Below are 105,061 nucleotides of genomic sequence, written 5' to 3' on the forward strand. Positions count from 1 at the left end.
TGAAGCTTGTAACTCTTTCAAAGTGGTCGTAGGGGTCTTGGTGGCTTCTCTCACAAATCTCCTGCTTGCACGGTCAATCAGTTATGAGGGCGGCCTGATCTAGGCAGATTCACAGATGTGCCACATTCCTTCCATTTCTTGATAATTGATTTCACCGAACTTTGGGGGATGTTCAATGCCTTGGAAATTTGTTCGATCCCCTGACTTGTACCTTTTAACAATCCTTTCTCTGAGTTGCTTGGAGTGTTCTTCTGTCTTCACGGTGAAATGGTAGCCAGGAATACTGCTCCACCAGTATCTGGACCCTTTATAGACTGGTGTTTTATAACTTAGTCACTGGGGACACACCCACATCACTCAGGTGATCTTCATTTCACCAATTGTGAGACTATTGGCACTAATTGGATGGACTTCTATTGAATTAGACCCTTACATTTAAAAGGGGGCAAAAAATTATGCAAACAATTATATTTCATTTCATATCTTTGTGTCATTGACACAAATTTCTAGAAATCTGTTTTCACATTGACATTGAAGGTTTTATTTTCTAGAAACTTTTTGTGTGAGGAAAGACAAATGTTATTGTATGTGAGTGATTTATAAAAGCAACAAAAGGGAGGTGAATACTTTTGCAAGGCACTGTGCTTCTCTTGGACTGATCATAAAGAGTTTGGCAACTGTTAGACCCAACAAATCTGCCATCTGTTTTAGTTAACTATTATTTCTTTACAATAACTTTTCAAATGTCCTGAAATCTTGCTTTTTTGTGAATGTTACCTTTCTGCTTCTGGTAAAGAGGGTCTGTGCTTTCTCACCTCTTGTTCTGGCTGGTACAAATTATCCTGAACAGCAAAAGTTTCTCCCATCCACTGGGATATGACTGCAAAAGTGAATTTTAGCTTCGAAAAGGCTGAATGAAGCCTCCAGACGTTCTTCACTTAGCAGTCCTGCTTACCCTTGGAGAGTTTTTGTTTTCATCTTGTCTGTCTGAGATGATGAATGCTGAGCTCAGTTTAAATTTGTGATGAGGAGGAGAGCAAACAGAGATGCTGCATGGTTAAAAGTCGTCTCAGTACCGTCTGATTTATGTATTTATAGTAAATTACATGTGGGTTCTAGAGGCTTGCAAAATAAGCCATGAAAGGTTTTTGTACTTGCCGTAGTAGTCAGTTACTCTTTTATTTCAGCTTTCAGTTAAAAGGTTTTGTTTAATACAAAACATTTTTGCATTAAATAAATTGCACTTTAAGCCATTTTGACTTTTAAATGTATAATTTTGTGGAGCCTCCAAACGGAGCTTAAAATCAAAAGTGCAGTACATTTGAGGTAGTCTAAATAAAATATGATAATACTTATTAAAGTCATAATTTTATGGATGAGGACAAATATACATGTTATTCTGATTTTTTTAAAATAAATTAGCAGCCAAAAATAAAAACGAATGCTAGATCAGTTGATGGAGGTTTGTCAAGTGAAGGCCTCATGATTCAGGGCCCATGCTGCCAGGGAGGTAGGTGGGTCTGGAGGACTCCCTCTGTTAAATCTCCACTTTGCAGGAGCTGGGAACGGATGAATCTTCTTATCACTAAGGCAACAGGGCGGAGCAGTGATCCATTAATTACAGAGCAGCTCCTGTAATTAACCAGGGCAAAGATACATTTTCCAGTGGGATGGACCTTACCCGTTTGATGGAGTTCAGGGGGATAAATGTAAAAAATCAAAAAGCTGTTTGAGCTGCAGTTGCAGGAGAGAAATGTTTCGTCTCTTTGTGAGGTGGATTTTCTCTTTTTATTTTTCCCCTCTTCAAATTAAACTAAGAAAACTGCTTGTGAAAATAAGCACCAGTTAGCCCTGTCGGTGCGCGTGCGCAATGGCCACTGAATGATCGCAAAAAATCAATTACAATTATTCTCCGTTGACAATATAATTAAAGTCGAGGCAGTGCTAATTCCGCCGCTTTTGCGTCTTATCTGGAACGACTGATTTCCAGGCAGCGCGCGCGGCGCACGTGGAGAGTGGAGGGCCTTGAGTGGGACTCCGCGTGTTTCCGCGCGGATCACTGGAGGAGAAAGCCCCCAACCTCCAGCTGCTGAGAAATGAGCGCAAAGACTGTTCAGGAGACCTGCAGTGAAGACGTAACTGTGACGTACTGTGGAAAATCACCGCCGTGGATGATCATCTGATTTTCTCAGTTTTGCTGCAGTCATTTGTCTTTGCTTATATAAAGTTTATAATAAACGGAACTGCCAATACTATTTTAAAATACCCATAATATTTTAAAATATGTCAATCGAGTTAATTTATCAAGTCTGACCAGTAATGCTTTTCAAATATGAAGTCAGTGCTGCTTTAATTAGTTGTTTTCATGTTTTTTAACAATGTGACAAAATGGGTGGAAGTGAATGTTTTATTTGAAGATTGTTGACCAAAGTTTTTTTCTTCTTTTTTTGAAAAGAGGCTGTATCTAAATGATTTGTTGTTTGATTACTTTTATTATTTAGTTTGCGTTTTAAGATATACAATGCGTCTCCTGGCACGTGTTCTATCTTAATACAACATGATGAATCAGAGCTGCGCACTTGTCCTTGTAGGCTCCGTTTGATTTTCTTCTGCTAGAAGGCCCCTTCTCAAGTTTTCACTTTTCTTTTAAAGACCAATTTTAAACAAGTATTTAGTCATAAAAACCCCTTATTGTTTCCTTAAGCGTTGTTCGTGTAAACTTAGACTAGGAAAATGGTAGCCTATGCGCAATGCAGTGTTTTAAGTGTGGTACACACACTCCCCCTCCTCTCAGCTTCCAGTGGAAGTTCCAGTGGTTGGCTCTGGCTGTTCCTTAACAGCTGTGGAATTAAAAAAATCTTATTGCGTAAGACATAAACAAATGAGTAGCTTTCCAAAGCCATTTCACTCCTTTTTCGTTCTTGATCAATGCAGCTATTGGTGACGCGCGTGTGCTGAAGTGTGCGTAAAACCCCTGAAGCTGAAAAGCTACTTTTAGTTCAGCCCATTTTTAGTTCGCCTTCCAAATGTTATTTTGCTCAACTTTGAAGTAAACGTTTTGGAACAAGTTTTGAATAATTCACCTATCAATGCAAAAGTGTTCATTAGATAACACAAGACTATTTGTAGTTGTAGGAACATCTAAGAATAGGCCTCAATAGTTTTTTGCTTCAATACAGCCAGATTGTGAAGTTTACTCCTTGACTGAAACTGTAGAATAGACTCCTGCATGACTCTTATTGTTCAGAAACAACCCAAACCAGGAACATTTTGTCCCAAGTAAGCAGGCTTTGCGTGATCAAGTGAGACGTGTTCATGTATGTGTGTGAGACTTCTACACATCCCTGAAGACGAGTGTATTAATCAGCTTTGGGAATGTCCATCCAGCGCTCACGCAGGCAACGTGCGTAATAGGAAGCCGTACAATTTGCGCACGAGCAAACGCGCATCAGTCGTCTTTTTGGTTCCACTAGTCCCTTTAAAATCCCAATCCAAGGCCGTTGATTTATCAAACTCCTATTATCAAGAAAATGTCATGCGAAGGGCACCTTGCTGTCCTGCACTGACGCAAACTCCAGCCTTTCTCTCGGAGCTGTAAAAAAGCTTAGCACTTGCTGTTTGAATCAGTCTGCTTCCAGCCTTCTCTTTTTACTGCTGTTTTCAGCCTGACACCGGAGCTCTACAAAAATGGTAGGTGCACAAAGATGTTGTATCCTTCAATCTACGTATTAATTATTAGTGACTTTCTTTCTAGGCTGTTTTGACTTTGATTGGACACTTTTTGAACGCTGTTTTAAAGGAGTTGCGCTGTCCGTGGTGCTGAAAGGGAATTTTGACAAACTTTCTCATAAGGCGCTTATTTTTGTACTTTTTAGTTAAAACTACCGAATCACCGTCCACATTTTGTAGTATTCGTTTAAATAAAGTTATAACGGCAATTCCCCCGTTTAACTATTCAGTAACCTGTGGAGAATTTAGATCTGGAGGATCATCCGCGCAATTTGAAGTTACATTTCAGACAGTCATTTGTAATCCCGCCACCCCAGGTTTCTGTGCTGCTGTGGCACAGGCAATCCCGCATGCCTACGGGGACAGCGGAGCGACTGCGGGACCTGCGGTGGATGTTTGGGGGGGGGTGAATGACACAAGGGCAAATGGGGCGTAAAATTAAAGAATCTTAGGGAAAGATAGAATTGGGGAGGCAAAGCAACCCCCTCCCGGCAACACACAAATATTCTCCATTCATACTTGAACACAGCCCTGCATTGTGTACAGCGGTGTGAAACCGTAGTGCAGCCTGCAAACGAAGGCTGCAGGAAGAAATCGCAGAAAGTGACAGAAACTGTTGGGTTCTTGGAGAGACATGCGCTGCAGCGCTCTCACAGCCTCGTGCGTTCTGCTCTCTTTGGTTCCTTTATGCTACTGATCTGTTCTTCTCGTGTTCCAGGATTGCTCTGAGCAAAGAGAAATGAGCACTCCTCCTGGCTTCATCCCGGCGCAGCAGCCAGACGGAGCCGCTGGAATCCAATCCAACAAGCCGGACAACGCAGCTGCGTGCCCCGCACCCGCCCCGCACCATCACCCAGCGCCCCAGCTGCCGCCTTCCTGTAACGAGAGCAAAACTTTTTACCCCACGGAGATTAAACCGGGAGAACCGGACAGCAATAAAGCATATGGGACGTTTAAAAGCGCTCCCCCGCCGGTCCCGGGATCAGCGATTGTTAACTCGGATTTTAGGAAGGATTCAGTCGGTTCGGCCCGCGGGGGGTCCGCCCTGTGTGGCGACCCTCTCCGGGCAACCACGGAGCAGAACAACGCGGTGGGCAACTGGACGGCTATGAGCCAGACCACCATCATACTGGGAGCAGATGGAAACATGTCTGTTCAGCCTGGAGTCGTGGCGGGGGTAAGTATGCAAATGAACCGCGTGCTCACGGCGGACGCGTGAATCTGCAGCAGATGAGAGGTGTTTTTTTTTTTGTTTTTGTTTTTTTTAATTCGGTGCAACATCGGCATGTGATCAGATCATTTATTAAGCGCGCAGGGAGGAATTGGTGCCCTGAAATCACCCGTTTACCGTCGTTTGCGCACCTCCTGCGCATAGCTGCTTTTAGTCTCGGGAAATAGTCACTAGTAGATCCATTGTTACTTGCTGGTTGAATTGATCAGTTATTGCAGATGCTGGCTGGTTTGGAGTTTGTGTGTTTGTGGCCAGAAGTTGTGCAGAAGGTCAGCAGGTGTGTGCGCTGTCCCTGCTCCGGACAGGACTTTCCCTGCTCTTGTTGTCTTTAATTGAACTGATGTCAAGTATCATAAATAAACAAACAAACAAACAAACAAACAAACTTTTTCTGATAATTTCTTGCACTTGTGTGGTATGGACTGACTCCTTCTCTCGTGGGGCCAGGCACTCAGGTCCCCCTCCTGCGGCTTGTTTCCTGATCCAGTCAGGACAGCCCTCACGTACCCAAACGCACACATACACACACACTGTTTGCTTTATATGAATCAGGAATTTCATGCAGTGTGTTTATGAATCGGCTTGGTGGCATCCTGCAGGGCTTTTGTAATTATGCGTCGTCATTAGTGCGCGTGTGTTTCAAGCAAATCATTGCAATCGAAGTCCGTGACTAATTTCTAGTAGATTACGGGAATAATCGGATTCCACTTTAAAAAAGATGAACAATCACACGACAGTGTGTTTTATATATTCAATGTAAAATGTGCGCAAAAGATCAATTTATGGCCCATTTATTTGGATGTAAATTGGTTAAATCTTAACTTTCATTGCAAAATAAAAATTCCTATACATTTTCTAATTTAGTGGATTCACATTCAAACGCGTTTTTCGTTGTTTCGTTGTTTTTTTTGGTCAAAACTTTTTTGTAAATAAGTTTTCAAATAAATGATTTGAAAACTTATTTACTCAATTGTTCTGTTTTAGTTCACTTTGGAAAGCAAAGATTTTTAATATATTCCAGTTCAAGTCAAAGAGTGAATTAGTGACTTATTTTTCCTGTTAGGCGGAAGATGATGATGACGAGGAGGGAGATGAGAATAAGGCCAGAGGAAACTGGTCAAATAAACTGGACTTTATTCTGTCCATGGTTGGCTATGCGGTTGGACTGGGGAACGTGTGGAGGTTCCCTTACCTCGCCTTCCAAAACGGTGGAGGTAAGACTTTAGAGGTTTGGTGGTGTTAAGGTTTGGTGAAATTGACTGCATTTAAAATGTGTTTGTTATATATAAAACATGCTTAAAAAAATTCAGAAAAATAATGAGATAAAATCTCAATACATAAAAAAAATACATTTCGAAAGCACAACTAAACTAAACTAATTGCGTGTTTGATACTGCACTGTCCACGTAAATCTGACGACACAGATGAGGTGATAATTGTTTGGTTTTGTTGGATCATTCCCCCCTCCAGGAGCGTTTCTCATCCCGTACCTGACCATGTTGGGCATTGCAGGAATCCCAATCTTCCTGCTGGAAGTTTCCTTGGGTCAGTTTGCCAGCCAGGGGCCCGTGTCTGTTTGGAAATGCATTCCAGCCCTGCAAGGTAAACTGGCGCAACTGTCCAGTGGAATTGTTTTTTTTTTAAAATATGACCATTTCTCTACTTTCCTTTAGAGTAATGCATATATTTCGTCTCATTTATTTATTTTAGGTTGCGGGATTGCCATGTTGATAATATCTGTCTTGATAGCCATATACTATAATATTATAATGTGCTGGACACTGTACTACCTGTTCGCTTCGTTGAAGGGCTCACTACCATGGGCTAACTGTAGGAATGAGTGGAACACGGTGGAATGTAAAGACAAAGACATGCTGCTGTTAGGTAAGGAGCACACTTTATTTCTTTCTTTCTTTCACACACACACACACTAAAAGCACCTCACTCCCCACAATGCGCAATGCGTCATGACTCCCTCAGCGGAGGTGTCCTGCGGTATAATGAATCATGACCTGCGATCTCTGCGGTATTTGACTCCCAGACGCACCAGGAGACCCTCACCTGTCTGTTTCCAATCATTTCTGGTGGTACAGGCCAAACAAAGAAGGCTCGCGTAAAAGATTCATAATAAACCTTTTAATAAATCATTTTAATTCTTCTTTCAAATGACTGTTTATTATTCTACCTGCAAATGCGAATCTAAATGTGCCATAACTGTGATACGTTTTTATTTTATGCATTTTTTTAAATGAAAGTAGCCTATAGATAAAAATTTCTTTCAGTCACAAATAATATATAAGAGTTGGGGTACAATGCGTATTCTTCAGATTTATATTGAAGAAAAATCGAAACTGTAGGCTATTTGTTTGCGTTAGAATTTGCCTTTAGCGATTCTGTGATTTCAGCACAAAAACTGCTTGCTTGACAAATTTACTGTACAGACTGAGCTGCTGCAGTGCTGCAGTTAACCCGCTACTGACCCCTGGTGGCTTGAATATCAACAGCAGTCACTGTCAACAAAAAGTCCGTCCGTCCATATTCAGAATCCTTTTCAGGGTCACGTGGAGCCTCCCCCACTAACTGCAAGCAGGGCACACCCTGAACGGGTCATCAGTGTGCCGCAGGGCGACAGGTGTAATCCAGAATCACCAGTTAACCTATGAATTGCTTTTGGACTACGGATGGAGCCAGAAAAAAACCCAAACATGAGCAGAACATCATGCAAACACCACACAGAAAGGTCCCAGGGGACGTCTCGCTGTGAAGTGAAGGTGCTAACCGCTATCCCACCATGCAGCCCTCAACAATAATTTCTTTAAAAAATTCAATTCAATTCAATTTTCTTTTTTTCAAACACACGTGAAAATAAACACAATAGTTTAAAAGAGACAGATAAAACAAGAGAGTGTGCTTGAAAAGATGTGGGTTGAAGACAAATCTTGTGTGATCCCACCCCTTTTTTACAACGCCATTACATTCACAATTACATTCTGCATAGCACCTTTGCAGAAGTGACATTTTTTTCATTTATCATTTCTTGCCTTGTAAAGTTCCATCAGTGGCATCTTGTAGGTTTTTTTTTAATACGTGTAAACTTTTGCTTTGTTTTAAACCTTCATCTATCTATCTATCTATCTATCTATCTATCTATCTATCTATCTATCTATCTATCTATCTATCTATCTATCTATCTATCTATCTATCTATCTATCTATCTATCTATCTATCTATCTATCTATCTATCTATCTATCTATCTATCTATCTATCTATCTATCTATCTATCTATCTATCTATCTATCTTTTTATTTTCAGTATTGTTTTGGTACAAATTAACTAAGGCAGAAAAAAATTACTAACAAAATGCATTTATTGTTTTTACACAACAATAAATAAAATTGACCTATGTAGGTGATCTGCTTAATAAAATAAGAAAAACTATTAACTGCCAGGAACCAAAAACTTTGGATACTAAACACTGGCCTGAAAAAAAAACATTTTAACTTGCACATTTTTTTTCTTAATCCCCTTGTAACAATGCCCAATTGTTACAGTCGGTTGATGCCGTTTTAAGTTTGTTAACAGAGTAGATGTGTTAACTTACTGTGGCATACGCTATCTTTGTGTAATAATGTCAAAACACAGCATTCGACTTATCAAATTTTATTTTCCCGCCATGGATGCTGACAACAAAGCCAAAATAAGCCAAAATGTTCCCACGCATCAGAGTGTAAGGAGATGGGGGGGTCCTCATCTCTGGCCTTACGTCTGCATTAGCCATATGGTGACATGCTTACCGTCCGTCACCTAATAGTGTCTCGGAGGAAACTCACGGCTAACATTACTTCCGCCTCGGCGCAAAGTTAATACAGTGGCGACCTGGGGGTTAGCCCCGCCTATAGCCACTAAGACTCATGGGAAGTGGGAAATCTTGTATGTTGAATCCTTCACTATCACCAAATGGTGATGGTGCTATAAAAGCTATGAAAAGAAGTGAGGTTCATGTTGTCACGCTGTTCGTGTTTATTCATAATAAATGAGTTTATTGCCGGAAAGGAGAATGAGCTATCTATTTCTCTGTCTATTCTCTCTTTGAGACTGTTTGAGGGAGTGTGGAGTATGGGGCAAGGACAGCCAACGCAGTTAGTTCATAAGCAGCTCGGCTCTCATTTCCCCGCTGTGAGTGACAAAGCAGCTGGGTCGTTACAATGCATGTGCGGGGAAAAAACTTACCGAAACGGTACAGAAGTGAACCGAAACAAAACAGCCGCACCAAAACGGTTCGGTTCAACTACGTGTAGTTTTACACCCCTAATATTAAAATTTAATATTTTTATTTATATATATAAAAAAAAATGGCAAAATGATTTGCAAATGACATCATTGGCCAATATTTTTCCATTGTTTTTTCTTTTCATTTTTCCAAATCAACAAAAACTAGAAAGGAATAGAAGGGAACAAATTAAAGAAAACCTGCTTAAAAAGAAAATATATTTACATTCATAGAAAAAAGATATACAATGCAAAAAAAGTGAAAATGTACTTTAACTTAACATATTTAATCATATTCATTTCTGCAATATATTATATAGGTATATTTTTAGCAAGGCATTTTGCGTAGAATAACCCAAAATATCCCAGACACTGGCAATGTTTGTCTGATTTCTAATTTTCTAAGTCGTACCTGGAATTAGGCAACAAGGTTAATTAATTCTATTTTGAAGAGCTCTTTATCAGCAAGTCTTTGAAGGTGAATAATACAAAATGTGTTTCATACTGAAGACGTTTTACTTTTTTTCAGTGACATTTTTTGAAAAATGTGTTTATTTACAGTATAGATTAATTTGACTGTAATTGTGACTGTATAGATAGGATGACTTTGCAACATCTACTTGATATAAAAAAAAACTGGCTTTTTTTGGTATGAGGAATGAATGTTAGTAGGAAGGCCCTGGTTTATATGGTCATGTGTTTTGGTCAAAGACGAGTGACAATTCCTAACTGATGGGAAACTGAAGTGTTATTCTTGATTTTTGTTGACAAAAGAACGGAATAGCTTAATTTGTGGATGGAAGCTGAAGCCTTCATGTTGCTAATGTTCAGACAAACGTTTTGAAGGGGGTTTAAACAGACATACACTGCAAAAACTGAATCAGAACCTCTTCAGAGCTGGCATCCACATCGGGTTTTATTACCACAGTAGTTTGTTCATCTTAACTGGGGCTCTATGACTTTCTGTGTAGAGTGTTAGCTCAAATAACTTGTAGCACTTTGAGGTTTCATGTAATGAAAAGTGCATTATAAATAAAATCTATTATTATTATTATCATTATTATTATTATTAAATATTAGCTTGGGCTCTGAGAGGTTAAGAGAGCAAAAATACTTGTTTTAAGAAAAAAAAAATCTTTTTTTGTTTTTTGCAAGAAAAATAATCTTATCAATAAAGTTTGCACTGCAAAAACAATCTTAATTTGAAAAAAAAACATTTCTTACTGACTGGAATTTATTTCTTCAAAAACTAAGTTTTGGTAAGTGCATTTTTCTGATCCCATTGGCAGATTTGTTTTTATTATTTTGCTCATTTAAAGAAAATCTACCAATGGGATAAGATCTCTTCTTTCTCAGAGACCTGTTTTTGCAGTGTGGCGTTTGCTCTTGAGGCCTCGGACCTTTTGTCTGCAGCTTTTTATTTTCTAAAAATCTGTTTAGCCCCTGACTCTCCTAGTCTTTCCCAGTTCACATATGTTGGTCTCTGATTGAAACAGACTCATGCATCCTGCGTGACAGGAACGCCATTTCAGTGAAGAACTCCACTTTCTGTCTGTCTGCAAACGCTGTGGGAAACCTGACCAAGCTGCTGAATGTGAGCATTGACGCCAACAAAACCTACGTCAGCCCCAGTGAGGAATACTTTAAGTGAGTGGAGCTTTCTGTCAGTGGAAAACTAAGCTTGATGCTTCATTGATGAGTCAAAATAGAAAATATTAGCTGTCTTCACTGTGGCTGTAAAATCTCTTCTGCATTCATTCACTGATCAGGCCTAAAAAGACATGGGCGCAGTAATCAGACCTGCTTTCTATTAGATAATTCCCATAAAATACAGGAAAAATTTTACACATTTTACATTCAGACAAAAAACAATCCTCCTCAAATGGCAAATTCAGTGAAAGCTTTATTGCCACAAATGAAAATCACATTAAGTTATGAATGCAAAAAACACATCCTAAACTCCTGGTCTCAAAACCTTTCTGAATCAAGTTAATTGAAATTAAAATATCATGGCTGCTTCCTGTTTTTTCTTTAATCCTCGACACCAACGGAAAATTCTTAGTTAAATCGTAGTTAAAAGGAAAATTTATTTATTCAGATATTTTAAATTACAAATGGGAGGAATAACCTCTTAAATAGAAGAAACATCTAATTTTCAAGAAGGTCCTCCTGATTTACTGAAGTAAAGAAGCAAATGCAAGAAAACAGGGAAGAGTAACAATCGACAGAGGAGAAACCAAACCAAACAAACAGACAAGTCCAGCAGATAACACAAAGCCCTCACACGTGTAACCGTTCACACCGGAGGCAGACCAAACGATAATGAAAAACAGAACATACACAAAGAAAAGAAAGAAATAACAGCAATACCAACTTCAGAAAACTAAAAACAATAGCAAACAATAACCAAAAGAGCTTTCCTGAATTCTGGTAACAGAACGTAACAACATTGGACGAATATTCCAATCATTTGGTGTCTTACAACAAAATGCACATTTGCCAGATTGTTTATTAATTCTTGGCACAGAAAAAAAGATTAAAATGTCATAGGTTATATTGTGTTGTATAATGTACAAATTATTGTTTTAAATAAGGAGGAAAGTTTAAAAACAAAAAATTAAAAATAAATTGTAACCAATGAAACTGCTGTCCACCTGATAGTGATAACCAACTCAAACTTTTAAACACTATACAATGATGAGTGGCATGAGGACGATGAAGAAGGATTTATGATTTCTATCTAAAGAATGTAAACATAAAGAGGTGGCAAGAAAACCTATGAGGTCTCCATCATCCAGAATTGGAAGTAGCAGTTGTGTCTAACATGAAAATGAAAACAGTTGACCGATTGGTTAAGAATTTTGAGATGGTAGGTTAGTTTATTTGTAATTGAGTGTAAATGAGTATAAAATAATACATTTTGTTGTAACAAAATACCAAGATATTTAAAAGACTTTGTAGTCTCAAGAGGAGAAGAGTCCAAAAAATTTAAATCAAGATTTCTTTTTTCTGCATTTATGGTCTTAAGGTGTATTTTTCATATCGTTCTGATATTTGTGTCAAAGCTGTGTGTGATTCCTTCCTGCAGGTACAATGTTTTGCACATTTCCAAAGGCATTGAATATCCAGGAGACATCCGCTGGCCTCTGGCAGGCTGCCTGTTTTTGGCCTGGGTCATTGTCTATGCTTCTCTGGCCAAAGGAATCAAGTCATCAGGCAAGGTAACAAAAACAGACACAATCAAGAGCCTCCATACAAGTTCAACCTCTCCTTCTATGACTTGAACTGAGCCAGAAATTCTATGGTGTTTACACTTTCAATATAGTAGTCACTGCAAAGTTCATCGTATATCAGCATCATTTTGCAGATTCATTTAATCTTTTTTTTCAATTTAGCTGATGAAAAAAGTGGCTTGCATGTTAAATAACATGAAATTAGATTCCTTCCTTTTACGACACAGAAGTCTGCTTTACAAAAAACGTGTGGGGGTCAGGGGTCTGCAGCTTTCAGTTCTTAGAGAGGTCGATTTTTCACTGACCAAAATCCAGCAGGACCCACAAAGTCTTTCTTCACCCTTTAGAAAAATATAGTTGTGTTACTACCATGATAAATACTGTATAAATGAAATATTGGTTTTTGGCATAAATAAAACATAATCGTGAAGATAAAATAGCCTTTTTTCTAAATAATGAATTAATTTGTAACTTTTGACAGGACTTCCTTTAAAAATAAAAGACAGTGTCGCATAGGATCATCTCACTGCAGTACATATAAGAAGTGTAATGTCAGCAGTGATTAAAACAACTGTTTAGTCTTATCTTTTATGGTGCATCACAGCCAGAAGTTTCTAAATCTGGCTAACCAAAATTAAATCAGTTACCGGTAATTATGTGACCTTAAATGTATTTTCTAAACCGTAGGCTGCAATTAAAATATTTACATATGTGCAGAGATTGAAAATTTGCTTTATGATCTGGTACGCCTGATGTATCAAAAATCTGTCCAAAAGTTTTAGTCTGACTTTGAACCGCTGGATGGATTATTGGAGCATTGTGGCTACCGTGGTCTGAAAGCCTCGCAGAGTTATACATTACTTTACTTTTTTAATTTTAAGCTTTACTATTTCCTTGACTTTTACTTTTTTTAATTTAAAAACATGCTACTTTCCTATAACCAGAGAGCCACAAAGGGGTCCAAGAGCCACCAGAGTCTCAGGTTGCAGACCCCTGATCGAGAAATATTGACAATCATGTGTTGCCCTCTTCTGGACAGAAGATGTTAGTGCAACAATTGAATTGAATTGAATTGAAATCAAGATGATAATTTGCTTATGATCATCCACCAATGCAGAAAGGAATATACAGGCCAAAAACATGGTCTTTCCCTGTTAGCCGTTTTTAGAACACACCAATGTTTTTAAATGACATACCAAAACCCATTTTAAAAGTAAAAGAAATAGATGTAGTTCACTTTTCAGCTTATCCCGTCAGGGGTGGCCACAGCGAATCACCTTTCACTGATCTGCACAGGTGGTTTGGCAGAGAGATTTTTATGCTGGATGGTCTTCCTGACACAACCCTGTATTTTATCCGGGCTGGGGACCGGCACACAGAGAACACTTTCATATGTTTTTCTCCCCGTTTTTGTTCCCTCAGGTAGTTTATTTCACAGCAACATTTCCTTACGTGGTGCTGATCATCCTCCTGATCCGAGGTGTGACCCTCCCTGGTGCTGGGGATGGCATCCTTTACTTCATCACACCTAAATGGGAGAAACTGAGTGATGCAAAGGTGCTTGATTCTTTTGTTCCTCAACAAACCACATAGTTTTCAGGCAGCCAAAACTTTTCCGTTGCCCTCATCTGCAACTCTCCTCTACAGGTATGGAAAGATGCAGCGACTCAGATATTTTTCTCTCTGTCAGCTGCATGGGGAGGTTTGATCACACTCTCCTCCTATAATAAGTTCCACAATAACTGCTACAGGTAAACACTCAAAAGGTAAACTATTCTTCTGTTAGCCACATTTCAAATATCACTGCAGATGCATGTTATTGTGTCTGTATGTCTGATATTTAGCAGCCACAGTTAAGTGTTGAATGTCTGTTCTCCTTCCCGCCACCAGAAGGCACTGTTTACCTTCTTTCTTTGTCCGTTGAACAGACGAGAGAGCCTGTCAGATAATTATCAGGTGTTGTGATTGCAGTCCTCCCGTAGGCAGAGAGGGATATTTGCTCACTTTGTTTCTATCCTTCTCCTCTGTGTTCACAGGGACACCGTTATAGTGACTTGCACTAACAGTGCCACTAGTATTTTTGCTGGGTTTGTCATCTTCTCCGTGATTGGTTTCATGGCTCATGAGCTGAAGGTGCCAATAGAGAAGGTGGCAGACGAGGGTAAGAAATCAGAGTCAGCAGGCAGACGCCGCAGACCTGCTTTGCTCAATAAAACAGGCTGTAACTAGTCCACTCCTGTTCTACTGTATATATGTGTGTGTGTGTGTGTGTGTGTGTGTGTGTGTGTGTGTGTGTGTGTGTATTAGGTCCAGGCATAGCATTTGTTGTCTATCCGGAGGCTCTGACCAGACTCCCCCTGTCTCCTTTCTGGGCAATCATCTTCTTCCTCATGCTTCTGACTCTTGGACTGGATACCATGGTAACCACAGCTACTGTCTTACTATGCACTGCATTATGTCAGCTTTCATCTTGTCTACATCTCCCGGTAATGCTGAATTTGCTTTTTTATTGTTCTATTATTGAAGAAATACTACGAAACATAACCCTTGTGCTATCTTATATGACCCCACCCTTACATTGACGTGTTCTCCCTGCCATGACAAAGGTGGATAAAGGTGGAAAGATTTCATGTAATCCATGGACACCATTGAAGATCACAAATCATGGAAGAAAAAAGGTTCAGTGCACTGTCTTGTGGGGTCTAGATGACCCAACTCCCAAGGTAAAAGTGCCTAGGATAGCACAAGGGTTACGATGGAAGCAATTTGCAAAAAGACTTTAATGAGTGAGGATTTTGTTTTTTGTAGCCATGAAAAAAGTCACCTATTGGCTATAATTTTGCATTCAAACAAGACAGTTTTATTTATGGCTGCTTTGACCACTTGAGGGCAGAAAAACTTCACAAAATACTGTCAAAACTTCTGCTCAAATGACACAAATGATTCCCGCCAAAAAAATGCACAAGTGAATATTTGATGAACTTAATTCTGACTGCTTTCTTTAGATGAGTGAGCTGAATTTATCTGAGAAGCAGAAACAGACTCACTGATTTAACAAAAAGTGAAAGTTGATAAACTCTGACTCGGTAAATGCAAAGTTTTCTTCACCTGCTCTATCCCTTTCTGGTCCATGTGGTTGCTGGAGCCTGTCCCAGCTACTGTTGGGCGAAAGGGGGTACACCCTTGACAGGCCGACACAGAAATACCAAAGGTACAAAATGTGGAGATGAAATGAGTCAAAAATCTAGAAAAGAAAGGCATTCTACAGAGGAAACAGATGACAAGGCAATGCAGATTTAACACCAGGCAAAAACAAGCATAGGAGTTTGCTACTAAGGTGAGGACCAAGGATCAAGACAAGTAAAACGGGAAAAAGTTTTTATTCTTTTCAAGCATGTGATTAATCTTTTGGAGTGATGCTTCATGATTTCTGTCAGAAACCTGAACCTCTTGACTCGCAATTAGTCTGAAGTAAACACTTAACTGGCACCTTCCAGGAACGCATAAACACTGCATAGGCCCTGACCTAATTAGCAGGATTCTCCACACGTGGCTCCCGCTGCGACTGATTTCAGCTGAAATCCTGCAGCTCTCCAGGTGGTTGACTCCTTGAGTCATGCTCCCGCCTCTGCTCAAAGTTGACCTGAAATTTCTGGAGTAACAAAACTGAAGTACATCTTGTCCTGGAAGTGTGCATCAATTTTTTAAAATTAACTAAAACAACTTTTTTGTTGCCTTTCTTCATTAAAAATCCTACCAAAAAATACAAAATGGTGCACTTTGCAAGACTTAGTCTAATCACCAACACAAAGTCTCTGGAAGTTATTATATTTAAATATTCCATGCCCTGTGGATATGACGGAGCACCTTTTAAAGAAGGCATTATTTGATTTGATTACAAAAGGTTAGGCAAAACCTAATTAAAACATGTTAGAGGATAAAAATGATTTTATAAGTTTTTTTTTTTACATAAAGTATAAAAATGACAGGCAAAAAATAAAATGAAAGAATAGATGCACTTTTTAACTAGATAGAAACTTATCAATGTCACGCAGCGCTACTCTGCAGCAAATTTGGTTTCATTTTGTGCATTCCACACTCATTAGTTGCAATGCTTTTTAATTTCTAAATGTGTATTTTCATTCTTTTGAATCATTTCATATTTTCTAATGCAAGTCTCTATTCATAACCGCTTTTGATCTTAATATCTGCTGCACAACACCAACATTTTTATTTTAAATTACAATACTGAAATGCAAGCCTTTGAAATGAAGACAACATAAGTAAAAAAAAAAAGTAAAATTGGTTTGATTGTGATTTTTTATCACTCATTTCAGCAATTATATGCTTTACCCTCCACTGCTGACATCTCACTAATGTAACTTTAAAGTCCCTCAGCTATGATCCTAAGCGGGCTAATCCCCACAGAGCATGTGGAGCTTTGTGATGCTGCTGTGTCAAGCAGTGGAGCAGAGCCTCAGCGGTGCATTAAGACACAAGTCAACAGGAGCACTAAGTGATGTTACTCTGCCGCTGCAGGAGCAGCTCCGAGAGGACGGCTGCTGGCTTTGTTGTAGAAAGCAGCATGGTGGCCTGAGGTGCTGACAGGAAATTAGTTTTGAAAGCTAGGGGGGTGTCAGAAAGCTTGGTGCTACACCAAGTTCTGTTTGTATATTCATGAACTGATCTCTGGGTTCAAAACCACTTTTGTCATCAGTGTTATTCCGCAGGCTGACTCTGCTGTCAGCTTTCTATTACTGTAAACTAAATCCTTCCTGCTTTTTTTGCCCTCATGCTTGGATAAATTCTCTTTTAAATTGTTTTCGAAGCAAACTAATTTCTGAGGAGCTGAAAACAGATGCTTCACAATGAGTTGAAGTTTTACGGGGAGAACGTGATCTTATTAAAATGAGATCCTTGGATGGTATAGATCCTCAACCAGGATCCTGGGTGTCATCACCAAAGTCCTCCCACTTTCATGTTGCAGTGATGTTTTAGGCCGAACAAAACTATCTTCTCTGGTCTGTTTGTGAGCATTTGCAACTAATCTATCTTCAGTTTGGTTTGTTGGTTACTTTTCAGTCACAATTTAAAAACAAAAAGATGACATGGAAGACCAGCAAATGGGATTTATTATAAAAAACAATAAAACAACAATTTCATAGGATTTAAGAAAGAGTAATAATAATAAAAAAGTTAAATTACTGTACAAATCTGATTTTACCTCAATGCCGTTTATGTTTTGATTCTTTCTTTAAGGAAACAAGAAAAAACGAAGGAGAAATAATTAGTCATCATGTGAAACACTATAGCACAAATTAATGTAAAGGACAAAGTATTCATGTTTTGCGTATAGTGTTTGAAGATGAATTTGAATTTTTAGAGAAAAATGCCCTCTATGCTGAAAATAATAATTACCATATATTCCGCGCCAGGACATGCCAGTGTATATTTTACAAGCTCATTCAAAAGTTAATTTTCCAATTCTATCGTAGATAAGGCGCACCAAACTATAAGGTGCATTAGCAAGACGAAAGAGTCCAAGATAAGTCAGTCAGTCAAAGGTTATTAACACAAAAATTATAGAACTTGTTTGTAACACGCTACATGTTAGCCACATTAGCGTGTTTACAATACAGTAAACCCTTGTTTTTCGCAGGGGTTACGTTCCAAAAAGAACCCGTGATAGGCAAAATCCGTAATGTAGAATCTTCTATTTTTTTTACAATTATTATACAATTAAATACTCTATTATACATTGAAAAGAAAGAACAAGCCATTTTACAGGCTCAAGCATTTGTTTCACAAATAAAAGTACTTTAGAAACGTTTTTTTTCATCAAATAACGTCTGTACTGTACTGTCAAATAATAATTTTAATCATCAATGTGAACAGAAGGCTTCAAATCGCGGAGATTAGCCCCACCCACCGCGACCCAAGTAATTGGATTAAACGGGAGAAAATTTAAAATGATTATGAAAAAAATACAAAGTACAGTGGGACAAATAGTGACTCAGGTGTATTTCACTGCTCTTCAGACTGAGCATCCTGACTGCTCTGCAGGGTTTTCTTCTTTTGAAGCCCGCGGTGCAGGTGTGTTTGTTCGGGAGAAGAACATAGTGATCTGCAGTTGTTGTCGCTCTGTTTTCTATGGGTTTAAGAGAAACTCCAAATTACAAGATGATTTGCACGTACGTGTTGTAAATTCGGCAAGCTGTTTTACGTAGGTGTACATATTAAACTGCAACGTTATTGACGCACAGGTAGAGAAGAAGCGGAGTGACTTTTTAGCCAATCAGAATGCAGAACACAATGCACGATGCAAAACTGTGAAGTAGCAAAACCGTGAAAAGTGAACCGCGTTATAGCAAGGGATCACTGTACTGGTAACTGCTAACCTTGTCTGTAGCATGTTAGAAAGCAAAAAGAAACAGTCTGACGCTGCTACACATTAGCCACGTTAGCATATTCACAATAGCACCAAACCCAAAGTTTTGAATAACAACCCCTCAAAATTGCTTTAACACCAGTTAGCACAACCGGAATTATAAGAATTATAAGGTGCAATGTCATTTTTGGTAAAAAAAAAAAATTAGGGCTTTTAAGTGTGTCTTAGTGCTGAAAATAGAGTAATCCCTATTGAATTTCCTTCACAGCAGATCTGTAAACCACAATAAAACGGTTTAGGATAATCCCATCTTAAAACTTAAAAGTGTTTTCTCTTTTATTCAGTCAGGAATATTAAGAACCATCTTGGTTTTAACTGCAAGAAAACCATCCAAATTTCCTAACTGCCCTAAATCATCACATCATCTCATTTAAGATTGCCATTGTTTGCAAGGATGATGCCCGAAGTGAAGTTGTAGAGTTTGAAATTTTTTTATTTCTATTTTTTATTAAACCCTGTATTAGACTAGAAGACATCTGAGGGCTGTCTGAAAGCAATTACAGGTTTATTGATATTGTCTTCACTAATGCCTTAGTCACATGGTACTGCTTTTAGGTTGTTAGGGCCAATGGACACAGGATTGGCCATATCCTAAGGGGGTGTGTCTTACAGCTCCTTTGTGACCACCTGCGTGCCCCATACTGGTTTGCCCATTTTTTGCCAGCAGACAGCCCATATCCACCTGTAAGGGCAGTTGTGACTAAGGCAGAAAGCAAAAGGAAAGACATTTTTAACTTCTACTGATGCAGTTTCAAGGCTTTAGTACTCTAAACATACACTGGACTTCTTCAGATGATCCATTATCCTGTAGATCTGCAATTAGTTATTTGGAGACAAAGAGACCCCTGCAAATACTCCATAACTCTGCAGAGCACCTGGTATTCGATCATCTAAAAAGGTCATGTCAAACCACTGTTCACTAAACTCTGCTGGAAAGCCATGCTTGCATGAATCAACTTTAAGTGACCAACGGTTGCTTACAGAGTGACTGCAGGGCACGCACACAGCATCCTAAAACTCATATAGTGCACGCACATAAAAACCGAGAGAGAATAACACCAGAACACATCTGTTTTACCTTGGAACGGCAGCACCTCTGGAGGGCAGCGAGGGCTGTAAAGAACTGTTACCACTCAGCACAGGAACCGTTTGCACTTCTCCATTCAGGGCAGTGGTATCAGAGGCCATTAGAGCACCAGCAGAATAATGACCACTGTCAAACTCACAGACAACGCCCCAAACAATTTGACCCTAAAATCCTTCACTTTGTACACATTTCTGTTCTGTGAATTACTCAGTACTCTTCTTTAGTTTTTATGTATCAATGAATTATTATAATTGTAACCCTAGAAATGATAAATGGCATAGACTTGCATAGCGCTTTTCTACCTTTCTCGATGGCCAAAAGTGATTTACAGCCATAGTCCCACTCACTTTTCACAAACTCATTCACACACTGATGCACGCCCTACATTGGCGCGTACCTACAACCACCAGATGCAAAGTGGGGTTGTGTGTCTTGCCCTAAGACACTTCGACACTTCAGCACATAAGTCAGGAATCAAACCTGCAAATCAGCTGCACCCTGCTGAATTAACCCTTTAGTTAATTCAGCAAGCATAATAGCCCATTGCACTGCCACCAGATGTGATATTCAGTTTGCCATCTCTGCAAAGACCCACTGTTCATTTGGGGTTCCTCCAGGGTAGAGGAATCAGAGCAGGAGATCCTTCTCTTCTGTCAAAGGCTCTTGAACACTCCCCTTTTTAGAGAGCATTTCTTTTACACCTTACATTTCTTTGCTTTGTCTATTTCTTGAAGTCGTGTCATGGCATCTGAGCAAACCCTTTAACACCAAAGATGTTGCCGCCGAAGATACCTGAATAACACACACTCTTTCACGTACCATAGATTTTTAACTGTTTACGTGAACAAAGTGATTCTGATGCGGAGAAATGCGGCTTTTTGTCGTTATGCATAGCCACGAGAATGCTTTTCTCTGTGACGGAATCAGCTCATTTATGTTAATTGCGTAAACACTTCACTTTTGTAAATGTGTTGCATATCAGCTCGAGGCTTCTCTTCCCCGCTTTAGAATCTGCTGGAAGTAATATGTAAGAACTAATTGCGTAAATGGTGGAAGAGCTAAGGTGGTCAAAAGAATGTCAACACTGGAGCTAAAGCTCCGGTGTAAAAGGGGGAAAGTCCTTTGGCCTTATCAGTCTTGGATGAGTGGTGAAATGTTTTAAAGAAAGAAGACTTCAAGTCCAGTTACTTCATAACAACGTCACCTGAAAGAATGAGAACCTTCATTGACACCTTATCTATATTTACTGTTGCAGAGCATAAGCCACCAGTTCTCACTGGATGTTCCACCAAGTCTATCAAGTTGCTTTGATATGCTAGGAGTAAATTCGAGTCCTCTTGCTTTCCTTCATTCTGTCCTCTGCTGTGCTCTATTACAGTTTGCCACCATTGAGACCATCGTAACATCTGTCTCAGATGAGTTCCCCAAGTACTTGAGGAAACACAAGCCGGTCTTCACGCTGATCTGCTGTGCCTCCTTTTTCATTCTGGGTTTTCCTATGATCACAGAGGTACGACACAAGCATTAAACATGCATGAACTTTGGAACTTCTCCAAAAGCAGCAAATGAGAGATAGACATTACAGCGGTAAAGGCAAAGAGTGAGGTGGAGATGGTCTTTATTGTGTTGTACTGTTGCAGAATGGGATGTACATGCTGCAGCTGGTGGACACGTTTGCTGCTTCCTATTCTCTGGTCATTATTGCCATCTTTGAGCTTTTGGGAATTTCCTATCTTTATGGTAAGTATTTCAGCAAATAGCCCCTTTTTTCACTCTCAATGGTCTTGTCTTTCACTCACTACGTATAATGTAGATCAATATTTAGAGTTGCAAAGGGAAAATGATCTCAGAATTATCCATGTCCTTAAAAATTTGCACCAATTTATAGAAAAAAATCTGTTAAAAAGAGAAATAAAACTAACCAATCCCAAAAGTTGTTGTTTTTACTAGTTTCAGACAATCATAGGCTATTCATTTCTTAGATGGATCTTCTTTTTGACAAGCATAACTATAGAAGTTGTTTCTGAAGAGCCAGGGCAGCTGTCTGCAAAAAGTAAGTGGTTCAATCCCCTTACAATCTGAAGTGCTAATGGGAAAAAATAGCTAAAGACAGGAGAAAATAGGATGAAGAAACCTGGGGAGAATGGTGCTTTTACCAGCCAGAAGGTGAAGAAAAGCTCTGTACAAATGTATCTAGTCTTTTTTGCCATTTTTAAATGCTTGCCACCCACTGGGTTGTACCAATAAACATTAACAAAAGAAAGACTGCAATTGTTTTCTGGAATTGTCAATTAGAGCTCACTTGTAATGTCCTTTGTGATCGGCAGGGGTCTCTGTTGTGTTGCATTATTAAGGCAGGGCTCAGCTGCACATCAGCACGCTGTTTCCAAGAGGCAAGGCAACCGGCTCCTCTGCAGTTTGTCAGAGCATGAGTACAGATGACATATTGAAATGATTGTGTGACTCTGCCTCTTCATGTCACTCACTGTTATCAGTCAATAAAGGCGCAGGAATGAAGCCATCTGCTCGCTCACAATAGCTCAGGAATGACAGATTCCGATGCCCCCGCCCCCATCTCACTCTCACACACACACATATCCAGAGATGGATGCAATCTGTGGATACCTTTTTAAAGGGACTGTATTAAAGCTAGGTTATTTACTGTGCCTTCACTTTCTTTCAATCACTCATTTTTCTCTTTTCTTTATTTTCCTCCTCCTCTTCTCCTGTCTTCCACTGGTGCAGGTCTGCAGAGGTTTTGTGCGGACATTGAAATGATGATTGGTTTTCAGCCCAACCGATTCTGGAGACTGTGCTGGGCCTTTGTGACTCCAACCATCCTGACGGTGTGTGTTTATTTTTTTGCTGGTCTCATTACATTTCTCATCAGCTGGTGACTGCGGCTGTTTGTAATTTGTCAGTTTTGCTATTTTGGTTTTAAGTCTATTTATTTGCTGTACAGAAAGAGCAGAGTTGACCCTCTTTCTCTGAAAGCAAAAGCGATTTCCTCCTTCCTTGCTCTGTCTTGCCACCAATTTTCAAGTTGTTTATGGTTGCCTCTGCATTACACATGGAAGTCTGTCGGTCCAGATTATCAAGCAGATATATTTAGGCCCCAAGGCTGAGGGTGACATCGTTTTTATCTGTTTCAAGCAGTCACATGCATTCCCATGAAACACAATTTCTGTATAACAGACACTCATTTGTCCTTGCCGTTCAGGGCAGCAGCTCCACCAGCATGCCAGTGCTTGACAGTGTTATGTTTGCAGTTGTAAAGGAAACGGCTGCATTTCTAGAGCAGAGGTGACCACAATAAATGGAGCAGCAGTTAGCTCTGCTGGTCATCTCACTACTTTCGGGGGGGTTAACCACTGTCTGTTGTGCTCTTTTTGTCTCTTTTTAGTTAAGTGTGTAGGAAAAAAATCAGTTCTGTGAAATATTGTGATATTTCATTTGGCGATACTTGTATCGATTTCAAAAGCTGCCCAAACGATTTTCAGTTCATTTTTTATAAGCGAACATGTGGTGCAGCGTTTTACTCTTGTTTTCCACTTCACTCTGTGGAAGAAAGTTATTTCATATTTGAAGCACCTCTTAAAGCCCCATTCAGGCAATTGCCTCTTGCCAATTCACCGCCCTACTTTTTGTCTAAATTCTTCACATCAATATCATCATAATTGTTTTTTGTAACCAAAGTAGAGCATTTATTATTTTATTACATATATAGTGAATACAAGCTATTATTAATTGACACAAAACCTATTATTATTTTTCTGCGAATCAGTACACACACAACTGCAAATTAAATTTAACTATTATTTTGCAGTAATCAGTTTTTGTTCTAAAAAAAAGTGTTCCACATGCATGCTGTAAAAATCTACTGTGGGATTCTTTTTTTTTTTTTGTAAAGAGATAACTGAAGATGGTTTCATTATTTCAGATAAGGGATTTTACTAGCTTGTATTCAGTTACAGAACTCCTGTTTTCAATACCTGGAGGATATTCAGGAATGATCTGATTCTATAATGCGCTGCCTGCCTTATGGGTTGTTTTTGTACATTTTCTTCATTAGTCTTATAGTTGCAGTCACATGGAACTCAACACAGTAGTTTGCATTTCCTCGTACATTTTGTCATTACCTTGAGCCTGTTTGTTCTCAGAGCAGTGGCTGTTTACAGTAGGAAACAACTTTTACAGAGATGAGCTTTCTAAACCGATTTAGAGCTAAACCTGAAGTACAGCGGCGTTTTGCTCATTTTTATGCCACTGAAGTGCAGCTTGTTGCATTTTGAAAGGGAAAAGAAATAACTGAATTGATTTTTATCTTTTGGATGTATGCAGGGCATCCTGGGACTCAGTCTGTATCAGTGGAAGGTGATGACTTATGAAGACTACACCTACCCCACCTGGTCCATGATTATGGGGTGGCTCATGGTCATCTGCTCTGTGATCTGGATCCCCATCATGTTCCTCATCAAGATGTACCTGGCACCAGGCACCATAGGCGAGGTGATATTTCCTACAAAACAAAGCACTGCAACGCAAATTCCAATACTGTCGTCCTCGCAGACTTACACTTTATAAGAAATGCCTCTTTTGTTCTGTCTCTCAGTATTGTGGAGAGACAGACCACAGGCAGGAGGAATAACTTGGAAGCAATTCTGTAGGTCTTACTGCTCCTTTAAATGCTTTGATTAATGACTGATTAAGATTGTGGCTCTTTGTCAGAAAAATTTGCTTCCTTACCGTCTCAGACAGCACACTCAATCAGGGATCATTCTCAGACTCTATAATTACAGTTCTATGCTTTTACTTGACTACAATTTTTTTTCATCAAAGCTTTATTTTTATTCAAATAAGAGACAATGACTACTTTAAAAATATATCATTTTAAAGTTACAAGAGAAGACGGCATTAAGGCCCGTACACACCGGGACGAATATTCGCCAGGCGTTATTCGCCAGCGTTTTTCGCCACGTCTTTTGTGTTCACACCCAGGCGATTTTCGCTGACGATGAGCCGAGCGAACATGCAATTTCCTTCCCTGACATTAGATGGCGCTTAATGTAAACAGAAATACTCCTGTACACAAGGTGGCGCTGCGCAACTTTACGATTCTTAAAGTCGCTTTTCACTCAGAAGAAGAGAGCAAGTATTTACGCGCTTGTCAGAATCATACAAAGAAAACATGAATATTTCAAGCATCAGTAGCTCCAACTGGTACTTGGTAAGGGGATATTTAAGAATATCCGTCATTATTTCTTTGCGGCAGTGTAGACGCTACTTGGCGTCTATCTTCTTCGCTGGTATGTGTGCTCAGCAAGGCAGTTTTGTGTTTGAGCGCCCCCAAGTTGTGTTTTACTGTAACTTCATAAGCTCCAGACACGTGTGCAAAAGCGCCATTCTCATTGGTCGAATAGATTTCGACGCGACGCGTCGAAAAAAAAAAACGAACCCGAGGCGTTTTTTTTTTTTGACGCTTTGGCGCGTGCCGTTTTTTCGCCTCGGTGTGCACACTCACATTGGTGCCCTTTGTTTAGTCACGAGGCGTTAAACGTCGACGAAAATCGCCGGCGAAATTCGTCCCGGTGTGAACAGGCCTTTAGAGGAAAAAAAACGTAAAGTGGAGGTTGTTTTGAAAAATAAAAGGAGCTGCAAACAGTAGAGTTGATCTGATTTTGTCGTCCTAATTTATTTTATTTTCCTCTTCAAAATGACAAGTATCTGTGTCTTAGTTAGTTCCCAATGACTGTATAAGAGAACTGGACTGAGTGACCCCTCGCCCCCCTGGCATTCCAAACAGGAAACACCTGCTGCTCCCAAAAGCTAAAAATCCCATAGACTTCTTTAGAGTAACAAACAGCTATTACTCAGTCATTCTATCGGTTAAAATAACCATTCTTGATCTGATACCTTTTTTTTGTTGATACCATGTTCTTGATAATATGAATTTTTTCACACATTTTTTTCCGTATTGCAAGTTATTCAAGTTATAAACCAACCAATCATGTGCCTCAGTAAAAATATGTGGTCTCATGTTGAACGTCCAACATGTTTGGTTGACAGATTCACGTGAGCCAACTTTAAAGGGGTGTGGACTTCCAACAAGCATACTCCTGATTGGTGAATGTGGTTGCCATAGAAATATTGACATAGATTGAGTCAGACCAATCGCTATTTACTGATGAGTTCTGGTTCCAACACGACAATGTCCATATCACAGAAAACTGGCAATTGAATGAACTTATTTGGCTGGAGTTAGGGCTGCAGGATATGAGGAAAACTTGTGATTTGCGATATTAGTGATTATTACTGCGATGATGATATAACTTGCGATACATGAACAAAAAGCAAACCAACCAAAAACGTAATTTCACTGAAACAGTTTAATTTAAATTAGACTCCCAATGACCCTTGTCTACGTACATAGGAGGCAAACATCTTACATAAACAGGCTCTATCTGACTGGTCAACAATGTAAAGGGTCCATCCGACTGGTCAAATGCATAATAGATTTATTTGATTTGTTAAATAATTCAAGCTGCTAGATGATTGTTTTAGCACATCTAAGGTAACCATTTATTGCAATTTACACTGATCTGATACCTGCGATATGCATATTGCACAGTTAAAATTGAGATAACGATAAATTGTCGATTTATTGTGCAGGTCTAGTTAGAGTTGTTTTCTATGGATGATGCCACCCTCACTCAGTCCAGTTCACATAGTAAATATTAACTTAACAGTGTTTGCGATGAGCAAATTCCCTAACGCCATATTGTCATCTGTGATTTTGTGTCAATTAACTAATCCCACAGGTATCAGATGGATTCAGTATTCATTGCCTCTCTTTCCAACGAACCAAACTTTAGTCTTTATTTTCAAGTCGATTTTCTTTGTGTAATTGTGTGTGAATTTATATAAAGTGTTTTAGGATGAAATTTGTTTTATTTTTAATATTATTTTTCTAGCGTTGTTTTGTAGTGTGCTTCTGTGAGATAAAGCAACAGGAACACATAAGTAAGTTCTTAATTGTGCTATCTTAGATGACCCCACCCTTACATTAGTGTGTTATTCCTACCATGACAAAGGTGGATAAAGGTGGAAAAATTTCATGTAATCCATGGACACCAGTGAGCTTCACAAATCATTAAAGAAAAAAGTTTCAGTGTACTGTCTAGTGGGTCTAGATGACCCAACTCCCAATGTTAAAGTGCCTAGGATAGCACAAGGGTTACTGTAACTGCTAATATAACAAAAGTGTAAAAGTAGTCCACAGTTGTAATGGCATCACAAATCAGTGACAAAAGACCAAAAGGGGAAAACTTGAAAAATTTTGAGAGAAATCAAATGACAAGCTGTTTTAAAGACCCACCTTTTTAACATGTCCTTGTGGTATTTTCTGATGGAGGACATATATAGAGAGAATTAAGCTCAGAATTGCATTTCTGAGTATTTTGTTTATTCAAATTGTTGTGAATCAGAAGCAAACGAAACAATGCAGTTTGAAAAAGAGCGTATTTGTGATGTAGAAAATTCACTGGTCAGACCACAAGCTCCCTGCTCTGCTCCATTCTGATGCATCCACTTCTAGACGACTAGATCCTCGTCCTTGCGGCTGGATAGCTCAAATATTGCTCAACATTTTTGTTGTACCAGTAATGTTAGGTTGGGGGTTTGAGTAGGCTAAGAGAGCGTGTAAACAGAGAGCTCTCATCCAAGGCGAGGGGAAGATGGGCAGGGTTGCTCTGCCCCAACAGTCCCCTCCACAACTCAGAGGCAAATCTCTGATGAACTCCTGCCGCTCTGCAGAAACTATGTCCTATAAAACAACACGTTTTTTTTATCTTGGCTAAAAAGACCATAATCATACTCAAAAAACCTCTGATACCCCCTTTAAAACAGCTCTAAAGACAATTGTAGTGGGTCTTTGTCATACTTGGTAGTTCAAACATGAATGATTAGGCAAATCTGGAGAGTGGTTCAGTGTGCCCCACAAGGAACAGTCATGTTTAACCCTTGTGCTATCCTATGACCCCACCCTTACATTGACATGTTATCCCTACCATGCCAAAGGTGGATAAAGGTGGAGAGGATTTCAGGTAATGCATGGACACCAGTGAAGATCACAAATCATTGAAGAAAAACGGTTCAGTGCACTGTCTTGTGGGGTCTAGATGACCCAACTCCCAATGTTAAAGTGCCTAGGATAGCACAAGGGTTACGATGGAAGCAATTTGCAAAAAGACTTTAATGAGTGAGGATTTTGTTTTTTGTAGCCATGAAGTGCCTTGGATAGCACAAGGGTTAAGCGTTTATGTAGGCCTGGCATCTAACAAATTACTGTGTGTTTTATCCTGCAGCGCTTGAAGTTGGTCTGCTCCCCTCAGCCTGATTGGGGTCCTTTCCTGATGAAGCACAGAGGGGATCGCTACAAGAACATGACCGATCCCCTCGGTACCAGCTCTCTGGGTCTCAAGCTGCCCCCAAAGGACTTCCATCTTACTTCTTACCAGTAGCAGCGATCCTGCCAGCATTTTAACCACTACGTCTGACCATTTCAGTAATTACTTGGAGAAGGTGGATGCCTTTGTCCTTGTCGCCCCCACTCCTTTTTGCTCTTTGGTCTTGTTTGTACGCCTCACTGTTTGCTTCCCCGTCTTCTGCCTTTTCTTACAAATGCGGACACAGGATCCCTTTCCTTTTCCTTTCCATTTTTGCAATTGCCTGTCTTCTCTCAGGGAGGAGTGGCTGACCAAGTGAAGCCTGCCTCTCTGCTGCTGCTTCGTACTCAGTTAATAGGCTTTCTTTGCCTCCCACATATGTCCGCTGATTACTCCAGAATCCTTCCCAGAGAACCTTATTCCGAAAGAAAAATTGTGTCATAAAATGACAGCTCAGACTGCACTTGCAATATAAGACTCACTATAGCTGCTCCCAGTAGAGTTGTGTGTGTTTCTGTGCGTATGTGTGCATTGCATATTTGTGTGTAGACATAATGAATTGTGTTGGAGTAAGCAGGAAAGAGAAGAAAAAAAAGAGTCCCGGAAAAATAAAAAAAGAGAAAAATGCTTTAAGACATTGTTGGAAATCAGTTCCACCTGTTAGAGACAACTATTGCAACATAAATTATATAGATAATCGTAGAAAAAGTTTTAAAGTATGCTCTATTATCAAATTTTGTTTCTATATTGCAGTATATATATGTATAGTCATGTCAGCTGCTACTCAGTGGCTCTTGCTTTGTCAAAAACAGATTACAAGATCTGCGAAATGTGCCTCCAACGTCCCAGTAGAGTTCAAATGCATTCAGACATCCCCTTTCACTAGACATCTTTTAACCTCTGAAGACTTGACAGTACTAAAATCTGTATTCCTCTGCAAACCTGAGGGGCAGTGTGCAACACCTGCTCCATCTAAATATTAACTTGTGTTACTGTTGTATTATTTAAAATGTAGAGTTCAGTCTTTTTAGTGTTGGACACTGCTAACCCAACCCTTTCAAGTCTTAGAATTAACCCTGTAGTTACTCCCTGTGCACTTACTTTGGATGCATAGTTCTAGTCCTTGGGGTTGTGATCTTCTAAAGCCATCTGTGACATGCATTTGACATCATATTAGATTAACCTCAAATATTTAACACTATACTCATTCTGTGTCATTTCTTGTTCTGAACAGAGAAGAAATTATTTATATGTAACGTATTTATCAAAATTAAGCATTACTTGCTACCCTATACTTTTGTCAAATGCACTCTTTTAGTACAGAAGACTCTCCGTCTGCCATTGCCATGTTTGAGCAGATGAAGATCAGATGACAAAATGACTCCCCTCTCTGCCGAAAAGTGTGTTTTGTCTCTTGTAGCTTGTGGTAGAGCTCTGGGCATTGCTTTGTCTCATCATCCTCATCACTCATGCTTCTCCGTGTGTCCTCCTGGAAACAGGGTCTCAGGTATACTCCGTCGGACTACTGAGCTTGTTGCAAGAACAGCAGCATCTGCTGCAAAGAGACCTTAACAGTGCCGCCTTTGAAGCTAAATGACAACAAAAGCTGTGGTAAAGCGTTGCATAGGAGTACAATGTAGATACTTCTTGCTGAGGACTCAATGCTTAAGTGCTTAGTTTTAACTCTCTGTGACTTACAAAGGAAATGTGAATGGGCCAAGTGGATGATGTGAAAGGTTAATGGTGAAAAAATGAATTTTGCAACTTTCTTTGATTTTTGCAATATGTGTTTCATTGGCACAAAATGTGCATTTTTTCCCTTTCCCTCTCCACACTCTTCTGTCCACTAAAACCAGGCATTTAACTCTAATTTAGGGAACAGTTTCCTTATTAGTCATGATGTGTTCAGACTCAACCTTTTTAGGTTATAAAAGTCAACTGCTGTTTTTTTCCCCAGTGGTGGTCAGCCTTGTCTCTACTTTAAAAAAACTATTATCTTCAACTTAACAGCAAGCATCCGCTCTGAAGCCTTAAGTTTCTTCTGCTCATTGACATCTTCCATCTGTATTTTATCAAGGTCCCAATTGGCCTGATTAGGCTTTTAACTCAGCAGGTATCATGGAGTGTTTCTATTGTAACAGCTGACAGACGTTTAAGGATCTCTCTCTCTCTCTCAAAGCCATGTCTTTTCATAACCTTTGCCTGAAGACAGCACAGGTCTGATTTAGGTGTTGGGTTGTTTGAAAACAACACATAATCAATTTATGAGCACAAATATCCTGATGTTAAATTGTTAAATGCTTGCTACACTGTGTTTCTTTAAAGATGTTTCACTGTAATTGTTCAATTGTGATAATTATGGATGTCTGTGTATGCTTGTGTGCGTGTGATTGTCTCTGTATAGCTGAATTTCATTCAATCAAACATGTGCATGGCCCGTCTCAGAGTAGAATGTAGGATGAAATGTAAAGGATCGTCAAGCACTATTTCCTCGAATGTCTCCGTCAAACACACCGTCGTCTGTCTTCTTTGAGAAGTCAAAAAGTGCAAACTTCAAACAACGATCCGCTCCAAAACAAACAAATATTTTTGCTGTGAGTGTAGTTTGTGGTTTTAAAGCTTAAAATAATAAAACAAATGTATTGTTCTTTGCTGGAACACTAAAATGCTAAACGCCTTCATGCCCTGAATAATTTTAAAGAATTTATTTAGGGCAGCAGCTACAAAGCTGAATGTTTCACGGCACCGTGTTTCCTTATTTATCGGGATTTCCCTTTTTTGGAGTGAGAAAACTAAAGAAAGAAATAGCTAAGTAAATAAAGCTCTAGGTTTAATTAATACCTTTCTGCTTCATTAAATGCACCAGATAAAAAGCTTGCATGTGCAATTTGTGTTGCTGTCAGTCAGTGTCCATATATAAATATATTTTTTCTCTTGATAGTATAAGCTGGTGCATGTTTACTTTAGAGAACGTTATGTTCTTCCTAAAGTTGAGAAACAGAAGGTTGCTGTTGTCCATTTGCACAAGAGGAAAAGAAAAAAATAAATAAACTTGCATTTCTCTTGGTCTGCAATTAACCTATGGACAGTGTAGTAACCAAAGAAAGAGTATTCTACATGACCTTATCGTAATAACATTAAATATAAACTATATAAAAACAGGAATGTGTCATCAGCGTATAGGAGGTTGAGATACTGCCATTCATATAATAAATGTACGTCAGTGTGTGCCAATACGTTACAAAACACCTTCAGGTAACCATTGGCCTTATAGATGTCCTCTAATGGTAGAATATTATGTGTACTTCAAAAATAACACCACAGCATAGCTGTCTATCTCATGTAAAAATAGTATTCCTATTGTTATGTCTGTTGTGTCTTTTTGGCACCTTACTGTGGGACCTATGAATGCATAGGATAAATTTCTAATTACTTGAGTAATGTCATATATTTCTGTGTGTTTTACATGAGGCACTGCTGCCTATGGATATAGATATGTGCCTCCAACAGCCCATGACAGTCATTTGATTAAAAAAATTGAGAGTAGATATTATGTTTCAAATATGTTTCAAAATGAGTGATGTGTAAAAAACAATAGAACAGATGAATATATCATAAATGTGAAATGCATTTATTTATTTTTCACAATCATCAATCTTTGAGGCCCTACCTCAGTTTTTCTATTTATCTATAGAAATGCAATTGGATTATAGTATCTTTGCCAATAATAATATATATCGCTATTCTATCATGAAATGTATAACATATGAGTCAATAAATAAATAAATGTTATTGTTAATTCTATGTTTCTTTCTTTTGAACTCTCTGCTGCAAAGAAACCCAACCTGCTATCCAGTTTCTCCTGTAGGACAGCAGAACCAGGAGCACAGAAGATCTAAAGGCTGTTATCAGAGCAATGTAGGCATTTTGAACCCCTACAGACACTTATGCAACAGTTCCAGACTGAATGCTTGCTATTGCAGTTTTTCAAAAATGTTGGCTCTTAAGGCCATGTCACACAGCCACTGCGTACATTTTGCGCATCTTGCATGGATGAAAATTGGTTATATGTGAATACACGTGGAAAAAGTGAGAAAAGTTGTTGTCTTTATGGGAAATATCACAGATGCATCACAAATGAACCACGTCAAAACCACAGTAAGTATGAATAAACCACACAAAGAACACTTAAATTAACACAAAACATGAACCGTGCGTGATTATTGCGCTGTTTATATGCAATTCATTACTGATTCGTGTGTCAATTACGTAATTGAAAAGCGATATGTGTTCCGTGTAGGCGATATAAATGTTATACATTGGTGGACACAGGGGAACGATTCTAAAGAGCCAAAAATTTGCATATGGTTCTCGCAAAAATAACGTACATTTGTCTAATATTTATGTTAAAATTTTGTATAAACTAAGTAAAATACGCATAAACTGTATCATTTTTAACTGACCAAAAATTTTGAACAGCTCTAACCGATTCACATAACGATCTGTGGGCTAAAACCCCCAACTGACATCTTATCACGTCAGATTGACGAACGCAGGAAACACTCATGAATAACATGTATCACGCATGTACCACAAAGACTCATCTCATACGTTGAAAATGCGCAAAATGTACAAAGTTGCTGTGTGACACAGCTTTCACAAATATCTTAGTCAAAGCTACCCTTGTGGGTGAAAATGAGTTGTCTTTGAGAAAAATATAGGCAGACCTGTATGGGTTTACCTAAACTCTCACGGTCGAAAACAGGTCAGTGGGGGCAAAAATGGTAAGGTGGCTACACAAGCCTCAAGGGAACTGTAAGAAATACCTGCGTTCCCTGTACGACCCTCCAAATAATACTGTAATTATTAGGCGTGTAACGATTAATCCATTTATCCTACCAGACCGATCCATCTGAGGCAGGTTGTTAATCGAATCAAATCGAATTGCCCTAAACCATGATACAATCCTTTCTAAATTAATTGATTAAATTCCTTTGGATTATTTGGATGTGGACAAACAACAGTGGGCAGAACTTTAGGAAACTAAAATGTAAATGGATTTAACATTAGTTCCTGTTTACTTGTTTGTTTGCACACATATTTAATTTCCACTTGATCATCTTGAAGAAGTGAGCGACCTTGGGAGCATTTCAGGCAGACTACTCAAGCAGTGTGTTTACTTCGACTACTCCTCCCTAGGGCGGTTTAGTTAATCAACTCACCTGTTCAGCGTCCTATTTAAGTCCAGGTGTGCAGTTTTTCCTCTCTTCCCTTGCGTTCGTCGCCGGTTCTCCATGCTCGCTGTTCTCCTTCTCTCTTTTTCAGCGTCATATGTCTTCCCCCCGTTCTTTTTCAGACTCATTGGTCCCCCTTCTTCTGATGTGGGGGCGTCCGTCTTCTCTGCGTCTGCCCTTCCTTTTGCGGCTGTTCAGCAGGCAGTGTCGCGGCTCCCTGCGCGTCTTTCGGCACCGCTGCGGACGCGTCTCTGCCGTACATCTGCGGGGTGGGCGTCCTGTAGTGTTCCAGTTGTCAGCGGGGATCGATCGGGAGATGTCTGGGCCTTCTTGAATGCTGTGATCATCGGAATCCCAATGGTGAGCGTGCCATGCTGTCCTCTTCCTGTAATTTTTCTGTGCTGAGGCTTTTCCGAGGCTCTGCTCCACCCGGTCATCGGTGACGTCACGCCCCTGAGGACCTTGGAAATTGCAGTTCTTTTTCTTGAATGTAATGATATGCACCTGGTTCGGTTTCTGCTGTGTGGCTCTGCATCTTTTGGGTATCCTTTTGGGGATTGTGGGCTCTTTTCCGTGGTTGTGAGGGCTGGCGGTTGTCGTCTGGACGGGTTTCTCATGCTGGCTGAATTTTTTGTGGCTTTTGGTGTTTTTCTCTGTTGCTGTGTGTTATTTAGGAGCCAGATGTGAATATTGGCCATCATTCGATGCTGGCTTTATTATGGTGGCTCTCTGTTTTGTTTCTTTTCTGTTGAGGCTGCTGTGTACATTCGATAGTTTAACCAGGGTTTGGATTGGTTCATCGTTGGACCTGTCTCAACTGTGGACATTTTACTTGTCATTGGTCTATTTTATGCAGCATCTGTGGCTCCTTTCTCTTATCAATTCGCTTGGTCCGGAAACAGCGATCCTTGTGTCGTCACCACCGCATGCTCAGCATCTGGTTCTGCTCCACCCTTCCTCCCTTGGGGCCAGCTGATGTGTGGACAGTCACCCTGCTCTGTGTTCCTCAGAGAGTCAGAAAAAACCGAGTAGCACCGTGGTTTAATGCTGAAACACGTTCTCTTAAACAAGACACCCATAAGTTGGAAAGAGAATGGTGCAGCTCCGGCTCAGAGCAGTCTCTGAATACCTGGAAACATAGCCTATTAAATTATAAAAAAGCTCTGAAAGCTCTCTAGAGCTAGAACCCAGTACTATTAAACCTTAATTTCAGAGAATGGAAATAATCCAAGATTTCTTTTTAGCACTATTACTAAATTAACTCGCAGTCAGAGCTCAGTAGAACCACATGTTCCTGTTTCTCTCAGCTCTGATGATTTTCTTACATTTTTCGATAGTAAAATCTCAAATATTAGACATAAGTTGAATCAAGTTATTCCTAATATCAGCCCAGAGCAGGCTGAGATGGTAGAAGTGGAGGCATCCATAGAAACCTCTGTAACATTAGAGTGCTTCACTATTGTGGATCAAGTGGAAATAGCATCAATTATTACGTCCTCCAAATCCTCAACCTGTCTGTTAGACCCAATTCCCACTAGACTTTTTAAAGAAACCTTTCCCCTAATTAATGATTCCATATTAACGATGATAAATACCTCTCGTGAAACGGGTTACGTGCCACAGTCTTTTAAATATGCAGTTGTTAAACCTCTTCTGAAAAAGCCCAGTTTGGATCCTAGCAACTTGGCCAACTATAGACCAATATTAAACCTCCCCTTTATTTCTAAAATCCTAGAAAGAGTTGAAGTTAAGCAGCTTTACTGCCACCTACAGGACAACAGCCACTTTGAAGACTTTCAGTCGGGGTTTAGACCTCACCACAGCACGGAAACTGCTCTAGTTAGAGTCTCTAATGACTTGTTATTGGTTACAGAAAAGGGACTACTTTCTATTCTGGTCCAGTTAGACCTCAGTGCAGCCTTTGACACTATCGACCACAGTATTTTACTCCATAGATTAGAGGGATCAGAGGATCTGCTCTCCAGTGGTTTAAATCCTATCTATCCGATAGATATCAGTTCGTTAATGTAAATGGACATTCCTCTCAGTGCACTCGAGTTAACTATGGAGTCCCACAGGGCTCAGTTTTAGGACCCCTCCTGTTTATGATTTACATGCTACCCTTAGGAAACGTAATCAGGAAACACAGCATTAATTTTCATTGTTATGCCGACGATACGCAGTTGTATTTATCCATGAAACCTGACCAGAATGACAATATAGAGAAACTGAATGCCTGCATCAGTGACATCAAGACCTGGATGACAATTAATTACCTCCTCTTGAACCCAGAAAAAACTGAGGTCATTATACTTGGTCCTAAAAACCTCAGAGATGCTCTGTCTGCTCAGATAGTCTCCCTGGATGCCATAAGTATAGCCCCCAATTCCACAGTTAGAAACCTTGGGGTTTTGTTTGACCAAGATTTATCATTTAAGGCTCACATATCTCAGGCGTGTAGAACTGCCTTTTTTCACCTGCGGAATATTGCTAAGATCAGAAATCTACTTTCTAAGAGTGATGCTGAAAAACTCATCCATGCATTTTTTACGTCGAGGCTGGATTACTGTAAGTAATTGTTAGCATGAACTAGCAGAAGAGATAACATCACTCCTGTGTTAGTTTCGCTCCATTGGTTCCCAGTTGATTCTAGAATCAAGTTCAAAATCCTCCTGTTAACCTATAAGGCCTTACATGGACTGGCCCCGTCCTATATTAAGGACCTCATAGTCCCTTACCACCCAAACAGAACACTTCGCTCACAAAATGCAGGACTGCTTGTGGTTCCTAGAGTTAATAAAAGTACAGTTGGAGGTAGAGTATTTAGCCACCAAGCCCCTGTTTTATGGAATAAGCTCCCAGCTCATGTAAGAGAGGCCGACTCAGTTTCTACATTGAAAGTTAGACTGAAAACATTCCTCTTTGGACAGGCTTATTATCAGATTAGTTAGTATTCAGAGATTATTTAACTTAATGTGAATGTGTTTAAATTAAAATTAATAACGATAACAATTTGTTTTTATTAGGCTGCTAGAAGTTGAAGCTGGGGTAGCTAGGGTGCACTGGGGTTTTGTCCTCTTTTCTCATCTACTTCTACCCTTTCTCTCTTCTCTACTCTATTCTCTATTCTTGATAATTATTCATCATTTAGTTCTCCATGCCTCTGTTTGGTGCAGTGCGATTCATGTATTGTCCCTCTTTCCCTCTCCCCTCCTGTGGAGTGGGAGTGCTTCCAGATTCCAGTTGGCTCATCCGTGCTCCTGTTCCTGACCATGTACCTCGTCTTTGCTCCTGCTCCTACACCTGGCTGTGGATCCTGCCTCTGGCTCGTCTCTGCTTTGTACCTGGCCGTGTACCTCGTCTCTGCTCCTGCTCTGACACCTGGCTGTGGTTCCTGTCTCCGGTCGATTCGCGCCCCTGACCTTCCCCCCCAACTCCGGCTGGATGAAGCTTGTCTGCTGGACTTTATATATGTAGTTGTAGATTTAGATAAGTCAATTCTTCTCTAAGGGTTCAGGTAAATTGCCTGTCCGTCCTGGGGGAGGATCCCTCCTTCATGTGGGCACCCCTGAGGTTTCTTCGTTTTTCCGGAATCTGTTTTTTTCAGGAGTTTTTCCTTACCGCGAAGGGGGGTCTAAGGGCAGGGATGCCAGTATAGCTTAGTCAGTTTGTGAGTTAATTTTAGTATTTTCCTATTGAACTTCATGTATTCATGATCCTTTTGAGTTCATGTTTCACTTTTTCAATTACCTATATGAAGCCCATCGAGACGACTGTGAATTTGGGCTATACAAATAAAAAAATTTAATTGAACCCAAATCCACAGCTCTAATGGTCCATTCATGGATCATGGTGTTCTGAGAGAATTCAGCCGTGGAGATTATTACAAGGTTGTTTCAAGAAGTGTGATGATAAATAGTTTAATGCGTCATCGGTTGACATGGTTTAGTGTTTAAATAACTTCACACTACGAGCAAATGTTATCCCTGGTCATAGAAACAATATCACTGACGCTCTCTAGCTTCAGTTCCAAGAGTTACATTTTGTGTCCGCAAGCCAATCCTCAATCTGACTTGCTTTCAAGCAGATGACACTCGACTACAAGCATCTCCATTTAGAGACTTGTTGTACTCCACCTCTAACTGTCTAGTGGGTCATCTAGACCAGTGTTTTTCAACCTTTTCTGAGCCACGGCACACTTTAACCTTAAAAAAAATCCCGCGGCACACCAGCATCCAAAAATTAAAAAAAAAAGGAGAAACTCATACTCTGTATTGATCTACAGCCCCTCCACAATCTCACGTGCATTTTTGAGATAATTGTTGCAGAAAAAGCTGGAAACTGCAGCTGTTTTTTTTCTAAAAGATGCAATAAAAGATAAGTTAGAAGATTTAAAAACAGTTTGATGTGTGTTCGTTGGTTTCAAGACGTTTAACAACAGATCTCCGTATGCGCTGTCACTCTCACAACCCAATGCATCATGGGAGATGTAGTGCATAAAACGGCCGGAGATCGGTTTTCGGAGCTTCATTGTTTTGTTCACTTGTTCCACGGTCTGATACCGGATTCTGTGGGAAGCTACACCGCTAAAGACAAGCTTTAGCTGGTATTTTTGTTAGAACTGAGTGACTTTACGAGCTAAATCGGGACAAGGAAGTGAAGACTTTAACCACTTCTGATTGGTCAGACTGATGACATGTGATTAAGCCTTCAAGAATGATTGGTGGAGACAGTTAAAGGGACGGGACGTTTCCAAAATACAGCCGAAGGTGCAGCTGAATCGCGGTACCTTATCAAAATGTCTTTAATAAAATAAAATAAACGCAAAGAAAAAGTATTTTATGATCTTTTATATTCCTAACTCCTCAGTGTTTTATCAGGGCCTGTTTGGATGAACAGAGAGCTGAAATCATGGAGATGGTAATTGCTTTTAGATCAGTTAATGAGGGCAATTTCTCCACGGCGCACTTGACCATCTCTCACGGCACACTAGTGTGCCGCGGCACACTGGTTGAAAAACACTGATCTAGACCCACTAGACAGTGCGCTGAACCTTTTTTCTTCAATGAATTGTGAACTTCACTGGTGTCCATGGATTACATGAAATCTTACCACCTTTATTCACCTTTGTCATGGTAGGGAGAACACGTCAAAGTAAGGGTGGGGTCGTCTGAGATAGCACCAGGGTTAAGCTCAGGTGTGCAGTTTTACCTCTCTTCCTTTACCGCAAGCGCTGCATTTTTCACCTCACCCTCCTCCCCGGCTTCCATCTGTGAGCTCTGTTACCCAAAAGTTTTATGGAGATCTTGTCTTGTGTAATTGAACGGAGCCTTATGCCAAACTAAAAGAATGTGAAAATAAATGTCTTTACTGCATGAGTTGTCTGACTGAAATGCAAGGAATCTGGAAAACTTGAACTACACCGTTCAGTAACAGGTCTTTATCTCTGAGTCACACTGGTTGACGTTTTGGCAAACGATATCCTGGATCAATTTTAGTTCAGTAAATCAGATCTAATCAGATCATTCAAAATGAACTAATATTGGCTGTGAATCAGATCGTCAAGCACAAAATAAATGAAAAAATTTGTTTTAAAAATCATTACACCTCTAGTGTCTAACATTATTGTCAATGTTATAAGGCATATTCTGGAACACTGGCTAACGGTTTTTGGACCTCTAACATTCTTAATCAGTCACATCAGATGTGTTTCCATTGACTACAAAATTGTGCAAAGTGGATTTGCACAGGTAAATTCACTTAATGGAAACACGTAAATTTTGAAAAAGCTCACTTTTATCAAAAACAAGTTTTTGTTCTTGGAGGAGGTGGTTGTTGAGGTGTATCAAAATCGAAATATTTTGCAAAACTGCAATGGAAACGCTTTTCTAATTAAATGAATCACATGACCAACAACTCTGCGCAGGTTAACAGTTTGCATCCATTTTTTTAACCCACTAAGTCAGTTGTAAGACATTTACTGGGTTGCCAGAGACTGTCCTGCCTGCTGATTCACCCTGGTTGCTCTGCACGCTTCCTCAAAACTTGCGACATCTGTTGCATTGTGCTGTGTGATGCAACTGAAGATTTCAAAGTGGCCTTTTCTTGTGGCCAGTCTAAGGCACACCTGTGCAATAATCATGCTGTCTAATCAGCATCTTGATATGGCACACCTGTGAGGTGGGATGGATTGTCTTGGCAAAGAAGTACTCACTATCACAGATTTAGACAGATTTGTGAACAATATTTCAGAGAACTGGTTATTTTGTGTATGTGGAAAATGTTTCACATCTTTGAGTTCATACCATAACAAATGGGAGCAATAACAAAAGTGTTGTGTTTATATTTTTGGTCAGTGTATTTATTAGACATTAACAAGCACTAGTCATGTTTTATTAAGCTGCTTAAAAGTACATTAATTAGCATTTATAAATGTCAAACAACTGACTTACAAGTTTAAATAAGCTGTTTATAAATACATTAAAATATTCAGTAATAAACTACTTATAAGACATTAACAAGCATGAGTAATGTGGTATTAATCTGCTTATAAAGAAATTTATTAGCATTTGTTAATCCTTTATAAAATATTTGTTAGCTTTTGCAATTTTATACAAATGCCTTATAAGATAATGATACATGTAATAGTTGTGTTCTTTTTAACAGTTTATTGAGTGTTTTGCAGCCCCCCCAATATAAAGCGTGACCAAATAGGGGTTCATATTCACAAGCCATTTATATATAAATTGCTTGTATGGGATTTCCATGTTAAGCTGGACTTACATTTTTTTAAGTCCAGCTGATATGACTCAACCTCAAGACTACACCACCTGGATGAACGAGAACCTTCATTGACAGTTTGAGTGTTTGCAGCGTCCTAAAGTATGGGCTATGTTTTGCCACAAAGAAACACAAATTACAGAATATGAAAAATGACCTTTATAACTTTAACTAGGCCACAAATTCAATATAACAAATAACAACTCTTCAACACATACCAACCACATTGCGAAAGAGACACATATTCTCACCTTTACAGATTGTGCCTTTTTGATGTCTTGTTGCTGTTCTTATGTAACAAGCTGGGCAGTAGGTGACACTTCAGTCAGATCTTTGAGGGAAAAAAATAAAAGTTTACCATTTAAAAGACTATTTACGATTGGTGGTCAACATTTAAACAACATTTCGAAGAATACATTTTATGTTTTGTAAATACTTTGTAACAATTCTTGAGCCAAGCTGCAAAAGTCAGAAATGCACGGATGTGCTAAGTTGTATCCACTGTTGTGATTAATGGTTTGCTGTAATGACATTACTGTTGTCAATAAAGTGGGAACATAAAATGGTATCGTTCAAATGTCAGTGGCCATGTCCAAATTCCATCACTACTCACTACTTACTGCACTATATAGTTTGCCATTTTGTAGAGCTGTCCGAATCTACGGCTATGTCCAAATTCCCACCCTAAACCCTAAATGGTGCACTATGTAGTGCACTATATAGTGCAATGGTGCACCGTGCTTTACACCCAGGGCTTCAGTCGTTCTACCTCTGAATCTCTCAACCCCTTATTAACCATTTTACAATGCAGAAACGAGCTTTGCCGTGCATATTGAAAATTCCTGTGGTCACAATAAATGTCTCTAAATAAACGGAATAAACAAAACAGTAAAAAAATCTCATGCTACTACACCCAGCAGAAAACATTGAAAACAACCAATAAATAAGGAAAATTATTTATTATATTTATCATTTCACTCACAAAAAAATCTGATTATTTGAAGACAAAATTGCGGTGTCCCAGAAGGGTCGCAACACAACACATTAACTCACAACACATCACATTAACTCACAACACAACACATTAACTCACAACGGAAGTAAAGCTGCAATGGCAGTGCTTTTATTCTAAAATTTCCACTGGGCTGAGCAGCTAACTAGCTGACAGAAAGTAACTTCACAGTGAGCTGTGGAGGGAGCACATTTTTTCTACAAGAGAAGCTAGCAGCAGTGTTGCCAGATTGGGCGGTTTTCCGCCCAATTGGGTGGTTTTGCTTCTCAATTTGCGGGTAAAGAGGGCTTTGCATAATGGTATGCATAATTTGTGCGTTTTTTCCCTCATGAATATATAATAGCAGCCAATTAGGCCGTGTGGCTGTTGGAGTTCTATGTACTGAAGCTCCGTGAACGGCAGAGCGCCTAATGGACCGGGCTCTGTCATCTTATCTGTTGTTGGGGGTGTGCAACGCCCCGCCCCGCCTCTTAGAACTTAAAGCTTGATACCGCAGCCGCGTGTGGGGGGAGCATGGCATTTCAAAGGCGCTGCTGGCTCTGTGAGCTCGCATTTATAGGCTGAGAACTGCAGAGCCGGTACCAGGAGGAGACACGCGGGGCGGCTTCAATAAACACTCCGGTTGTCCGGAGTGGTCTCCTGCCGGGGACTTGACATGCCGCGGGGCAGAAAGCGACTTTCTGATGACAGAGAGTTTGCGCTCAGTGAAATTAAACACGCGTCTGCAGTGACGTATGTATCAGAGGATGTCCGATTTGCCAATCTGCATGTCAATCAAGTCCCGTACTTCTCGGTGAGGATTTTGATTGGCTGGTGGATTTTTTAGAAGTACTTTTTTTTTTTAAATCTTCTCTGTCCCGCGATCTACCCTCATGTCCTTGAAGATCGACCGGTCGATCGTGATTGAGGTAATGAGCACCCCTGGTTTAGACTAATAATAAAATGCGATTTTAAAATGATTTGAGTGTGATTTAAGAATAAAAACTATAAAATGAGGCATGGTATATAGAAAATATGAGACTCTAATAGCCGTATGCTTATTGGCCACCCCTGCTCCAATGTGAAAATACGTCTCTCTGGAAGCAGCATAACTGTCATAAACACAATAAATTGGAATGGAAAGACCACTTGGAATAATTTGATGAGTATGCACGAGAGAGAAGGCCTTAAAATATTTGCTTATAGCTCACCAGGGAGACGTGCCTGGTCTGTTTGCTTCCTCTTCATGCTTTTCTCCGGCTCGGGTGACTCCGCCCTGCCAGCTCAGGTGCTCATGTGGCTTCGGACTTGCGGGATGGACATGGTGGATAGCTATAGCGAGCAGCAGGGTCTTACTACGCTTAGCAACAATTGAAAAGAAATCACGCCCGCACACTGAGAAAATGTAAGCAACAAATCCAGTAGCATTTAATTTGTATGACTGTCCGTTTCGTAGTGGGTGGGATCGACGTTATCGATAATGACTGGACATTTGAGCGCGGGCGGCAATAGACTGATGGCAATAAATTCAAACTGGTTGCATGAAACTCAGGAAGGAGCGTTCATTAACATTAAAAAAATTACCTTGGTTACCAAACTACGGAGGCTCAGTTTTGTGGGCAAGTCTAAAAGAAAAGCCTTAAAACTGATCAAATGGATGCAAAAAAATCTTCTTTAAGGGAGTGAAATAAAATGCAGTGTCTGTCACAGAAGAATGATATTGAAAAAATAGAGGACAAGAGATCACTACACTGTTAATATATGTATTAATCCCATACAAGGAATTTATAAATGGCTTGTGAATATTTGGTCTCGCTTTGATTGGGGGGCTTTAAAACACTCAATAAACTGTTAACAAGAACACAATTATTACATGTACATGTATTATCTTATAAGGCATTTGTATAAAATTGCAAAAGCTAACACTTATTTTATAAAGGATTAACAAATGCTAATAAATGTCAAATAAATCAATCAATCAAACTTTATTCATAAAGCATTTTTCATATAAAAGTATAACACAAAGTGCTTTACATTAAAACAAAACAAAATAAATAATATAAAAACAAGCATGAAAATTAAAATAAACAATCAAATAAATAAACAAATAAATAAATAAATAAATAAATAAATAAATAGAAATAAAAATAGGGCCCCCCCTCCCCGTACCTACACAACCCCCCACTTCTTTCACATCTACCACCCCTCAACTGATGGGGAAAGACAATGAGAAATAAGAAATATGCTGAGCACGAAAACAAGGTGTTGGAAAAGCTGATAATTGGAACTTCACTCTCAGTGAATCGCTGCATGACCAGCCAAATGCAGCAACACACGCGGGGACCGCTCCACCACAGCAGAGAGGTGATGCAGGTACCCATCCAGAGCCGCTGTGGCTGAACAGCAGCCAACCCAGAGGGAGAGGTCCCAACTGAGGAAGCACCGGGAAAAATAAAAAACAGAATGAATGAAACGTATTGATAAAAGCCATTAATAAGGTAAATTAAATTTAAAATAACACATTAAAATATAGTGTAAGTTCATAAAGCAAGATAAAATGGATAAATAAAAACAAATAAATAAATAAAAACAAATAAAAACATAAATAGTAGTAGTAAAAAATTTGCTGAAAGCCAGGGTAACCCTTGTGCTATCCTAGGCACTTTAACATTGGGAGCTGGGTCATCTAGACCCACTTTCTTGTCACCTCGTGACATAAAATGGTAACGCTTAATAATAAGAGTCCGCAACCCTTGTGCTATCTTAGGCATTTTAACATTTGGAGTTGGGTCATCTAGACCCACTAGACAGTGCGCTAAACCTTTTTTCTTCAATGATTTGTGAACATCACTGGTGTCCATGGATTATGTAGCCAATGTAATATTTGTTTTGTTTATTTCACCAAAATGTTGCTTTTTTTATTATCTTTAATTTGACATTTGTAAAAGAATGTTCTAAGCAGATACTTTTATTTTGATGGTTCCCTACAACTAGTTCACCCAGACTCTGATAAGGACACTCCTGAAGTGCTGACTCATGCAAATCCAGTGAAAAATGAGGAATGTGAAGTCACGACTCGAGTAGGGAGAGTTAGTAAAAAGGTCAACAGACTTATCCAAACTATGGTTCAGAGGCCTTTGGGTTTAAAAGGATGTGCAAATTCTCTTAGTAGGAAGTCTCAGTCATTGTTGACATTATTCTGAAAGTTCAGAGGATAGCTTTGTTTTTTTTGGTACATGGTATTTAAGTAACCCTCAGAATCTACGAGTTTTGGTGGCAAGGTACTCGTATGGTGTAGACGGCATCATATAAATCTAAGTGATACTAAGGTCTGATCAACCTTAAGCTGACTCTGAACCTGTATAGCGGGTAATTTTCTAATTGACTGTGAAGCTGAGAGCTTTCTTTGAGCCATCGCCGTGTATTGAGGTTTTGTTTTCTATTAGATAGATTTTGGCAAAATCTAGGTGGGGAGGATGTAGCCCATGTAATATTAGTTGTGTTAATTTCACCAAAATGTTGCTTTTTTTTATCTTTAATTTGACATTTGTAAAAGAATGTTCTAAGCAGAGACTTTTATTTTGATGGTTCACTACTTCCTGTTCTTTCGCGGCATTCCCCTCTGTCTCCGTGAGGACTGCCGAGAGGAGGTAAGCAGTGGACTTTGCTTGTAATAGTTGGGGTAAAAAGAGAGTTTAGATAAAGTTTAAAACATAGAAAAACTATGTTTATAAGTTAAAACTCTTCTCACACCCTTTTTGTTTTTGCCAATCGTATGAAAAATGTTGTTAAAGGTAAATGCAGCACTCAGAAGTATGTTAGTGTTAGCAGGACTCAAGCTAACAAGCAGTATGGTCTCGTGTGTCTGTGGTTTTTTTTCTCTGCCTTCCTTCAGGTGTGTGTTGGAGCGAGACCAGAAATAAAACACGTGCTGTATTTGTTTATTGCTTTAACACAGGTTTGTGAGCATTTATTTTGATCAGAAATATTTTATTACTTTTTGATTGTATTATTTATTTCTATTTGCTTTGAGTATTATTGAGTTGTTATTTGTATCAGTGTTTTGTGATTTAAAATAATGTAAAAATGGCATTTAGTGAGGGGAGTGTGCTAAAGTAAATTATACGATCACGCTGTAATTATTATTTAATGTATTTTTGTCATATGTACCTGAATCTCCGTGAGGACTGCCGAGGGAACGTGTGTGTTGGTGCGAGACCAGAAATAAAACACATGTGCTGTTTTTTGTTTTGTTTTGCTTTAACGCAGTAAAATCCCTCATTCTGGATGGCAATTCCTGTGTGAGACTTGTTATTCATCTGAAAACACAACACAGAAGATCTTAGCCGGGGCTGCATGCACCCCGCAGCATACTGTGCCCCGGCTACAATTACATGAAATCTTTCCACCTTTGTCATGGTAGGGAGAACACGTCAATGCAAGGGTGGGGTCATCTAAGATAGAACAAGGGTTAAGCCATATCATCCTATATTTTGTTCCCTAAGGCCTGTAGCTTTACTGAGGGACATTTTAATGCCTGCTGATTCTGTTAAGTTCTAGTTTTACCACATCTTTCATCAGCATTTGACGTGGTTGACCATCTGATCTGATTGGAAAGATTGAGGGATCTAATTGGTTTGTCAGTAAGTTCTCCACTGGTTTTCCTCTTATCTGGTCAGCGTTTCAGTGCCATGGCTAACAACATAATATCTACAGTACCAAAAGTTTGGACACACTTTCCCATTCATTTAAATGAGAAGGTGTGTCCAAGCTTTAGGTCTGTACTGTACATCAGCAGACTAACTGTGTGTTGTTCCTCAAGGCTCAGTTTTGGGTCCTGTCCCATTTCTGTTATAAATGATCCCCCTCAGAAAGTTTATCCAGGGGTTTAGTGATGTCTCCTACCACTTCTTTGCTGATGATATCCAGCTATATTTCTCTTTTAAGCCCTCTAAGACACACAAACTGGACTCTGTGATGAACTGCCTTATGCAGATAAAACAATGGCTCTGTAAAAACTCAAAGAAAGCAGAAACACTAGTTATTGCAACTTATGATGCCATACCAGGGATTAAGCAGCATTTGGATTCTATTGGCCAGGCTGTCAAACCCAGTCTTAGAAACTTGTGTGTAACTTTTGACAAAGTCCTGGAGCAGCATTCCAAACAGCTGATCAAGAACTGTTTCTGCCAGTTCAGGAATATTTTTAAGCTCTTGAAAATTGTGTCATATGAAGATCTAGAACCACTTATTCATGCCTTTGTGTCTACACGGTTAGACTACTGTAATAGTCTGTTTTCCTGTCAGAATAAGAAGGAACTGTCTCGCCTGAAGTTGATCCAAAACTCTGCTGCGAAGATCATCAGAGAGTGCAATGTGTGTGTCTTAGAGGGTTTAAAAGAGATCTTGACATACACTAAGAGAAGAGATCACATCTCCCCTATCCTCAGAGTTCTTTATTGTCTCCTGGTTGCTTAACGCTCTCAGTATGAAATATTAGTGCTGACATTTAGGCCACTCCATCAAGCTCCTTTATCCCTTGTGCTATCCTTGGCAATTTAACATTGGGAGTTGGGTCATCTAGACCCACTAGACAGTGCGCTGAACCATTTTTCTTCAATGATTTGTGAACAGACAGATTCTTCCAGGCTGTTGCTCCTAAACTCTGGAATGAGCTCCAGTTCTCCCCGCGTTCCCTGGACTCTGTGAATTATTTTCAAAGCCAACTTAAAACTTTATTTTGCAAAGCATTTTAACTAAACTGTTTTTCTTTGGGCTTGGGATTATTGTTTTACGTGGTACATGTTTTTGTCTTTATGTTTTTATGTTTTTTGCTGATTCTTATTCCCCACACAAACACTCACACAGCTCGCAATAATTAGTTTGTTTGTTTACCCGGAAGTTAGTGACCAACCTTCATGTGACTCACCTGACATTGAGTTTGGATTTTATTTTTAAGGTAGATCATTGTAATCTTTGTAAATAACAGATTATGATCTTTGAGGAGAAAATTGAAAATGTTTGTTGTTGTTTTTTTAAGACATTGTAAACTTTTTGCCGGACCCTGAGCTCATGAAGAGCAATACCCAGTAGGAGGGGCATATGATTTAAAAAGGGAAGTGAGACAGGAAATGATTTGCTGCGTCTTGGGATGATGTGGCCTTTGTGAGGAGCAGTGGATATGCTCCCTTTCCTCTAAATAAAGAAGAAAACTAACCTTGGCTCCTCTGCATTCATTGTGTGGCCTGACAAGCTTTTCCCTGAAAAACCCATGACAAGCACCTTGTGACTTTTGTTCTGTGAAAGGTGCTTTATGATTCAAATGTACTTACTCACTTACTTACTTACTTACTTAGGGGTGAGTGCCTTTTCTAAAAGAGGTCAACAGAAACATTAACTCAGGCAATAACTTTAACTTAACCAACTAAACAGACCAAGTAACAGAAACAAACTGACCTAACCAAAGACACAACAGGGGAACATATATAGTGGCTGATCAGACCACTTAAGAAACATGGGGGGGAACTAACATGACTACACAAACATTTAACAAAGACTATAAAGACAAGACTTAACACAAAACTTGGTCTCTTAGTGGAAGAGAAAAATCATCAAAAGTGGAACAAAATGACTACTGACCAACAGAAGCAAAGCAAATAAACATTAAATAAGTCCATTAGTTTCTCCCCTGGAGGCTTCTGTCGATGGTGTCTGCCCAATTGCCTGACTGGAGTATTTAAAGGCTCTGAAGACTTGACCTCCTCCTTTGCCAGTCCTCACAGCACAGCTCCAGGAGCAGAACCTCAGCCACATCCGTAGCGACCAGTAGCACCCTCAGCCCTGGCAACTCAAAAAACAGGTGACATTAATTAAACAAACCAAAATAAGTAAACTAAACAAATATACATGTGCTAGAAATTATTGAAAATAGATAATACATGTATAGTTTTAACTCAAAGAAATGTGTGCATTTATTTAAGAATAAAGAATCTGAAATAATAAAATTAAAAATAAAATGTGCAATGCTGGGGGGAGGTTACCGCCATTTTGTTTGTGGGTGTGGCAGGGTATGCTGCCATCACACTCACATAGTTCAGAAGCAACAACAGGGAAACACAATTGAATTTGTCATGACAGCAGCCGCCCTGCCCTCCTGCGACTGCTCGTCACCTCTGATTCACTCCACCTGTTTGCCTGAGTATATATCACTGCCATGCAGCTCCACTCGCTGCTGGAACGTCAAGTCTTCTGCCTGATTCCGAGCTTACTCATGCTCTGTGTTTTCAGTCTTTAGCCTGTCTGCAAGCCCTTCCTTTTGCTCCACGCTCCCAAGATCTCAGACCTCCAGCCCGCCAGCCCGCCAGCCAGCCGATATCCCAGCCTCTCTACTCTACTTGTGGTTCCAAGTTTTCAATTATCAACTTACCTGCCTGTGACCTCCATTTACTTTGCCAAGTCCTCTCTCAAGATACCAAGCAGTAAGACTTTCCTCTTCTGCAAACTGTGTTCACGGACTTCCTCATTCCAATACCTGCTTTGGACTCTGCTCTGTTCCCCTCCTCCTCTCATTCCTCATTACCCACAAGTCTGCCTCAGCGCCCTCTGGTGTCAAGTTCCAGCCATTGTCCTGCCTGCTCTGATCCTCAAATAAACTCTGAAGTATTACTCTTGGGTCTGTCATATTTTTGGTCCTCAAGACCTGGTCCTGACAGAATTACCCTTACGGAGTGAATTAAGTGGGTAAAATGGATCATTCTTTAGATCACCCAGGTGGTATAAATGGAATTATATCTGCAACTCCAAACATTTTTGTTTTCATAGTATGTGTGGATAAAGATACCTCTTGACCAAATTTCTCAATATTTTAAGAATTTGTTCCTAACTTGGTTAAAAAAGTTAATTTAAGACCAAGCAAAAAGTATAAAAGCTAAGTATTAAATTCTTTCATATTAAATACACACAGTACATATTAAATTCAATATGTACATTTATATTCTAGAGGACAACTTGTAGAAATCAACATTATGGGTCCAGTGCGTAAGGTATACAATTTTCCAATTATATTGTGATTTGTCACATTGTCTGAGTAAATAAAGGCAGAATATGTGAGTCAAATCCAACATTTGTCTGCATGTTTATATGAGAGGTGTATGGTCAAACAGAGGACAACATCTGTCTGTTGTATAATGAGCTCTTTGATTTGTTCTTGGTGCAGATGGCCAGTCACGCTTCCTGATTTCGCACAGTAAATGCCGCAACAACAAATCGCTCAGGCTGTGATCCAAAGACAGGGACTTCCTGTAGGACAAACAAAAGATAAGCTAATAAACATCTGTGGGTACAACATCAATTAATTAGTAAATCATTAAAGAGGAAGTTTGGTCCAGGAAAGGTTTGAATGTCAAAACACTAAAGTTGTGCTTTATACTGTTCTTATCTTGTGTACTCCATCAACTTTATTTGTCCTACCATTCCCACTCGCTCATTTGTTGAACATCAAGCCTCTTTATCTGCTTTTCTCATTCCAGCTGACACATCAAGTATCTTCCTTCCTGTCTCCTGATCACCTCCCAGTCTCCCAAAGTCTTTTTCAACTCCTCCCTATAAAAAACACACTGCACTTTGCCTTTTTTAACTTTAGTCACTTGGTGCTCTCCTCTGCCCTTTTTCTCTTCATCTTGCTGGCCTTTAGTTATCCTACACACCAACATTCTATCCTGTCTGGCTACATTTTCACTAACTAAAACTTTGCAATCACTGATCTATTTTAGATGACAACATTGCCGAGATAATGTTAGTTTTTTTGTGTAAAATTTATCAAACATATTGTGATCATACTGTTCAAAAGTTATAGTTGCCTTTGCACCAACATCTAAAAATATATTTAAAAAATAAATCACTATTTAGAAAGAATATATTTGTTTTTCTGTGAGGTTACATAAAATTGCATGGTAATAAACTGGAGGGAAAAAACACTTAGCAGGGTAAAATTTCAAACAATTTTGTTGAACATTATTACTGAAAACTAACTTAACTTTTATTACAAGTTTTAGAAAAAACAGCTGCAACTTCCAGCCTTTATCACAATTATCACAAAAATGCATTTGAGACTATGACTATGAGTTTCTCATTCTTTTTCATTTTTGGATGCTGGTGTGCCGCAGGATTTTTGTCAAGGATAAAGTGTGCCTTGGCTCAAAAAAGGTTGAAAAACACTGACTTAACCCATCTCCCTCCAGACTTAGGCCGTATCCAAATCTTTCCCCTACCCCTACGGCTTGTCTCTACCCCTACCTTTAGTCCTCCAAACGGAGAGTTATCAAAAAATAAATTCGGACGTTTCTGCCACTCGATTACATCATGAATAGTCACCAGTCATCTACATTGCCCATAGATGCTTGGAAAATACATAACATCAACTTTATAACTTAATGAAAATATTTTGTTACTTTTGCATGACTTAAAAAGGTCATGCAAAAATAAAAAGTCATTACTTACATCACAAGTACGAACAACTCGGATTACCCTACTGGCAGAGGAATACCCAGTCTCAAGTAGGTACCATAACCAATCGGCCTGTAATAACTGTCCTTTCGACTGAGGGTAATGTCACACTACAGTAACCCCACTACATAGCGTGGAGATCTGCTCGGGCTCTACATATTTTCCTTTAACGTTTCCTTTTGAAACCCAAAGTTTTTTAGCTCATAAGTTGTGTCTGACATTATTCTTTGTGATGTTTATAGAAAGATTTTGCCACAACCCACTTTGTAAAAAGATCTGTGGCTGTTAGAATGAACCTGCTGCCCTCACAAGCGAACCATGTCTCTGATCATAGCAGCTGGAGTCTCGTGGTTATGTTCGCAGGCAGGAAAGGTGCTTTGTTAAAGTGTGCGGTCCTGAGAAGGGTTCGGAACACAGTCCGTTCGGCTGCAATGCACTAAATAATAATCATAACAATAATAAAAGCACGTTTAGAAGATAATCTCGCTCTATGTCGTAGCTCTGTTTTTTTAAAACGGACCGCATAATATCTTCTTCTAAGGTAGTATCGTAATTGGTCCAGACCAATCACTATCTGATACGTCATCGGACCAATGGACAGCCAATCACATAATGTGACGTCAGCATTAGTCGAAGGACCCCGAACGTTGTTGCAGGCCGAATGGTTATGGTACCCACAACGGCTTATCAAAAAAAATATACAAGTTCGGACACCGCTTAAGCTTCAAAAACGCCTACAATTCGAGCAATAGGGAGGAGCCAGAGGGCTAGGGAAGGAATTCAGATTCTGACAACATTCAACTTCCAGTCTCAGAATCCTCCTTTTATCTGACACTCTTGTCACCTCCAGAACAATCTTAGCAAACTCTTCCTTCAGGATCACTCCTACTCCAATTCTCCTTTCATTTACACCAGGATAAAACTAGAAATGCACGATAATAACTTTTTACAACCGATACCCGATATTTTCCTGCCTCTTGTAGCCGATACTTATGCTCAACCGATATATCCCTCCCTGTTCTCTGTCTTTGGCGGGCCCTGTGGCGGTCCTGCTGGCCCTGGCCTGGGTGGCTGTGTGATAGCCCAGGGGGCGGTTGTTCTCTATTTGCTAGATCCTAGCTGCTGTGGCGGTGGCCTTGGTGCTCGGTGTGGGGATGACTGGGCACTCTCCCTCCTTCTTTTTACATTCCATCATCCCTTTTAGAAGAACATAAACAATTGCCCGAGCACAGGTGTTAGCTCACCTTTGCACAATTACTTTGTGTGATTGAATTAAATATTTCACACTAGTTGGTTGAAATGCATAGGTATGCGTGTGTGAACATTATTTGTATTGTGCTCATGCCAACAGTTATGTTTGTGACATTTGAGTGTGTGTGTGGACAGGCTCCACCCTTCTAGACTTGTATTACATCTGAACCTCACCGTAGTGATTGTAACCATCCAGCAACTTGTTGCTTTATACTGCTTCATGGTCCCCTCCCCCTTCTATAATCACCCTCCTATCCCCCCTCTCTAACATCCCTCTCTCTTCTTCCCTCCTTTTCTTTTCCGTCCGGTCCAACACACAAAAGATTTTCAAATGTTATTAAAATTAATAAAGTCTGGCCTCGATTACAAAAGGGGTTTATTCAGACATACCTCTGGTTTGTCAGAAGATCCATAACCCCCCCCTTGTTAAAGTAAAATATGTACAACACAAGAGGCCTTCAGCTCTCATCTATTTGCCCAGTTGTTGGACAGGACAAGTTAAAAAAAAGAAAAAAAAAGATTTTTTTTATCCAAAAATGTAAAAATTGTTACTTTGTCTAAAACTGAGGTGCAAAATAAATGGTTGCTCATAGAAAATACTTTTTTTTAAAACATAGACATTTAAGCATCTGTTGTAGCCACTCCTCCAGCTTGGGGGTTACTGCCCCGAGTGCTCCAATGACCATAGGCACCACTGTCACCTTCACTTTCCAGGCTTTCTCCAGTTCTTCTCTGAGTCCCTGGTATTTGTCCAGTTTCTCGGGTTCCTTCTTCCTGATATTCCCATCGCTTGGCACTGCCATATCCACCACAACGGCTTTCCTCTGTTCTTTATCCACTACTACAATGTCTGGTTGGTTCGCCATTACCATCCTATCAGTTTGGATCTGGAAGTCCCACAGGATCTTTGCCCTCTCATTTACTACTACCTTCGGAGGTGTTTCCCATTTTGACCTTGGGGTTTCCAGTTCATATTCTGCACACATGTTCCTGTATATTATTCCAGCCACTTGATTTTGGCGCTCCACGTATGCTTTACCTGCCAGCATCTTACATCCTGCAGTTATGTGCTGGATTGTTTCAGGCGCCTCTTTGCACAGCCTACACCTTGGGTCTTGTCTGGTGTGGTAGATCTGAGCTTCTATCGCTCTGGTGCTCAGGGCTTGTTCCTGAGCTGCCAGGATGAGCGCTTCACAGCTGTCCTGTAGGCCTGCCCTTTCTAGCCATTGGTAGGACTTCTTGATATCAGCCACTTCAGTTATGGTCCGGTGGTACATCCCATGCAGGGGTTTGTCCTCCCATGAGGATCTGTCCTCCAGCACTGTATCCTCTGCTCTCCATTGCCTGAGACATTCACTGAGCACACTGTCAGTTGGGGCCTTGAGCTTGATGTATTCATGCATCTGGATGTTTCATCCTGGATAGTGGCTTCTACGCTCACTAGTCCTCGGCGTCCTTCCTTGCGGCTAGCATACAGTCTCAGGGTGCTGGATTTGGGATGGAGCCCTACATGCATGGTGAGAATCTTTCGTGTTTTAACATCCGTGGTCTGTATCTCTTCCTTTGGCCATCTTATTATTCCTGCAGGATATCTGATAACTGGCAGTGCGTGGCTGTTTATTGCTCGGGTCTTATTTTTGCCATTGAGCTGGCGTCTCAGGACTTGCCTTACTCGTTGGAGGTATTAAGCTGTTGCAGCTTTCCTTGTTGCCTGCTCCAGGTTGCCATTTGCCTGCGGAATTCCAAGGTACTTGTAACTGTCCTCGATGTCTGCTATTGTTCCTTCTGGGAGTGAGACCCCTCCTGTGTGGACTACCTAGCCTCTCTTCATCACCAGCCGGCTGCATTTCTCGAGCCCAAATGACATCCCAATGTCAGTACTGTAGCTCCTGGTGGTGTGGATCAGGGAGTCAATGTCACGCTCGCTCTTAGCATATAGCTGGATGTCATCCATGTAGAGGAGGTGACTGATGTTGGCCCCATTTCTGAGTCTGTATCCATAGCCAGTGTTAAAAATACTAGTTGTCATCCAGCACCACCAGCAGGCCACACCCACTATCAGCTCAATAGTGAGCACCTGTGAGACTCAACCAGGAACTTACTTAACTCAGCCAGCTTGCATTCCCTTCCCCCCTCCAACCTCTACCAGGAGAAAAAGCAGTCCCAGCCAAATGCTACCACAGATCAGTCCATGTCCAGCTAAGTGGATGCATCATAGACGTATGTTTTATTATCTTCAACCAACAATGAATGATGTGTCATTGTATTCATTTGTTTCTGCATTTAATTACAGGAAAAATCATCCACAACTCATCAGCTCAATCCAAATAAATAAGATGCCTGTGGAGATTTGGGAGTTCAGTGTTTGAATGTGCACCCCACCTAAGATGTTCGATGACCCACACCAACTAAACAGTTTTCTTTATGGTCCTTCGAGCCGGAAGTAACATCTATGGTGGACTATGGCTTCCAAATACCCATGGCAGGATGAGCAGCATAAAGAGAGACCTAGACGAGTCAGGAGACCACCAAAGTACCTACAAGACTATCGAACTGAATTCTATGGACAAACCTCAAAGCAAACCAAAGAGGAGATGGAACTTGCTGCAGAGGCCGCAGAGACTCGTGCATTGAGGAATGAAGTGGCCGAGTTAAAGGGCATGGTCAGAGACCTGATTGGTAGGGTTAAGCAGTATGAGCACACCTCAACTGAAAGTGAATCAGAGGTGGAGAGCGACAGACCCCAAGAACCTCAGCCTGCATCAGACCAAGTAAGTCATGCCAGTGATATCCCATATGAGAAAGTCCACTCTGAGCTCACTATATCTGAAATGGCTGCTATCCCAGATACTGGGAAAATATCCCAGTCTGCTCAAACACTCTATCCCTGTAGCCATGCTCACACAGCCTTTCTACCATACAAACCGAAGGAACCGGCTGCAGTTCCCCATGTTACACAAACTCAAGTTAACGCATCATCCCTCCCAACAATTTCTGTCATTAAATCCAGCTGCTGTTCCATACACCTCTTCTACTTCAGTATCACCTCATGGAATTGTTACCTCTACATCTACAAGTGTACATTTGGCGTCAGCTGTCACTCCTTATGTTCCACTAAACCAACCTCCTTGGTACGTGCCTGCAACTCAGGCACCACAGCATTATTTAACATTGGATCAAAGGCCACAATTTCCAAGCCAAGGATTAAATGCAGTCCATGCAAACTATGCTCTTACCAGCCAGCAACCACCACCACAGAGGATGTTTGCACCTATGCAAGCAATGCAACCACCATCCATTGCAGTACCTCAAGTTTCCTCTAGTTTGCCACCAAATGTTTCCTCAACAGGTAATGTGGCTCCATATGTACAGCATCCTATGCAGCAGCAAATGATAGGCTCTGGATATTCAATGCGTGTTGAGGGCCCTTCATTTCCTTATTTCAGTCATGATGACCCCTATGAATTTATACTGTTAAAAATGGCTCTTATGAACTTACTACCAGCTGACGAGTCAGAAATGTACAAATACCATATTTTGTTAAAACAATTTCCGTTATCCTGCTGCACGGCACATTGCACTGTCTTATGCTCATCATCCCCAACCTTATACCAGAGCTTTAGTTGCTTTGGAGCAACAGTTTGGCCAACCGCATCAATTAGCACTAAAAGAGATTCAAACTATTTTGAGTCTTCCTAGAGTTGCTCCTGGAGATGCAGAAGGGTTTCAGAACTTTGCTGTTAGAGTGAGGTCATTGGTTGGTCTGTTACAGTCTCTTGGAACAGGAGAAGGTAATGCAGAGTTGGCATGCGCTTCACATGTACGTCTTTTAAGTAAGCTCCCTGTCACGGTGAGGGGTTGGCTCGAGAGCCGGTAGGACCCAGATGCAGAGGCGGAGGCACACGGTTCAAGGACAAGGGGGTTTAATAACAAACAAACAAAAGGCGCTGCCGAGCAGGATCACAAAGAAAACAAAACTTACTGTGGCGTGGCTAGAAACATGGAACGTGAGCGTGACTAGAAACATGGAGACATGAACACCATGACAAAAGGTAATGGACCAGCACAGGAGGAAGGCAGAGACAAGACTTAAATACAGACAGGGCAGACAAGACACAGGTGAAAATGATCAGGGCAGATGGGCACCAAAGGAAGTAAAACTCAAGAAACAAGACAAGACAGAAAACCTTTCAAAATAAAACAGGAAACAGAACCAAACAAGACAGAACAAGAACCAAGACGAAAAACAAGACACAACAAACTCAAAACATGACACTCCCTACAGAGATAGTTTCCAACTTTGTTCGGCATGCTCGTTCAACGATGCCCGTTGTTCATTATAATTTGGTAGATTTTGCTGCATGGCTTGAAGTTGAAGCTGAATGTTAGGCTGTTGTAGCACAAACGAGTACCTTGCATGTTGTACCTCAAATGCATAGGAAGGAAGTGAGCCAAAGACAAAAGATGCCATTTGCAAACATTCTTCATGGAGCTGATGGAAAGGTTTCAGGTGTGTGTCCTGCTCAGGAAAAGGAATCTCAACAGCAAATAAGCTTTTCGTATGTTTATTGTATATCTACCACACACAATCTCACAAACTGTCATAATTTCAAAAGTTTGAGTGCAGATGAAGTTAAAAAATGGTTAAAGGAGCAGAACAGATGTTGGAAGTGTGGGAGAACCCATAAAGCTGTAGATTGTACTTTGAGAAAGCCATGTCCTAAGTGTAATGGCCAACATCTAGGAATATTGCATGACGCGAACCAGGCTCAAACATCGAGAGTTCTGTATATGAATCCACAGAGCCTATCACCCAAAGTACTGCTAAAAGTAGTGAAAGTGAGATTGAGTAATAAGGATCGAACCTTTGACACATATGCCATTTTAGATGATGGATCTGAGCGTACTATGTTGTTGCCAGGTGCAGCTAAGTATCTTGGGTTGAAGGGAGAACCAGAAAACCTTAAGTTATGTACAGTGAGACAGAGCTGTAAACCTTAAGATTTCAGCTGCTTCAAACCCAGAGAAAAGGTTCTCAATAGAAGGTGCATTTACATCAGATAAAATAATGCTAGTTGAACAGAGTTACCCGGTAGATAAACTGAAGCAACGGTACTCATACCTGCATGATGTTCCAGTGAACTCCTTTTCTAAGGTTCAACCCCATATTCTTATCGGTTCAGATAATCCATTTCTCATAACCCCAACTGAACAGGTCAGGTATGGTCCAAAGGGATCTCCAGCAGCTGTAAAGACCAGACCAGGATGGGCACTGCAAGGACCTACTTTTACATGTGAGTCTGATTCTATCCAGTGTCTATTTACCTCACAAGAAAACCCCTTTACGGAATTAAAGAGACATGTTAAGTTGTTATGGCAGGTCGATACACTTCCATTCAGAAATAAGAGGCTGCACACTAGGTCAAAGCAGGATCAGGAGGCAATGGATCTGTTACAAACTAAAACCATAAGGGTGGATGTAGATGGAACCAAGCGCCTTGCTACCCCATTATTAAGGAAGAAAGATGCCCCAAAGTTGAAAGTACCAATGGAATCAGTGATGCCCCTTCTTCGGAGATCTGAACGCAAGCTAGAGAAAACCCCTGAATTGGCTGAGACGTATAAACTCAGCCCAGAGCAAGTTTCAGAATCAGAGGAGTCATGGTATATCCCACATCACCTAGTGGAACATAATGGTAAACATCGTGCTGTATTTAATTGCTCCTTTACCTATCAAGGCCAAGCACTGAATGACCAGTTACTTCCAGATCCTCGTGACTACAACACCTGGTCAGCTCTTGTAGATGCCACTCAGGAAACCTTGAAATCTAATACCCCTAGTCTACAAAAAAGAGAAGCAGAGATCAAACTCATTTCCCATGCACAATCTGATAGCTTCCCAGAGGAATTCCAAGCATTGAAAAATGGAAAGGAAATCTCTCATCACAGTCGTCTCCTACCTTTGTCACCTGAGTTTGATGATGAATGTGAAATAATAAGAGTGGGTGGCAGGCTGAGACAAACTAACAACCTCGAACTTGATACAATTCACCCAATTGTACTGGATCCTAAGCATCCTCTAACACAACTGCTCATTAAGGATTATGACCAGCGTCTTTTACATCCTGGGCCTCATAGAGTATTTGCAGAAATACGTCGAGCATATTGGGTCCTTCGAGGTAGACAAGCTGTCAGAAAACATCAGTGGTTATGTACTGACTGTAGAAAGTGGCGAGCCAAACCTGTCATCCCTAAAATGGCTGACCTACCACCCTCTCGGTTACGTCTATGGAAACCCCCCCTTTTGGTCCACTGGTGTGGACTGTTTTGGACCACTACAAATCAAGCTTGGACATCGTGTGGAGAAGAGATGGGGTATTTTGTTCAAATGTATGACTACCAGATGTACTCATATTGAACTCTTACACAGTCTTGATACTGACAGCTTCCTCTTGGCAACCAGACGTTTCATCGCGCGCCGAGGCCGTCCCCATGAACTCCTTTCTGACTGTGGCACTAACTTTAAAGGGGGAGACAAGGAGTTAAGAGAAGCCTTTGCAGCCATGAACTTGCAACTAAAAGAACAGCTGAGTGAATACCAGATTAATTTCCAGTTTAATCCTCTAAACGCCCCTCATTTCGGAGGTGTGTGGGAAAGAGAAATTAGATCTGTTAAAGCGGCTCTCAAAGTAGCAGTGGGAAGCCAGACCCTACCGGAAGAAGTATTGCATACCGTTCTAGTGGAAATAGAGGGAATTTTGAACTCTAAACCCATTGGCTATGCATCATCTGATATTGCAGACCCTGATCCAGTTACACCAAACCTCCTGTTGATGGGGCGGCGAGATGCTTCTTTACCACAAGCTGTTTATGCAGACACGGGCTTACTGGGACGGAGGAAGTGGAGACACAGCCAGGTATTAGTGGATCAATTTTGGTTTTCATTCATAAGAAAGTACCTTCCTGACTTACAGTTACGGAATAAGTGGCAAAGGGACACTCAGTGTCTGACAGAAGGAACAGTCGTACTGTTAATGGACCCCCAAACTTCCTCGAGGATTGTGGCCTGTTGCCAAACTGACACGTTGTATTCCAAGCCCTGACGGAAGAATCCTCACTGCAGAGATTTCTTACAAAGGCAAGAAACTGGTGAGACCTGTGGCTAAGCTGGTTGTCCTTACCAGTTTTGAGTGACTTTAAGACAACTTGTATTTAATATATTCAAATGTCCCATTTGAAGGGGCGGCTGTTAAAAATACTAGTTGTCATCCAGCACCACCAGCAGGCCACACCCACTATCAGCTCAATAGTGAACACCTGTTCACTATTGAGCTGATAGTGGGTGATACAATTGAACACCTGTTCATCCACAACTCATCAGCTCAATCCAAATAAATAAGATGCCTGTGGAGATTTGGGAGTTCAGTGTTTGAATGTGCACCCCACCTAAGATGTTCGATGACCCACACCAACTAAACAGTTTTCTTTAGCCAGTCTTGTTGATTATTTGGCTGAGGGGGTTCAGACCTATGCAGAACAGCAGTGGGGACAGAGCATCACCTTGGTATATCCCACATTTGATGGACACTTGTGCAAGAGGCTTCCTATTGGCTTCAATATATATATATATATATATATATATATATATATATATATATATATATATATATATATATATATATATATATATATAATAAAAGAAATGAAAAAATAAATAAAAACAAAACTTAATTTAGTTTTACACTTGCTTTAACCCTTGTGCTATCTTAGATGACCCCAACCTTGCATTGACGTGTTCTCCCTACCATGACAAAGGTGGGTAAAGGTGGAAAGATTTCATGTAATCCGTGGACACCAGTGAGGTTCACAAATCATGGAAGAAAAAAGGTTCAGCGCACTGTCTAGTGGGTCTAGATGACCCAACTCCCAACGTTAAAGTGCCTAGGATAGCACAAGGGTTACAGAACAGCAGGTGGTATGTTTTGTAAATTACAAAACTACATACTTGTTATATTTTCTCATCATTATTTTACTTAATCAGGTACACATATCTGAAAATGTTAATACAAAATAAGATTTTGAACCGTCAGAAAAATGAAACATTGCTTTAATGAAAACAATCTCCAGATATTCAAATTTAAAAATCTTACACATTCACTTGTGATATTTCTAAAGATATTGTAAAACAAACAAACAAAACTCTTATGTATATATATCTTTTTTACGAGTACAGTTCTTTTTCTCCCTCTCCTTTATCACAGAATAAGTTCACAGACGAACTTATTCTCTTTGATAAATTAGCTCTGACAAATGGACCACACTTTCATTAATTAAACATAGCTTTATAATAATTTCATACTGATACAGACCTTTTTTTTACCACAGATTTTGGGCATACAAGACATGCTTTTGCTATATAACTTAATTAGAAAATGATAAATGATCTGGTAGGGTGCACTTACATTTCCTAAAGGTCAGGGACACTTCAGTCTTCTTCCATTTTCATTCATCACACATTTGCCGAGGACCAGGAGCTGTTGCGTTTGCTCCGCTGTGTGAATTTGGAAATGGATAATGGCTGTAAGCTCTCTGAGTATGGGCCTCTACGTGTATGAGGCAAAAGTGTTGATGTTCCTACTGGAACATGAAGAAGTGCCAAGACCTTTCAAGGATTATAGCAGCATGCCAACATTCTGGAATTTTAGTTTGCAAATGAGCTTGACACAATTTCAAGCAGTTGTGTTTCCACTTTCTAGTAATTTTTCTTACAATTACAGTTTCTGCTCTCTTACAAGCCTCATTATTTTCTGATGATAACACTACAACACAACAGCTGCTATGGTTAGCTGCGAGGATCTTGTTAACACTCCATAGACCTCCACAAAACCAACGTATTATGAAATGAGTGATCTTGTTAAGATGGCAGGAAACTGCAATTAACTATTTGGGAATAACGCAATATACCATAATTTCCGGACTATAGAGCGCACCCGATTATAAGCCGCACCCATTATATTTTTAAAGGATAAACAATTTTGTATATACATAATACGCACCTGTCTATAAGCTCCATGTGCCCACATTGATTATTTATTAACCAGCTCTGGGTTAATAAAGAATTCTAAGGCCCTTTTTACCCTCTTTTTTTTTTCAAAATTACACAGGCTGTGAACCTATTACCACCTCACCTGTACACCTCTCACTTCTGTGACACCCTAGCTTCCTTCTTCACTTCAAAAATAGTAAGAAACTACTGAATACGTTTCTTAAAACAATCTTGCAGGGTAGATTCTCTTGTCTGGTTTTGTCTCTAAATTAGATCTTAAGATTGTGTTAAATTTAATCACTCTGGATTGGATGTTTTGTTCTTTGGTTTTTTGTTGTTGTTTTTCCTTACCTTTCAAAAATTAAAAAAAAAAAACCCTTGTTGGTGTAAAAGTAAAGGTTGAACATCTGTTCTTCTTCTTTCTCTTTCGGCTTTTCCCATCAGGGGTCGCCACAGCGAATCATCCTTTTCCACCTCACTCTATCATGGACATCTTCTACCCTAACATTAGCCAACTTCATGTCCTCTGTTAAGACATCCATGTATCTCCTCTTTGGCCGTCCTCTTGCCCTCCTGCCAGGCAGCTCCATCTCCAACATCCTTCTACCAATATATCCACTATCCCTCCTCTGAACATGTCCAAACCATCTCAGTCTGGCTTCTCTGACTTTGTCGCTAACACAGGCAACATGAGCCGTCCCTCTGATGTACTCGTTCCTTATCCTGTCTAACCTGGTCACTCCTAAGGAGAACCTCAACATCTTCATCTCCGCTACCTCCATATCAGCCTCTTGTCTCTGTCTCACTGCTACCGTCTCTAACCCATAGAGCAGAGCTGGTCTCACCACTGTCTTGTACACCTTTCCTTTGAGTCTTGCTGGCACTCTTCTGTCACACAACACTCCTGACACTTTCCTCCAACCGCTCCAACCTGCCTGCACTCGCCTCTTCACCTCTTTTCCACACTCCCCATCACACTGAACTGTTGACCCCAAGTACTTAAACTCCTGCACCTTCTTCACCTCAGCCCCCTGTAACCTAACGCTTCTACCTTGATCCCTCTCGTTCAGACACATGTATTCTGTCTTACTACGACTGACCTTCATGCCTCTTCTTTCCAGAGCAAACCTCCACCTCTCTAGCTGTTCCTCCACCTGCTCTCTACTCTCACTGCAAATTACAATGTCATCCGCAAACATCATTGTCCAGGGAGATTCCTGTCTTACCTTGTCTGTCAGCCTGTCCATCAGCATAGCAAACAAAAAAGGGCTCAAAGCTGATCCTTGGTGTAGTCCCACCTCCACCTTGAACTCCTCTGTCTGACCTACAGCACATCTCACCACCGTCATACTTCTCTCATACATGTCCTGAACTACTCTGACATACTTCTCTGCCACTCCAGACGACCTCATACAGTACCACAGCTCCTCCCTCGGCACCCTGTCATACGCCTTCTCTAAATCTACGAACACACAATGCAGCTCCTTCTGACCTTCTCTGTACTTTTCCATCAACATTCTCAAAGCAAAAATGGCATCAGTGGTGCTCTTACGGGGCATGAAACCATACTGCTGCTCACAGATCTCCACCTTCTTCCTAAGCCTGGCTTCCACTACTCTTTCCCACAGCTTCATTGTGTGGCTCATCAACTTTATTCCTCTATAGTTGCTGCAGTTCTGCGTGTCACCCTTGTTCTTAAAGATCGGAACCAGAACGCTTCTCCTCCATTCCTCAGGCATCTTCTCACTCTCTAAAATCCTATTGAACAACCTTGTTAGAAATTCCACTGCTGTCTCTCCTAGGCACTTCCATACCTCCACAGGAACGTCATCAGGACCAACGGCCTTTCCGCTCTTCATCCTTTTCAGAGCCTTCCTAACCTCATCCTTTCCAATCTCTGCTACTTCCTGCTCCACAACAACCACATCTTCCTCCCTTCTTTCCCTGTCATTTTCCACGTTCATCAGCTCCTCAAAATACTCCTTCCATCTTTTCTGTACACTCTCCTGGGTTGTTAGCACCTTTCCATCTCTGTCCTTAATCACCCTTATCTGTTGCACGTCCTTCCCATCTCTGTCTCTCTGTCTGGCTAGCCTGTACAAGTCCTTCTCTCCTTCCTTTGTGTCTAACCTGTCATATAGCTCATCGTAAGCCTTCTGTTTGGCCTTTGCCACCTCTCTCTTCACTCTACGCTGCGCTTCCTTGTACTCCTGTCTACCTTCCTCAGTCCTTTCTACATCCCACTTCCTTTTAGCCAACCTCTTCCTCTGGACGCATTCCTGTACTTCCTCATTCCACCACCAAGTCTCTTTACCGTCTTTCCTCTTTCCAGATGACACACCTAGCACCTTCCTACCTGTTTCCCTGATAATTTCTGCTGTAGTTTCCCAGTCATCTGGAAGCTCATCCTGACCACCCAGACCCTGTCTCAACTTCTGCCTAAATTCCTCACAAGTTTCTTCATTCTGTAGCTTCCACCACTTGGTCTTCTTTTCTGTTTTCCCTCTCTTCTTCTTCCTGACCTCCAGAGTCATCTTACACACCACCATGCGGTGCTGTCTGGCTACACTCTCTCCTACCACCACTTTGCAGTCAATAACCTCTCTCAAATGACCTTGTCTACATAGGATGTAGTCCACCTGGGTACTCCTACCTCCACTTCTGTATGTCACTCTATGTTCCTCTCTCTTCTGGAAGTAAGTGTTGACTACAGCCATTTCCATCCTCTTCGCAAAGTCCACCACCATCTGTCCCTCCAGATTCCTTTCCTTCACACCAAACCTGCCCATCACCTCCTCATCACCTCTATTGCCCTCACCAACATGCCCATTAAAGTCTGCTCCAATAACAACTCTCTCTCCTCTGGGGAAACTCTGTATGACCTCATCCAACTCACTCCAGAATCTCTCCTTCACTTCTAACTCACAGCCAACCTGTGGCGCATACCCACTGACTACATTCACCATCACCCCTTCGATTTCTAACTTTAAGCTCATCATCCTGTCTGAGACTCTTTTCACCTCTAGAACACTGTTTACAAACTCCCCCTTCAGAATCACTCCTACCCCGTTTCTCTTCCTATCAACACCATGATAGAACAGTTTGTATCCTCCTCCAATACTACGTGCCTTGCTGCCCTTCCACCTTGTCTCCTGCACACACAGTACATCTACCTTCCTTCTCTCCATCATGTCTGCCAGCTCTCTGCCTTTCCCTGTCATTGTGCCAACGTTAAGAGTCCCTATTCTCAAACCTATGTTCCTGCCTTTTCCCTTCTCTCTCTGGCAACGGACCCTTCTGCCTCCCCTCTTTCTTCGACCAACAGTAGTCAAATTTCCACCGACACCCTGTAGGTTAACAGCATCGGTGGCGGTCGTTGTTAACCCGGGCCTCGACCGATCCGGTATGTCTAAAGTGTTCTGGATGATTCGCATGGTTATTTTGGCAATATTTACGCCGGATGCCCTTCCTGACGCAACCCTCTCTATTTATCCGGGCTTGGGACCGCCACAGAGGCAACTGGCTTGCAACCCCTGTGGCTAGATTAAAGGTTGAACATCTGTTATATTATGGAAAGATCACAAAGCCAATTTTTAGTTGTAATTTGATCTTTTACTGTACAGCACAGTTTTAGGGAAAGTTTACAAATATTTTTTTTTTTATTTTGACTTTTAAGTCTTAAATTTACGAGACAAAAAGTCAATACTGTTAAATGACGAGATTTTTAGTTGAAAATTTACAAGAAAAAGACATAGATTAACAAGAAAAAAACACCAAAGCTGTCTGTTTATCGGAGTCTGGCTTAAAGAAGATGTGGAGATTTTTGTAAAGTTTTAGTTCCAGATAGGTTTCAAAAACCAATAAATTCTGAACCTTTTGGTGACCTAAAATCAGATTATTGTCAGTGTAGCCGGCATTCCGGCTACACTGACAATACGAATACGAATCGGATACGTGCATTTGCGTGTGCCATGTGAGCAGACAAATCGGATATGCCCCAGTAAAGGCGAGTCGAACGACAGTGACGTAATCTCAGGACAGCACCAACTGAGATCACATGACTTATTAAGGTGCTTTTGTGCGCTGATTTTGCTGTTCGAGGACAGCTGGAGCCCCATCAGCTGGAGCCCCATCAGCGTGTTACCTTTCAGCCTCAGGCTTCAAACCATAGTCGGAAACCGCTGTTATTTTCGGTCCGGTCCCGGTCGGGACGTGAACGGTAACTAATGAAGCAGGACACCGTTGCTCTGGAACAGGCTAGAAGCCGTTTATTTCTTTCCTTGGATCAAACTGTTAGTCCAGCACAACTTCTGCAAACACTTCCTCATTCAAAACTCAGAGATAGCACATAAGCCGTTTGTCGTTTGGACCAACACGCATCTTCTAAATGTGCTTTTATTACTGTCATGATTATTATTAAGGGTGGTCGCACATAATTTTTTTAAATCCGTGCGGTCAGTGCTCAGGTCCGCGGAAGGCGGAAATGCTGCTTCGTTTATGTAGTCCTCAGAACGTCAATGTTTGATAGTTTCAGCATTGTATAGTGTAAATGCAAAAATCAGATACGGGTTACTTTTAAAAGATGAGGTATGCGGGTCGTCAAAAAAATCAGATATGGTCAGAAAATCGGATTTGGGCATCAAAACCTGCAGTGTAAATGCAGCCTTAGAGATCTTGTCTTTCACGGAGAAAGAAAGGACTGAAGTGTCAGCTGCAGGGATACCGATGTCTTCATCAACGGGCTGCACCTGTTGATGAAGACATCTTTTTTCTCGTAAATTCACGACTTTTAATCTTGTAATTTTACTTCTTTTTTTTTAGGGTGGCCCAAAAACTCTGTCATATTTACCGCACCACAATGTCACAAGTTTAAATTAAAATACCTCAATGTGAGGCTTTTTACAGCAATTATTGGGTTAAAAATAATGGTGGTTAAAAATAGATTAATAATATTGATTTATTTCAGGTCACGATTAATTAATTGCACCAAAAAATGTATTGTATGACAGCACTAATTACCGTAATTTCCAGATTGTAAACCGCTAATTTTGTCACACGCTTCCAGGTAGGAAAATTAGCTGTGAAAATAACAAATGTTTTATAAAAAGTAATATATTATCATATATATGGAAATAGTTTACTCTGAGAAGCCTAAGAAAAGCATAATTTAGGCCCATTACACATTTTCATTAATGGGTTAAAATAAAATAATAATAATAATAATAATATGTTGTTTATGATGGGGCATATTTATAGAAATTAACATATAAAATGCGGGATTGTTGTCCACATAGGAGTGTTCCTTGTGACAGTCTTACTTTCAAAACATCTGTTTTGAATAAGGTGTTCTCTAAGCTTTCATAGATGTGCACTTGAAAAGGACAATCCATCATAACCATAGCTAAATACTGTATGTAGCACTGTAGGCCCTTCAGTCTCTGTCTATCTAAGCTGCTGATATTTAAACAAAGCAATTGCTTTGCAACCCCTCTGCAGAATTTTAATGCAAAACAACAACAAATGAATCACAAGCAGCAGCAGCCCACTTTGCTCCCTTCAGAACATATCAACTGTCAGCATGAACAACAATGCTCTGAAATGATGGATGGGTTAAAGTCTTTCCTCCATCCAGGATACAAAGCATTGACTTAACCTTTTATTACCCCTGTGCTTTGTATTTTTTTTACAAAGTCATGAACACATTTTAGAATTGTCCTTATTTTTTTGCAGTTTTTCTTTTGTTTAAAATGGATGGCGGGTAAAGGAGAATCTTTGCTCCCACATGTTAACAAAATATGATCTGGTCCTGACAGCAGAAGAAATTAATATTAGCGTTTTGTGCCCAGACAGAATTATATGACAATAAGTTTTTCATATATTAGAATATACCTGTGAAAGTAAATGCCTGGAGCATGATTTGCACTGCTTTAACATTTTACACCAAGAAACTTCCAACTGTATGTGGTGGGCATGCGCTTGTATCGGGTAGTGAAAGTCCATTGCAAACATCTTATGCTAAATGCGCATTTTTGAATCTAAAACATCTAAAAAAAAAAAGTAAGGCCTGCAAGTGTGGCCATGTGCAGTCCACTGACATAATGAAAAGTTGATCTGTGTCCTGAAGAAAAAATTAGGTTGAACACTTGATGGGAAAATTGAAAAACAGCCACTGCTGGAAGCAATGCATTAAAAACGGAACAGTAACTCTGCTTTTAGCCAAATTCAAATTGAAATTCATTAGAAATTCACTTCTGAGTTGTCGGCGGGATTGTTTGCACACGGCAAGTCTTCCCATCATGCATCTGTTTACACACTCTCCCCCTAGCTTACAGCCCCACAGAACTCCAACCTAACATTACTGGTACAACAAAAATGGCGAGCAATACTGGAGCAATCAGCTGTACAATTATGAGCTGGATGCCAGCTCGGCCGTGGAGCCTATGGCTGATTGTAGTTTGTACGTAACAACTACCGAACTCGTTTTTACAAACTACATTTTTTTTTATGTCTGCTCCATAAAGAACTAATGAGAAATGCAATTATAAGCTTAATTTTCTTTACTAATATCCTCCATCATGAGAAAAATGCTCCAAGAACATGTGAACTTGTTTTGTTATTAGTTTGTCACTTTTGAGTTATGATGTGTAATCATAGCAACAAGGGAGTGCTTTACGAGATTGAGCTGCTAATGGACAATAATAAAGATGAAGCACTACCCACATTGAGACCAAAAGTATAATATTGTGTGGATTGCAGTGTAACACATAGCATGCACCTTAGTCCGAAAATTCGTGAATGTGTGAAATCATACATACAAAAAGATTGTGCAACACATGCTTCCTTTTTGCTTACTAGATGGGGACAAAAAAACCCGCGTTGTCATCTCTGTCTATGTGAATCACACCTCGTGATGTAGTGTATTTTTTTCCTTTTTTAAAAATGTCCCCAATTGTGCTGTGAAAAACTTTGGAGTCTTACATAAGGTCTAAATGAAGATGTATATGAATGAGCATATCTTCATGTATGATTTTCTATATGTACTGTAGACTAAATATCTGTGAAGGTACTTATTCCTCCATGATATTTCCAATGCAGAAAAAGTTTTCAAACGGGTTACCATGACTTAAGGCCCGTACACACCGGGGCGAATTTCGCGCGCGATATTCGCCGACGTTTAACGCCTCGTGACTAAGTGTGCACACCGACGTGAAAAACGCCACTCGTAAAAGCCTCATTTTTAAAAAAACGCTGTTCGTTTTTTTGGTTTGACGCGCCGCGTTAAAAACTATACGACCAATGAGAATGGCACTTTTGCACACGTGTCTGGAGCTTCTGAGGTTACAGTAAAACACAACTTGGGGGCGCTCAAACACAAAACTGTCTTGCTGAGCACACATACGTCACGGCGAAGAAGATATACGGCAAGTAGCGTCTACACTGCCGCGAAGAAATAAGACGAAGAAGATGCACTCACTGACGGACATTCTAAAATATCCCCGAAAACGCTGATGATACATTTCCAGCTCTTGTACCAGTCGATAAAACTCCCCATTTTCTTCTCTTCTCGTAAGTATGGGATGTACCCAAAACCGACGTCTTTCATCATTCAACAGAACAATCATTTCTTCATCGCTGGAACTGGAGCTAGAGCTACTGGTGCTGGAAATATTCATGTTTTTTTTTGTTTGATTCTGACAAGCGCGTAAATACTTGCTCTTCTCTTCTGAGTGAAAAGCGACTTTAAGAAGCATAAAGTTGCGCAGCGCCACCTTGTGTACAGGGGTATTTCTGTTTTACATTAAGCGCCATCTAATGTCAGGGAATGAAATTGCATGTTTGCTCGGCTCATCGTCAGTGAAAATCGCCTGGGTGTGAACACAAAAATCCTGTTGAAAAACGCTGGCGAATAACGGCTGGCAAATATTCGTCCCGGTGTGTATGGGCCTTTAATGGTTCTTAGAAATGAGGCAAAAGTCTTTCAGTTGATAAACTAAATCCAGATTACCTTTTTAAAACCTTTTACTTCTATATGTACAAACTTTTGCATTAGGTTTTCAGGTTACTCAACATTTGCTGCTGAGGTTGATGCAACTTCTATGTGCAAAAGTGTTTTTAAATGAGGTTCCTACTGAGTTTTAAAAAAAAGATATGGATGTGGGAGGTTGGAAGGAGCAGGTGGAAAATTAGGAAGTTTAGACTTTCTCTCCCATCCCTCATGATAATATGTGGTGAGATAAATGAGTTTGGAACTCTAACCCAGTAGAGTTTGGTAATACAGGGTTTTGTATTTTACTGAAGTGTGGCTTCAAGAGCACATCCTAGACTCCAGCGTGTCTCTACCTGGCTTTTAGATGGTTAAGCAGACAAAGATTTAAAGAAAGGAACAACATTTTTTGGTTAACAGTATTTTTCCACAAAACATGATTTAATCCATTATATGCACTTTTAAAAGTAATCTCTGCACATAGATATTTAAATAGTACCTGTAAATTATTGTCAATTTTATAGACTAAAGAAGTTTACCAGTGTTCTTTTACTACCAGTAAACATTCCATCTTCAGCCACTGTTAACGCATCCACTTGACCTCGTTTCCTCAAATGTCGCTAAGCTACACACCTCCAAATGTCTCCATAGCAATATCTTAAATCATAACTCAACATAAATTCCTTTCCAATAACGATTTATATTTCAATGTCTTACCCCTTTACCAAATATTTTAAATTTGTTTGTCTGATGTTGAAGGTACCTTTGACTTTCTAAACTATAAATGTTGCAATTGGTAAGTGGCATAATCTTATATAGAAATTTTCCAACTGTAATTAAGGTCAGAAGTGCTTTACAACCAGTCCCATACACCCATGCATGTACATGCGCACACACACATTCACACACTGATGGCGGCTCCACAGCCATACAAGGCGCCAACGTATAGTATAACTACCAGGAGCGATGTTGGGTTCAGCGCCTTGCCCAATGACACTTTGACACATTGGCAGTAATTTTCCTGCAATCCTCCACTTGCTAAAGTTTTTAGCAAAAAGAAAATATTTGAATTAATAGAAATTTTAATGGCAAATTGAACAAATTTACAGGCTTTTTGGTTAATGGCTACAAAGCCTTGAAATATTTTAGAAACAGATGTGATTGTTTATTTATCAAGACTGCTTAAACTCATATAGTACTACAGACAGTAGAGTTTCATTATCCAATTATTGCTGCTTCAGAACTGAGTGCACAATCTTTTAAATTACGGTAATCTAATTTTCCTTTGCCAGACTTCGCTATTTATGTGCTTCAAAAAGAAGATTAAAGGTCAATTTCACATCATCAGAGATCTTGAATTTTTCATAATTTAATCCCATCTGTATACTCTCTATGGACATCTATAAAATTAGTTTCACAGTCTGTTCTAATGCTTAGAATTGGTCCTTTCTGCATGTGAATCTATTAATCACATGTGGGAGTCTACAGCCTAGTGGGCTGTTTCCAAATTTATAGGATGATTTAGTTGCCTTTGTTTTACCTCATTGGGGCCGAAGTAGTCACTTGACTAAGTAGACTGGGGTTGATGCAGTCTTCATTCCAATCAGCCATTTTTCTTTTTTTTTTTGTTCTGATTTCAAATGTCTGCAAAAGACACTGAGTCTTGTAATCTGGAGAGTTTGCATGAGGGATCCAGCAATTTTTGTTGTAAATAAGATACCATCAGACCACGGCTGTCAGGTTTTGAATAAGCTGGACCCAAATGCAGACTAGAACCAGTTTATTCAATTCAATTCAATTCAATTCAATTCAATTTTATTTGTATAGCCCAAAATCACAACAACAGTCGTCTCGATGGGCTTCGAAGTAAAACATGAACTCAAAAGGATCACGAATACAAAGAGTTCAGTAGGAAAATACTAAAAATGAACTAACAAACTGACTAAGCTATACTGGCATCCCTGCCCTTAGACCCCCCCTTCGCGGTAAGGAAAAACTCCCCAAAAAAACGGATTCCGGAAAAAACGAAGAAACCTCAGGGGTGCCCACATGAAGGAGGGATCCTCCCCCAAGACGGACAGGCGATTTACCAGAACTCTTAGAGAAGAATTAACTTATCTAAATCTACAACTACATATATAAAAGTCCAGTAGACGAGCTTCATCCAGCCGTGGTTGTGGGGACAGTCAAAGGCGCGAGTCGAGCCGGAGACAGGAACCACAGCCAGGTGTAGGAGCAGGAGCAGAGACGAGGTACTCGGTCAGGTACAGAGCAGAGACGAGCCAGAGACGAGCCAGACGCAGGATCCACAGCCAGGTGTAGAAGCGGGAGCAAAGGCGAGGTAGACGGTCAGCAACTGGAGCACGGATGAGCCAACAGGAGTCTGGAAGCACTCCCACTCCCCAGGAGGGGAGAGGAAAAGAGGGACAATACATGAATCGCACTGTACCAAACAGAGGCATGGAGAACAAAATGATGAATAATGATCAAGAATGGAGAAGAGAGGAAGGGTAGAAGTAGAAGAGAAAAGAGGACAGAACCCCGGAGCACCATAGTTACCCCAGCTTCAACTTCTAGCAGCCTTTTAAAACAAATAGTTACTATTAAGTTTAATTTAAACAAATTAACATTAAGTTAAATAATCTCTGAATACTAACTAGTCTGATAATAAGCCTGTCCAAAGAGGAATGTTTTCAGTCTAACTTTGAATGTAGAAACTGAATCGGCCTCTCTTACATGAGCTGGGAGCTTATTCCATAAGACAGGGGCTTGGTGGCTAAACGCGCTACCTCCAACCGTACTTTTACTAATGTAAATGACGTAACAAATGCATGGATGAGTTTTTCAGCATCACTCTTAGAAAGTATATTTCTGATCTTAGCAATATTCCGCAGGTGAAAAAAGGCAGTTCTACACGCCTGAGATATGTGAGCCTTAAATGATAAATCTTGGTCAAACAAAACCCCAAGGTTTCTAACTGTGGAATTGGGGGCTATACTTATGCCATCCAGGGAGACTATCTGAGCAGACAGAGCATCTCTGAGGTTTTTAGGACCAAGTATAATGACCTCAGTTTTTTCTGGGTTCAAGAGGAGGTAATTAATTGTCATCCAGGTCTTGATGTCACTGATGCAGGCGTTCAGTTTCTCTATCTGGTCATTCTGGTCAGGCTTCATGGATAAATACAACTGCGTATCGTCGCATAACAATGAAAATTAATGCTGTGTTTCCTGATTGTTTCCTAGGGGTAGCATATAAAGCGTAAACAGGATCGGTCCCAAGACTGAGCCCTGTGGGACTCCATAGTTGACTCGAGTGCACTGAGAGGAATGGCCATTTACATTAACGAACTGATACCTATCGGACAGATAGGATTTAAGCCACTGGAGAGCAGATCCTCTGATCCCTATTTGATCCTAGTTGTTTATTGAAACAAGTTGTTTATTGAAAAGAGGATGGAATCTTCAGGAGAGGCAACTGGCAGTAGATCCAGATATCAACTTTAGATGATTAAGAGGGGACAAATCCAGAACTAGAAAGACGAGGCTTGACAGCTTGGCTTAAGGAGTTTGACTTGGCTTGGCTGAGGTCGGTCTTGATTTGCTAGGCTTGGATTTGTGCTGCTTGGCTTGGCTTGGCTTTGCTTGGTCTTGTGCTGCTTGGCTTGGCTTGGCTTTGCTTGGCTTTAACCAGCAGGGATCAGTGGTCTCTTCTATAGACGAAAACAGACGAACAGACAATGGCCGGAGGGAGTGAAGGACTTATAAAGGCAGACTAATTAGATGTAGAACAGGTGCGAGAACATAAGGCAAGTGTGCGAGGGCGGCCTCGAAACCTGACAACGGCCTTCAAGGGTACAAGAGAAAGAGGAGAAAGAGGGAGTTTAAGTAAGTTGGGGGATCATAAAAGAAGTTTGGGGGAGGGGATAAATCATAATACAATAAGTTGCTGGACATTTATCATCATTACTGTGAGATATAGATGTTAGTGGAGCCTGTCAGATAACAATTATTTTAGTAGTCGATTAGTCAACGATTATTTTTTGATTAGTATACTAGTCAATAGTTATTGTTTACATAAAGTGATGGGCAATTTTTTTACAGGAGGTGATAGTGTTGTTACTAAGTCCACGGAGGTTATCATCATGTATGGTGCATTCAAAAAAATTGAAATTTTACATGTATAGTTGATGAATTTAGATTTCCACTTATAAAAGATAAAAAGTCTAAGGTCCCAGGTAAGTTATATGCAAGCAAAAAAAAAGCCATAATTGGCTTGAAAGCTATAGGGTTCCTTATCCCTGCACTCAATTACTGTATAAACCTCTCAGAAACGGTAAGCAAAAAATATTTTTATGAACAAAAATAATTTTTCTTTCATCAGTTTGCAAAAAACTTACTTAGGTGGTGGAGCACCCCTATCATGTCTTTAAATCTATCCTCTTCAACCATTGACAGAGGTCTCATGTCTTCCTTCCTAGGTGGCATTCGTTTTAAAACACAGAAGTACCAACCGTTGTAAACCTGATCGCGAAGGAGACTTTAATAATTGCGGTTTGTGACCGGCCGGATAAATATGACTTCAAGACGACAATTTATAGGGACAGAGCTGTAAAAATAAAATGTCTAGAGATCTGCGGGATCCTTTGTTGCAGTTGGACAATAAGGTCATGATTAGTCAGTAGAGAGATTTTGGTGACAATAATCTAAGCATCTTCAGAGCTATTGGGGATTTTTGACCACATATTTTAATATAAAAATCTCCAAAAATACACAAAGTGAATATCTGACCAAAATCTTTGTTGTAGTTGGACAATAAGGTCGTGATTAGTCAGTACAGAAAGTTTGGTGACTCTAGCTTAAGCACTTTCAGAGCTATTGATCACTTAAATTATGATTCCTCTCTCTATCTTTCTAACTTTACCGAACTCTGTGGAGGTACTTCAAACTCTGAACGGGCAATGAGAATCTCGGATGTAAATACGTGGGAATTACATTATCCTTTATTTTGTTCTGGACACGACTGGAAACACAAATTCATATGATGGTTTCTCAAATTGTAGCAGCATTTCCGCCTTCGGCGATCATGATCGGGAGCTTCGCGCTCCGCTATGCGAAGGCAGCTGCTGGTGCCCGGTCCAGAGAAAAATAGCTTGTCCGCGGTGCGTCCGAAGGAGGACCGCAGAAGGCGGAAATGCTGCTATGTAGTCCTGAGAAGCTGTGTAAAATCATCAGAAGTTCAGAACCATCACAAAGCCCTTTTCTCTGCCGCTAACACAAAGCTTACACTGCTCCTAGCATGTGTCTGTTAGCAGCCGGACACACAGAGAAAGCACTGACGTCATCGCCCCGCCTCCCCGCTGGAAATGCTTTTTTTGAAATGAATATTGCGACAATGTTCGCAGGGTGGATGTTAAAACGAAAATGCAATCCCCTCTTTGCATTTTCGTTTTAATTATGACACAGAATAAGCGGTTTTTAAGTAGAAATGAAAAAGCATTTTGAAGAAATGCTTTTTCATTTTAATTTTGAGTCATTTGATGCAGCTTCATTTTGAAAATTTAAAAGCATTTTTATTAGTCCATTTTTTTTGTCAAATTCAACATTTCTAAATTAATTTTGGTACACATTTACAAGAGAACTTTTTGAAAATGAAATGTCAAATACTATTTTCATTATCATTTTAATTAAGTGACAGAATAAGCAGTGTTGAGGAAGAAAATAAAAAAGCATTTTGGTGGATTTTTTTTCATTTTAATTTTGAGTCAAAAAATGCAGCTTCATTTTGAAAATGAAAAAGCATTTCCGGTTTTGACTTTTATTTTTAATTATGCTACATAATTGCTTCCTAAATACATGTGCTAGTACACAGTAGAAAAAGAAGAAGAAGCTTTTCCTCTGTGAACACCATAGGTCAAATGCGCATTCAAGAATGCATGTTGATTGCATTCTTGAACATGCTCTACATGTCAGTGTGTCTGTAGCTTAAGGGACACAATTGAACACCGTGAGGTCTCTAGCAAACAATATTGACAATTTTTGCTGAAAAAACCATCAGCTGAGCAACGTCACTTTGCTGTTAAAAAATTCAACATGTAACATTGAATTATCCAAAAATCTGTTTCTTGAACTCAACTGTGAGTTGATTTGTTCCTATGATCTGTCTGGTGGGATATTTAAGTTGGGTTATTCACTAACAAATTCTTTCTTTGTGTCATTCTTTTTTTAACATCAGCAACATATACCTGGGTTACCCTATCTTCTTGAACAAAAAATGTTGCTCTTGTCTTGTTTTACATTAATTTTTGAGACTTGTCATATTAATTCCATCAGTACAGATGTCCACAAACTCGTACTGCAGAGATTTCATCTCTGCTTCAGAAACAACAAGTTTTGCTTTTAACTTTGCATGCTCTCGCTTGTCAATTGGGCCTCTTCATCTTGCAGCAACACCATGTTTCCTTTTTAGAACACCAACTTAAGCTCTGATTTCAGGATTTTCTACTTTTACTTTTTAATCTTGCTGACTAAATAGATGCAAGCCTTTGATTTTTGTCTGTTGATTATGTGAAATATATTGTTTATTGGTGCATTTTTGGATCAATGTTGGTTATTTATGGCTCCAGCGTTAAAAACTGTGAAAAGATTCTTTCTTTTGAAGACCTGGTAGGAAAAAATTGCCCTTTTGCAACTTAAATTGATCACCTAGGAGTTAAAGGACAGCCATTTTCAATTATCCTGTAAGGCTTCATTCATAAATTGAATCAAGTGCAGTGGTTAGCGCTCTTTCCTCACAGAGAGAAGGCCCTGGTCCAAATCCTGTCTGGAACCGTTCTGTGTGGATGTGTTCTTTCTGTGCATGCCTGGGTTTTTTCCAGGCTCTCCTGCTTGCTCCCTCAGTCCAGAAACATGTTTCTTATGTTTATTGGTGTTTCTAATTTACCCCATAGTTGTTAATATGAGTGTGTCTATTCCTGCAACAGACTGGCACTCTCACCTAACAGTAGCCAGGACAGGCTTTGGCAACCCATGACTCCAAAAGCAATTAAACACGTTCTGAAGAAGGATGATGAATGGTTTCAACTATACTGCACATCACTGCAGATCTGTTTTCTGCTGTAGTTGTTCCATGTGAAATCCATGTTTGATTTGAATATGATCTAGGTTCGAACAACTGTGGAATATCTTCTTTTGTAAAAGTCCATTGAAAGGTTTAGAAACTTGATGTGGACAGTTTTGGTCCCCTTGTTTAGAGAAGGTTTGTGACTGGTTTGTGACAGACTAACTGCGACAAACTAGATTTTCAACCGGGTAGAAGGGCCCGGTTTTTGAAAAGAAAAAGAAAGATGGTAATATATAATATATACTAATACTTGCAGTTTGGTCTTTTGCCATGCGGCTGTTTACAGTCTTTGATCTATTTCTATAACTAAGGTTGAGAAACAAGAGAAAATAATGTGTTTTTCACGTTGCTTTGTTTGGAAGAGGGATGCTGGGGTTTAAATGTGCATTGGTAAGACAATGACCTTATTACAATCAAGTGATACAGTTGTGTCAGGCACAGCTCCTAAAGTTTCTGCAGGAAGGAAGTGGAAAACAAAGGAGACAGGACTACAGGCAGCGTTGGGGCTAGGGACTGAGTTAGGTGCTGTATGAGTACCGACCAAGTTTCCTTTATACTTTTATCAATAGAACCATTTATATTAAAAACATTTCAGTGCCTTTGAGAATCATTTCATTAATTCTAGAATGCTACTAAAGGTAGCATGCTTGATTAAGGTGATGTTCATTGACCAGCTACACTGAAACAAACACTACTTAATTTAAATGTTTGTTATCAAGATTCTTTTGGGTTCTTCAAATAATATTTAACACAATCAAATAAAAATTAAAAAAAGAAAACTACACCTCCTATAGACCTTTTTTCTTAACATAAATTTAATTTTCTTAAGTCCCAAGTTTCTTGTAACATGTTGTGACCCCGTTTTTTGTGTTTTTAATATGTTGTTGTACAATCTTCTGATGATGGAGGACATATAAAAAAAACAGTATGTCACGGGTCCGCCGTCAGCTGCCTCCCTCCTCCCTACTCCTCATTGGAACCAGCTGCACCTCATCACCTCATCACTAGCAGACCTTCTTAAGGAGATCCATCCCAGCATACTACGCCAGTCCGTTACACTCTCTCCGGTGCCTACGCCTGGTCTCTAGTTTAGTCTAGTTTCTGCCAAGTTAAGCCACGTACTTACCTTGCCTTGTTTACGCCTTCAGGTCCGTTCCTCCACGGGTGCCGCTGGTTCCTCCTCGTCACAGGCTGTCTACGCCGTCCTCGGCTCCATCACTCGCTCCAAGCTGTGCTCGCCGTCCTCGGCGCTCCTCCTCGTCACAGGCTATCTACGCCGTCCTCGGCGCTTCTCTTCATCCACGACTCTCATCCCCTCTCTGATTAAAACTTCTGACTCTGCCTCGTCTCCTGAGTTTCTTCCGGGTTCCAGCATCTGGGTCTCCATAGAGTTCGACCATGACACAGTAAGCTCAAAATTGCATTTCAGAATATTTATTCAAACTGTTGTGAATTAGAAGCAGACGAAAGTTGCAATTTGAAAAAGACCTTATTTGTGACACCGCAGGATGAAACGACCCTATTCAGATTTTTTTGCCCCTATGCGACCTGTATCTGATCTTTTCATGACAGTCTGAAGGACACAGATCAGATCTTTTCAAGGCCACTTGGGTATGTGGTCCTGAATCCGATACGTATCCGATCTTTTAAAATGCGACCGCCGTCTGACCGGCCAGGCCACATTAATCCGACCCTTACGTCATCGATATGCAACAAAAGTCATAATTCTGCGTTGAAGTAGCCGGGAACTACAACATAAACATCAACCATGGCACACGATGCTGCTGAGACCAGTCAGTGGAAGGGAAGCGAAGTCCCCAATTGGATTAACATTTGGGGTGACAGCTCTATTCAGGCCAAACTCGATGGCTCTTATTGCAACCGGGTGGTTTTTAAAATTTTTTCCAGCGAAATGGCTGAGCGTGGTGTTGAACCTTCCCCACAATTACTTTTTTCCGACCATGGTCAGAAGCACGGGGGACCCAAGGCGGATCCTCCTCCGGGGTTCACTTCCCCGTTCGGACCCTTAGATTCTCCAGGATTCTCCAGAACGGGTTAATAAGGAGTCCATAGCATTTATTCTGGGGGGAGCCTTCTTTTGTTACCATTCTCCTTCCTCCCTAACACTGCCCCTCATTCTCTAACTCGCTGCACGCGCTGTCTCTTGTCTCTTACACACACACACACGTGTGCGGCCCCAACACATACACATCTCCATTCCACAACAGTGGGTACAGACGATCCTGGCTCCAATGCCTTCTTAAAATGAGAAGATTGTAATTGTGTTGGCTCCTTTGTGAAAATAAATGTAATGCAAAAAGAGCTCCGCTGTTGACAACGCTGTTGTTGACATTCATTGTTAACGTTAGCCACTTCCGCAAACAATAGTGATGTCATTCACCATTGAGTACTCTTCTGGGTTCATTTCACGGTCACACAGGAGATCACATTGCATTTTATTGGAAATGTGAATGGCCTTGCAAATATTTTTTTTTCAAAAAATCGGAACTGAGCATGAGGCCATGCAGTCTGAACGTAGCCATAGTGTTGGACAGAATAGGTCTGGTGGATGACTGTAGCAAACTTTTATATTGGCTGGCCAGTAGGCAGCCTGGCTGGAGATTTTAGAACCCGAGAATCCAGGAGGCTGAAGATAGTTTCAGTATGCAAACAATCTGGCAGCTCTTCAAAGAAAAGGGTGAGGCTTACAAATTGGAGTCCCGATGAAGGAGAATGGGTTACAGGTGAGGTAGAGGCAGGGAGGCAAACCAGGAGGTCAAATGCTCCGCCCAGCTTCTCCACAAAGCCCAACATGTAGAAAATGCACTGGACAGGCCATACGCTCCCTGCACTGCTCTATTTTGATGCATTCGCTTGCAGACAGGATTGTTTGCCCTTCCGTTAGTCATTTGGGGTGAGTCCCGGGGTAAGTTCAGCTGGTTCATTTGTGCTGCCAGGCACTTATGGAGTGCAGTGCTTTAGCCAGTAGGCTTGTATCATGTCAGGGCCTGGTGCTGTCCAGTTCATCATACCTGAGACTCTTTCTTGAATGTTTCTTTCTCCCGATATACTTTTCCAGTACTGTTCAGTTTCCAGCCTTGGTGGGTCTGCTCTGCTGTTTTGACCCTGCCACTGAGCGTACATTTTCACAGGTTGACCTGCGAACAGCCTGATTATCTGTCTGGCTTCATTGTCTCTTTAGGCGGCAGCTCAAGGCCAGGAGTCTTTGTTTGGCAGTTTCCAGTGCTTCAGGTATGGGCATCTGGCTGTATCTCTTAGACACTTGCTTTTTCATTGCACCTCAGTGAGCTGACTCACATCCCTCCGAGCTACCTTGATTTTAGCCTCCAACAGTTGCTTACACGGTGGGTATTGTTTTCTTCCAAGGTTGCTCTTTTAGCCAAGCATCTCAAGGATCAATGCTGCTGAAGTGTAAAACAGTTCATTGGTTTTGTGATTGTTGTGGTAGGAATTCCCCTCAACGTTTTCACAGTTTCCAGGAGACTTTCAGGTGGTAATTTAAGTGTTGTAGTAGATTTCTTAGTGTTAACTCTAGCCATGATCTTAATTTTCAGGTCAGTTGCTGCCTTACTTAGCGCAAAGGTGTTTAATGGAGCGATGTTCCGAAGTCTGATACGGCCATCTCTCTGACCTGGAGTTCTGGCTCTCCTGTGGTATTGCATTTGTGTTGTACCTGTTCAATGTCAAGACAAGTTATGATAGCAGTTGCCTTTTGTGGATTTTGGAGTATCGTGCAACTATTTGCTTTTACTGCAAGTTCCGAAGCACCCATTCACTCCACATTCTCTGCATGTAACCTCTCTGAGTAGGTTTACTTGAGTAGTAGCACTCCAACAGAACCTTGTTCTCACATTAATCTATTTCCATTTCGTTCCAGTAGTTCCCACATTCCATCAGGGTTCTATGGTTCCCCAGCACTTGACCCAAATCTTGTCTGGTTGGGTGATGTCTGAGAGCTGGCAGGACACAAGTTTCATTATCACTCATTGGTTATCAGGTAGGCAGTAGCATAAACATCATATTCATTGTTCGCCCCCCTGAGACTTTAACCCTTATTTCCCACACCTTGTCAACTGAGCTAACCAGCCACATATATTCACAGTATACAAATATATTAGTCATTGTTATGAGTCTGAAGGAGTAGGTTTGAATAAGCTACAAATTCTTATCAAAAATATATTTATTTTTCTCAAGGTCAGCCAAAAGGAGACTTTTTTTCTTTCCCTTTTTTATGTTCTCCTTCATTTTATTTCCTAAACTGAAAATTATTTAATCAATTTATGTCAGCTGTTATCATCAATTGTGTAGGCACCATTATCATGTTTGTATATAATTCCCTTTTTTGGTCACGTGACTAGTTAAGATCTCATTTAGGCGCACCTGTCACCTGTGTTAGTTTGGTTTGTTGGTTTGACACAGAGAGGTTGCACAGGGCCCAGTATTTTTTGTTGACCGCTTTTACACTTGATCATGTACAATACTTTTCAAATGGATCGTACCACATGTGTCATCTGAGGCAATAATGAAGTGGAATAAATCACGACACACAAGAAAAGTGGATTTCATGGTCATGGTTTTTTGTGGAGCGCGTCGCAAACAGGACCTGCCGCAGCCTCTCTAGCGGCTCATAAGCCCGCAGCCGCTACAACTTTGTCAACAAAAAATAAAAAGACAACGACAGAAAGAAAAGGACACTCCACACAGCGCAAGAATTCCGGACGCCACAAAGACAGCGCGACAACCGCGGGATGGATTGCAATCAAAGCGCCTCTGTCAGTGTCATCCAAGCGGAGGTAAGCACCCGGAAGCGACGGGCGCTCGGTCAGGAATCCAGCTTAGTGAAACTCTGAACCGCTATCTGGTGAAAAACGAAAAATCATACAGTGTATGTTTAACTAAGTCAAGATTGTATGGCGATCCCCGCACGAATGCTGCGCTGAGCAAGTCATTGCAGGATTTGTAAAGCTGCACAAACAACGGAGTCGAATGAATGAAAGTATTGCGCAACACCACGCAAGTGACGAAGGGAGAATGGGTGAACCAGAGAATGAGTGCTCTGCGATGGAAACGAATGAAAAAAGACAAATTAAACTGACTGTGAAAGCTCTCAGTAATAAAATTGAAAGGCTTCAAAAGGAACGCAAATTTGCTGTGAATAAAATAAAGGGCCTTATTCCAGAAATAAAGAAACTTATGACAAACGAAAAGAATGCTGAAAATGTTCAGTCTCTCATTGTGGACTTGACAGAACTGTGCGCAAAGGCTGGTGAATCACATGCAACGTTACTCCCTCTTTTACCACAGGATGAACAAAATAGTCAAGATGAGTGGTTTTCTAATATTCGGGATCACAGCAATGCTTTCATAGTAGGTGTGACACAATGGCTTGGTGACGTTAAGGAACAAAAGGATGTTTCTGCTGCAACATATAATTTGCTCTCAAACATAAACATACATCAAGTCACGAATCAAGAAATGGAGGAAAATGATGACATAAAACCCAGTGACAGTGTGTCAAACGTGGAGCAAAAATCAACAAGATCACATTCTGGAAAGTCAATAACGTCCTCTACAACTTCATCATGCATTAAAACAGAAGCAGATCTGGCTGCTTTAATGGCAAAACAAGAGGTTTTAAAACAAAGACATCAACTGGAAGAGGAAGAAGAACGACTTCGTCAAAGAAAAGAACAACTTAAATTGGAAGAGGAAATCTGTGCACACAAGGCCAAACTGAAAGTGCTGAAATCACAAAGTATTGCAAGTCAAAGGCTTTCTAAAGCATCAGATGGAATGAACTCCTATTTGGACAGACAAACAACAAAACAAAAAACTCTGGATTGGAAAGCTGACCCATTCGTACCATTTTCACATCAAACAGCTCAACGGGATCATCAGGTTACAGGGACAAAGCCTAAAGAGAAAGCTGTGGGGGCTGAAACTACAATGATTAAAGACCAAAGACATGGAAAAGAAACAGTTCCCTCAGTCCATCCAAGTTTCCATATCCAAGACACAAGAAACACAAACACTGTGATGGACAATCAACAATCAATGTTGGACATAATGAGAAATCAAAATGAAATAACAATGCTTCTGATGACTCAGCAACGTGTTTCATCTTTGCCGAAGCGAGATGTACCCATGTTTGACGGAGATCCACTACAGTACCACATGTTCATGAGAGCATTTGAGAACAACGTAGAGAAAAAGACTGATAATAACAGTGATCGACTTTATTTCTTGGAACAGTATACCAAAGGTTTGTCTAAGGAACTGGTTCGGAGCTGCCAATACATAAGTTCAGACAGAGGTTATTTCAAAGCTAAAGCCTTACTCAAAGAACACTTTGGAAATGAACACAAGGTGGCAGCAGCTTACATGGACAAGGTTCTTTCATGGCCTTCAATTAAAACAGAAGATACTAAGGCTCTTCAAGATTATAGTCTTTTTCTCAGAAGCTGTTGCAATGTTATGGAGGATTTGCATTACCTGCATGGATCGTACCACATGTGTCATCTGAGGCAATAATGAAGTGGAATAAATCACGACACACAAGAAAAGTGGATTTCATGGTCATAGTTTTTTGTGGAGCGCGTCGCAAACAGGACCTGCCGCAGCCTCTCTAGCGGCTCATAAGCCCGCAGCCGCTACAAATTGTATTGATTTGTCGTTTGTTGATTTTATATGTTTGAAAAATGGTTAAAAAATTATGAAAGGTTTACGCCTCTAAAGAAGATTTTGCTCTATCCATCCCTTATTCATTATCCAAAATACATTCTTTTGGTTTTTTCCATGTTTAATTATGACTTGGTTGAATTAAATAGTCGCATCTCTAGTAATGTTATTTAAGGCAGTGCAACAGCAAAATTGACCTGTGTTGTCAGCAAACTAAATAGATTTTAACACTTTCTCCGTTTGACAGTGAGGAGAAAAATAAATAGTTTGGCTCCCAACACCGACCTTAGGGGGATCCCACGTGTAACATTTAGATGTTCAAACATTTAAAAATATCTTCATTCTTGCAAACTGTTTCCTTTTTTTCAGGGAGTGCCACACCCATTCTAATCCTACAGATTTAATTTCCCCTTCTACAATAAAATTGTTAGTTTTTGGCAATGCCCGCTTTTCTTAGATCCATAAACATTCTCATTGCATGCAGTTTTTGTGGCAGGCTTTGGTTACATTTCAATTGTTTCTGTAGGACTGTCCTGACATCCAAAGAGCAAAGTGTATATGTTAATGAAATTTTTCACATTGGATTATTTTGCATTTCTTCTGGAAATCAAAATATCTGAGTTTTAGGTGGGAAACATATGACTCCATCCATTTTTTCTTGGCAGTGTAGCTGTTTTAGTTTGCCTCTAAAAGCGAAAGCACATAAACACTATTATTTGAGGGCCTGTTGATAGACCCTGAAATACTTGCAATAAGTCACATATGTCCGCTTGCTTTTATCATCCAAGTTTTCACATTACTCTTGAACTGTACAGGAACTCCTGAGAAATGGGGTCTTATTAATTATCAAACTGATTACTGTAATTTGCAATCATCAGCGGTATAATTTCAGCACTATGCTGCAGTTCATGCAGGGACATTTATGAACAGAACATTGTGCTTTTGATTTCTTCTAAGTGTTGTGAGTGTGTGTGAGTGTTATCTTGGCCTAGATCAGGGGTGTCAAACTCATTTTCACCGTGGGCCACATCAGCATAGGGGTTGTCCTCAAAGGGCCAGACATGACTTATACATGTAACTAAATGTAATGAAAAATAAATGTAACTACTCAGTAATGTTAAATAACTCATTCTTTATTTATAATAACTTTTTAAAGAGACAATAACAGTTGCATAGAAAACAAATGTTTGCTTGTTACTCTGGCATAAATCCTTTAAATTCTGTCCGTTTATTAAAACCCACATAACTCCATTAATGAAGGATCAAACTGTTCAAGTGAATAAAGAAAAATAACATAAAACTGAGCTAGAAAGAACATGTATTAGATGTGTAACATTTTACAAAAAAGCCTGCACACAGTCTTGCATCCAACTGATGGTTGGATGACAATTTGTCTGCATGCACAAATAGGACCTGCAAACGTTAAATAATTAAAACAGCAGCTACACATAAATAATATGTAATCAAAAAGAGAAAAAAATTAAGAAATTAAAAACTTTTATGCTCTCGTGAGCCACATGAAGGGACATGGCGGGCCACATTTGACCCCCAGGCCTTGAGTTTGACACATGTGGCCTAGATAATCTGATTGTGAAAAGGATTAGTTGTTTGCATTTTTACTATCTCTATCAAGGCACACTGATCTCAAATTGAGCTTTTTCCTTGACTTTCAGCCTTTTGGTAATTTTTTCTGTGCCTTTTATGTTCTCTCAATTTGAGAAAGAAAAAAAAACCTAGGGGTGAATTTCACCCATACTGTATCATAGATCAACTGTGACAGCTGGTCTTAATCAAAACCTTATAAATGCAATATTGTAAGAGTCCACTTGCTTTTAGCCTGACTCTTTTAGTTGCTTTTTTAGTGTAAAATAAGCTTGTAATAAACCTGATTGGTGTATTACAAACTTTCGTTAAGTATTCTCAAGATGTTAACATGCACCATTCAACATCTGACTATTGATAAAAGAGTGATTCTTATTTTGAACATTGATCCACTTCCAATTGACAGCCAAAGAGATGCTAGTGAGTGAATTACTGATAAAGGGGGTTGTTTTCTATCAATTTATCATTTTTTAAATAAAGTTAAGAGAAGAGAGCCATGCCTCCCCAGAGATGCATACTTTCTTATTATCTTGGTTGTGAAGGTGGTTGGCTTATGGATTGGAGTTCACATGAGAGGGACTGTAAGTTACTGAAACCACACAGTAGCACCAGTATTTTTATGTACCGATCCAAAGGTAAATGCAGGTCAACATTGTTGCTACCCAGGCTTAACCACTCTTGAGCAACTCTCTTTGTAACTGGAAGGAGGAGCAGCAGAACTTTTCCGGGTGACCAGGCTTCTCATCCGGGATTAACCAGCCATCCTTCGGAGGAAGTTCATTTCGATAGCTTTTATTTGAGACCTCACACATTCGGTCATGACTCAGAGGTAATGAACATAGGTGAGTAATGGAACAAAGATTTACTGGGTAATTTGCGTTCTGGCTCACCTCTCTCTTCACTAAAATGGACCAACAGGCACAATCTACCCAACCTGAGAGGACAAACTAGCTGTTGTGTCGGCACCTATTAATTTGTGGAATGGTGTTCCCAATGGTTGCTGCATTTAAGTGAGACAGCCTTTTTCCATGGTGCTTGATTGAAAGTGTCACCATTTGCAGTGTTTTGTTGTACATTTTTGTTACAGTTGCTACTTGATCACATAATTCTTTTTACAACTAAATTGGTCAATACAAATTGGTTTGCCATACTTGCAACAATCGAGCACATGGCATCATGTTTGGTGCTGCACCAATGATGAGACATCTGACCACTGTTCCCCATAAGCTGTGCATGAACACACTACTCCTACACCCTTTGCGCACAATAAATCTGTCCTGCGCACAATATCAAATTTTTTATTTTTATTTTAAAATAGTTTATTTCAAGCAATCAAATAAGAATAATGCACAAAACAATACAATCAGCAGTTATACATTCATACAAATATGTATCAAACTTAGGATAATTAGACATAAAATTAAAGATTGATTGAAAGGGAGTAAAAGGAAGCGAATTTATAATCCCACCCCTGTTCTACCGTAAGCATGTCTGCATTATCCGGTTCCTATATATTTTCAGACAGAATTAAGAATCCTTAGTATCAATAAAGCACATGACAAAGATGGATTACTTAATTATGTAAAAATAGACATAACTATTTTAGAAATCATTGCAAATCCTGATGAGTTATATAAAACATATGCAGATTATATTCATTAGAAAAAATAATGTATATGATTAAAAATAACACTATATCAGAAAGCATAGACAACACTGTTTCAAAAATCTTCATAGCATATATTGATCAAGTATCAAAAGTTAAAAATATGTGCAAATTATTTTTCATTAGGAAAAATCAAGAATCAATTTTTGGAGCAAATGAAGTGATAAAATTAGGGATCAATCATTTTAACCATTGTCAATAATTGATCAATCATTTTTATTATCATTATAAGGTAATGCTGTGAAATAAAAGGGTCCATATTCTGCATGGTCCAAGGTTGGTATTCCATCTTCTCCTGCCTGATTGACAGCCATCCTTCTGGTTTTAACAGAGTTTATAAATTAATTTCGCTGTTATGTCTGCAAAGTTAGATTAAGGTCCTTTTCCTTCAGCAGCTGTTCTCAGCACCGATGAAAATTGAGGTCAGGTTGTCTGCAGGTCAGAACTCTCTGCTGAAAATCAGGGTGACTTAGACTTTTAGAGAGAGCGCAGATCCCAGGCGCCTTATTTCTTGAAATTATATTTGACTCTTTAATTTATTACTGCATTTGTTGGCTCATAAGTCTGTGATCAAACACTTCTCAAAGTCCTTCTTGTTGGTAACAACCAGAACCTTCGACCGATCCGGTGGACCGAGTGGTCTAACGAAGATCCTGCAACCTTAAACCCAAGTGTTCAGAATCTGCTTACAATACCTGAGAAGCCTGGCATTTTTGGCAATTTCAGCATTTCTACTGGTCAGATAGTCATTCAAATAAATGGCAGATCCTTTGAGATTTTTCTTTTAATTCATCAAAGCTAGCTTGTGTTTCTGATTCAAAAACCTGATGAGGATCGCTGGTTTATCCGTCTCCTTTCTCCTGGGAAGCAAGTGGCAGGTCTATATGGTATTTAGATACAGGGAAATCCCTTCAGACGTGAGAAATTATTCCACTTGATGTTCCAAAGACTCCATCACTCCCCGTTTCAGAAGAATTGCTAGCAATGCTAGCGCTATTAGCATTAGCAGTGCCAGCTCCAGCCGCAGTTAGCTTTGCCAGAGGTTTGATCTGTAAGCCAGTGAGAATGACATTCTTGCTTCTTGTTCCACATCGCTTGGAGTCTTCTGAACTCTTCCACTAGCTCTATGAGAGGAGTTAGCGTAGCCTGGATCTCGTTCACTCGTTCCATGAAAGGATGTAACGTAGCTTGAATGTCGTCAACTATTTTTTTAAGGTCATCATAGTCATCTGTTGCTTGGTTTTTCTTCGGGCCATGGTCAGCTCTCTTTTTTCGGAGAAAATCAAATTCAGTGCAATTCAGTGAGTGACAGGTGACCAAAAATGATGAAAAGGATAAAGACGAGTGTCCAGTATACAAAGCTGAGTTCATATCAATGCACATGATCTCAGTTGTTCAAATGAACAACAGACTTTTACCTGAGAGCGGGGAATGAGTCCGGCGTCTTCTCGGACATAAAGTCCTACTCTTTCTTCTTTTGGTTCAATTCTCGTACAATTAGCACCGAGCACACAACATCAATTAGTCTTTCCTCCATATTATTTCGCATTTTGAACGGGCGCACATAATTATCCAATTCACAGAATGGCTTATTTCCCTGACCACAGAACTTGTAAAAAACAAACTTTTAGACATTTCATTGTTAGTGTTCCAAATCCCTGACATTCAACATAATTTGATTAAAATTCTTGGCATGGTTTGATTAATTTAATAAGCTGCATGACTTCTTAGGAGATCTCAGATTTTAGAAATGTGAACTATAGACGTGACTACATAGTGAATCCCCAGTGTTGTGCTCAATAGTCCAGGGAGAGCTCATTGAGAATCTGTGTTTGCTCAAACACACAAAAAATTAGCGGGAACATTACACCTGACCGGTCCTACTTTGCCTAATTTTGTCTGCAGTGTTTCTGAGGATAATGATGCAACCTGAAGACTGAATGAAGTTTGTTGCTTTCTTTGTCCAGTGGCAATTACCCTCAAGATATGCCTCCATATTAATGGATGTCCACATACTGGCTGATAAACTAACAGCATCTAGAGGTCCTTTTTTGCTTTCTCCTTTTTGTCCTGATAATTCATGCTCACTGAAAAATTATGAAACCAATGTTATGTATTTTCTGAGCACTGGCAGCTACACGCTAATGTAGCTCATCGGCGACATATCATGATGTCATTGAGGGGTAGTGTCGTACGAATTTCTGTCATCCGTTTGGAGGGATAAATGTAGGGGTAGAGAGAAACCATATGGGTAGGGATACGACCTACAATCGGCAAGCAACAAACTCCCCTGCTTCGCTAAATCCTGATTCATCTACTTGCAGATAAATTGATCCATGTTCGTCTTTGTTTTCTTTGTCTGAGATGGAATCTGGATCATACTATACGGCTGGGTAGCTCCAATATTGCGTGTCATATTTTTTAGATTGGTATTGTTGGGCTGTAAGCAAGCGGGAGAGCATGCAAACTGATGGATGACAGGAAGTAAGGACAGGTTTACTCTGTGCCAATAGCCCCGCCCTTAATTTAGCGAGAATTTCTGATGGACTCCCGCCACTTTAGAGAAACTATATACTAGAAAATGACAGGTTTTTAGATTTTGGCTAAAAATGGCATGATCATAATTAAAAGACCACTGGGATAGCTTTTACAGTTAATGGAAAGATGATTGAGGCGGGTCTCTCTGGTCTTAATGGTTTATTTATTGGATATATATACATAATATATACATAATCACTCTAAAAGCAGATTATACTGTTGAGAGAGATACAACTTCAGTTTGATCACCGGAGACAGACTTAATGGCCCAAATGTAATCGTTGTACCCATTTATCACTGTATAATTGTTAAAAAGATGATGCCACCAGAATGTTAGGCAATTCATCTAAGGTTTCTACATTAGTAGAAACTAACTACTAGAGCTTCAACACGTGTTTTTAATGCAATTTGGACAAGCTTTTTGAGGCTATTTAACTTTCAAAAAACACTTTATCAATTAAACATACTAACGTAGGTCCACTCACCAAGACAGAAATGTTTCTTTGTGCATCTTTTGGCACAAGGGAGGATGAATCTGTGTGTGTGTGTGTGTGTGTGTGTGTGTGTGTGTGGGTGTGCATGCGTGTGTGGGTGCGCGCGTGTGTGTGTGTGAGGTGCCAGTGAATATTGGAATGGAAGCAGTTTTTGCTTTTGCAGGGTCAGGGTTATTGGAGCTCCCAAGCTGCAGGAAGCCCTAGCAGCCTCTCATTGCAGGTGCAGACCTCACGAGCCTGCACTTACAGATAAGCTGGAGTGTTCAGTCAACAACAAAGCTGTATAATGCAAATGCAAATTTCAACGGATGTTTCTACAATTTTTGTATACTAAATATTTTTCAGTGAGAATGAAGTCAGTTTAGTTTGTTGGCCCACCTTCACAAAGCCAGATTGCTTGTATTTGTATGTAGTGCTGAAGGTAAAAAGGAATGAGAATCACTATTGCTTTTTGGGAGTTAATCTTAAAGATTGACTTGAAAAGATTTCTTCCTTGGTCTTTTCACAAGAAATGGCTACATATGCACATCTTTAATTGTGTACTTTTTCAATTTTTTAAGACAATTTTTATTTAAACCGCTATAAATGTACATCTTCTCTACTATGTTTCAAGAGCAGTTACAAGCCATTAGGTATGAGAAAACATTTGTTATTTGGTGTGGCGACAAGAAGCAGATGTTTCTTGAATGTAGTTCAGTGAGAATGAGAAAAAAAACTTTCTTAAACCTCTCTTTGTTTTTGTTTTCTCTCTCTAAAAACCATGTACCATATTTTCTGTCCTATAAGTCGCAACAACAACAAAAAATACATAATAAAGAAGAAATATACAAGTCAAGCTGGAGTATGAAGCTACATTCACACCACATTCAAGTGGCTGCCAATGCTTTTCTCAGCCTAAAGGCCTGATTCAATCCATCAAAAATCACTAAAATATGATGACATCCATCAAAAGTCAAGACATTGGTATTTCTGCTTTATGTATCCACTTTATTCTACTTGATAATTTTGACAAGTAGTAGTTATTGTATCCAGAAAGAAGAGAACTACCGTGCAGTGCATGTCATCCTCTATTGGGACTCGGAGCAAGATGTCCAGTAATACTAAGTTAGCTGCTGAAATTGCAGAAATGAAGGAATCTCTGAACTTCTTGTCAAGGGACATCAGTGAAGTGGTAAAAAATCAGAAAACACTGACAGGTCTCATGGAAAAAGAGATCCAGGAGTTAAAGGCTGTCATCAAACAAAAGGATCTAAGGATTGAAATCCTGGAGCAAAAGGTGGATGACTTGGAGCAGAATTCCAGAGCAGATGACCTTCTGCTCACAGGGCTAGAGACCAGACATCAAAGTTATGGCCGGGCTGCTGGCCCAAAAAGTGATCAAGAAGGTGAAGATCTGAGGAGCAGCACACCCTGGAGCAACAAGTGATCCACTATATGAGAAGTAAAGACATTCATCTGGATAGTCGACACATCTCAGCATGCCACACTCTGCCAAGTAAGGATAAAAAAAAGAAGCCTACGATCATTATAAGATTTGTAAGCAGAAAGCACAAAGTGGAAATCCTAAAGGAGGCAAAGAAACTGAAGGGCACTGGAGTTTATTTAAATGAGCACCTGACCAAGAAAAACTCAGAAATTGCTTGGACATGTCGTATCCTGAAAAAGCAACATAAAATACAAGCCACCTGGACCAGGAATGGAAAAGTGTTCATAAAACTGAATGGATCACCAGAGCAAGCTAAAGTGGTAGTAGTGAGACAACTGAAAGACCTGGATCAGTACAAATGAAAAACTCTAAAGTTCTATTTTGTTTAGACTCTACTGACAGAATCAGACTGTGGACCTCTTCTGTAGAGAGCAGGACTTTATTTTCAGCACAAATGACTGACTCAGTGGTGAGTGAAAACACTTCTAAGTTTGATTATACAGAGCATGGACTTTATGATTTTGATAATGATGTGGATCCAGAGACTCATGTGTTTAATAAGTTCAAGGATACCTGCAGATATTACTGCGAGGAACAACTCAGTGAAGTTAAAACTGAGGGAAAATTTTCTGTTATTCATTTCAATTGTAGAAGTCTACCAAGAAATTTTGATAAAATTAAATCTTTTTTGGACACATTTAAAGGAAAATTTAAAGTAATTGCTCTGTCAGAGACATGGATAATTAAAGGGAAGGAAAATAATTTGAAAGTTGAAGGTTATGATTTGTATTTCAATAGCAGAACAAATAGGATTGGAGGGGGAGTTGCCCTTTATATTGACAACGGTTTAAAATGGAAACCGGTAAAATGCATGACATCTACTATTGATGATTTAATGGAAAGTGTTGCTGTGGAAATAGAGTTACAAAAAAACAAAAATATGACTGTTGGATGTGTATATAGGAAACCAGGATCAAAAATTGAGACTTTTAAGGAAAATTTAGAAGATATGTTAAGTAATCTAAACCATCATAAACAATTAATAATTTGTGGAGACTTCAATATAGATCTCATAAAGCTAGATTCACATTTACAAACATCTGATTTTTTCGATTCATTATACAGTAAAGGACTGTATCCTTTGATTACAAAGCCTAGCAGAATAACAACAACTAGTGCAACTTTAATAGACAACATTTTTACCAATATTTTGGAAACTCAAAGAAATTGTGGGTTGGTAATTAATGACATATCATTAATTACCAATTGCCTGTCTTTGCTATATTTGACCAGGTTGCAAAAAAAGTCAGCAGAAATCCACCAAATATACAAAAGAATAAGGAATGATGAAACTCTGAACGCTTTCAGAAATGATCTCATAAATCAAGACTGGAATGAAATTTATACAAATGATGTAAACGGTGCATATGAGGCTTTTCTGAAATGTTATTTAGATCTTTACAATAGACACTGTCCAGAAGTTCTAAGTATACCTAAATCTAAAAATAAAAGAAAACCCTGGATAACAAATGGCCTACAGAATGCTTGTAAAAAGAAAAACAAACTCTATAAGGACTTTTTAAACTTAAGAACAGCAGCAGCTGAAAAACGTTATAAGGTTTACAAAAACAAGTCAACAAATGTATTGAGACAAGCTGAAAAGAAATATTATCATAGGATTCTGTATGAAAATAAACATAACTTAAAGGCTACGTGGAATATTCTGAATAAGGTCATAGGAAATAAGTCAGGATCAATAGAACTACCTCACTTCTTCCTTAAAGACAATGTGGTCATCAAAAAGCAAGAGGACATGGCAAATGAATTCAATTCATTTTTTGTAAATATAGGACACAATTTAGCAGAAAATATTACATGCAATATACAATCAAAAGATATTATTAAAAATAAAAATTGGATTTCCCAATCTATGTATTTATCTGATGTGACTGAAAATGGCATTTTGACTACAGTATACAAACTAAAAAACAAGACCTCAAAGGACAGTGACGGGATTGACATGAAATTAATAAAAATGACCATAGATTGTGTTTTAAAACCACTACATCATATCTTTAATCTTTCACTTAAATTAGGAATTTTTCCTGAAAAGATGAAAATAGCTAAAGTTATTCCTTTTTTTAAAAATGGAGACAGACATACTTTTAATAATTACAGACCAGTATCATTACTTTCTCAATTTTCTAAAGTTTTAGAAAAAGTTGTATGTTAACAAACTAGACAGCTTTATTGAAAAAATAAATTGTTAAGTGAGAATCAGTTTGGGTTTCATTCTAATAGGTCCACTGGTTTGGCTATAATGAAAATAGTTGAAGAAATTTCAACAGCAATTGACAAAAAGAAATACACAATAGGAGTTTTCATGGATTTAAAGAAGGCTTTTGACACCATAGATCATTCTATCTTTATTTCTAAATTATATGCATATGGGGTTAGAGGAATCGCCCTGAACTGGATCACCAGTTATTTAAAAAACAGACAACAATATGTGCAGTTTGGAGGTAAGAAGTCTGATCTTATGAATATTATTTGTGGACTCCCACAAGGCTCAATTGTAGGACCTAAACTTTTTATTTTATATATAAATGATATTTGTGATATTTGCTGATGATACTAATTTTTTCTGTTCTGGGGATAATCTGAAAACCTTAGCTAAAATTATTGAAATGGAAATGATAAAACTCAAAATGTGGTTTGACTACAATAAACTATCTTTGAATCTAACAAAAACAAAGTTTATGGTATTTGGTAATAAAAACAGAACAGAAGTGACTTTGTCCATTGACAACATAAAAATAGTACAGGTGTCTGAATTTAAATTTTTAGGGGTTATGTTGGACGACAAATTAACATTGAAATCTCATATATTTTATGTGAAAAATAAAGTAGCCAAGAGCCTTTTTGTTCTGAACAAATCTAAATATGTTTTACCATGTCATATTATGCACATGTTATATTGCTCTTTGGTTTTACCTTATTTTACATATTGTATTGAAGTGTGGGGAAATACATATGAAACTAATATAATGCCCTTAATTCTACTACAGAAGAGAGCTATTCGAATTATTCACAAAGCTAATTTTAGAGATCACACAAATGAACTTTTTATTAAATCAGGCTTATTAAAACTTAAAAAATTAACTGAATTGCAGACCTTATTAGTTATGTTTAAAGCCAGAAACAGAGATTTACCTACAAAAGCTTTTTATTTTTACCACAGGAGAAGAAAATCATAGGAGAAAATTTGATTTCAAACAACAGATTGCTCGAACAACATTAAAGCAAAAGTGTTTGTCTATAGCAGGGGTAAAAATGTGAAAAATGTGGAATTCCCAGGAGAATCAGTTAAAAAGTTGTCAAAAATATTATTAAATTTAAACGCATGTATAAAGCTAAACAAATTAGTTTGTACAAACTTGACTGTTGAATGCAGTTTTTGGAATGTATGTATTAAATGAATGGAATGTATTTACTGTGTAGTGGAACTGTACATTGTGAAATCTGAGCACAGGTGATGGTGTGAGAAATGTAAATGTAATGTTTAAAAGGGAGCAGATAATTATAAGAATTGTGTTCTTCAATTCTGCTCCCTTCCAATCATGACAATGTTCAATATGTAAGAGAAACATGTAAACATTTTGAACATCAATTTTCATGAAAGGAACAAATAAATAAATAAAAAAAAAAGTTACGCATCAGATTTGCCCCGGCGGCCTTTATTTCCATGTGCAACCAGTTCACTGCTCGACACCTGTCCAAAATATGTTCATAGGCTTCACACCTCAGACACATGAATGTTTTTGGCCCGTTTGCTTCATGGAGCAGTGTCTGTGTTTATTTTTATAATGCATGGAAGACACGGATGAAGTTTAGAGATCAGATTTATCTATTTATTTTAAAAAGATCTACAAAAATATCGATAATCATGTCTCCAAGTCTGGGTTCATGAGATCATTCAGAGATTCTTCCACTATGGTGAGGTTCACTCCTGCTGCGGGGGCTGCGTCTAAATGACGTCTGCTTTCTGTGTCTCTATGACCCAGTTAGATGACTTGCTATCCAGCTTTAGTCTAATGAGGGAAAAAACAAGAATAAAGTTAAATGACCTTTTTATTATTGTCTCTAGACAAGTAAAATATCTTAAGAGTTCAGAGGGAGAACATATAGATTCTTCTCTCTGTTTTGGATGGTGCTTCTTCTTTATTGCTGTCTGTAGCAATGAGACTGGGTATCACCAATAATTTCAAAAATCTTTTCCTTTGATTCAACAGAGCTTGGATCATTCTTTTCTTTCAATCCTCTTGATTCAATTTGATTCAATTCAATTTTGAATTTACACGGTTAACACATTTAAACATATTTCAATAGAAATACATCTATATATGTTTAGAAAATATTAATATTAACCTGATACAGTTCACATATTGTAAAATGTATTGGCGAAATAACAAACCAAAGAGATTGTTAACACCATGCAGTGTTACAGGATTTCTTAAACGGAGAAGCTCCAACAAAAATGTGCAGATTTTTAACATAGTCTAGGCTCTAAACTACCTGACATGGTGCCTCTGCCAGCTACTCTCCCCCTCCCCTGCCTGCTCTATTCCTGACGCGACCAGCTGTCTCCCCTTACCTTCATCACCGCTGTTGCCTCTTAAGGAGCTCCTGGACCTCCACTCGACGCCAGTTCGTTGTTCCTCCCACGGTGCTTAGTCTGGCTCGCTCATGTTCCTGTTTTGTTTGCCAAGCTTCGTATTACTAATTGCTCTTCTCGTTTTTGCCTCAGGAATAATCAACTCTGGTTCTCACCTGGTCGTTGTCCTTAGATCTCACGCCGTCTCACCTCTGGAATCCTGCTGCTGCTCTCCTCCAGGCAGCTGCCGCGCATCTGTTGGAAAGAAGCCAAAACTCACCTTTCTATATAAAGACTTCTAAACTCACCTTGTTGTCCGAGTATCCTTCTGGGTTACAGCATCTGGGTCACTCTGAACTATTGTCCGACCATGACAGAACGAACTGGCCACACACCTGACCCAGCTGACCCAGAAGGGCTTCGCCACGCCATCTCACTCCAAGGTACCCTCCTAAGTCGTCAAGCTGACGCTCTGTCCCAGATGTCTTCAGCCCAACAGGACCTTTTCCGCCACCTTGATAGCATCACGCAGACTCTCATGAAACTAACCGGTCAATCGGCTAATCCTGTAGCCGCGGTTCAAGCTCCCGTTTCCGGCAACAATGCCGCTTCCGTTTCCACCTACTCACCGGAAAATGTCCGTCTCCAGCCGGAACCTTTCTACGGCGATGTTGAAACCTGTGGAGGGTTCCTACTACAGTGCTAACTCATTTTCCAGGAGGCTCCCAGGAATTACCAAGCCGACCACAGCAAAATGTCATTAATTGTGAACTCTCTCCGCAGTAAGGCGCTACAATGGGCCCAAGCTTTTCTGGCTTCCCATCCGATCAATCACCTCCCATTCGACCATTTCATTGGAGAATTCCGACTCGTCTTCGATCAGCCCCAAAAGCAGGAAGAAGCAGTCCGGCGGTTACTGAGTCTCAAAAAAGGTATCCGCCCGGTAAGCGACCATCTGATTGACTTCCGCATTTTAGCGGTCGAAGCGGGTTGGCCAGACCCTGCTCTAAAAGGGATATTTTATCAGTCACTTAACGAACCTATCAAGGATCATTTATGTTCTCAGCCAGAGGCGGACTCATTGGAAGACCTAGTCACCGCAGCCTTAAGGTCTGACGTCAGGTTACGAGAACGGCTCGCAGAACAAGAACGTAAGCCTCCGCCTCCTCCGGTTAATCCATCTCCCCCTGTGTATTTGGTTCAACCTTCTAGCCGTGAAACTCTTGTCAATGTCCCCGATGAACCTATGCAGATCGGTCATTCAAAACTAACCCCGAGGAACGTTTAAAACGACGGGACGAGGGCTTATGTTTCTATTGTGGCCAAGCCGGTCATATGGTCTCCGATTTCCGCGCTCGTTTAAACTCCTGAACCCCCGTTAGATGACAGGCCACGGGGGGAAGTTGCAGGACTGCTTCCCAGTTCCAAGTTTTTATTTGTTCCTGTCAAGATCAGCCACAGAAATCAGGTTATCGAACTCAAAGCCCTCATAGACTCCGGGGCAGAACATAATCTTATCGACCAACGTCTCGTTCAAGAACTCTCCCTTCCTGTTGAAACTCTCGTCAATCCTGTCAAAGCTGCCGGCCTAGGAGGCAAACAACTCACTCGCATTACTAAGCGCACCAGCCCCGTTCTCCTTCTTACCTCAGGTAAGCACCGGGAATATCATCAGTTCTTCATTACTCAGTGTCAACAGACCCCTATAATTCTGGGGTTCTCCTGGCTCCAGCTCCATAATCCGTGCATTGAGTGGAGCTCGCCCCGTATCGCTAACTGGAGCACCTACTGCTTAGCTAATTGTCTTCAATCTGCCTTGCCCATTCCTAACCCTCCTGATCCCGCTCATGAGAAAGAAATGGATCTGTCTAATGTTCCTGCTTGTTATCACGATCTTCGTACTGATTTCAGTAAGGCTAAGGCTAGTTCACTCCCGCCTCACCGACCGTACGATTGCTCCATTGAGCTGTTAAACGGTGCTCCTCTCTCCAAGGGAAAATTATATAATCTCTCTGGACCAGAAAGGGTATCCATGGAGAACTACATTCAAGAAGCCCTGTCTCAAGGTCACTTTCTTGATCAGTTTATAAATCTCGAAATAAGTCATTTTACATGCAAAACAAGAAAAAATACTGCAGGCCTGATTTAAGCACAGGTTAAGGTCTTAATTTAAGTTTATTTTAGATGTTACCACATATATCCTGATATCAAAAAATGTATTTGAATACTGATGTTTAATAGCTCATACAATATTAATAGGATAAACAATAGATAAATATATTTTGTTTTTTACTGCAATATCATTATCAACAGTATATTTGATCAAAACACTGATTTTGAAATGACATGATAACCAAGCATGTTTTTAGCATTTATAAATGGTAAATGGCGTATACTTATATAGCGCCTTTCTTCCTACAAGGACAAAGCGCTTTACAATCACGGACCCATTCACCCAGTCACACACACATTCACTCACACATTTACACACTGGTGGCCGCTCCGCTGCCAAACACAGGCGCCCGCCTACCACCAGAGGCAAGGTGGGGTTCAGTGTCTTGCCCAAGGACACTTCGACTCATGGGCATGCAAGGCGGGAATCGAACCTGCAATCTTACGATCATGGGTCGACCGCCCTACCGCTGCACCACGGCCGCCCCAAATTATAAATTCAGAATTCAGAATTCGTTTATTGTCATATGCACAGCTTACACCGACATATGAAATTAGTTCCAGTACAACCTGAACAAGATCAAACATACAACAGATACACATATACAGTTCAGAGTTGACTGAGGCTGCAGCAATAAATGCGCTGCCTTACTAGGATGGGTGTAGATGGGTTACCAATGGGGAGGGTCTGGGTCATTGGTGACAGAAAAAAAGTCGTATCTCAACACTGTTGTTACAATGTGTAGATACAAGAAAAAAAAGTACACCGTCTAAACACAAAAAGCACATATTATCACGACAACGCAGTACACAAGGATCACTGGGAAGGTTGGATAGGGGGGTGCCCCCCCCCCCCCCGTGTTCCACTCCGGTCGCAGCTGCTCCTCACGGGCTCTCGCGTCTCCAGGAGTGCTCACTCGGGGGCGGGGGGGTGAGTTCCGAGGAATGTCGAGGTCGAGGGGGGGGGCAGGGCAGCAGCATCGGCCTTCAGCACAGCGGCAGTTTTCACACTCTGAGAGCGAATGATGTTTTGGTTGGAGCCAAGGAGTCTCAGCTCGGGGGGGGTCCGATTAGATTAGATTTTCCGGCGCCAGCAGGTTGTTTGCTCTGCTGGCTGTGTCCTTGACTGGTCTTGCACTAAGAGGCAGATTTGATCCAAAATGTGGGCAATTTAGACCAGTCTAGCCTCAATTCGGGCAGAAACGCGCTCCAAGTTGGTATCCATCTTCTGCACAAGTTCAAAGATCGAGAGCATCCTGCTTAAGTGGGCAAGACAAGCACAGAGCTTTTGATCCACTTGTGAAAGTTTCTCGTACTGAGTCTCCCCTCCCCGAAGAATCCTATTCCAGAGCTCAGACGAATCGCCTCTCTCCGTCTTCTGCTCCCAGACTGCCTGATAGATCAGAAATCCTCCGATCCCAATGATGAGGAATCCAATTATCATGAATCCAAAGAGGTACACATCCTCAACGTCTTCCACAGACAGCTGGGCCAGGCACACCAGCCTCCACTTGCCCCATGGATCGTTGGTGTATCCAGCCGCGTGGGTGCCGTCTGGGCAGGAAGGGTCCGCTTTCCCGTACCTTAGTGTGGAAAAAACTCTGTCGATCGAATTCAAAGACCAGCTGATCAGATCCATCTTTAGAGTGTAAAAAGAGCAGGAGTCGCAGCAGGCAGAAAGATGCAGCTCCAGGGAAGACAGACAAAAGCTGGGGGGGGGGCTGATACAGGAGGAGCGAGAAGAAAAGCGTCCGTCCTCGACAAAGGTAAGCAAGATTAGGTATAGATATTGCATAAGCAAGAAGGTCTCTGTTAAAACAGTGTTTCATAAACCTGGCTTCAATAAATTGTTGTATGTATTGTCAACAATACATTGTTTACCACAAAATCTTTTTTGTAAGTCCAAAAGTAAGTATTGTTTTATTTGCAGAAATGATAATTAGAGACCTTTCACAGACATATTTGTTAAGATTGAGAACAAGCCCCTTCATTTTAACAGCATGGTGATCTGATTTAAATTAAAATTAAACAGTACTTTGCAATCCACAGATGACGCAATCATAATTCTACCGCGCTTGGTTTGGGCAATACCTACTCAAGATTTTGTGCAAAGATCTATTTTGAATCGAAAGATTGTTCAAATCAAACAATGATTATCTTCCTTAATCAAATAAGTTACTTGTTATATCAACCAAGGTTTACGTAGAATAGTTGATCTTTTAAAATATGTATTTTTCATGTATTTGCGTAATTTTTTTTCAATGGAACATTCCGGCGGGCACAAGCAAGAATGGAAAATCCATTGTGACCAGATGAAGGGGGATTAATATGTTCAGAAGACTCGCTTAAGCTTAACTGGTAGAGCAAACACGTCATATGCTGTTTTATAACGTATGTCTTTTCATAATGATGGCATAATGAACTGTAACACAAAAAATGAATTCCATTTATTGCATTTTTGGGATACCCATAGAGTATTTTCATATTCTGACCGACCCAGCGCCATCTTGTCACATTTGCGACGTACATCTGATGATCCAGAACATGACGTGGACAAACAGGAAAAACAAATTAGCAATACAATATTCGGTGGACAAGATAAAATAAGGAGGTAAGCAATATTAAATTATATGACATAGAATAAATCACCAGTACGCCCCACGCAGCTGGTAAAGATTATGAAGTGGGTTTAAACATCTTGAGAAGCAGGCTAACGGAGCAACTAGCTAGCTTGCGCTAGCACTACTTGCTTCGTCACGTTTTTGTAAGTATGCTTTATACATCATTAATATATTTTAAAATACAATTAATGAGATTTTGGTTCTGTTTAAACATGTTAAATTTAATTTTCGTTTAGTTAAAATGTATTTCAGTGTTTAAGAAGTATGCTATTGTAGTAAGCTAATTTGAGTTACTGCTAGCCCAATACTGCTCAACTGTATCTCAGGCTGTGTCCAAATTCCTACCCTAACCCCTAACTACTAAAAACCTATATAGTGCGGCACTACATAGTTCTCTATATAGTTCACTGAATTTTCATAGCAATTCAGACACCCATTCTCACTACTTTTCTCTTTCGGGTGTTTTTATATTGCGCTTGACACGAAAACAAAGTGGCGCATCACCGCCACTACCTGGTCTGGAGGGGAACTACTACTATTTAACGCGGAGAATGACACCTATTTGTCAAAGTACAAACATAATAAATATGAACATTTTACGAAGACTATTTATGAATCTGCTGTGTTTTGATCATGGAAAACGTGGCTGATTCATAAATAATAAAAATACAAACACATTGGTGGTGATTTAATGTATTTGTTCAGAAATAAACCCTCAAGTCATTAGTCTATGGCAATATTTATTTTTTTGCCGCTGAACGATTTACGGGGTCTTGTGAGGAGGCATTTTTCAGTAGTTTTCTCTTCCACCTTACTGAAAATAGCTTTGAATATGAATTTGTCCGTTTTCCTGTTGGCAATAATTCAACGGTTTTTTGTGAGATCAAACCGAAAACGAGCAGATTTGCAGCATCACAGGGCGGCAAGGAGAAGCAGACGTCTCAGATTTCCTCTGGATTCCCTGGCCAGACATGAACAAACTGTGAGTCAAACTTAAAGTTTTTATTTAGTCAAACTTAAGCATTTGTCACTAATTGTGCTCAAGGTTACACAATCTGCTGGGTAAGACTTTAACATTCTTTTTCAACATTGGATTATGAGTTGTATAGTCTAACTACATGAAACACTTGTGAGTTCAAAGTTTAGTATTTTTTATTCAGAGTCAAACCATATCACTTGTTTTATACAAAAATACTTTAATTTTTTAAATACTTTCATTTTTCACCCAGTAAAAAAAAAACACGAGATTTTTCAGCATTCATAAATACTTCATAAACTAAAATGTAAGACATCAAAAATAAATAGAAACATTCAAAAAATGAGATTTAATTTCCTCAATGAAATATATTAATGTTCCATTTTACAGGATCTTCCACGTCTCTACTGCTTTGCCAACATAAAGGTGTCTGTCCTGGCCCTTTACGCTAACGGTCAGTCAGACATAAGACCAGATTTTCGGTTGACCCGCAGGACCATCGAGCATCTGGTGGAGCAGCTTCGGGTTCCTCACACTCTGGGGGGTAACAGGAGACTGAGGTCCTGGTATTTTTTTTTTCTGGCTGGCGTGTGGCACATCTTACAGTGTAGTAGCCAGGGCCTTTGACATGACACGGTCCACTGTGAGTGACATTGTCCACAGGACGGCAGACCACATCCTCAAGCTGATGAGCAGGGTCATCCAGCTTCCCAGTTGGAATGAACTGCCATTAATCACCCCTGGTTTTTTAGCAGCTCGCTTGGTCTTCCACCTTCCAAAAGGTCGTGGGGAACACTGATGGCTGCCACATAAGAATAAAGGCCCTAAGAGAAAATTCAGGTTGTTATTTTAACAAGAAGCTTTTTTATTCCATTCAAATGGAGGCTGTATGTAACTCTAATGCCAAATTTATAGATATTTTTGTTGGGAATCCTGGATCAATCCATGATTCACTGGTTCTACATAAAAGCCAAATTTATGTAAATCAAACATTACCCACCTGAAGGATCCTTTTGGGTGATGGTGGTTATCCCTCATTGCACATCCCATCACGCTGCTGACAACCTACAGGGAACCCATGAGAAATGTGGTTGAGGCCCGTCAGATGTTGAGCCACACCAGGACGACACCAGGAACCAGCAGGACAACACCAGGAACCAGCAGGACAAGCAAAGTGACTTCCGTCTGCGAGGACAAATCTCTGCTCTCCTTTCAGATCCAACTGTGACACACATGACTCTGGAGGACCACAATTATTGTTAACATGTGTAAAAATAAATGTTAACATATAAAACAAAATTGTAAATATGTACATTTAATATTTATATGAAAATCCTTTTGAGATTGTTAAAAATGGGTCAGATTTAAATAATACATGTAAATTTTTCATTTTTGTTTATGCATTTATTAAACAAATTGGAAAAACTATGGCAACATTACCTTTTTTGAACAATATTTTCAACTCAAGTAAGCTTAACAGACTCTCCTGTCGCTCTTCCTCCCTTCTTGCTCTTTCCTCCTCTCCTCTTTCAACAAAAACCTTTACCCCAATATGACAACGATTAACCGTTTATTAACAAATGAAGACAAATCTAATCCTGATCAAGTGTCTACTCTCTACCCATCCGGCACGAGCTTGCCTGAAAACAAACAGGCTATCTTTCTCCATCCAGAGATGGATCAGATTTTCCTCATCCTCGTCTGTCCCTACATATATAAACACATTTAAAACACGTGTTAATAACTTATGACTACGTTTAGAAGTCACTGCTTTTTGATGTAAAATCATATATAGCATTTGTTTTTAGCCTTCGGCGCTAATCCGCGCTAGCGTTAGCTTTGGCATTACCGAAATTGATGAGCTTCAAAACAATGTAGGTTGTCGATTGAGGAATATAACATATTACACACATCATCTTACGTATTTACAAGTATATTTTACAACAGATACAAGATACTTTTTAATATACTTTCATGTTTCGGTTGTTTTCCTTGCGCAACCGGCTGCCATTTTCGAATAATTCAAACACATCGTGGGTCATACGCATTGCATTCTGGTCTGAACGCAGTCCATTCTGGTCAATATTCGCCAATCGAGTGAGCATCGATCCACACTAGTTTTTCATAGAGACTTCTGGGAAATTTCTAGTGCACTGGATTTTTGAACTGTAGATTCGGACAGCACTACAAAATGGCGACCGCACTATATAGGGGTTAGGGCGGTAATTCGAACACAGGGCCAGTTTTATGCTAGGGTTGCCAGATTGGGCAGTTTCCCACCCAAATCGGCCAGTTTCAAAGACTGTTTGTCATGTATGCTTGATGATCTTAATGTTTGAATAAAAACTGGCTGTTATTGTATTAAAAATTGTGACTTTAAAATTTTAAAGTTTGTGAGTAACTATTGTTAGCAGAAATTAAAACACAATTTTTGATCACTTCTAGTGAATAAGGATAGTATGCAAGTACAAGCCAGGCATATTAACAATGCAGGAAATGTACATAAAGCAGAAGCCCAACCTAGATGATGTATACCAGTTTTTTGATCTGGAGTTTCAGGCCAGACAAGCTTACATTGATTGTGGAGCCATAAGAGAAGATACCAGAGCTTCATCCATCTTGAATGTTTATCCAGAGAACTGCATCATGTAAGTATTATGTAAAAAGTATAAAGTAAAATTTTAAATGTATATATATTTTTCACCACTTGGTTTGTCATTGCAGGTGCTTGGAAAAATGCAAAGAGTCCTTGCTCCCCACAATGATGAATTATTCGAGGAAGTCAGAATGAGATGGGAGGATTGCTGCGCCAGGGTCATTTTATGGAGTATGAAAGAAGGCAATAAAGCCACCAATCAACAGGGATAAAAGTAAGTTTATCCCTTTTTGATACATGTAGTTAGGTGTGTGAATGCTTCTCCTCAGAAAACACTAGGTTCTATGTGTTTCTTCTTCAAGAAGTAAAATTTAATTTATTGTGTTTCAGTAGAAGCCAACTTTGCTCTGGTGAAGGCCCTCTCCATTCTCTTTCCCTCGGTGGCACCTCCATCAAGAGAAACTGGGGTGTGCTAGTGAAGCTTTACTGCATGTTCTGGAGGTAAATTTTTATTTTTGCCCTAAGCAGATACAAAGAAATGACTACATTGGAGATACTAAAGTAAAAACGGTTTTGTCTGCTTTATAGCCAACAGAAGATCCCCAACGTCTTCATCCAAAATAAAGGCTTGTCGAGTCAAGTCTTGGTGTTCAAATGCAGCAGATGCATCGTTGCTATTGGTTTGATGCCAGTTCTATTTGAAAAAGAAAAGCTTCACCACGGTTTGATTTTCTAAATGGCGTATTTTAACACACTACATCTGACCTACACCAAATGCGTGGCCATCCTTCTGTCATTCAAACAGAGATCTTTCAGGATACAATACACAAGCGGGACAGCATCACCACATGAAAGAGCATTAAAGTAAAGCATTTGTTGGAAGATAAACTGCTTTTGCAGTTTAATGTTTATGTCTGCTCTCTAGATGAGTATTCTAATTGTGTTGTTAAAGAAACAGTTGTATTCCTAGTGCCGTTGGGTAAATTTGTAACACAAATCTCAGTTTGTAAGTTGAATAAAAGAATCGAAAGTGAATTTGTTTTCATTCTTTTTAGTATTGAAACGAGAAAAAAACTCTGCCATAGCTTATTTCAAGATTTATTTTCTGCATTTCAGTAGACACTAAATTTTAAACAAGATCTTATATTCTAGTTTCTTTACTGCTCTATATTAGTGTTTTTGCCTAATTTCAAGATTTATATATTTTAATATATAAGATGGCTTATATATTTTTACTTAAATCAAGACATCTTGTTAAGTAAA

The 105,061-nt window shown here is 39.9% G+C and overlaps 2 protein-coding genes and 2 long non-coding RNA genes across 5 annotated transcripts; 3 read left to right on the forward strand and 1 right to left on the reverse strand.

Annotated features, from left to right (window-relative positions):
• Nucleotides 1-3,329: 3,329 nt before the first annotated feature.
• Nucleotides 3,330-32,241, forward strand: slc6a5 (solute carrier family 6 member 5). The gene is made up of 16 exons (XM_011487398.4): nucleotides 3,330-3,690; nucleotides 4,448-4,906; nucleotides 6,024-6,174; nucleotides 6,431-6,562; nucleotides 6,671-6,844; nucleotides 10,727-10,877; nucleotides 12,319-12,451; nucleotides 13,886-14,020; nucleotides 14,111-14,214; nucleotides 14,500-14,624; nucleotides 14,771-14,883; nucleotides 21,377-21,508; nucleotides 21,639-21,738; nucleotides 22,744-22,844; nucleotides 24,340-24,507; nucleotides 28,362-32,241. The coding sequence occupies exons 1-16, from the start codon at nucleotides 3,688-3,690 to the stop codon at nucleotides 28,515-28,517; spliced, it is 2,337 nt and encodes a 778-aa protein (XP_011485700.2). The 5' UTR covers nucleotides 3,330-3,687; the 3' UTR covers nucleotides 28,518-32,241.
• A 13,218-nt stretch (nucleotides 32,242-45,459) lies between these two features.
• Nucleotides 45,460-48,983, reverse strand: LOC144991153 (uncharacterized). Its single transcript, XR_013655082.1, has 2 exons — nucleotides 48,874-48,983; nucleotides 45,460-48,294 (listed from the first exon to the last, which is right to left on the reverse strand). It is a non-coding gene; the product is annotated as an uncharacterized LOC144991153 (long non-coding RNA).
• A 2,942-nt stretch (nucleotides 48,984-51,925) lies between these two features.
• On the forward strand, nucleotides 51,926-78,020 carry LOC111946770 (uncharacterized). Of its 2 annotated transcripts, XR_013655083.1 has the most exons (3): nucleotides 51,926-57,496; nucleotides 59,004-59,119; nucleotides 77,503-78,020. XR_013655083.1 is itself a non-coding variant. In XM_078944994.1 (2 exons), the coding sequence occupies exons 1-2, from the start codon at nucleotides 58,307-58,309 to the stop codon at nucleotides 77,809-77,811; spliced, it is 1,122 nt and encodes a 373-aa protein (XP_078801120.1). In that variant the 5' UTR covers nucleotides 57,980-58,306; the 3' UTR covers nucleotides 77,812-78,020. The 2 variants fall into 2 exon arrangements, 1 of the variants encoding a protein (XP_078801120.1); XM_078944994.1 differs by lacking the exon at nucleotides 51,926-57,496 and having other exon boundaries at nucleotides 57,980-59,119.
• Nucleotides 78,021-98,621: 20,601 nt separating this feature from the next.
• Nucleotides 98,622-104,833, forward strand: LOC110017125 (uncharacterized). Its single transcript, XR_002292435.3, has 4 exons — nucleotides 98,622-103,850; nucleotides 103,927-104,072; nucleotides 104,189-104,299; nucleotides 104,387-104,833. It is a non-coding gene; the product is annotated as an uncharacterized LOC110017125 (long non-coding RNA).
• Nucleotides 104,834-105,061: the final 228 nt, after the last annotated feature.

Source organism: Oryzias latipes, chromosome 3 (genome assembly GCF_053564925.1).
Source record: "Oryzias latipes strain Hd-rR chromosome 3, Olatipes_Hd-rR_3.1".
NCBI lineage: Eukaryota > Metazoa > Chordata > Actinopteri > Beloniformes > Adrianichthyidae > Oryzias > Oryzias latipes.

Excerpts from the sequence above, each read along its gene's own strand:
- slc6a5 (XM_011487398.4), top strand. Across the intron at positions 6,563-6,670 it reads ATGCATTCCAGCCCTGCAAG|GTTGCGGGATTGCCATGTTG; the intron begins GTAAACTGGCGC and ends TATTTATTTTAG. Across the intron at positions 21,509-21,638 it reads GTTTTCCTATGATCACAGAG|AATGGGATGTACATGCTGCA; the intron begins GTACGACACAAG and ends GTACTGTTGCAG.
- LOC111946770 (XM_078944994.1), top strand. The coding sequence starts at position 58,307 with ATGACCAGCGTCTTTTACATCCTGGGCCTCATAGAGTATTTGCAGAAA. Across the intron at positions 59,120-77,502 it reads GGAAGTGGAGACACAGCCAG|GTCCGTTCCTCCACGGGTGC; the intron begins GTATTAGTGGAT and ends TTACGCCTTCAG.